Source organism: Rhodamnia argentea, chromosome 6, assembly GCF_020921035.1.
Source record: "Rhodamnia argentea isolate NSW1041297 chromosome 6, ASM2092103v1, whole genome shotgun sequence".
NCBI lineage: Eukaryota > Viridiplantae > Streptophyta > Magnoliopsida > Myrtales > Myrtaceae > Rhodamnia > Rhodamnia argentea.
The window spans coordinates 27,795,587-27,936,963 of NC_063155.1; the positions used below are offsets into that span (position 1 = coordinate 27,795,587).

At 40.7% G+C, this 141,377-nt stretch overlaps 11 protein-coding genes and 3 long non-coding RNA genes across 16 annotated transcripts; 10 read left to right on the forward strand and 4 right to left on the reverse strand.

The window, feature by feature from the left end:
• The first annotated feature begins 2,070 nt into the window (after positions 1–2,070).
• Positions 2,071–4,897, forward strand: LOC115756045 (probable H/ACA ribonucleoprotein complex subunit 1). The gene is made up of 4 exons (XM_048280755.1): positions 2,071–2,428; positions 3,498–3,529; positions 4,168–4,247; positions 4,588–4,897. Exons 1-4 carry the CDS (start codon positions 2,209–2,211, stop codon positions 4,895–4,897), a joined length of 642 nt encoding a protein of 213 aa, XP_048136712.1. The 5' UTR covers positions 2,071–2,208.
• A 6,065-nt stretch (positions 4,898–10,962) lies between these two features.
• On the forward strand, positions 10,963–14,280 carry LOC115726206 (probable S-adenosylmethionine-dependent methyltransferase At5g37990). Its single transcript, XM_030655986.2, has 3 exons — positions 10,963–11,069; positions 12,177–12,845; positions 13,446–14,280. The coding sequence occupies exons 1-3, from the start codon at positions 10,977–10,979 to the stop codon at positions 13,806–13,808; spliced, it is 1,125 nt and encodes a 374-aa protein (XP_030511846.2). The 5' UTR covers positions 10,963–10,976; the 3' UTR covers positions 13,809–14,280.
• A 3,916-nt stretch (positions 14,281–18,196) lies between these two features.
• Positions 18,197–38,149, forward strand: LOC115731354 (probable S-adenosylmethionine-dependent methyltransferase At5g37990). Its single transcript, XM_048281550.1, has 3 exons — positions 18,197–18,345; positions 36,188–36,856; positions 37,457–38,149. The coding sequence occupies exons 1-3, from the start codon at positions 18,253–18,255 to the stop codon at positions 37,817–37,819; spliced, it is 1,125 nt and encodes a 374-aa protein (XP_048137507.1). The 5' UTR covers positions 18,197–18,252; the 3' UTR covers positions 37,820–38,149.
• LOC125315678 lies at positions 19,855–37,446 on the reverse strand. The gene is made up of 3 exons (XR_007198966.1): positions 37,280–37,446; positions 35,243–35,245; positions 19,855–19,983 (listed from the first exon to the last, which is right to left on the reverse strand). It is a non-coding gene; the product is annotated as an uncharacterized LOC125315678 (long non-coding RNA).
• A 4,089-nt stretch (positions 38,150–42,238) lies between the features above and the next one.
• On the forward strand, positions 42,239–44,950 carry LOC115731995 (probable S-adenosylmethionine-dependent methyltransferase At5g37990). The gene is made up of 3 exons (XM_048281549.1): positions 42,239–42,415; positions 42,748–43,422; positions 44,291–44,950. The coding sequence occupies exons 1-3, from the start codon at positions 42,326–42,328 to the stop codon at positions 44,651–44,653; spliced, it is 1,128 nt and encodes a 375-aa protein (XP_048137506.1). The 5' UTR covers positions 42,239–42,325; the 3' UTR covers positions 44,654–44,950.
• Positions 44,951–46,048: 1,098 nt separating this feature from the next.
• On the forward strand, positions 46,049–53,782 carry LOC115726188 (sulfhydryl oxidase 2). Of its 3 annotated transcripts, none has more exons than XM_048281546.1 (12): positions 46,049–46,164; positions 46,214–46,513; positions 48,002–48,026; positions 48,107–48,199; positions 48,665–48,846; positions 49,414–49,483; positions 49,570–49,638; positions 49,764–49,834; positions 49,919–50,075; positions 51,549–51,589; positions 52,461–52,607; positions 52,687–53,337. In XM_048281546.1, the coding sequence occupies exons 2-12, from the start codon at positions 46,284–46,286 to the stop codon at positions 53,165–53,167; spliced, it is 1,566 nt and encodes a 521-aa protein (XP_048137503.1). In that variant the 5' UTR covers positions 46,049–46,164; positions 46,214–46,283; the 3' UTR covers positions 53,168–53,337. The 3 variants fall into 3 exon arrangements, with proteins under 3 accessions (XP_048137503.1, XP_048137504.1, XP_048137505.1); XM_048281547.1 differs by lacking the exon at positions 46,049–46,164 and adding an exon at positions 53,364–53,782 and having other exon boundaries at positions 46,171–46,513; positions 52,687–53,177; XM_048281548.1 differs by lacking the exon at positions 46,049–46,164 and adding an exon at positions 53,364–53,782 and having other exon boundaries at positions 46,171–46,513; positions 52,687–53,130.
• Positions 53,783–54,430: 648 nt separating this feature from the next.
• LOC115756034 (putative fasciclin-like arabinogalactan protein 20) lies at positions 54,431–55,867 on the forward strand. The gene has a single exon (XM_030695717.2). It carries the CDS (start codon positions 54,623–54,625, stop codon positions 55,718–55,720), a length of 1,098 nt encoding a protein of 365 aa, XP_030551577.1. The 5' UTR covers positions 54,431–54,622; the 3' UTR covers positions 55,721–55,867.
• Positions 55,868–56,091: 224 nt separating this feature from the next.
• LOC115726959 lies at positions 56,092–61,607 on the reverse strand. Its single transcript, XM_030657065.2, has 9 exons — positions 61,148–61,607; positions 60,553–60,743; positions 59,610–59,788; positions 58,660–58,944; positions 58,512–58,570; positions 58,366–58,402; positions 58,184–58,255; positions 57,368–57,689; positions 56,092–56,784 (listed from the first exon to the last, which is right to left on the reverse strand). Exons 1-9 carry the CDS (start codon positions 61,263–61,265, stop codon positions 56,317–56,319), a joined length of 1,731 nt encoding a protein of 576 aa, XP_030512925.1. The 5' UTR covers positions 61,266–61,607; the 3' UTR covers positions 56,092–56,316.
• A 12,245-nt stretch (positions 61,608–73,852) lies between these two features.
• LOC115727447 lies at positions 73,853–74,506 on the reverse strand. The gene has a single exon (XM_030657670.2). The coding sequence runs from the start codon at positions 74,416–74,418 to the stop codon at positions 73,966–73,968; it is 453 nt and encodes a 150-aa protein (XP_030513530.1). The 5' UTR covers positions 74,419–74,506; the 3' UTR covers positions 73,853–73,965.
• A 3,104-nt stretch (positions 74,507–77,610) lies between these two features.
• LOC115726181 (ABC transporter G family member 7) lies at positions 77,611–85,505 on the reverse strand. Its single transcript, XM_030655956.2, has 12 exons — positions 85,137–85,505; positions 84,407–84,597; positions 84,161–84,311; positions 83,848–83,980; positions 83,173–83,374; positions 82,175–82,451; positions 81,579–81,710; positions 80,576–80,796; positions 79,084–79,296; positions 78,911–78,995; positions 77,984–78,275; positions 77,611–77,913 (listed from the first exon to the last, which is right to left on the reverse strand). Exons 1-12 carry the CDS (start codon positions 85,425–85,427, stop codon positions 77,903–77,905), a joined length of 2,199 nt encoding a protein of 732 aa, XP_030511816.1. The 5' UTR covers positions 85,428–85,505; the 3' UTR covers positions 77,611–77,902.
• Positions 85,506–88,993: 3,488 nt separating this feature from the next.
• LOC115727059 (heavy metal-associated isoprenylated plant protein 21-like) lies at positions 88,994–91,393 on the forward strand. Its single transcript, XM_030657209.2, has 3 exons — positions 88,994–89,154; positions 89,302–89,377; positions 90,860–91,393. The coding sequence occupies exons 1-3, from the start codon at positions 89,083–89,085 to the stop codon at positions 91,150–91,152; spliced, it is 441 nt and encodes a 146-aa protein (XP_030513069.1). The 5' UTR covers positions 88,994–89,082; the 3' UTR covers positions 91,153–91,393.
• A 10,783-nt stretch (positions 91,394–102,176) lies between these two features.
• LOC115727497 (transcription repressor MYB4-like) lies at positions 102,177–104,122 on the forward strand. Its single transcript, XM_030657721.2, has 3 exons — positions 102,177–102,395; positions 102,514–102,643; positions 103,185–104,122. Exons 1-3 carry the CDS (start codon positions 102,266–102,268, stop codon positions 103,612–103,614), a joined length of 690 nt encoding a protein of 229 aa, XP_030513581.1. The 5' UTR covers positions 102,177–102,265; the 3' UTR covers positions 103,615–104,122.
• Positions 104,123–127,894: 23,772 nt separating this feature from the next.
• LOC115728606 lies at positions 127,895–129,496 on the forward strand. Its single transcript, XR_004013862.2, has 2 exons — positions 127,895–128,042; positions 128,073–129,496. It is a non-coding gene; the product is annotated as an uncharacterized LOC115728606 (long non-coding RNA).
• Positions 129,497–135,957: 6,461 nt separating this feature from the next.
• On the forward strand, positions 135,958–137,360 carry LOC125315638. The gene is made up of 2 exons (XR_007198903.1): positions 135,958–136,518; positions 136,920–137,360. It is a non-coding gene; the product is annotated as an uncharacterized LOC125315638 (long non-coding RNA).
• The last annotated feature ends 4,017 nt before the right edge of the window (positions 137,361–141,377 follow it).

The following is a 141,377-nucleotide window of genomic DNA, read 5'->3' on the forward strand; positions in this document are numbered from 1 at the left end:
TTTGGCTGGTTTGTCGTCTTTTTCTTTTCCTGGGTGCTCTAGTTAACATGTTTGATAACGAAACCTGAGACTTTTACGAGAACGCGCGATGGAAACACGGTGACACAAAGATCGTTTCAGAGCTGTCCGAATTTGACCGTAAAAGGAAGCTTCGGTTAAGATAAGACCAACGCGGGCCGCCGCCCGCGGACGCTACCCGGAGGAAGCCCCCACTCGCTTTGACCAGCCCGCGGTAGGATCACGTGATCCCGCCATTGAACCGCAAGATAGAATGTGACCATTTAGAGAATTTGTTAGATAACGAAGTATAAAGATTTCTAATCGTACATAGGCTATCACAACTCTACAGTTTTTCGTTACGAGATCATTCAACCGAACAAGGATGATTTTTTTTTTTTGTTTCTGTTTTTGTTTGAAGCATTCAGTCAACGGGCTTAATGGGTCAAATTTATTGTCACGACTTTTGTGATCGATAGGCTTGTTTAAGCATTCTGTTTGGTGGAACTTATAAGTCAGTTGTATTGCTACAGCTTGACTTGAGCCATTGACGTCTTTAAGTTTAGGCTTAGAGTTTTGACGTCTTTAAGTTTAGGCTTAGAGTTTGGACTCAGTGTCAATAGGTGGTAAGGGTAAAAATTGTGAAAAGCGGCCGAAAATATGTCGAAAAAGAGATTTCCGAGGCCAAAAACACCCTCTCGTCGGGCTCTGGACGAGCTTTTAGAATTTTACCTACGAGTTACGAAACTTTATCCAGATCAAAAGTTTTACTCCTTGAAGTCGAGGCGCGAGAAACTCATTTGTTCAAATGCGAATTGTAGACATGAAATTTGAATGCAGTAATATGTTAATAACGCTAGGAATATAATAACTAGTGGATAGGCCCGAACCGGACCGGTATAGTTCAATCCGAACCTTTCTTTGAATGGCCGAGCAACGTTTGGAAATTCCAGGCCGGACAAACGTCTCGAGGTCCGGCCCATGTTCCGCCCTAAAGTCACAATCACATATGCCAAAGTTACCTTGGTGAATATTCACTTATATCTCATTGGCAGGAAGCATTGCATCCTCGTCAATTTATTTGCATCTTTGTTTATTTGAGTGTCCTTCCAGCTATTACTAAAACTTGGACCAATATCAAATTATAATTATACATATCTACATGTAAGTTGATTTTAATTTTGAAATTTGATCGAGAACAAATAGATACGACTTCATCACGTAAAATCGATAAATTTGACCTACCATCTACGGTGTGCTTGTTTCGAGGTCACGAAAATATTTAGGTATAAATTGTTGTTGATAATGAAAATATTTTTCATTGAGTAATTATTTAAAGCGATACAGGCTACCGTTTTTAAAAATATATATATTCTCTACATCATTCATTTTCCGCGAAACTGATGGAAGTTAGTATGAATTGCTCATATCTCCAGCCCTCAATAGCATTCCGCGAGAGGAGCGAATTAAGTGGCTAGTTGGATAAATGATCTTTCGAAATTCTATTGCGGAAAAATTGAAGAATCAAATCAAGAAAGCGACATACAATATATAGAGGATAAAGATCGAGCCGACAAGTTTTCGATGCCAGATATATCACCCCAAATCTGGATAACAAGCACATTGGTTACAAGAAAAACCAGTTATCTTCGAATGAATGAGGCCATGTGTAATTACAGAGCGAGATACATCGAAGTGAACAACATATAAGACGTGTTATATTTTCACATGACTGTCATGTTCGATCAAGCTGCCGAATTATGAAGGAAATGAATCGAAAGATTCATCTTCTGCATCATCACAACTGTTCTTGGACGACGATTTTGAACGTCACCTCGCATTCTTCGAGCTCGTTTGACACCCTTAAATTCTCGCGGATAACCACACAGATGGTTGCGCAATTACTGTTGTTTAGCAGATTCTCATGACTCGATAATATGCATACGTAGTTAATTACTCCTGGTTTTATTTTCTTTGTTCCGGTAGATCCTCTTAAACCCTATCTCCCATGCGCGCATGCGTACAGCTTTTACGATGGTTGAATCTTCGAGGATGACCCAACAAACAAAGAAATCACAATCACGAAATTTACTAACCGGGGCTCTATAAATAGCGGCTCATGCGCTTGGCCTCTTCGCGCATTCGCAAAGTGTCTCTCTTCAGATTCCACAGAAGATCACAACCAAGCTTAATTGATACCCGCTCGAAGGCATGGACGGCGCTAAGAAGGGCGGCGGTGGAGGGGGCGAGAAGTGCAGTGGTGGCGTCGTAGGAGGAGCAACAGGTGCAGGTGGTGGTGGTGGGGCAGCGAAAGGAGGTGGCGGCAGCAGCGGTGGAACAATGGTTGCGCCAGGAAGCGGGGGTGCGGCCCATATTTCGAGGGCAGAGTTTGAGAAAAACCCGCAGGGTTACTTTGCTGAGCTCCATGAGAGCTCCAAGGATAAGAAATGATAAGCTTGTTGATGAGTTGACTGAAGTGAGGTTGTGGGATCGTTGGAGAAAGTTTGAAATCAAATAAAGACCTTTTATCTTTTAATCACATCTCTCTCTTTCTCATATGATTCATCAACCTTGCTTATGTGGTTAATCCCTTCTAACTTTAACCCAAAGAAAGTAAATTTAACCCTTCCAAAGTTGGCATTTCATATTTACACCTCAATGTTTGTTTTTTTAATCTTTTCCTAACACAAACTCATTTTTGCCACCAGTCTAATTAATCGATGGTCAGATTATCAAACAATAACTATTCATATCGATAGTGATGGTCAAATTTTTAAAACGATAAACTTATGACTGCTCAAATTAATAGTGATGGCCATAAAGCGTGTACCATATAACCTTGAGAGTCCTATCAAGTTATGGTGAAGGGTTATTCGCAGTCCTAAAGCGCCCAAGGATGAGCACAGACTTTTGGAATCGTTCTCTTTGAAACACATCCTAAACACTAATCCTAATGTTCAAATTTCCCGCGTCCTATTGGGCAAAGACGAAGTAATCGCCAAGGATAAGACCATGAAAATCTCCTAAACAAGCACCTTTTGGGTGGTTTGCTCTAGACGTAGTATATCAAGACGTGCTTGAAGACGATGAAACCGTCACAGTCCACCGACATTTTCTTTATCCCCGTAAGCCACCTGCATTTCCCGTCTCATGCACTAGTGAGTTAGACCCCTCGTCGTTCAAACTGACAAGAGCATGACACAACGATATGAAGAGCAAAAAGCTGACTGTCTTTTGGATATGTATTTGATTACTAAAATGCTGTTAAGTATATTTGTGCATGGCTAGGCTGAGCTTTACTTCTGAGTTGGTAAATCTCATTTACTAAATATTGCAAGATCTTATGCACGTTCCGTGTTCTTACTTTGACAACCTAATCATTCTTTTGGCAAGATTTTCACCAGATACGAAATAATTGATTCTCGATCTAGTGGAACTTTTATGAGGATTTTGTTTATCTCTCTAGAATTTCTATTTATGATCATGTACCTCCTTTTCAGGTGACTGTAAGACGGACGGCCGCCTATGCGTGGTAGGATAGGGTCAGTGGTATAGCTAAGATTGTGGTCAACTTGTGTTGTGATCGTGACCGGTTTCCATGGCCTGGAGCCCAGGTAGGTTGGTAGGATCGGGGCCTTTCTTGTGGGTGAGCCTTGAAAAGTTAAGTATTAGCAATACTTTTTTAGAAATCGAATGGATTCGGTCTTATACATATGCGAGGAAGGTATTCAAAAAAGAAAGAAGATGAGTTCTTTTTTCTTTTATCACTTAGGAGCCGTGCAAGATGAAAGCCTCTTGCACGGTACTTCCTATTCCAAAATGTATCCATTTCACAAGATATGTCACTTTAGCTTTTTCTCTTTATACTAGCAATAAAATCCTTGTCATATGTTGTAACTCCTTGAAGTTTCCTGCGCTTACTTAGATAATCCTACCTATCACTCTAATTAACCGTTGTGAATTAAGTAAGAAACAAGCTACCAGCTAAATACACGTTCAAAACATGCTATTTTACGGTGCATACATAGTGTGAAAGATCGAACGCATGCCGTGCTTTAAAACTATGTACATATCTCCTTGATCATTAAGTGAAACAATATGTTTAACTTCTATTTCGAATCAACCTATAAGGCATGCTATATTTCCGCAATAACGTCATGCTCTATGAAGCTGCTGGATTATGAACGAAATGAATCAAAAGACTCATCTTCTGCATCACCGCATCTGTTCTTGGACGACGCCATCATCAAGTAGGCACGCATGAAAAGGGAACGAATGGCAGGTAAGTTTGAACGACAGAGTTCGCTCTAAATGATCCTCTTAAAGTCTCGGATAACATCATAGATGATCGCTCAATTAATGTTTTTTAGCAGATTCTCATGACTCAGGAATATGCGTACGTAGTTAATTGCTCCTCGTTTTCCTTTTTTTGGTTCCAGTATATCCTCCTAATCCTACGTAGAGCTTTTATGACGGTTAAATCGTCGAGGATGACCCAATAAACAAAGCAACCACAATCCCGAAATTTTACAAACCGCGGCACTATAAATAGCGGCTCATACGCTTGGTCTCTTCACTCATTCTCTTCAGATTCCACAGAAGATCCCAACTAGCTAGTCATCACCCATCAGAAGGAAACATGGGCGGCAAGGGAGGCAGTGGCGGAGGCGGGAAGGGCGGCGGGGGAGGTGGCGGTGGAAAGGGAGGAAGTGGTAGCGGGGGAGGAGCAAGAGGTGGAGGATGTGGCGGCGGGGCTGCAAAAGGAGGCGGCAGTAGCGGAGCAGGCATGATGATTGCCCCGGGATCTGGTGGTTCGGCGCATATCTCCAGGGATTCGTTCGAGAGTAACCCACAGGGTTACTTTTCTGGGCTCCATGAGAGCTCCAAGGGGAACAAATGAGAGAGCTTTTGATGATCAGTTGACTGGAGTTTGTTCTAGGGGTGTCGAACCAAGTTTGACTATAATTAAATAAAGACCTTTCTCTCTTAATCACGACTCTCTCTCTCTCTCTCTCTCTCTCTTTGCGTTATAGTGTGCATCGAAGCTTGCTACGAGCAATTAAACGTTTTATTTTGGGCATGGTCTTACGTCCTACCAGAAGGAAAAAAAAAAAAAAAGAGTTTAATAGTTGAATATTCGTTGATCATGGGATGAGAAAGGTTGTTCGGTAATAGTCAAACCTGGTTGAGAAGAGCAAAAAGTCGATGTCCTTATGGATTAGTAAAATCGATTTGTTAAAATTGAATAAACAGTTGACAAACCGTTCGGTGCCAAATTGTTCAACAAGTATCCTTTGAACATTCGTTTTACAGGAATTTGTTCTTCTGTAGAGGCTAGGTCGGGCCAACAAGTTATCTCCGACCTCAATACTCAGTCCAACGTGAGGCCGTTCAAAGACGGCTTACAAAAAGTGTTTTTGTAAATCCATGCCTAAGTTGGCTTACCATACACTTCCTATGTTTTTTGAATTTTCTAAATAAGGAAGTAAAAACATCTTCTAAAGTGTCATGTATCGGCTGTCAAAACATTGTACCTTCCATTATCAAAACATGGACCTAAAAAGGATGAATCTCTTTTTACTTGAGGTCGAATGCCAGGATGATGTGGCAACCAGGACGCTCCGTCCATCATGGCGAATGATTGGAAATTTCGACAAAGCAATTTTCTAATGAAAAGGAACACTCCATTCGATGACCTAGGTTCGGCTCATAAAAAATGGGTTTTCCTTATGTATGGAACTTCAATTCACACCCCATATACCCCGTCACTACCACGATTTGGTTTCGAGTTGAAGGATCAAATTCAGTATGAAATCGCTAAGCTGATTTCAGCATAACAACTACATATTCTGTTGGGAGCACGAGGCAGAAGTCATACCTTTATCCGGGGAGATGGCCAAGAGGGAGCTCAAGTTCGAGCCTGTTAATATATTCAGTTGGACTTACCTTCACTCAAAACCAATAATTCATGGACCAATTGAGATATATTAACTACTTAACACTACATCAATTCTGGACCAACTATGATATATTAACTGTTCAACACCATATCAATTCTTCCATGTGAGACTTCTCTAACACAACTCACACGTACAGCTTACATATTTATTGCAAAAACTTCACCGCACTGTCGTTAGAGCGACGGGTATTTGTCTAATTTCCTAAGAAGTGTAATGTCACATCATAAGGATGCTAATTTTTCTGTGGAGAGATTGACTAAGACTATATAGTCTATGTGCTTTTTTGAATCCTTTGTTGCCTCCATGAGACTAAGCATTACCTTGCCATGCGCATGTGCGTATGTAGGGATGAACATCGATCTAGGGTCAACGTGGGAACTGAGTCCAGTTCGGTTTGGTCTGGTTCCATTTGTCCCCCATTTAACTTTTTGGAACTAGCTAATTTGATTCGATTTCAGGTTCACGATGCTGACTCGGACTGATCCGAACTAAGATCGAGCTGGGAAAACACACTGAACCGCGGCCAAAATTATATGATCTCCTTTCCTAGTTTCAGATTTTTATGGGAATTATTACTAGCCATCTACTTTGTGACACAGTGGAAGTGATAACAGAAAAAGCTTTCCAAAGAAATATACTGAAATTGATAGAATAATTCGTGTCGATTACATAAAATAAACGTCCTTTATATAGATAGGACTCCTTTGAGAACTAGGATAACATAAAGCGAGATAATACTAATCAAATCTAATCAAATCAAAACGGAATTCAAATTGAATATTGCGATTATCTATATCGCAAGGTTTCCTAAAATAGAAAAATTGCCCAAAAACCTATTTAAACGATTCCGAAACACGAAAATACGACATACATCACAGCATAGCTGTGTGGATTGATCGGAAGGCCGTTTCGCTTCAGCCGACCAAATTTGAACGCAATCCGAGCTCGCCCGACCCAATCGGTGAATTAGCGGCGGAATCGCCCTGATTTCTGCTGATCACGCTTCTCTAAGAAATCACATGCCGGATGTTCTACATCACTTTGTTTGCCGGACTATTTGAAGTTTATTTTACTTTTATTTTATGGTCTCCTTTGTACTTACAATTACACCAATTCTTGAAATTAGTTTGGGATGTTGCATATCTTTTAGAACGAGCTCTTGCACCAATTCTTTTATGAATGAAACGGATTAAAAGACTAGTGTCCCAATCAAACTCATCTTCTAAATTATAACTTGTCCTCCCCCCCAACTCCATCCACTAACTCCCCCACATCTTCATGGACGACGACATCGGTTCATCTTCCCTGACATTTCTCTCTCGTCGACCTTCCTCTTTCGTCCTGCATGAACCAGGTATTTTTTCAGAGACCTTAACTCCAGCGGATCCACGCACGAGGGAACCGTGTTGGCTAAGCAAGTAGGTAACGCATGAAACGGGAACAAACGGTCGGTAATTTTGAACGTCGTCTCGCATTCTTGCGGATAACCCCACAGATAATTGCTTAATTAATATTGGTTAGCAGATTCTCATTACTTGGTAATATGCGTGCGTAGTTAATTATTCCTGTAAATCCTCTTGTTCCTATCTTCCATGCACGCATGCGTCGAGCTTTTATGACGGTTGAATCGTCGAGGATGACCCAACAAACAAATAAATCACAATCACGAGATTTACTAACCGGGGCTCTATAAATAGCGGCTCATGCGCTTGGCCTCTTCACTCATTCGCACACAGTCTCTTCAGATTCCACAGAAGATCACAACCAGCTAGTCGATACCAAGTCGAAGGCATGGACGGCCAAGGAAGCGCTGGCGCTAAGGGCGGCGGCGGAGGGGGCGAGAAGTGCAGTGGTGGCGGCGTAGGAGGAGCAACAGGTGCAGGCAGTGGTGGTGGGGCCGCGAAAGGAGGTGGCGGCAGCGGTGGAACAATGGTTGCTCCATGAATCGGGGGTGCGGCCCATATTTCGAGGGCAGAGTTTGAGAAAAACCCGCAGGGTTACTTTGCTGAACTCCATGAGAGCTCCAAGGATAAGAAGTGAGATAAGCTTGTTGACGAGTTTGACTTTAAGTAAGATGTGGGAACGTTGGAGAAAGTTTGAAATTAAATAAAGACCTTTATCTGTTAATCAAGTCTTCTCTCTCTCTCTCTCTCTCTCTCTCTCTCTCTCTCTCTCTCTCTCTCTCGTATATGGTTTGTCAACCTTGCTAATTGAGACTATATGTTTCATTTCGTTTTCTGAATGAGATGCGATGTAGTTAGGTAGTGGGATCTTATTATCGGTTAGAACCTGAGTTTTGGGCATTGTCTTCAATGCTACGATATCAATCATAATGACGAGTGGTTTAACTCACTCGGTCATGAGAGGGGAAAATGCAGGTTGCTTACGGGATAAAGAAAATTGTAGGTGGACTGTGAACTTCTTCAACCACAAGTTCTTCCTTTTCGTGGATAACTATGAATAAATGACAGTTTCATCGTCTTGGAGCGTGTCTTGGAAAACTAGGTCCAGAGGAAACCGCCCAACAGGCGATTGTTTAGCAGGTTTTCATGATCTTGTTATTGGCGATTACTTTGTCTTTGCCCAACACGACCCTGGAAGTTTCGCTAATAGGATTAGTGGTTAGTATGTGTTTCGAAGAGTACGATTCCAAGAGTGACTTTGAAAGTCTCTGCTTATCCTTGAGCGCTTTAGGATTCCGAATAAGCCTTTACAACTTTAGTAATATCCATGCTTTCACTGTCGAACGGTGGGAGTACTTTGATGGCTGCAGCTCGGTCGCAGAAGACTTTTGTTATTTTCGTCTGAATAAAAAACAACTCGAGAAACCCATCATCGGCCAACCATATTTGATTTACTGGCAGTCAGATCTGGCGTTGCCACCAAAATCGCATGAGGTTGTTGGTGGTAGGGTATTTTTGTAATCTAAAAAATTTAGCGAGCCAAAAATTGAAAAAAAAAAAAGTATTAGCATTTCGAAAATGCTAAAGACCAAAACTGCTATAGACCAATGTTGGGCTAAGGGCTAACAAAGGACTTTGGAAATGTATGGCATTTCTCCAAATTTCTCCATGAGAAAAATATTTGTTAGGCCAAGGGCAGGCCCATAAGCATTTGTTTGAATAAAAAAAACTCAAACCCTTCGTCGGTAAACTAGACCTAAGTTACTGACAGTCAAATTTGGCGTCGCCACCCACATCGTATTAGGTTGTTGGTGGTGAGGGCACTTTTGAAATTTCGAAAATTTAGCAAAGGAAAAATTCGAAACATGAAAAAGGTCTTTATAGCATTTCGAAAATGCTAAAGACCAAAACTGCTATAGACCTATGTTGGGCTAAGGGATCTCAAAGGACTTTGGAAATGTATTGCATTTCTCCTAATTCCTCCATGAGAAAGATATTGTCAATAGTCAAACCTGGTTGTTTTTCTTGCCAATAGTCAAACTTGGTCGAGATTAGTGGGGATCATCCGTCGTTACATGGTGTCGTTCTTTAAAGATCAAACAATGTTATGAAGAACGAAAAGCTGACTTTCTTTTGGATATACATTTGTTCACTAAAGTGCGGTTTTAAGAGTTTTTGTGCATGACTTGCCTTAGCTTTATTTCTGAGTTGGTAACCTCATTTGCTAAATGTGATAAGATCTAACACACATTTCACGTTCTTACCCTGACTTTTGATGCACAAATCCGCCCCAATGTAAACTCAAAATATCGTGTCGACAAATTAATGATTCTTTTAGCGAAAATTTTGACTAAATATGAAGTCATCGAAGCTCGATCCAATGGTACTTTTATGAGGATTCTTCATATCTACGTAGAATTCCTACTTATGATCATGCAGCTCCTTTTCGGATGGCTCTAAGATGGACGACGGCAGCGGTGGTCGGATAGGTTAGGGTGAGTGGTACAACTTCGATTGCGGCCAATCTCCCTAACCTTGCTTGGGCCAAGATTTGATACAATATATTGCATGACTTGACCTGCGAGTGGAGAGAGAGAGAGAGAGAGAGAGAGAGAGAGAGAGAGAGAGAGAGAGAGAGAGAGAGAGATGAGCATCGCTGAAGTAGTGGCCATGAATGGAGGCAATGGACCTTACAGTTACACAAAGAACTCCTCCCATCATGTACTTCATATTACAAGATATACACATATTACAAAGTATATTACTTTAGCTTTTTTCTATGTAATAGCAATAAAATCCTTGTCATATGTTGTAATATATTCCTCAAAGTTTCCCTGTGCTTACTTAGATAATCTGATCTATCACTTTAATTAATCATTGTGAATTAAGTAAGAAACAAGCTACAACTTAATAGAGGAAATCTTTGACGTGAACAACTTTTTTTTGCTTTTTGCTTTTTGCTTTTTTCTTTTCCTTTATTTCTTCTTTTCTTTTGTTTTCTTTTTTCTATTACCCTGAGCCGGCAAACCTAGCCCAGTTTGGGTGAGGACGTCGCAGCCGGTCTCTGCATCTTTGCTAGTCATTGGAGAGGGCCGCGACGCACTCGCTTGGTCTAGACTAGATTCGTGACCCTCGTTTATTGGTTGGTGAGGGGGTCGCAGCCTCTCGCCTGTGATCGACGAGTATCGCTCGAGGACTTTGCAAGCCTAGGGTTAGGAAATAAAAGAAAATAATAATAAAAAATTCGTGAAAATATGAAAAAATTTGCAAAGTTATTAATATTAGAGCCGGTCGTGCCCTATAGAATAACTAAATTGTTGCAAGTGCTTTTGCGCATGGCTAGCCTGCTCTTTACTTGGTAGGTTAATTAGCATTACAGTACACAAATAATTGTTTTCTTGGTAACCTCTTCTCCGATAAACTTCATAAAATCTAATGCACGTGTTTCACGTTTTCACCAAGACTTTGGATGTTCAACTGCCAAATCCAACCCATTGTCGGCACCTTAATGATTCATTTGTCGCACGACTTCATGCTATGTATTGCGCGACCTAATCTCTGCACGAGAGAGAGAGAGAGAGAGAGAGAGAGAGAGAGAGAGAGAGAGAGAGAGAGAATGGAGGATGACAGGACGATTAGCATCTCTGAATCAGTGGCCATGAACGGAGGGAACGGACCTTATAGCTACGCTCAGAACTCTTCCTATCAGGTATCTTCTATCTAAGATGAATATAAAACATAATGTCCGTGGATTGTTCTGGTTGTGTCTCTTTATGTAATTTTATAGCGTCACGTCGTAGATCGAATGTCGTAAAAAGTTTCAGCACGCTTGACGTCTCTCTTCTTCTTTCTACTAGCAGTGAAAAGAACCCAAACTCATGTTTTAAATGTTGCGTACACTAAAGAACTGGAACGGAACGCTCCTGTATAACTGGTTTCAATGACATAGCACTTCTACATGCATCCCTACATATTACAGCTTTGATGATATATCTTTCAAGTATGTTCCCGTTTGTTTCAGGGAAAAAAAAAAGCAATAATTTGAAAAATATTTTCTCAAATGAGATCGCTTGTAAAAATGAATGAACAAAAATTGTTGTTAACAATGAAAACACTTTTTCTTGACTAATTATTTTGAGAAATGCAAGCAATCATTTTTCAAGAATATATTTTCCAATATTTTCCACAAGACAGACGAAGCTGTTTAACTCATACTTTTTAAGAAAATGTTTTTCAAATCATTTATTTTTTGCGGAACAACACACCAGATCATTTTCCACCGCTTAAACTATAAGTGGAATAGACAAGATGAATATTTTATTACAATAATGTGGTTTACTGAAATTTTCCTAAATATTTTTGTCATAATTTGGTTCACCAACCATGTAATTCCCTTGATCTCATCATCCCGTGTTAGTATTGTCCTATCTCACCTTTTCTTCAACGTCTTTTCCACGTTCGCCCTCTCTTCGTACATCCACTTCCAATCAATACTATACGAAATTACCGACCTTTAATTGGTGAATTTTTTCTCTCATTTCGCAAGTTTGCTGGTTCTTGAGTTGCTACCCGTGTTTGCGAATTCTAGGGTTTTTCTATATTCTTATCATCACCCGCTTCTGCTGCATCAAACACTCGCAAAGACAAAACTTGATTCATCAAGCAAGACAAACCTTAAAAAGTGTACTCAAGCAGTGACTACTTAATTACAGGGTGGACCTCCATTGATCAATCACTTCATCAGGTGGTTGGTATGGATGTGTTTCGGAAGAGTCTTGCATGGAAGGTAATCACCATATATTGGCCTATTTTGCAGAAAGGAATCGCGGTAGCGGCCATGGTTATGATCAAGGAAGCTTTACCCACAACCCTTGATCTCAATCACCTCTCTTCATCCTCTCCAAACCCCGTCATCAGAATAGCAGACTTTGGTTGCTCCACAGGACTCACATCCGTCCAAGCCATCGAAACCATAATACAATGCCTCTTAGACCTCATCAATCCCATCGAACAACCTCAATTTCGTGCCCTCGAGTTCCAAGCCATCTTCAACGACCTCCCCACCAATGACTTCAGCATGCTTTTCGCCAACCTCCCCGAGAAGTGGCGGTACTATGCCATGGCGGTCCCGGGGACGTTCCATGGCCGTCTCCTCCCGACCGCATCCCTACACTTAGCATTCTCGTCCTGCGCGCTCCACTGGCTATCCCAGGCTCCGCCGCAGACATTGGACAAGTCTTCCTGTGCTTGGAACGGAGACAGAATTTGCTACGCAAGCTCCCCTGCGGGGGTCGTAGGGGCTTACTCTGCTCAATTTGAGAGAGACATGGAGGCGTTTCTCAGCGCGAGAGCGGAGGAGATGGTCAGTGAAGGGTTGATATTTATGGTCATGTCTGGTGAGCCGGATTTGGTTCATGAATCGCAGACCACCATAGGGTCGGAATTGGAGCTGCTGGGTTCTTGCCTTGTGGACATGGCCAAAACGGTACGTGATTGCATGCATGGGCTAACATTTGATGCATGAGATTGCACGCAAGAATAAGATTAGAGAGATTGAATTATGCATTTCAGGACGATGAACAAAATTTGGCGATGCTAATAAACTTCGCTTTACTGATACTTATTTCATGAAGGTTACTTAGGTTAGCAGTAGAGTGTTTGACCTGGATGTCGTAATTATTCCAACAAAGTACATTCACAAGAGTTTATTTCAGAAAAGATCTCCTTAAATAAGTAATCTTGCGGTTTCGTACATCATTTTGTAGTGAAAAATTCTGAAAGTTGCAATAACAAGTCCAGAGATCTATGCAACAAATTATGCAGTAACTTCCGTGAAAGATAACATCTCCAAGGAGTGTGACGTATTGTTGGTTCTTTCCGCTATATACCCCAAGATTAAAAATCTAACTTTTATTTCGATGGTGTCAATATTTGTTGGATCTGTGCATTTGAAATCTGTTTATTAAATGATTATACTTGACGTTTGACAAATGCTGAGACATTGACATTGTGGCGAAAATAACTATTTGGCTCCAAGAATTAAGCAGGGTCATTATCACTTTGAAAATGAATTTTGTGGACGCAGGGAATATTAAGCAATGCCAAAGTAGAGAGCTTCAACTTGCCATTGTATTTCCCATCGGAGAAGGAGCTGAAACAAGTGATCGGTCGAAACAGATTCTTCGACATCGAGAGGATTCAGACCCTAAGCCACCCCAAAATGCACGCCGCTTTTTCCACCCCGGATTCGCGCTCTCTCTGCTTAAGAGCTGCATTCGAGGGGTTATTGCTCCATCATTTCGGCGATGAACTGATCATCGACGACTTGTTCCACCGGTACTCGCTCAAAGTGGCGAAATCTCCCTTTTTCCTGAAGCCAGAAAGTCATGAAACCATCACATTCTTCGTGGTCCTCAAGCGTAAAATGTACGAAGAGAATATGCAGTGACTCCAACTGGTACATACTGTACGTTGTTTCATGGTGGGGACAAAGCCTTAGCCAGATAATTTTTCTGGAAGAGAGAATTGACGGGGAGCAGAAATTTGAGTTCAAGTCAACGGGGCCGTTAACTGGATATCCCCAACTCAAACAAGTTTGTGCTTAATTCTTATGGTTATTTGTTAAAACTTGGTAGATTTGCATTTGGTTGCTCTGTTAAGATGTTGGATACATTTTAGGATATTCTGATTTTGTATGTTTCTCTTGATGGATCCTGATTGATTGTATTTAGTTTGTTACTTAATATAGTCTCATGTAAAGTCTATTCAATTTTCCTATTATTATTATTATTATTATTCTCAACTCGGTATCAAAGCCATTGTTTTCTAAGGAAGCGCCGCCTGTCGAGTCTATTTAGTAACGCCGGCGGCATTTTTCTGTTATTACTAATATAAGACACGTTATTTTTCAAATAATCTCATGTTTTATGCGGCCGTGAGATTATGAATGAAAGGAATTAAAAGACTATTGTCCCAATCGAAGTCATCTTCTACATCACCACATATCCTCACCCATAACTCCATCGACTGACTGCCCCACATCTTCTTGGACGACGACGTCGTTTCATCTTCGCTGACATTTCTCTCTCGTCGACCTTCCTCTATCTTCCTGCATGAACAAGACATTTAACTCCAGCAGATCCACGGACGAGCGAACCATGTTGGCTCAGCAAGTAGGCATGCATGAAAATTGAAAAGGGAACAAATAGGCGGTAATTTTGAACGTCACCTCGCATTCTTCGAGTTTGAATGAAACTCTTAAAGTCTCGCGAATAACCCAACAGATGGTTGCTTAATTAATGGTTTTTAGCAGATTCTCATGACACGGTAACATGCGTACGTAGTTAATTACTCCTGTTTCTATTTTCTCTGTTCCTGTAAATCCTCTTATTCCTATCTTCCATGCACGCATGCGGAGAGCTTTTATGACGGTTGAATCTTTGAGGATTATCCAGCAAACAAAGAAATCACAATCACCAAGTTACTGACCGCGGCTCTATAAATAGCGGCTCATGCGCTTGACCACTTCACTTATTCTCACGTAGTCTCTCTTCATATACCACAGAAGATCACAACAAGCTAGTCAATATCCGGTCAAAGGCATGGAAGGCCAAGGAGGCGGCGGCGTAGGGGGAGCAACAGGTGCAGGCGGTGGTGGTGGGGCCGCGAAAGGAGGTGGCGGTAACGGAGGAACAATGGTTGCGCCGGGAAGTGGGGGTGCGGCCCATATTTCCAGGGCCGAGTTCGAGAGAAACCCGCAGGGTTACTTCGCTGAACTCCATGAGAGCTCCAAGGATAAGAAATGAGAGAGCTTGTGGATGAGTTGACCCTGAAGTAAGATGTGAGAGTGTTGGAGAAAGTTCCAAATTAAATAAAGAAACACCTTGATCGTTTGATCATGTCTCATATCATATTTACACCTCGAATTTTTGTCTTTATAATCATTTCCTCACACAACCACTTTCATCACCATTCTTGTCAATCGTTGGTCAGATTTTCAAGCTATAACTACTCAGTGTTGGTCAAATTTTCAAACTATAATTGACCATGACTTACGGGATAAAGAAAAGGGCTTTTTTCCAAATCAAGTTAAAAAAAAAAAAAATTACCAAATCAAGTGTAAAAAAATTTTATTTACCAAATCAGGTGTCGCCCAATAGTCTTGATACCGAGCGGGCCAAAAAAGCAAAAAAAATTACCCCGCTCGGCGGTCTGATTGTCGAGCCGACGGCGCATATATATATTTTTATTCCCGCTCGGCAGTCTAATTGCCGAGAAGGAGGAGCGCATCAATTTTTTTATTATTCAATTTGTTCTTTGGAATGGACAAAATATTAATCACATTCCTATATAATACAATGTTCCGTGTTAACGAGTGAGCGAATGAACGAACAATCGAGGCCACGGAGCAAACGTTCGCTCGTTCGTTCACTCGCTCGGTTCGCGGGGTCGAGGTTCGCTCGTTCGTTCATTCACTCGCTCGCTTGTTCGCTCCGAGGTCTCGATCGTTCGTTCGTTCGCTTGCTCGTTCGTTCGCTCTGCTGTCTCGATCATTCGTCCGCTCACTTCGTAGGGTCGAGGCTCACTCGCTCACTCGTTCATTCGTTCGCTCGTTCATGTTTACATTCCGTGTCGGAGTAAACCAAGCCATGCTGGTCTCATTATAGGGTGAGGAAATGGACTATCAGAATAGAGCATATGCACCATGTTTATGAATTTAACGCACATGTTTACGTTACGTGTCGTGGTTTCCTTGCCATACCTAGTGCTCAATGGAGTGGACTCACTCGGGAATGCATCTTTCCGTAAATTGAAATTATTTGCAGGAATGAGTTTGGGCGAAGGAACCGATGCGACCATGTCGGACGATGAGGATGAGTTGCAAATGGATTTCTCGTGGGATCTTTCCTTCCAACTGAATCCGAAAGGTTTTTGATGGAGAAAGTTTGCCACGAATTGAAAATTGAGGATGAGCAAGTGAATGATCGGGGCCGCGGAGCGAACGAACGAGCGAGCAAAAGAGCGAGCGAGCCTCGACCTCGTGGAGTGAGCGAGCGAATGATCGAGACCGCGGAGTGAACGAACGAGCGACCCTCGACCCCGCGGATCGAGCGAGCATTTGCTCCGCGGCCTCGATCGTTCATTCGCTCGCTCGTTAACGCAGACCATTATATTATATAGGAATTTCATTAATATTTTGTCCATTCCAAAGAACAAATTGAATGATAAAAAAATGATTAAAAGAAAATAAAAAAAAGAAATTTAAAAATGATTAAAAAAGAAAACAATAAAAAATTTTAAAATAAAGAAAAGGTTGAGTGCTTGCTCGGTAGTCATATTGCCGAGCAAGCATAAATTTTTTTAAAAAAGTATGCAGTCCTCCCGCTCGGCAATCAGATTGCCGAGCGGGAATAAAAAAAAAAAATATGCGCTCCATCGGCTCGGCAATCGGACCGCCGAGCCGGCAATTTTTTTGCTTTTTTGGGCCGCTCGGCGGTGTGATTGCCGAGCGGCACCTGATTTGGTAAATAAAATTTTTTTACACTTGATTTGGTAATTATTTTTTTTTTTAAACTTGATTTGGAAAAAAGCCCTAAAGAAAACGTAGGTGGACTGTGAACTTCAACCTCGTTCTTCCTTCTCGTGGATAACCATGACTCAACAACAGTTTCATCAACTTCGAGCAACTAGGTCTAGAGCAAACCACCCAAAAGGTGAACGTTTAGCAGATTTTCACGATCTTATCCTTAACGATTACTTCATCTTTGCCCAATAAGACGCGGGAAATTTCTCTAATAGGATTAGCGGTTAGGATTTCGAAGAGAACGATTCCGAAAGAGACTTTGAAAATCTGCTTATCCTTGAACGTTTTAGGCATTCGGTTAAGCCTTCACCATAACGATTCCTAAAGCCTTCACCTAAACATATCACTTTAGGAATACGATTCGCAAGGTCCATCATTTCATCATTGGCCGAAAATTTCACTCAAATATATTGCTATCGTGTTTGTCTTGGAAAAGAAGTTCGAGTGTTTCGCGGAAACGAAAAACATGTAATAGTCTCTTTTCTGTGTTACCAAAAGTCAAACAGCAATCCTTGATGCTCTATGGGGGTTGTCGATGGAAACACGTAGTTTGTAAGGCAAATCCTCTGGCCACGTGAAGCCATTGTTTTCTCGTCCAGAAACTTTAAATTAGGTTCAGATATCATCCCACGAAGGTCGTGCTCTTCTTTGATTCTTTGCCTTTTTTGACAAGTAACGTCGTGCTCTTCTTACAATTGAAGACGAGGATGTTATTTGGCATTAGTCAAATCTGGTCGAGATCGCGTGGTGTCGTTCTTTAAATATCAAACAACAATATGAAGAGCAAAAAGCTGACTTTCTTTTGGATATTTATTTGATTACTAAAATGCTGCTAAGGACATTTGTGCATGGCTAGCCTGAGCTTTACTTCTGAGTTGATAACCTCATTAGCTAAATATGGGAAGATCCAATGCACGTTTTCCCGTTCTTACCTTTACTTTTGATGCCCCCCTAAGTAAACTCAAAATTTCGCTGGCAAATTTATGATTCTTTTAGCAAAGATTTTGACCAAATACGAATTCATCGATGATCGATCTAGGGGTACTTTTATGAGCACTCTCTTTATCGCTGTAGAATTCTTATATACGATCGTGTAGTTCCTTTCCTGGCTGTGTAGAATTCTTATAGACGATCATGTAGTTCCTTTCCAGGCGGCTGTAAGACACCCAGCTACTTGGTACGGTAGGGTAGGGTAGGGTGAGTGGTGTACAACTTAGATTGCGGCTAATCTTCCTAACTACGCTCGGGCCGAGATTTGATACTATATATTGCATGGCTTGACCTGCGAGTGGAGAGAGAGAGAGAGAGAATGGACGATGAGACGAAGATGAGCATCGCTGGAGCAATGGCCATGAATGGAGGGAACGGACATTACGATTACGCCCGTAACTCCTCCTATCAGGTACTTCCTATTATAAGATACATATATATACAATAGGATATATCACTTTAGTTTTTCTCTTTGTATCAACAATAAAATCCATGTCGTAAGTGGAATAGACAAATGAATTTTTTATTAGGAAAACGTGGTTTACTGAAATTTTCCTAAATATCTTTTTCATAATTTGGTTCACCAGCCATATGATTCCCTTGATCTCACCTTTCTTGAACATCTTTTTGTTTGCTCTCTCTTCATACGTCGACTTCTAATCATTATTATATCAAATTACCAACCTTTACTTGGTGAAATAAGTATTGCAAAAGTAATCATCATCTATTGTTCTATCCTACAGAAAGGAGTCTTTGTTGCCGCCATGGATATGATCAAGGAAGCTTTACCCGCAACGGTTGATCTCAACCACCTATCTTCATCCTCTCCAAATCCCATCATCAGAATTGCAGACTTTGGTTGCTCCACGGGACTCACATCCATTCAAGCCATCGAAACCATAATTCAGTGCCTCTTAGACCTCATCAAACCCGTCGAACAACCTCAATCTCGTACCCTCGAGTTCCAAGCCATCTTCAACGACCTCCCCACCAATGACTTCAACATGCTTTTCGCCGACCTCCCGCCCAAGAGGCGGCGGTACTACGTGGCGGCAGCCCCGGGGTCGTTCTATGGCCGTCTCCTCCCAAGTGAGTCCTTACACTTGGCATATTCGTCCTACGCGCTCCACTGGCTGTCTCGCGTTCCGCAAGAGATATTGGACAAGTCTTCCCGTGCTTGGAATGGAGAGAGAATTCACTACGCGAGCTCGCCCGCGGAGGTGGTAGGGGCGTACTCTGCTCGGTTCGGGAGAGACATGGAGGCGTTTCTTAGTGCGAGAGCGGAGGAGATGGTCGGTGAAGGATTGATATTTATGGTCTTGCCTGGTGAGCCGGATTTGGTTCATGATTCTCGGACCACAATAGGATCAGAATTGGAGCTGCTGGGTTCTTGCCTTGTGGACATGGCCAAAACGGTACATAATTTGCATGGATGGGCTAACAGTTGATGCATGAGATCGTACGCAAGAATAAGATTAGAGAGATTGAATTATGCATTTCAGGATGATTAACAAAATTTGGTGATGCTCATAAACTTCGCTTTACTAATACTTGTTTCATGAAGGTTAGCAATAGCGTGTTCAGCTTGTGTGTCCTAATTGGGTAATGCTTACTTGACGGTCACTGAGTCTGACCGTGTTATGCTTGCCATAATTTTTTTTTTCACAATTCCCTTTTTTGTGTTTCTTTTTTTATTGCTATTTGCCAGTCATAAAAGATTTTGTGGCTAGCAAAGCAGCGTCCACTGTCAAATGACGGTGGATGGTCACGCTAGCATCGTCTGTCCTAATTATTCCAACAAAGTAAGTTCACAAGAGTTAGAAAAGCATCTCCTTAAATAAGTAATCATGTTCAACAACAACAAAAAAGTAATCATGTGGTTTCGTACATCATTTTGTCGTGATTTTTTTTTTTTAAGTTGCAATACTAAGTCTATAGATCTATGCTACAAAGTATGCATTAACTTCCGTGAAAAATAACATCTCCAAGTGAAAATCATGTAGTGCGACATATTGTTGGTTGTTTCAGCTGTCTACCCCGGGACGAAAAACTAATTTCGACGGTGCTAATATGTGTCCAATATGTGCAGTAGAAATCTATTTATTAAAAGATTAAACTTGATTTTTTTTTTTTTTTGTGGTCGTATTCTTGATGTTTGACACATGGTGAGGCATTGACATTGCACGTGAAAATGGACAAAGATAATACAAATGGCGAAAATCTCTATTTGGCTCCAAGAATTAAGCACGGTGATTATTACTTTGAAATTGTATTTTGGGGACGCGGGGGGAGTAAGCAAAGCCAAAGTAGAGAGCTTCAACGTGCCAATATATTTCCCATCAAGAAAAGAGCTGCAACAAGTGATTGGTCGAAACAGATTCTTCGACATCCGGAAGATTCAGACCCTGAGCCACCCCAAAATGCACGTCGCTCTTTCCACCCCGGAATCGCTCTCTCTCTTCTATAGAGCCGTATCCGAGGGGTTATTGCTCCATCATTTCGGCGATGAACTGATCATCGACGACTTGTTCCACCGGTTCTCGCTCAAAGCGGCGAAATCTCCCTTTTTCCTGAAGCCAGAAAGCCACGAGACCATCACATTCTTTGTGGTCCTCAAGCGTAAAAAGTCTGAAGAGAATATGCAGTGATTTCACTGGTGCATACTCTACGTTGTTCCATGGTGGGCAAAATGTCTTCGCCAAATACCTTTTTCTGGTGGAGAGAAATGACTAGGAGCAGAAATTTGAGTTCAAGTCAATGGGGACGTTGATTGGATATCCCCAACCCAGACGAGTTTGTGCTTAATCTTCCATGTGGTGTGCTGCTTTTTCATATTGAAATGAATATTACTAATCACAGTAGTGTGCTGTAATGGCCTTTGTTAAACCTCTGTAGATTCACATTTGCTTGCTCTATCTTAACGAATGCACAATTATGTTAATGCTCATGTCTTCTCATTGCTGAAATGTTTAGTTTGTTTAACCCGCTTGTTGACGCCTAAATTTTGATTAATCTATTTTTTGCATAAAAATTATAAAAAATCATCTCACATATTTATTTTTAGCGTACATTGCATTGGCATATAATCGGGCAAGCAGAACACTTAATTTAGCACGCGTCTAGACTAGGCACGGGATGGAAAAATACACCGAGAAGATTTGAAACTTCAAGGACTGTATTGCAAATACTTAAAATTTCGGGGACTGTATTGCAAATACTTGGAACTTCGGGGACTGTATTGCAAATACCAAAAGAAGATGAAGAAGGGAAGATGATGAAGGGAAGATAATGAAAAGAAGATGAAGAAGGGAAGATGATGAAGGGAAGATAATGAAGGGAAGATGAAAATGGAAGGTGAAGAAATGAAGATGAAGAATGGAAGATGAAAATGGAAGGTGAAGAAATGAAGATGAAGAAGAGAAGATGAAAATGGAAGGTGAAGAAGTGAAGATGAAGAATGAAGGATGAAGAACTTTGCCTATAAAAGAGAGAGCTCTTGAGAAGAGTTTGAGAAGGGGGGAAGTGGAAGAGAATTGAGAAAGAGAGTAGAAGAGAATTGAGAGAGTTTTTTAGGAAGAGTGGAAGAGAATTGAGAGAGTTTTGAGAGAGTTTTTGAGAGGAATTTTTAGAGAGGAAAAAGAGAGTTCTTGAGAAAAATCAGAAGAGAAAATTCGAGAGTGAAGAAAAGTGTTTTAGTCGAGCATCATCTTCGACGAGTCCCGACACATATTTCGCCCCTCGCAACCCAACAACGCCATTGCTTGCCATTTTCGACGCAGCCGCGTTCTTCCCAGCTCCGAGATCTTGAAGGGAACTATAACGTGTATGTGAGTAAGATTTTGTGTAATAGAAGGTAATCCTTTCCATCTCGATCTACAAAAATGTAATCGTTTGGTGTGAACATTCGTTTGTTTATTTTAGACATGCCACGTGTTCCAAATTTTAGCATTATTACATGTTAATTTATTTCTGTAAATACTCGTGATTGGCTGCGTTTTCTTTCTTTCTAAATCACCCATGGTGTATATCGTACAAAGTTCAATGTTTTACATCGCCATAAAAAAGAAGAAAAAACCAAAAAAATTGCATCTTTGAATTTCAAGTAAAATCCATCAAAATTGCCAAATCAAATATTTTTCATGAAAATGGTACCGAAAGGGCGTTAGAGTAATCTAGCGTAACCAAATCCCCGAATTCAAAATCTCCGGTTCGCGGAAATAAGATAGTTTTCTCCCGCTATTTTATTTAGGTTTCTAATCAACCTACCGAAAATGATTAGTGGCGACTCCAAATTGAAAACACATTGCATGTTAATTATTTGAACCTTAAGTTGCGATTTGGTATGGACTTGGGAGAGTCCGAGTTAGGTTAGTTAATTAATTAACCTGATAATCCATTAGCCCGAAAATTAACTCGTTTATTTTTTTGAAGGTCGCGACATGACTTGGCGACTCATTTGGGATTCAAAGAGGACTTAGGCCAGATAATTTCATGAAAAAGAAATCACTTGATTTGGTAAACTTTGGTTGAATTCTCATTCTTAGGTGTTAAATGTTTTTGCAGATTGGGAGTTATAAGGGGAGGAGTGATCGGCTAACCCTTTGTTTTGCAGGCTTGGTGAATTGGAATTGTGATTTAACTTTTGAATCATTGAAGCGGTGTTTGCCTTTAATTGTTGTGCATGATTTATCGTATTTGCACTACATCGCACACAACCCGTGACCGGACCTGGGTCACACTAATAGTTTTAAGATGGTATTTAGATGGTTCTTTAACCTTGGCGGTAAGATTTCGCTAAAGGTTATCCCATCTGGATCCCGAAATTTTTTTCAAAAAAATGGCTCAAGGGTTGTTCTCATGCACGTGAGGCTACGATGCATGATAATTGCCCTTGTCGACCGAACCAAGCCGAAGTGATTGGACCCGACTAGTCATGACTATTGTACGCGAGGTTGCAACTAGTCATGATGACTCTGCGCGAGGCTGCGACATGTCGTTTCGTTCATCATTTCACTTTGCAAAAGCCTTTTGGATAGATAGAATAAGATTTAAACTCATAATTCATGCGCATGTCTTTGTGATTGGCATTTTCTTCGTATGAGAGGTAATTTCTTGTCTCTTGTACCCTGTTATCTCATTTTTATTTTGGGCCGGTCCATGGTTTAGGTTGATTGTTTAGGAGTCTCATTGTCTTATTTCTAATTTCGCACTGTGCTTCCGTAGCTTTTACAATTTCATCGGTTGTCCTCAATTCTGATTTGGCTTGTTCCTGTTGTGCGATTTTTACTAAATTCTACGATCGAGCTTTGAGTAAGTACCAAACACGAAAGTTGTAGACCTATGTTTCAACTAATATCTTGCAAAATTTCAGAATTAAATTCATAATTTAAGATGGCCCTTCGTTTTTTCAACAACATGCGGTTATAACAGTTTTCTGAACGTGATTTTTTGGAAAGACACATTAAACTGATTTGATCCGTGCATTTCTAGTCTGATTGGCCAACATAAAAGTTGTTCATCACCTTCTCAACTATAAGCTCGTAAAATTTGGACATGTTTTGATCAACGTGGGAATTAATACGAATTTTTTCGTAAAAACGGACAAACTGAAAATTACATGTTTCAATCATTTGGTCATAATCACTTTGTTCGTTTAAGTCTAGAGGGATGTCATGGGCCGGCTCGCTATTCTTGCTCCCTGTACTCATTTTGGGTTTGTTACTGCGTACATGTAATTTGTCACGGATCCTCCACATATTACTCGATCGATCGCGAAGAGGATGGCCGACATCAATGCTACCGTCGCTGCTGCCCTAGACGAGAAACTTGGCTCCTTGACCGAGCGCTTTGAAGGGATGATGTCCCGAAAGATGGAAGAAATGTCGGCTGCCTTCATCGCCAAACTTCAATCATCCGCCGCCAGCCCGCCGCTTCCTGCTCTAGTTCCTCCTACGGACAACTTTGGTAAAGCCCGGGAAGCTACTCCCTATCCGACAATGCCGCTAGAGGATGTGATCATCACGGGCGTAAACTCGAGCACGCCGCCCATAGTCCCAATCCCCCAAGCCGGCCCTACGGCCCCCGAATTGAATGGTGATACGACCAAGCTGTTAGCCCAAATGGAACAGAGGATCCGAGAGGTTGAGGGGACTCACAACATACCCCAGATTGACCCGTCTGTCTTTTCAAAGGTCATTGTGCCGGAGAAGTTCAAGATGCCCAACTTTGAGAAGTATGATGGGACTTCCAACCCGGTTCAGCACGTCCGGATGTACCAGGCAAGAATGAATAAGCATGCGACCGGACCATAGTTGATTGGAAGATCAATACCGGGAAAACCTACCGAGCAAAAGGTACCCGGCCACTTCCCAATCAAGAATACAGGCCATACCAACCTTCTGCTGGTGGTTCTAGCAATAGACCAGTTGATCATCCCTACAAGTTCCCGAGCAACGGCGGAAGCTCAAGCTCAAGGAGTCAGACCGCTCACGGCGAAAACAAAGTGGGAAATCTTTCGCCGGTGTTAGCAAGTAACACTGCCCAATTCGAGTATCAATTGCTCGAAAAATCGGAAGATTACTTTGATGATGAGCTCACCACCTTGATAAGCCGGTTCGGAGCTGGAGGACCTCCAGAGTTGTGATCCGAAGCAAGTGATTATGGATCCTCAAACAACAATCGTTGGTGTATGATCCAAGACAAAATCAGTCTATCATTGGAATGGCCAGCAAAAGAGGTGGAACCAATCTCGCATGAATACTCATTTAATTCCATGTATAGTTCCCCTGCGTGGGACATTTTTGACTTTCCGGCTGTCTAGAATTTGTCTAGAGTTAAAGGGCGAATTTTCTCCTATCTTATCAAATGCGTAAGTTCCTTGTTAAGCTAGGCCTGTAGCAAATCAATTTGTGGACGACGCCCCTGAACGCCCGTAAAGAGAGATTCCGAATAGTCTTACTTGGGAGAATACGAGTAAAAGACCAAACGGGCTCAAAGATGGGTAACTCTGTATCGTCCCAATTGGCTCTCGGTCATTTCAAACTCTGATTTAAGCTTATTTCATTCTCGACAGGGGATTGCCAACTGTTTTGAGAACAATATAGCAAAAAGCGAACCAACCGTGGACGCCAACATCACCACAGCCTAGTGGTTGGGGGAATGACAGTGGTCCGAGGCGTCCCAGGTTCGATCCCGGGATTTGGCATCAATGTACAAAGATTAATAAAAACCTTTTTGCTTCGTAGTTCAATGCTGATTGAAACTCAGCCCGGATGGTTACAAGACCGGAGAGATAACATCCCGGACATACAATCCGATCCGGATGAGTTGAACTTTTCAATTCAAAGTTCACAAGAAATTCGTACAAGGGGGTCACTGCCTTTCCGGATAGGGAAGTATCCATTCTCCCCGAAAAATTAATGAAATAAGAAATTCCTGGAGCCTTTGACAATCTCATGTCTCGAACCGGATAATGAAGTTTTGCAACTCATTTGCATGAGCAGGGGCAACTTCCAATCCACGCCCCTAAGAAGTTTCTTATGTGCTTGCGAATTTCGTCCACCAAGATAAAAAGTTACTGCATTTTATATGCTCGAAAACACTCATACATTGCATAGTTTGTGCATGACTGTTCCTCATGTTTAATTTACCAACTCTGAATAAGGAACATGAACTACATAAGATACATCGAATGTGTGGAATGGGGCAAGCGGGATGATGAAAGGCAATCCTTTCCCAAACACGTCCAATTTTTTCAGGCGAGATGAACGGTGGCAAAATTCCGCATTTCACAAGGTAAAAGGTTTTCTCGCAAAAGGTACGATAGCCGAAATGATAGAGGCATTCAGTTCTCTATCCCAAACACTATAGGTGATCCATTGATTACCCCTTTTGAGCGGTGGTTTCATTTCTTTACCCCTGTCAAGAACCACCCTACATCGGGGTCCAGAAGAGTTAATTCCAGAAGCAACACGAGGTAAATGGTTAGAAATTTTCTTGCTCGGACTAACATTAATCTCCGGGTGTTTCTTTGCATTTATACTCGAATTTTAATTCAAGTGCCTTAGGATGATGAAGAGCATTCACTTCTCTATCCTATACACTTCATTCTTTGCATAGCCCACTTGAGCCCGCAAATTCATTTCTTAAACCCCTGTTGGTGATCATTTGCTCATTCCAAAGACGAAAATAGCATTGTCCCAAGGATTAGAATTGGAGATGGTCGGGTCAACAGAGAATTCTCGAATGGACTCATTTCTTGTATGCTAGATTTTTTATGTTTACATAATTTTTCTTTGTAAATGTTTATATTTGTTGTAATTCCTGGTTCAAATCATGGGATTGTAAAAAAAAAAAGGAGAGGCAAACTCAGCTTAAAGGAGAATGGCCCGCTCTCGAAAAAAAAAAAGAAAAAAAAAGAAAAATAAAGAGATGTCGAAGAGCTCTCAAAGAAAAAGGAAAAGAAATCTCTTCTCGAAAAAAAGAAGAAAAAAAAGAAAAATGAGAGTCGGGAGTAAGAAAAGCAAAGGCTGATCTCATATGAAAATTTCAAGCATAAGAAAAGCAAAGTGCCTACCAAAAGTAAGGCCAATGCACATTCATTTGTAAAGTACTTCTGAATTTTGAATGTACATTTTTGCATGTTAAGTTGTAAATTTCATGTACATGTTTGCATTGTGTCTCTTGCAAATCCTCGACAGACACTTGTTGTGAAGAAGACTCCCCAAGAAGTCGGTTTGCAAAGTGCAATTTTCAGTAGAAAACTACCATCCCTCATTCAATGATGGTATTCTTTTCGAAGACATTTCCAGAAGACCAAGATCGGTGACTAGTCGGCGATGATCACCAACGTCAAGCCCCTTCTCATTTAATTTCTGAGCCAAAACGAGCCTTTTCGTTCCTCGGTCCCCAATCCTAGCCTACGTTATAACCCTCCAAAGTCTCTTCTGATTAGGACACTTGAGTTAACGTAGAGTTAAATGATTTTAAGCATCACTCGAAGAAGTTCGAGCAAGATTATTTCTCTCTCATTTTTGCGGGGCTCTTGACTTGTAAATCTGGAGCAGATGAGGAAGAAATTCATTTCAGCGACCTTGACTCAACTAGAGTCCCCTTTGTAAACCTTTGACCTAACCCTCATTACGGTCCTAATCAAGACCTCCAGATCGGCTCGGTCGTATCAATTGCGAGATTACTTGGATCCTTATCGAATGCGATGATGGAAAGATTGAGTGATTTCTCTCGAATCCCGCAGACGGGATAAATAGCTTTTCTCGAGAGTGAGAGAAAGCCCTTTCGGCCTGAAGTTCCCCCATTCAGCTCACATTCGAGGTATTCGTAATGTGAGAACCTCCCTGGACAAAATTGGTAATGCAAACTTGACAGAATGGTTATGCATGAACCATAGTATGAGTGATTGCATTATACTCATTGTTGAATATGTTTGTGTGTGTTACCTCTGACATTCTATGATAGGTAATACATTCCCGATGTTCGAGTTCCCTCCCAAGGTCTCGAAATTCATCCAAGGATTATTGAATGAGCAAGTTTTCTTTGGCAAATGCCTACCGTGTACGATACAAACAATCGCTTCGTTCCTTGATTAATCGTTTGGAGAACCCGGGTAAGTTTTCTGAACCCCTTTTCAAATTAACAACTCTTCTCATGATAGTTGTTATGATTCAATTCAGGCAATATGCCCCTTTTGTACTTATCGATTCCATTCGATGGTGCTCCTATCAAATATTGTTCAATTCGGGCAATATGCCTCTTCCGTCAAGTCGTATAGACATATGCACCGGCGATCTTGACATCTTATCAAATCATAACGACGTAGCTCTTATGGTTTCAATCTCGGGACGTGAAGACATATGCACGGCGATCTTGACATCTTATCAAATCATAACGACGTAACTCTTATGGTTTCAATCTCGGGACGTGAAGACATATGCACCGGCGATCTTGACATCTTATCAAATCATAACGACGTAGCTCTTATGGTTTCAATCTCGGGACGTGAAGACATATGCCTGGCGATCTTGACATCTCTTCAAATCATAACGACGTAGCTCTTATGATTTCGGTATCGAATCACGAAGACGTATGCACTTGGTGATCTTGACCTTTAGTCGGCTCATAATGACATAGCTCTTATGATTTTCGGCTCCTTTATCAAATCATGAAGACATAAGCACCCATATTTTTTATCCAAACCAAATCATAACGACGTAGCTCTTATGATTTTGGTTCCTCTTTATCGAATCGTGAAGACATATGCCTGGCGATTTCGACATTTAATCAACTCACAACGACGTAGCTCTTGTGAACTTGATCCCACTTCTTTCGACTCACAACGACGTAGCTCTTGTGATCTCAAACGACACACATATCTTGCGCTGTCTTGCATTAGGGAGAAGTCTCGATAACGAGATAGGCCAAATACCTTAAAATCCTTGCATCCGCAAAAAGAAGCTTGGAAATTAAGAGAACCATTAGCTTACGAGAAATTTGGTAAAACAGGTATTCTTGTATGCGATCCATGTGCAGAGTTTCTCTAACATGAAAAAGGGAAATTATGACACGTGTTATTTACGGTCTTGCATATCATGCATCACTTCATTACATAAAAAATGGGATTAAAACTCCCGCCAAAAAGTTCATCCATAATTTGCCTTGTCAAAATTTAGGATTCAATTTTGTCTTTGAGCGGAACCTCTACGAGCCTCCACTCAAAGAGGGGCAGCTGTTGACGCCTAAATTTTGATTAATCTATTTTTTGCATAAAAATTATAAAAAATCATCTCACATATTTATTTTTAGCGTACATTGCATTGGCATATAATCGGGCAAGCGGAACACTTAATTTAGCATGCGTCTAGACTAGGCACGGGATGGAAAAATACACCGAGAAGATTTGAAACTTCAAGGACTGTATTGCAAATACTTAAAATTTCAGGGGACCGTATTGCAAATACTTGGAACTTCGGGGACTGTATTGCAAATACCAAAAGAAGATGAAGAAGGGAAGATGATGAAGGGAAGATAATGAAAAGAAGATGAAGAAGGGAAGATGATGAAGGGAAGATAATGAAGGGAAGATGAAAATGGAAGGTGAAGAAATGAAGATGAAGAATGGAAGATGAAAATGGAAGGTGAAGAAATGAAGATGAAGAAGAGAAGATGAAAATGGAAGGTGAAGAAGTGAAGATGAAGAATGAAGGATGAAGAACTTTGCCTATAAAAGAGAGAGCTCTTGAGAAGAGTTTGAGAAGGGGGGAAGTGGAAGAGAATTGAGAAAGAGAGTAGAAGAGAATTGAGAGAGTTTTTTAGGAAGAGTGGAAGAGAATTGAGAGAGTTTTGAGAGAGTTTTTGAGAGGAATTTTTAGAGAGGAAAAAGAGAGTTCTTGAGAAAAATCAGAAGAGAAAATTCGAGAGTGAAGAAAAGTGTTTTAGTCGAGCATCATCTTCGACGAGTCCCGACACATATTTCGCCCCTCGCAACCCAACAACGCCATTGCTTGCCATTTTCGACGACAGCCGCGTTCTTCCAGCTCCGAGATCTTGAAGGGAACTATAACGTGTATGTGAGTAAGATTTTGTGTAATAGAAGGTAATCCTTTCCATCTCGATCTACAAAAATGTAATCGTTTGGTGTGAACATTCGTTTGTTTATTTTAGACATGCCACGTGTTCCAAATTTTAGCATTATTACATGTTAATTTATTTCTGTAAATACTCGTGATTGGCTGCGTTTTCTTTCTTTCTAAATCACCCATGGTGTATATCGTACAAAGTTCAATGTTTTACATCGCCATAAAAAAGAAGAAAAAACCAAAAAAATTGCATCTTTGAATTTCAAGTAAAATCCATCAAAATTGCCAAATCAAATATTTTTCATGAAAATGGTACCGAAAGGGCGTTAGAGTAATCTAGCGTAACCAAATCCCCGAATTCAAAATCTCCGGTTCGCGGAAATAAGATAGTTTTCTCCCGCTATTTTATTTAGGTTTCTAATCAACCTACCGAAAATGATTAGTGGCGACTCCAAATTGAAAACACATTGCATGTTAATTATTTGAACCTTAAGTTGCGATTTGGTATGGACTTGGGAGAGTCCGAGTTAGGTTAGTTAATTAATTAACCTGATAATCCATTAGCCCGAAAATTAACTCGTTTATTTTTTGAAGGTCGCGACACCGCTCTATCGAGATATCATGTCTTGCTACCGCGAGATCTGCAAATACTAGGCAACTCTAGTTCTGGAGGGTTAAATCTTTTGGTGCTTCAGAAGCAACCAAAACCATCAATCTCATATAAAAACGAAAAAAAGACAAGATTGAGACCATACAATATAGTCAAAATGGATAATACTGCACATGTTCTGCAAAATTAGTATACTAACTAGCATGTTAGACAGACTCTTATCAGACATTAACATGACCTACTCATTTAATGTGTTCACTCGTCTACTCCTTGTAACAGAGTCTTTGACAAGAATAAGAAGGAAACGAGCTTGAGGATGACAATCACTATTTTCGAGTTTTATAGCTCGAACCAATAAATGGAGATTGCCCATTAGTCAGTCTTGTCCATTTCATTTACCGAACTCTTTTATTCCAATCGATACTTCTTTATAAAAAAAAACCTTCGAAAAGATTGTAGATAATTGTGATAAAAAGATGCTCAATTTGCTCATAGACATATAACCTAGATTATCTCAAAAAGTTAAAAAAGAAATGAACTTAGGCCAATTCCGTGGGCTTTTGGCCCGCCTTGATTTGAAGCAGCACAGCACATAGGTCAAGCACATAAGCCACAAAGCTCCCACGCTTCCTCTAGGATCATAGATTCACAAGCTCTTACACTCTCTCTCGTTTTACTCTCGTCTTTTCAACACTCTCTCTGGTTTTGATCTTCTCATGGCGCTCCGACATCTGTGGGTTCCCCTCTCCGGCATTTCAGCAAACATTGCACGCTCAAAAACACATTCAACAGTAGAAAATGGGGAGATCAAGCGAAAGAGGCATTTTCGTAAACTCTGAACGCCATTCTCTGGAAAACAACTCGAACAGGGAAAAATGGGCAGATGCAGAAAATATAAGACTTGAAGAAGAGAGATAGACGATAAAGTGGCCAAACGCAGAAAGTTCTTGGAGGAGGCCAACCACAAAAGGGAGAAGAAAAAGACACGGAAACGAGGCTCGTCAGCGATTTTTGCTCAAGGGTGAGTTTCTTCTGTTGTGTTTTAGCATGCTTTATGCGCTCGTTAGCGACCAACCCTGCATTCTGAAGTTATGATCTTTTGTATGACCTTTGCAAGCATGGACCCTGCATGCTCTCTCTCTCTCTCTCTCTCTCGCACGCACGCCCAACAAGTTTGAGTGTTCATGCATGAGTTTATGTAGGTTTATTTGTGCGGCAGCGTGGGTATATGGATTGGTGGTTGGGTATGTATGACTAAATTTCTGATTGCTGTTGATTATTGATCTTGCAGGTGTCCTGCATGTAGAAATTACAAGGTACTAGCCTAGTGCTACATCTCAAATATTGAAATAGTTATATTTTTCTCTTAGTAACTTTTTAATATTCCATTTTGTAGCCTCAATATGAGAAGGTGGCTAAACTTTTCAATGGACCTGATGCGGTGCATCCTGGGATAGTTTTGATGACAAGAGTAGACTGCGCACTGAAGGTACTTAAAATTATTGTGTCAGCATTTCATTCAATTCAAATACTGTTGCCTAGATAGACTGCTTTACGGACAAAAAAGCGCTGGTACTTGTATCCGGACTTTTGGTATGAAAGATCAGTATTGACATGGTTGTGCAAAATGATATAGGAATCTCGAATTGGATAGGTAATCGTGTTGACGATTATCTGATGTTCAGTCTGCTATTATTAGACAATGAAACGTTGATCAAAAGGAAAAAGAATAGTTTGCAAATTAGCTACTGATAAAGATGGATGGGTTCGGTACTTGAAGGCCACCACTTTTTTGTACCGTCCATCTATCTGAAAATTGAAAATGTTGGCCCGTTGTCGTTTCACTTATCCATGTTGTTGTACTATAGATTAGCTTGCTGATATGGTCTTTTGCTGGATTCTCTTTAATACATGATTCAGCTATTTGACCTGTTTTGATTGTTTGGCAGAGCAGATAAACAACAAACTTTGTGATAAATATTCTGTGAGTCATTATCCTATGCTCTTCTGGGGGCGTCCTTCCAAGTTTGTTGCTGCCGGTTGGGAACCTAAACAAGAGAAAAGCAAGATTCGTGTAATTGATGATGGACGGACTGCAGAACGCCTGCTAAATTGGATCAATAAGCAAATAGGCAGGTAGGAAGTATCTCTAGTATTTTCTGGTTACTAAGTAATTATTCAGGGGAAGTCTATCTTATAAGTCTTGGGACATTCTAGTAATGCATCCAGCCACTTCAATTCCTTTCTTCAACCTGAGATAAGTTTCTCCTTTCGGTTTTGGAATGTATTAGCAAATTAGTCATCTGTAATTTTCAGGTTCCCAGATTGACAGCTAAAATATATGCAAAATTCCATGCTTGGAATGTAATATAAGCTTTTTAAGTTTGGTTAACTGATATTTGTTGTGCTTGGGTTTTTCAATAGATGCTGATTCACTTAGCACTTATCAGAATGTATCGCAATTGTCAGGGAGTGAATTGAGAATTCAATATGAGGACCTACTTATTAAATTTCAAACAGTGAGCTACATACGTTTGGGTTGAGACATGTCTGATCTTCGAAGTGATGTGGGCTTAACCTTTCTTTTCATTTTTGTGGACGACAATCTTATTTGTCTGAAGAATTTGCCACATATTAAGCACTGCGGGGTTAAACTTTGAGTTCTCATTTTTTTCTCTATTGTTCAATACTGAATGTACAGCTCATATTGTTTGGATGATGAGAAATTTGAAAACGAGCACCTCTCGTCAAATATTTCAGACCCTGAACAGGTGGGATCATTGTAGTCCAAAATAATTCTTTTTTTATCTAAATATACTCTTCAGTGCTATTATTAACTATGAAATGGTTAATTGAAGATTTCACGGGCTGTATATGATGTTGAGGAGGCCACATCCACTGCCTTCGACATCATTTTAGAACACAAGGTGCAATTTTTTTAACTTTGATATGGTTCTGTGAGATCTATTCTCTGTGTCTTCCCAAATTTTGCTCAATCACTTACATTGTCTTCAATTTCATTTCCGGTCCCTCCAAATATAATATGAAAAAGATCAAGTTGGAAACTCGAGCTTCACTTATACAATTTCTGCAACTTCTGGTTGCACATCACCCTTCGAAGCGGTTCGTTCACATTCTTTATTTTGCAACCATGATTCCCGTGAATGTTCTGCCTCACTAGTTTTTGACTTAGACTGTCTGTTTTAGGTGTCGTCAGGGTAGTGCAGAAGTTCTTGTCAACTTTGATGAGTTTTCTCCCTTGGATATGCCGACACTTGACAGACAGGAAGTTTCTAGTGGTGATGACCAGACAGCCTTTCATAATTTCCAGATATGCGGAAAAGAAGTTCCTCGTGGATATTGGGTGGGTACACTGTAGTTTCTTTCATCGCAAAAATTTAGCAACGAAAAGTCAAATTTTCGTCGCTAAATTCTGCGACGCTGTGTTAGCCACGAATTTTTTTCGTGGCAAAATTTGTCGCAAATATCAATTAGCAATGAATTTTGAGGAACTTTTCGTGGCTAAATTCATTGCAAAAAAGTCATTTTTTCGTATTAGCGAAATTTTTTCGTTTTTTCGTAGCTACACAGGCCTCGCTGGGTACTACGGATCGTCAGTGATGAGGTCAACTCCACCATCGGGTTACTCCTTCGCCGGCGCCGCCGCGGCCGTCGCGGTGACGGAGCACTTCACCCGGAGGGCCTTCAAGGATCTGGCCCTTGGGATCCCGGAGGCCGAAAGCTATGAACTTTGGAGCGGCCTCGAGGAAATGAATGGTCTCTCCAAGAGGGTATTCACGGCGGTGGCGTGGGAAGCTAGGGCGAAGGCCGTTGCTGGGTTCTAGAGAGATGGAGTAAAGCTGGTGATGGATTGAGAGAGAGAGAGAGAGAGAGAGAGAGAGGGGGGGGTGTGTGTTTATAGAGGAGGAAAAGAGTGGGAAAGTCTGCTGAAAGGGGCGATGAAGAGAGAGGGAGTGGCAAGTGAAATGATAGAAGGAGGGAGGGGGATCTTTATAGGCAAGTGCGGGAAGGGAAAATTTTAAAAGGAGCGCCATGTTGTAAATTAACGACGAAAATTAGTGTTCGTCACAAATTTAGCGACGAAATTCTGTTTTCGTCACTAAATTAGCAACAAAAACACATTTTTGTCGCTAAATTAGCAACGAATCACTTTTTCGTCGCAAAATTTGTGACGACTTTTTTTTTTGTCGCTAATTTAGCCACGAAATTCCATTTTCGTGGCAACATTTGTGACGAACATGGTTTTTGTCGCTAAACCAACATCTATAATTTAGCGACGATTTTTTTTTTTTTGTCACTAATTTAGCAACGAAAATATGTTTTCATCGCTAAACCAACATCCGTGATTTAGCGACGAATTTTTTTTGTCGCTAATTTAGCTATGAAAATCATATTCATCTCTAAATTAGCGACGAAATTACATTTTCATGGCAAAATTAGCGATGAAAATCTATTTTCGTCGCTAAACCAACATCTATAATTTAGCGACAAATTTTTTTTTTGTCTCTAATTTAGCCACGAAATTCCATTTTCGTGGCAAAATTTGCGACGAATATGGTTTTTGTCGCCAAACCAATATCTATAATTTAGTGACGAATTTTTTTTTGTCGCTAATTTAGTTACGAAATTCCATTTCCGTGGCAAAATTTGCGACGAACATGGTGTTCGTCGTTAATTTAGCGACGAAAACATGTTTTCATCGCTAAACCAACATCTGTGATTTAGCGACGAATTTTTTTCTGTCACTAATTTAGCTACGAAAATCATATTCGTCGCTCAATTAGCAACAAAATTCCATTTTCGTGGCAAAATTAGCGACGAAAATCTATTTTCGTCGCTAAACCAACATCTGTAATTTAGCAACGAATTTTTTTTTTTTGTCGCTAATTTAGCCACGAAATTCCATTTTCGTGGCAAAATTTGCGACGGACATGGTTTTTGTCACTAAACCAACATCTATAATTTAGCGACGAATTTGTTTTTGTAGCTAATTTAGCTACGAAATTCCATTTTCGTGGCAAAATTAGCGACGAAAATAGAGTTTCGTCGCTAAACCAACATTTGTAATCTAGCAGTGAAAAGAACACAGACTCATGTTTTAAATGTTGCGTACATTGAAGAACTGGAACGGAAAGCTCCTGTATAACTGGTTTCAATGACAGAGCACTTCTACATGCATCCCAACATATTACAGCTTTGATGATATATCTTTCAAGTATGTTCCCGTTTGTTTCAGGGGAAAAAAAAAAGCAATAATTTGAAAAATATTTTCTCAAATGAGATCGCTTGTAAAAATGAATGAACAAAAATTGTTGTTAACAATGAAAACACTTTTTCTTGCCTAATTATTTTGAGAAATGCAAGCAATCATTTTTCAAGAATATATTTTCCAATATTTTCCACAAAACAGATTAAGCCGTTTAACTCATATTTTTTAAGAAAATATTTTTCAAATCATTTATTTTTTGCGGAACAACACACCGGATCATTTTCCACTGCTTAAACTATAAGTGGCATAGACAAAATGAATATTTTATTACAATAATGTGGTTTACTGAAATTTTCCTAAATATTTTTGTCATAATTTGGTTCCCCAACCATGTAATTCCCTTGATCTCATCACCCCGTGTTAGTATTGTCCTATCTCACCTTTTCTTCAACGTCTTTTCCACGTTCGCCCTCTCTTCGTACATCCACTTCCAATCAATACTATACGAAATTACCGACCTTTAATTGGTGAATTTTTTCTCTCATTTCGCAAGTTTGCTGGTTCTTGAGTTGCTACCCGTGTTTGCGAATTCTAGGGTTTTTCTATATTCTTATCATCACCCGCTTCTGCTGCATCAAACACTCGCAAAGACAAAACTTGATTCATCAAGCAAGACAAACCTTAAAAAGTGTACTCAAGCAGTGACTACTTAATTACGGGGTGGACCTCCATTGATCAATCACTTCATCAGGTGGTTGGTATGGATGTGTTTTGGAAGAGTCTTGCATGGAAGGTAATCACCATATATTGGCCTATTTTGCAGAAAGGAATCGCGGTAGCGGCCATGGTTATGATCAAGGAAGCTTTACCCACAACCCTTGATCTCAATCAACTCTCTTCATCCTCTCCGAACCCCGTCATCGGAATAGCAGACTTTGGTTGCTCCACGGGACTCACATCCGTCCAAGCCATCAAAACCATAATACAATGCCTCTTAGACCTCATCAATCCCATCGAACAACCTCAATTTCGTGCCCTCGAGTTCCAAGCCATCTTCAACGACCTTCCCACCAATGACTTCTGCACGCTTTTCGCCAACCTCCCAGAGAAGTGGCGGTACTATGCCATGGCGGTCCCGGGAACGTTCCATGGCCGTCTCCTCCCGACCGCATCCCTACACTTAGCATTCTCATCCTGCGCGCTCCACTGGCTATCCCAAGCTCCGCCGGAGACATTGGACAAGTCTTCCCGTGCTTGGAACAGAGACAGAATTTGCTACGCAAGCTCCCCTGCGGGGGTCGTAGGGGCTTACTCTGCTCGGTTTGAGAGAGACATGGAGGCGTTTCTCAGCGCGAGAGCGGAGGAGATGGTCAGTGAAGGGTTGATATTTATGGTCATGTCTGGTGAGCCGGATTTGGTTCATGAATCGCAGACCACCATAGGGTTGGAATTGGAGCTGCTGGGTTCTTGCCTTGTGGACATGGCCAAAACGGTATGTGATTGCATGCATGGGCTAACATTTGATGCATGAGATCGTACGCAAGAATAAGATTAGAGAGATTGAATTATGCATTTCAGGACGATGAACAAAATTTGGCGATGCTAATAAACTTTGCTTTACTGATACTTATTTCATGAAGGTTACTTAGGTTAGCAGTAGAGTGTTTGACCTGGATGTCGTAATTATTCCAACAAAGTACATTCACAAGAGTTTATTTCAGAAAAGATCTCCTTAAATAAGTAATCATGCAGTTTCGTACATCATTTTGTAGTGAAAAATTCTGAAAGTTGCAATAACAAGTCCAGAGATCTATGCAACAAAGTATGCAGTAACTTCCGTGAAAGATAACATCTCCAAGGAGTGTGACGTATTGTTGGTTGTTTCCGCTATATACCCCAAGATTAAAAAACTAACTTTTATTTCGATGGTGTCAATATTTGTTGGATCTGTGCATTTGAAATCTGTTTATTAAATGATTATACTTGACGTTTGACAAATGCTGAGACATTGACATTGTGGGGAAAATAACTATTTGGCTCCAAGAATTAAGCAGGGTCATTATCACTTTGAAAATGAATTTTGTGGACGCAGGGAATAGTAAGCAATGCCAAAGTAGAGAGCTTCAACTTGCCATTGTATTTCCTATCGGAGAAGGAGCTGAAACAAGTGATCGGTCTAAACAGATTCTTCAATATTGAGAGGATTCAGACCCTGAGCCACCTCAAAATGGACGCCGCTTTTTCCACCCCAGATTCACGCTCTCTCTGCTTAAGAGCCGCATTCGAGGGGTTATTGCTCCATCATTTCGGCGATGAACTGATGATCAACGACTTGTTCCACCGGTACTCGCTCAAAGTGGCGAAATCTCCCTTTTTCCTGAAGCCAGAAAGTCATGAAACCATCACATTCTTCGTGGTCCTCAAGCGTAAAATGTACGAAGAGAATATGCGGTGACTCCAACTGGTACATACTGTACGTTGTTTCATGGTGGGGACAAAGCCTTAGCCAGATAATTTTTCTGGAAGAGAGAATTGACGGGGAGCAGAAATTTGAGTTCAAGTCAACAGGGCCGTTAACTGGATATCCCTAACTCAAACAAGTTTGTGCTTAATTCTTATGGTTATTTGTTAAAACTTGGTAGATTTGCATTTGCTTGCCCTGTTAAGATGTTGGATACATTTTAGGATATTCTGATTTCGTATGTTTCTCTTGATGGATCCTAATTGATTGTATTTAGTTTGTTACTTCATATAGTCTCATGTAAAGTCTATTCCATTTTCCTATTATTATTATTATTATTATTATTATTCTCAACTCGATATCAAAGCCATTGTTTTCTAAGGAAGCGCCGCCTGTTGAGTCTATTTAGTAACGCCGGCGGCATTTTTCTGTTATTACTAATATAAGACACGTTATTTTTCAAATAATCTCATGTTTTATGCGGCTGCGAGATTATGAATGAAAGGAATTAAAAGACTATTGTCCCAATCCAAGTCATCTTCTACGTCACCACATATCCTCACCCATAACTCCATCGACTGACTCCCCCACATCTTCTTGGACGACGACGTCGTTTCATCTTCGCTGACATTTCTCTCTGGTCGACCTTCCTCTATCTTCCTGCATGAACAAGACATTTAACTCCAGCAGATCCACGGACGAGCGAACCTTGTTGGCTCAGCAAGTAGGCATGCATGAAAATTGAAAAGGGAACAACTAGTCGGTAATTTTGAACGTCACCTCGCATTCTTCGAGTTTGAATGAAACTCTTAAAGTCTCGCGAATAACCCAACAGATGGTTGCTTAATTAATGGTTTTTAGCAGATTCTCATGACACGGTAACATGCGTACGTAGTTAATTACTCCTGTTTCTATTTTCTCTGTTCCTGTAAAACCTCTTATTCCTAGCTTCCATGCACGCATGCGGAGAGCTTTTATGACGGTTGAATCTTTGAGGATTATCCAGCAAACAAAGAAATCACAATCACCGAGTTACTGACCGCGGCTCTATAAATAGCGGCTCATGCGCTTGACCACTTCACTTATTCTCACGTAGTCTCTCTTCATATACCACAGAAGATCACAACAAGCTAGTCAATATCCTGTCAAAGGCATGGAACCAAGGAGGCGGCGGCGCTGGCGGTGGCGGCGGAGGGGGCGAAAAGGGCGTTGGCGGCGGCGTAGGGGGAGCAACAGGTGCAGGCGGCGGCGGTGGGGCCGCGAAAGGAGGTGGCGGTAATGGAGGAACAATGGCCGGGATGTGGGGGTGCGGCCCATATTTCCAGGGCCGAGTTCGAGAGAAACCCGCAGGGTTACTTCGCTGAACTCCATGAGAGCTCCAAGGATAAGAAATGAGAAAGCTTGTGGATGAGTTGACCCTGAAGTAAGATGTGAGAGTGTTGGAGAAAGTTCCAAATTAAATAAAGAAACACCTTGATCGTTTGATCATGTCTCATATCATATTTACACCTCGAATTTTTGTCTTTATAATCATTTCCTCACACAACCACTTTCATCATTCTTGTCAATCGTTGGTCAGATTTTCAAGCTATAACTACTCAGTGTTGGTCAAATTTTCAAACTATAATTGACCATGACTTACGGGATAAAGAAAAGGGCTTTTTTCCAAATCAAGTTAAAAAAAAAAATAATTACCAAATCAAGTGTAAAAAAATTTTATTTACCAAATCGGGTGTCGCTCAGCAGTCTTGATACCGAGCGGTCCCTCGCTCGGCATCCACACCGCCGAGCGGGCCAAAAAAGCAAAAAAAATTACCCCGCTTGGCAGGCCGATTGCTGAGCCGACGGCGCATATATATATTTTTTTATTCCCGCTCGGCAATCTAATTGCCGAGAAGGAGGAGCGCATCAATTTTTTTATTATTCAATTTGTTCTTTGGAATGGACAAAATATTAATCACATTCATATATAATACAATGTTCCGTGTTAACGCGTGAGCGAACGAACGAACGATCGAGGCCGCGGAGCAAACGTTCCCTCATTCGCTCGCTCGGTTCGCGGGGTTGAGGCTCGCTCGTTCGTTCATTCACTCGCTCGCTTGTTCGCTCCAAGGCCTTGATCGTTCGTTCGTTCGCTTGCTCGTTCGTTCGCTCTGCAGCCTCGATCATTCGTTCGCTCACTTCGTAGGGTCGAGGCTCACTCGCTCACTCGTTCATTCGTTCGCTCGTTCATGTTTACATTCCGTGTTGGAGTAAACCAAGCCATCCTGGTCTCATTATTGGGTGAGGAAAGGGACTATCAAAATAGAGCATATGCACCATGTTTATGAATTTAACGCACATGTTTACATCACGTGTCGTGGTTTCCTTGCCATACCTAGTGCTCAATGGAGTGGACTCACTCGGGAATGCATCTTTCCGTAAATTGAAATTATTTGTAGGAATGAGTTTGGGCGAAGGAACCGGCACGACCATGTCGGACGATGAGGATGAGTTGCAAATGGATTTCTCGTGGGATCGTTCCTTCCAACTGAATCTGAAAGGTTTTTGATGGAGAAAGTTTGCCACGAATTGAAAATTGAGGATGAGCAAGTGAATGATCGGGGTCACGGAGCGAACGAACGAGCGAGCAAAAGAGCGAGCGAGCCTCGACCTCGTGGAGCGAGCGAGCGAATGATCGAGACCGCGGAGTGAACGAACGAGCGACCCTCGACCTCGCGGATCGAGCGAGCGAACGAGCGAGCATTCCCTCCGCGGCCTCGATCGTTCATTCGCTCGCTCGTTAACGCAGACCATTATATTATATAGGAATTTCATTAATATTTTGTCCATTCCAAAGAACAAATTGAATGATAAAAAAATGATTAAAAGAAAATAAAAAAAGAAATTTAAAAATGATTAAAAAAGAAAACAATAAAAAATTTTAAAATAAAGAAAAGGTTGAGTGCTTGCTCGGCAGTATTTTTTTAAAAAAGTATGCACTCCTCCCGCTCGGCAATCGGATTGCCGAGCGAGAAATTAAAAAAAAAAAATATGCGCTCCATCGGCTCGGCAATCAGACCGCCGAGCGAGCAATTTTTTTGCTTTTTTGGGCCGCTCGGCAGTGTGATCGCCGAGCAGCACCTGATTTGGTAAATAAAATATTTTTACACTTGATTTGGTAATTATTATTATTTTTAAACATGATTTGGAAAAAAGCCCTAAAGAAAACGTAGGTGGACTGTGAACTTCAACCTCGTTCTTCCTTCTCGTGGATAACCATGACTCAACAACAGTTTCATCAACTTCGAGCAACTAGGTCTAGAGCAAACCACCCAAAAGGTGAACGTTTAGCAGATTTTCACGATCTTATCCTTAACGATTACTTCATCTTTGCCCAATAAGACGCGGGAAATTTCTCTAATAGGATTAGTGGTTAGGATTTCGAAGAGAACGATTCCAAAAGAGACTTTGAAAATCTGCTTATCCTTGAACGTTTTAGGCATTCGGTTAAGCCTTCACCATAACGATTCCTAAAGCCTTCACCTAAACATATCACTTTAGGAATACGATTCGCAAGGTCCATCATTTCATCATTGGCCGAAAATTTCACTCAAATATATTGCTATCGTGTTTGTCTTGGAAAAGAAGTTCGAGTGTTTCGCGGAAACGAAAAACATGTAATAGTCTCTTTTCGGTGTTACCAAAAGTCAAACAGCAATCCTTGATGCTCTATGGGGGTTGTCAATGGAAACACGTAGTTTGTAAGGCAAATCCTCTGGCCACGTGAAGCCATTGTTTTCTCGTCCAGAAACTTTAAATTAGGTTCAGATATCATCCCACGAAGGTCGTGCTCTTCTTTGATTCTTTGCCTTTTTTGACAAGTAACGTCGTGCTCTTCTTACAATTGAAGACGAGGATGTTACTTGGCATTAGTCAAATCTGGTCGAGATCGCGTGGTGTCGTTCTTTAAATATCAAACAACAATATGAAGAGCAAAAAGCTGACTTTCTTTTGGATATTTATTTGATTACTAAAATGCTGCTAAGTACATTTGTGCATGGCTAGCCTGAGCTTTACTTCTGAGTTGATAACCTCATTAGCTAAATATGGGAAGATCCAATGCACGTTTTCCCGTTCTTACCTTTACTTTTGATGCCCCCCTAAGTAAACTCAAAATTTCGCCGGCAAATTTATGATTCTTTTAGCAAAGATTTTGACCAAATACGAATTCATCAATGATCGATCTAGGGGTACTTTTATGAGCACTCTCTTTATCGCTATAGAATTCTTATATACGATCGTGTAGTTCCTTTCCGGGCGGTGTAGAATTCTTATATACGATCATGTAGTTCCTTTCCAGGCGGCGGTAAGACACCCAGCTACTTGGTACGGTAGGGTAGGGTAGGGTGAGTGGTGTACAACTTAGATTGCGACTAATCTTCCTAACTACGCTTGGGCTGAGATTTGATACTATATATTGCATGGCTTGACCTGCGAGTGGAGAGAGAGAGAGAGAGAATGGACGATGAGAGGAAGATGAGCATCACTGGAGCAATGGCCATGAATGGAGGGAACGGACATTACAGTTACGCCCTGAACTCCTCCTATCGTGTACTTCCTATTATAAGATACATATATATATAAATAGGATATGTCACTTTAGTTTTTCTCTTTGTATCAACAATAAAATCCATGTCATAAGTGGAATAGACAAATGAATTTTTTATTAAGATAACGTGGTTTACTGAAATTTTCCTAAATATCTTTTTCATAATTTGGTTCACCAGCCATATGATTCCCTTGATCTCACCTTTCTTGAACATCTTTTTGTTTTCTCTCTCTTCATACGTCGACTTCTAATCATTATTATATCAAATTACCAACCTTTACTTGGTGAAATAAGTATTGCAAAAGTAATCATCATATATTGTTCTATCCTACAGAAAGGAGTCATTGTTGCCGCCATGGATATGATCAAGGAAGCTTTACCCGCAACTGTTGATCTCAACCACCTATCTTCATCCTCTCCAAATCCCATCATCAGAATTGCAGACTTTGGTTGCTCCACGGGACTCACATCCATTCAAGCCATCGAAACCATAATTCGGTGCCTCTTAGACCTCATCAAACCCGTCGAACAACCTCAATCTCGTACCCTCGAGTTCCAAGCCATCCTCAACGACCTCCCCACCAATGACTTCAACACGCTTTTCGCCGACCTCCCGCCCGAGAGGCGGCGGTACTACGTGGCGGCAGCCCCTGGATCGTTCCATGGCCGTCTCCTCCCGAGCGCGTCCCTACACTTGGCATATTCGTCCTGCGCGCTCCATTGGCTGTCCCGCGTTCCGCAAGAGATATTGGACAAGTCTTCCCGCGCTTGGAATGGAGAGAGAATTCACTACGCGAGCTCGCCTGCGGAGGTGGTAGGGGCGTACTCTGCTCAATTCGGGAGAGACATGGAGGCATTTCTTAGTGCGAGAGCGGAGGAGATGGTCGGTGAAGGATTGATATTTATGGTCGTGCCTGGTGAGCCGGATTTGGTTCATGATTCTCGGACCACAATGGGATCGGAATTGGAGCTGCTAGGTTCTTGCCTTGTGGACATGGCCAAAGCGGTACATAATTTGCATGGATGGGCTATCGGTTGATGCATGAGATCGTACGCAAGAATAAGATTAGAGAGATTGAATTATGCATTTCAGGATGATTAACAAAATTTGGTGATGCTAATAAACTTCGCTTTACTAATACTTGTTTCATGAAGCTTAGCAATAGCGTGTTCAACTTGTGTGTCCTAATTGGGTAATGCTTACTTGACGGTCACACAGTCTGACTGTGTTATGCTTGCCATAATTTTTTTTTGACAATTCCCTTTTTTGTGTTTCTTTTTTTATTGCTATTTGCCAGTCATAAAAGATTTCGTGGCTAGCAAAGCACTGTCCACTATCAAATGACAGTGGATGGTCACGCTTCCATCGTCTGTCCTAATTATTCCAACAAAGTAAGTTCACAAGAGTTAGAAAAGCATCTCCTTAAATAAGTAATCATGTTCAACAACAACAAAAAAGTAATCATGTGGTTTCGTACATCATTTTGTCGTGATTTTTTTTTTTTTTAAGTTGCAATACTAAGTCTATAGATCTATGCTACAAAGTATGCATTAACTTCCGTGAAAAATAACATCTCCAAGTGAAAATCATGTAGTGCGACATATTGTTGGTTGTTTCAGCTGTCTACCCCAGGACGAAAAACTAATTTCGACGGTGCTAATATGTGTCCAATATGTGCAGTAGAAATCTATTTATTAAAAGATTAAACTTGATTTTTTTTTTTTTGGTCGTATTCTTGATGTTTGACACATGGTGAGGCATTGACATTGCACGTGAAAATGGACAAAGATAATACAAATGGCGAAAATCTCTATTTGGCTCCAAGAATTAAGCACGGTGATTATTACTTTGAAATTGTATTTTGGGGACGCAGGGGGCAGTAAGCAAAGCCAAAGTAGAGAGCTTCAACGTGCCAATATATTTCCCATCAAGAAAAGAGCTGCAACAAGTGATCGGTCGAAACAGATTCTTCGACATCCGGAAGATTCAGACCTCGAGCCACCCCAAAATGCACGTCGCTCTTTCCACCCCGGAATCGCTCTCTCTCCTCTATAGAGCCGTATCCGAGGGGTTATTGCTCCATCATTTCGGCGATGAACTGATCATCGACGACTTGTTCCACCGGTTCTCGCTCAAAGCGGCGAAATCTCCCTTTTTCCTGAAGCCGGAAAGCCACGAGACCATCACATTCTTTGTGGTCCTCAAGCGTAAAAAGTCTGAAGAGAATATGCAGTGATTCCACTGGTGCATACTCTACGTTGTTCCATGGTGGGCAAAATGTCTTCGCCAAATACCTTTTTCTGGTGGAGAGAAATGACTAGGAGCAGAAATTTGAGTTCAAGTCAACGGGGACGTTGACTGGATATCCCCAACCCAGACGAGTTTGTGCTTAATCTTCCATGTGGTGTGCTGCTTTTTCATATTGAAATGAATATTACTAATCACAGTAGTGTGCTGTAATGGCCTTTGTTAAACCTCTGTAGATTCACATTTGCTTGCTCTATCTTAAAGAATGCACAATTATGTTAATGCTCATGTCTTCTCATTGCTGAAATGTTTAGTTTGTTTAACCCGCTCTATCGAGATATCATGTCTTGCTACCGCGAGATCTGCAAATACTAGGCAACTCTAGTTCTGGAGGGTTAAATCTTTTGGTGCTTGAGAAGCAACCAAAACCATCAATCTCATATAAAAACGAAAAAAAGACAAGATTGAGACTATACAATGTAGTCAAAATGGATAACACTGCACATGTTCTGCAAAATTAGTATACTAACCAACATGTTAGACAGACTCTTATCAGACATTAGCATGACCTACTCATTTAATGTGTTCGCTCAACTACTCCTTGTAACAGAGTCTTTAACAAGAATAAGAAGGAAACGAGCTTGAGGATGACAATCACTATTTTCGAGTTTTATAGCTCGAACCAATAAATGGAGATCGCCCATTAGTCAGTCTTCTCCATTTCATTTACCGAACTCTTTTATTCCAATCGATACTTCTTTTAAAAAAAAAACCTCCGAAAAGATTGTAGATAATTGTGATAAAAAGATGCTCAATTTGCTCATAGACATATAACCTAGATTATCTCAAAAAGTTTAAAAAGAAATGAACTTAGGCCAATTCCGTGGGCTTTTGGCCCGCCTTGATTTGAAGAAGCACAGCACATAGGTCAAGCACATAAGCCACAAAGCTCCCACGCTTCCTCTTGGATCATAGATCCACAAGCTCTTACACTCTCTCTCGTTTTTTAATAATTAAACCATTTGTCGATGCAATCCTAAACCATCTTACCTTTTGTCGATGCAGACCTATTGACTAGAAATCGCCACCCGTTCTACGTGGCACCGTCGATCTTGACGTGAATAATTTTTAATAATTATTTTAGCCTTTAAAATTTTTTGAAAAATCACATAATCACGGCCATTGGTATGCATACATAAATTCCAAATGTCCTAGTTTATGTAATAAAAAAAGATGCTCATCTGGCTCGTAGACATAGAACCTAGATTATCTCGAAAAGCGAAATGAACTTAGGCCAAACCATGGGCTTTTGGCCCGCCTTGATTTGAAGCAGCACGTAGGTCAAGTCAAGCACATAAGCCACAATGCTCCCCCTCTTCCTTGTCCACGCCAATTACTTCCGACGCACACCAAAACCTGAACAAATCCGCAACTAATCGGCGATCGGACCCTTCGTAAAGATTGCAGATAATTGTAACGTAAAGACATCGATCCCAAAACCTTAATTCCAATTCAAGCTGTTTCCTCACCGAATCCCCCCACCTATGAGCTTTGCTCGCCATAGCTAGATCGGAGAAACCTCTCTCTCGCTCTCTCCCTCTCTTGCGGGATCCATTTCCATGTCTTGGATAGCTGCGATCCTGCTGTTCGTGAATCTGGTGCCACCGAGCTCCCACCGAGCGACCGCGTCTTCTTCCTCGCCCGCGGTCGGATCGCGCTCGATTCTGCGATCCGTCGGTGCCAATGGCCCCGCCGCGGATTACGCCGTCGAGCTGAACGCCACCAACTTCGATTCCGCCCTCGGAGGCTCTCCCGCTACTCACGCCGTGGTCGAGTTCTTCGCCCACTGGTCAGTGCTTCTTTGCCTCTCAATAGCATCGCTGTGTGCGTGCGTGTTCGATTATATGCTTCGCTTCGATTTGGTTAGAAACTCCGTTTGACGCGATTCATTTCCCGTTCGGGAACCCGTCTCTCCAGCGAAATGATTAGTGTTAGGTGATATAGAAGCGTTTCTGGTAGTTTTTCAGATCAGGTTAGCTGGCGCGCTTAAGTGAGCTCTACCGCTGTTGCATCTGACACGTGGTAGTAGTCTGAGCTAATGAAGTAGAATGTTCATTTGTTACTCCATTGCTCACGAGCAACTGAAGACTGTGCGATAGATATCTGCTTCCGTTTAGCTCTGTTGGAAATTTATATTTTCACTTGAATTAGGAACTTGGTAGCAGTAGGGACAAAATTGTCGTCGTTGGGTGAAAGCTGGTTGAGTCGCTTAGGATGGATTTTTATGAGTAGCCAGCATAGAGGTAGCTCTGAAGCAGGTTGAGTAAACAAAAGTTAAGTCAGGGTTGACCCCTTTTGTAGATGGTTCTATTGGTCATCAGGGAGACAATGTCATGGTCATATATTTGTCAGCCTTTATTTTAAGTCAGAGAAAGCAGCAAGCTGCCAAGAACCATTAGACGGTGAGGTTATGGTGGTACTCCTCACTAACAAATATCAATCTATGGTGGTCGGTAAGATAAAGGACTGAATGTTGCGTAGTGGTTACTGTATTTGTTCGTTGGGCTTGATTGCCCTTGCATCAATGGACATGATAATTTTAATTGGGTATTTAGGCAACACTTAACAGTTTGTTCTGAGCCTCCAAACATTTGTGAACCATTATCTTGAGATTGCTTTGTTGCACATCAGTGAGCTCTTCATGGTCAAGCTGCAGAAAATTTTAATTTAATACTGACTTGGAATGACCTTATTGCTAATATTGGTTCATGCAACCCTTTGGTTTGGGGATACAGATATCATGTTTGAAAATTATTGGAGCCAACAGGAGCACCAGTTGAAAGAGTAGAGATGAAAAAAATCATTCGACTTGCAGGTTTATCAGAGACAATGTGGATGAGTTGCTTAGAATATGAATTTTAAGGACTACATTGCATTTTGAGATGGAGGCTTTCACCCCAATGCTCTTGCTTTGCTATAAGTTGGCCTGTCATACTAGAAGAGCAGATAGCTGCAGCTGATCATAGTGCTAAATGCTAACACTCCTGATAGCTTGAATATGATTGGCCCAATCGAGTAAACACCAACTTGCAATTAGCGACCAACCCTGCATTCTGAAGTTATGATCTTTTGTATGACCTTTGCAAGCATGGACCCTGCATGCTCTCTCTCTCTCTCTCTCTCTCTCTCTCTCTCTCTCTCGCACGCACGCCCAACAAGTTTGAGTGTTCATGCATGAGTTTATGTAGGTTTATTTGTGCGGCAGCGTGGGTATGTGGATTGGTGGTTGGGTATGTATGACTAAATTTCTGATTGCTGTTGATTATTGATCTTGCAGGTGTCCTGCATGTAGAAATTACAAGGTACTAGCCTAGTGCTACATCTCAAATATTGAAATAGTTATATTTTTCTCTTAGTAACTTTTTAATATTCCATTTTGTAGCCTCAATATGAGAAGGTGGCTAAACTTTTCAATGGACCTGATGCGGTGCATCCTGGGATAGTTTTGATGACAAGAGTAGACTGCGCACTGAAGGTACTTAAAATTATTGTGTCAGCATTTCATTCAATTCAAATACTGTTGCCTAGATAGACTGCTTTACGGACAAAAAAGCGCTGGTACTTGTATCCGGACTTTTGGTATGAAAGATCAGTATTGACATGGTTGTGCAAAATGATATAGGAATCTCGAATTGGATAGGTAATCGTGTTGACGATTATCTGATGTTCAGTCTGCTATTATTAGACAATGAAACGTTGATCAAAAGGAAAAAGAATAGTTTGCAAATTAGCTACTGATAAAGATGGATGGGTTCGGTACTTGAAGGCCACCACTTTTTTGTACCGTCCATCTATCTGAAAATTGAAAATGCTGGCCCGTTGTTGTTTCACTTATCCATGTTGTTGTGCTATAGATTAGCTTGCTGATATGGTCTTTTGCTGGATTCTCTTTAATACATGATTCAGCTATTTGACCTGTTTTGATTGTTTGGCAGAGCAGATAAACAGCAAACTTTGTGATAAATATTCTGTGAGTCATTATCCTATGCTCTTCTGGGGGCCTCCTTCCAAGTTTGTTGCCGCCGGTTGGGAACCTAAACAAGAGAAAAGCAAGATTCGTGTAATTGATGATGGACGGACTGCAGAACGCCTGCTAAATTGGATCAATAAGCAAATAGGCAGGTAGGAAGTATCTCTAGTATTTTCTGGTTACTAAGTAATTATTCAGGGGAAGTCTATCTTATTAGTCTTGGGACATTCTAGTAATGCATCCAGCCACTTCAATTCCTTTCTTCAACCTGAGATAAGTTTCTCCTTTCGGTTTTGGAATGTATTAGCAAATTAGTCATCTGTAATTTTCAGGTTCCCAGATTGACAGCTAAAATATATGCAAAATTCCATGCTTGGAATGTAATATAAGCTTTTTAAGTTTGGTTAACTGATATTTGTTGTGCTTGGGTTTTTCAATAGATGCTGATTCACTTAGCACTTATCAGAATGTATCGCAATTGTCAGGGAGTGAATTGAGAATTCAATATGAGGACCTACTTATTAAATTTCAAACAGTGAGCTACATTACGTTTGGGTTGAGACATGTCTGATCTTCGAAGTGATGTGGGCTTTAACCTTTCTTTTCATTTTTGTGGACGACAATCTTATTTGTCTGAAGAATTTGCCACATATTAAGCACTGCGGGGTTAAACTTTGAGTTCTCATTTTTTTCTCTATTGTTCAATACTGAATGTACAGCTCATATTGTTTGGATGATGAGAAATTTGAAAATGAGCACCTCTCGTCAAATATTTCAGACCCTGAACAGGTGGGATCATTGTAGTCCAAAATAATTCTTTTTTATCTAAATATACTCTTCAGTGCTATTATTAACTATGAAATGGTTAATTGAAGATTTCACGGGCTGTATATGATGTTGAGGAGGCCACATCCACTGCCTTCGACATCATTTTAGAACACAAGGTGCAATTTTTGTAACTTTGATATGGTTCTGTGAGATCTATTCTCTGTGTCTTCCCAAATTTTGCTCAATCACTTACATTGTCTTCAATTTCATTTCCGGTCCCTCCAAATATAATATGAAAAAGATCAAGTTGGAAACTCGAGCTTCACTTATACAATTTCTGCAACTTCTGGTTGCACATCACCCTTCGAAGCGGTTAGTTCACATTCTTTATTTTGCAACTATGATTCCCGTGAATGTTCTGCCTCACTAGTTTTTGACTTAGACTGTCCGTTTTAGGTGTCGTCAGGGTAGTGCAGAAGTTCTTGTCAACTTTGATGAGTTTTCTCCCTTGGATATGCTGACACTTGACAGACAGGAAGTTTCTAGTGGTGATGACAAGACAGCCTTTCATAATTTCCAGATATGCGGAAAAGAAGTTCCTCGTGGATATTGGGTGGGTACACTGTTAATTCTATTTGTCGTACTTCTTTGAAAATTGCATTCTCTACTTTTGTTGAATTCTGGATATTTTAGTATATGAGATTTATGAACTTTTTGCATCTGATCAGTGTTGATGCATTTCAATAATAATAGCACGGCACATCGATTCATGTTTGTTGAAATGTCTTTTAATTCGTTGAGGTTAGACTACTACAGTTGGGGGAAAGTGAGAAATGACACAGTTATAGCAGATCTCATTGTGATGTTGAGGAGTGCAGGAAAGATTTCCAACAAGCTGTAGCATAGAGACATATAAACCAGTTTTATACATCATCTTAAGCCCATTCTTAGGCTCCATTTGCTTTGCGGAAAATGAATGATTTGGAAAATATTTTCATAAAAATGACTGCTTGTATCAGGTACAAAAGTAAATGAATAAAAAATATTTTGATAATTCATTAAAAAATTTACACATAAATTGTTGTCGATAAACCATTGACTGATGTTTTCACACAATACGAACGATCATTTTTCTGAAATTATTTCTCAAATCATTCATTTTCCGCTAAACAAACGGTGCCTTAGTGTCCATTTCTCATGGTTAAGTAGTAGCAGAAGTCTCGTTGCTTGAACATTCTTTATCTGCATTAGATGTTATCTAGTGCGATCCTTTTTAGGCAATCAAGTTCTTCTTACTCCAAACTTTTATGCTTTGCCAAAAGCTATTTGGTCATCTGATTTTCACATGTTGGTGTGAAACTGTCATACTCGGCCATAGCACAAGAACGAAATTATAATAGGTAGAGCTACTGGAGTTTCATAGGATGCTTGACCGTATTATAACTGGTCTTTGGACTCTGTGGTAGTGATGCCTTTAACTTGAGAATAATGTTGAACTTCAATGCTTTGGTGTGACTTGTCAAATCTTAATGAGATGAGAAAGAAAATGTGAAAAGTTACGAATAAAGTTTGAACCCCGAAAGAAAGGAGGTTGGCTCACGCAAATCACAAGGTTCAGCAAGCAATTGGTAACCTGATTTCTGGTCTAAGTTGCTATAATGATACCATCCACAGAAACTCACAGTTGCCACAGTTGCCTTCGTGCATTTGACACTTTGACAGTGCATCAAACAACAAACATGATGGGTTTGCGACATCCGCAAGTGCCAGTAAAAGAGAACATGAGATGATACATAAGTGGAAAGCACCTGTCAAGCAATGCTTGAATGCTTCTTTTTAGAGAGTCATCAATTTCGCAACAATAGCAGTTGGGTATTGTGCCTCAGCCCACTAGAGCTAGGTGCCAAAGTAAGCTGATGTTTTTATTTTCAACCTTTTCTCTCCATGCTCATACGTATTAAATGTTGGACTTAACAATAGAAGAAACTTTTTTCCTGGAATTATTTCACATTTCCATCTCCATGGAATTTGATAAATTATATATTTCAGCAGTTCAATTTTGGGATTAACTTTTTGTTTTTTGCAGATTTTCTGCCGTGGCAGCAAGAATGATACTAGAGGATTTAGGTATTATTGTTCTTCTTGTCTTCACTCTGCACCTAAGCATCATTTTTGGAAGGTTCAATATAATTTGGCAGAAGCTCATGTCATTTCTTGTTACATTACGTCTAAGGAGGATACTCCTGACAATTGAACTTATCAGAGATATTAATGCTGTTCTTACCGACACATGATAGTGCATTTTGAACAATTCCCCAGTAAACTACTTACTCTTGTGAGTGTGCAGTATATAGGTCATGCACACATCGCGCTGTATTCTTCTCTTATTGTTTCACAGAGTTTGTAGTCCATGTGCTTCTGTAGAATGCCTGCAATGAGTTCATTTTGTTGCTGTAATTGATGTGATGCGCTTTTTTGACTTATTTACTTGATCCAAAGTTGGCAAGAAGAATTGGATTTCTATTTGTCTTTGGTAAAAAAGCTTCTTAACTGGCCTTTCTGTAGGGAGTCAAGCAATTTCGGCCAGTTGCATTTCATTTGACTTGCCGGAAGATGTTTAGATTGTGTCGATTAGGGGGTTAGTTAGTGAGAGAAAAGGCAAGTAGTGGAGGTGATAGTTGGAATGACCTGTTTTTGCATAGTTAGCTGTATGAACCAGATTTTGGTTTTTCAAATGGGACAGTTATTGGGAAGACACTAATTCAGTTCTCTTTGGTTAGTGTGCCTCTGGACTCCTCTGTGCTTTGTTACAGTTCTGGTAGTTGCATTTATAATTGATGTCCCAGCCCTGGTTATTGCAAAACCATCCCCTTTTTTTCTTGAACTGTTGAAGTGTCCTTCGTTGTCTAAAATATGAGCATCTATAGAATTTCTCCTACCTAATTACTATTCAGTCTTCATCTACGTTTTTAATTCAGACAATTTGGTTCTTTCCCAGTTGTGGATTGTGGGTTCTGCTTCATTCTCTATCTGTAAGAATTGAAGATGGAGAGAGTCAGTTTGCATTTAGAGCCATTTGCGATTTTATCCACAACTTTTTCATCTGTGAGGAATGTCGCCAACATTTCTATGCAATGTGTTCAAGGTACAACTATCTAATAACCACGTGCTTAAGCTTTTATAAGTATTATTACCATTTACCATGTGCAAATATTTTCTTTCAGCGTTTCTATTCCATTCAAGACGACACGTGATTTTGCACTTTGGTTGTGGAGTACGCATAACAAAGTAAATGAGAGATTGATGAAAGATGAAGCTTCTCTAGGCACTGCTGATCCCAAGTTTCCAAAGATCATTTGGCCTCCAAAGCAGCTTTGCGCATCTTGTCATCGGTCTGACAGTGGAAGGAATGATGGTTCTAGTAAGATTGACTGGGACCAGGATGAGGTTTTTAAATTTCTGAAACAGTACTATGGGAAGACGCTCGTGTCTGTTTACCAGAAGAAAGATATTATTCAGAATGATGGAACTAATGGTGCTCTGGAAGATTCAGCGGCCTCGACGAATGCGATTGCTGTGCCTATCGGAGCTGCATTAGCAATTGCCCTGGCTAGCTGTGCCTTTGGAGCCCTTGCGTGCTACTGGCGTTCACGGCAGAAGAATCGGAAGTATTACCACCATTTACACTCTTATAAAAACATATAATTTTGATTAGGTATTGATCAGATTAAGGAAAATAAATAAAGAATCTTATAGCGGGTAAAAGGCCGAAAATGTTCTCCAGTGCTAGGATTGCCGGCCCTTTCTTTTAGATTTTTTTGGGGTGTGGGGGAGACGAGAGTTTGTTTGTTTGGAGTTTGATCTTCTTATTTGTTTTTTGTTTCCTTCAACAACATTTCAGGCCAAGAAGAAGCTGGAATTAACATAGTTTTTGAAGGACAGTCGTTACACACATTGAGGTGCCAAAAAAAAAAGGTGAAATCAACCTCTGCAATAGGAATTCCCTGAACACTCGTACCAGTTGGGCCCTTACAAAGTTACTGCCTTTTGAAGGTCTGATATGGATTGTACAGTTACCTTTTGGACAAAATTACATTAGTTTAGATGAGATTGGGCAATTCCGTGGCCTTGTTAATGTACTTGTCCTAAAAGTACGGTAGAGGGTGACCAGTAGGTGTCACTGTGGATTTCTCAGTTTCAATTTTGTCTTGTGTTTGCGCTTTACGGAGTTGTTGTACATTGATGATCGAGCGGGATTCTTTCTTGTCTAGGGGGAATTAGTTGCTTCTCTTGGCAAAGGAGCGAACATTACAATTTTTGCTCATGATTGATGATTTATCTCACTATGATTGGTTCTAGAGGCATATATTTGTATCGAATGATGGGTTATGGCACCTTCTCTTCTCCTTTTCGGCCGATCGAATTTGAATGGATTGCCGTATCTTAACGTTCGGTAAGGCCTGGATGAGCAAGATTGAGTAAACGAGGTGCTTCAGATGTGCAAGTTGGATCCTCATATGCCATTGACATGCCTCATGAAATGTCCTCCTTCATGGGATGGATTCTTGGGATTTTGGTACGATGAGTAGGAGTTTACTATGGTCGGTGCGTTACCGATTCCAATTGCTCTTCGTGGGGTATTTCTCTACATCAACTTCCATCTTGAAGTGTACCATGTTAGGGAAATATTCACAATTCTTTCAAATGATTCGGAGATCTCTTCATGCAGACTTATCTTCTTGAAGATTGATGACTAGATCAATTTGCTTGCAATTCCTATTCACGTCAACAGGACTATGCAAATTTTTAGCTGCTCTGTTAGGCCCTCGAGATAACTCTCGATTGGCTCTTGCGAAAGTTGCGAGCGCACGACCAATATCTCTATGTAGTGTTTACGTACCGGTGATTTATTAGATGTGCAATATAATTTGCCAAAAGATGGAAAATACAAAACCCGCTTCAGCCTATGAGGTCAGTTTCGTCATTTGCGTCATAACCGCCAGAAAAACTGAACTGTTTCTAACAAACAAAACGGTGCAAGTGCAATCTCCCGCCAAATCTTCGGGCTCGTTGATTAGAAGCTCCTCTGTTCATTCTGAGTGCTCTTCACTTTCACCAGAGCAACCAAACTGAAAACCACTCTCCCCAAGCTCTCCATCAATGGCGTCCTTACTCGTCTTCCTCACCACCACCGCCGTCATCCTCATCCTCGTCTCTCCACTCTCTCTCTCCTCCGCCCCTCACTCCGACTCCCTCCATCGAGCCGCCCAGAACCTCTACGGTGCCCGCTTCACCTCGATGGCTCTGACCCTCGAGCTCATCTCTCAGACGTCAGTCGTCCCGCACTCTCAGTCACTGACCATCTTCGCTCCCCGAGACTCTGCCTTCTCCCGCTCTGGCCAGCCCTCGCTCTCTCTCCTCCAGTTCCACTTCACCCCACTCTCCCTTTCCCGTCACTTCCTCGCTTCACTTCCCTATGGCACTGCCGTCCCTACCGCGCTGGGCAACCGCTCCCTTGTCGTCACTTCCCTGCCGGGTGACCCATCCATTTCACTCAACAGCGTCAAGATCGATGGCCCGCCTCTGTTCGCCGACAAGTCCCTGATGGTTTTCGGAGTTGAGAGGTTCTTTGACCCTGGTTTTGAGCTCCCTTCGCCCGTTCAGGGCCCCACGCCTGATCTGAACTGCGTCTCCTCACTGAAGAGGGGGAATCGCGCAGGCTTTCCAGGCGATAGTTCGTTCCACGAGGCTTCAAGAAAGATGAGATCTTCAGGGTACTCTGTGATGGGTTCGATTCTCGGAGCGCAGCTTCTGGGGTTTGAGTATCGGACTGCTTCGTTGACTCTGTTCGCGCCAGTTGACAAGGCGATGACGCATAGAAAGGGCAATTTCAGCGAGTACGCTTCGATCTTCCTTCAACACGTGGTTCGTTGTAAGCTTCTGTGGAGTGATCTGGCTGAGTTCAGTAACGGGCCTGCACTGCCGACGTACAAGAAAGGGTATGCTGTTCGTGTCACGAAATCTGGCGACACCTTCATGGTTAACAAGGTTGCTATTGTGCACCCGGAACTGTACGTGAACGAGTGGTTCGTCGTCCATGGGGTTCGCGAGATGATCGGAGCGAAGAGCAGGGCAGACAATGTGAAGCACAGGGGGTCCCAAAAGAGTGGCCATTTCAAGGAGAAGATAAGGGTGAGGAGGCAGTTTCAGGTCTGGATCGCGATCTTGGCACTCGTCTCTACTCAATTCTGTTGTTGAGTTCTGGTCATCTGTTTCATTTCTAGTTGGCTGGAGTTTCGTAACAGGGCGCAGTGTTACAGAGATACTGATCTTCAGTGGGATTTTAACTCAGTACCCATGATGCCTCTGTTTTCTTTGATCCCCAGAGAAAATTCTTCACTGATGAACACACCTTATGATTGCTCTTGCTTTCCGAATCATATTAGATTCTCTATAGACGGCCTGTGTCATTCTCTCTATCAGCCACACGCTAATCAGAAGATCGCCACAGCCTAAACACTTGGTAATATCAGAATAGCCCAAGAACAACCCTTTGACAGTAGAGTCGCTCCCCAGCCAAAAATATAAACTGTGCTGGACCATATTTAAGAGCAACTATAATCACCAGATGCCGCGAATTTCACATTCACAAGCCACGTTTTCTTTTGGGAGGAAAAACATAAGAATGAAATTACTATATGCTAGTAACAGGATACAGTAGAAAAGCCTTTACCCCACAAAACTCAAAGTGAAGCTTTGCCCCACTTGGTTTTCTTCCTGCCGTAGAACGACGCTTGAGCTATAAAAAGCGGCAAAAAGGAATCTACCGACTTCTGTAATGACTACTATTTGATCTAGAATACACTACTAGTGTTGTGTGACTCGGTATCATGACGAACATTGTCGTTTTTGTTGTAGTTGTTGCCGCCGTTGATATTGGTCTCGTTAGTATTACTCTTGAAGTTCCTGCAGACTTTGATTGGTAAGGATAGCTTCGCAAACACCTCCTCCCTTTGGGGGCGGTTTGCATAGAGTATCCAGAGGACTAGGCATAGCATGACTCCTATAGAGATCAAGCCCAGTCCAGCATTGACCAACCTCAGATGACTTTCCAGAGGAGGACAATGAATTGCGGTGATCTCCTGAAACGTGTCCCTCACGAAATCGCAGTTCTGGAGGCTAAGCAAAGGAGGGGCATAGTGCTCGAGCGCATAACTTTCATTCACCGCCCCCACCAACTGCGTGTAAATTGCAGGGGTGATTCTACCGGGTGTAGTGCATATGCCCGATGCAGATACTTGGCACGTGTAATTCTCCCAAACCTGAAAACATTTCAAACGTAATGGAGAAGTTAAAAAATCCATTGACACTTACAATGCAACCAGTTGAAGTACAAGGAAAGGGACTAGGCGTTGCTTGGCAGACTGTTTCTCTTAAACTACCGCAGGTTATTCAGAGCAACGAGGCAAGCAAACCCCAATCTTTATTCAAATATTGAAGGATGTTTTTAGTGATATTCACTCACTGGTTCAAAACTTTAACAAAAACAGGGAAAGACTTTGGGATTTAGTTAAGATAAAGAATACAAAAGGATCCCCGGATCTCGCGCATTTGCATGTTTCACTTAGCTTCAAAGTAATTGTTCCCACGAGTATATATGTTAGAAACAAAAACGACAATTTAACCACCGATAATGAGTCAAAGAATTATCAACACTCCCCAAACCAGGTCTTTTTTTTTCACAAAGGCATCAGATGTGGACCTCATGAATGATAAAAATTATCTCTTTGACGGCTTTAGCTAAAGCGCTAAGGACCTAATGTGTCCCCACAAATCGGCATGTTTGCGACAGCTTGTTCTCTCACTAGAAAGAGGATGACCAAATAATTTTAACGAGTATCATACCAGAGAAGCATTAGCGATGGACACTTCTTGCGATCCACATTGGCGATCTTTCAGGGCAGAGTCAAATGGATAGCAGAGAGGCGGCATCATAGGTCCAGACTGATTATAGTAATATAGATTGCCCTGGGCTGGGTATGTATTGGCATAGGTATATATAAATCGATTCACGACATTGACAATATCCGTGATGACTTGTTTACTCTGTACTAGTGTCTGATTTGTGGTTCTCTGGTCAACACAAGGAAGGATGTCGCTAAGAGCAGATTCAGCATGGGGATTCTCCACCCATTCTTCCATTGCCATGCACGTGTCAGAAATTGCACTGAGATAAAGAGGAAAAGCGACAGTCATGTTTCTATCATACCCAGTATTCTTATTCACATGACATGAATACATCCTCAAAACATCAAAGATCTTAAGAAGGTGTAAATTCAGGCAAAAGGATTGACTTTTAGTGTAGTCATGAAAGGCACAGCCAGTGAATATAGTGGCAATGCAAGTAAAGGCTAAAAAGTTTTAGGATGCGTCAGAAAGAATGCATAACAGGACAAATAGAAGTAATTAATGAACAAAAGGGAACAGTTGAAGGTTCAAATTTAGTATATCAAACATCAAACCTCAAACATATAAATGATATAAGAATTACTAAATCAATGAAGTCAGCATGCAGATATATATCTCTAGAAATTAATGAAAGAACAAAGTCCAACTCCTGCATGCACCTATATAGAATTCTACAAGCAGGTCTATCAATTTACTGAATCAGAGGCTAGGGAGAATCGACGAAAATGCTTGCAGTGGAGTTCAGCATCTTACTTGTTGAAAATTACAAAAATTCCACAGAGGATGAAAGTAACAGCAACAAGTAGCCACCCACTTATGACAAATCTGCAAAGATACAAGATAGCACGTTAGACTAGAGTAATAAAACAATAATGGGCAAAAATACGAATTGTTGTTGGATTGCAAAAAGATCATTGTCAATGCAAAAGCCTTACAAGTATATTGCATGCCGATGGCCAAGTACAGACAACACTGGGAGATGAAAATACAATGAATCAGTACAAAGCAAGAAGACAAGGAGAAATAAAATCGTACTGGTCAGATAGAGATTGCAAATAATAGCAGTGTGGCAGGCACATACAAAGTCCAATGAGAGATAACAGAAGCATCACCGCAGCCACAGTGATCAATGTCGAGCGCCTGCAAGAATGGATTGAAAAAACCTATTGTTGCTTCAAATACCAATAAAAGCTCAGTATATTAAAATTGTTGCAAAGGACAATACATACACTGCATTAAATACTCTTCTTATTTTTCCAGAGTTTTTGCTTGTCTTCTCTGCCAGAGTATCTGCCGCAGCGTTTAAATCTTGATTTAACCTATCTATATCACTCATGACATTGGATGGAAGGAAAACTTGGGCCACACTGATATTCTTTGCAAGAGACAAATACTCGGTAACATTTCTGAGTGTCTGCACTGTGTAGTCTGACTGGTTGACAACATATTTCAGAGTACTAAAAACTTCACCATGAAATTCATCTTGTCCAACAGATAGAAGTATACATCCAATCCTGTACATACGAAGATAAAAAGTGCATTAAGAAAAGCTTGAAAATGAACAGAAGTTCCAAAGGTTTTATAGTGTTTCTTATTCAACATTCATGACTATTCTATTGGTAATGAAATCTTGTAGATCAATTTTCAGACGTTAGCAGAGGCCATTCTGTCAATCACATTACTACAGAAAGCCAAGTAAACCATAATATGAAAGATAAAATAAGAGTTCAAAGAGAATGTGAAGAAAAGAAAAGTCACTTAGGAGCTTCCACCGGCAAAATCTCCACATGAACAATCAATGGGACGGACGGAAATCTCTATCCCTCTACCTCTTATCCACACACAAAGCATGAGTGATTTGCTAAAGAAGACAAAACTTACAAAGAGGGAGACAGATAGAAATGTCTCGGCAATAAGTATAATAATGTGCTCATATGATCATATCCATCATGATATTACTCCAATGTTAATACGTCCAACCGAGTTATACATGCATAAATGACGGCCCATCATCCAATTAAGTGAATTTCACTCGAATAAACCACCAAAAGTCAGAAAAAAAAAGCTGATGAAAGAATTAAAAAGCAAGCATAAACAGAAGAAAAATAACAGGAAATAGGAAGGGAAAATACATTGACATTAACAATATATCCATATGAGCTTGAAGTTGGGTTCTTACGCCGCAGCAGATGTGAAGAGCAGGAGCATAATGAGGCATATTCTTTGTGAATTGGGAGATCCTCTGTCTTTTATTGTCATTTGCCATCCGCAGCAATGATGCACCAGCAGAGCCAACCCAAAGAAAACAAACCATAGTATAGCAAGCACGAAACCAAAAGCACCCGTGAATCCAACAGACTGCAAAGGAAGATGGTCCCAGAAATCAGGTAAATAGCAGAGATATAACTTGTTCTTAATGCGATAGAATCTTTTAACATGACTAACCCAACATGTCCTTGCAGATTGGAAAGGATATGACACAAATCCAATCAATATGCATCAAAACGCTGTAGATAACATCTGAAGTACAAATACACATGCCAACTTGGTTTGATCATGACAAGGTAGATGTCATGAGTATGCGAAACACAAACTGTTGGCTATCATTTTGTTATTGTTTTTCCTTGTCAGATTATATTCCAGACTGATGGAATTTGCAAGGAACAATTGCGATTCAAACAGAAGAAATGGCTATTTAGGGAGACAAAATAAGTAATTCTCAAAATGAAATGAAGGGCTGCACAATCATGTGTGGCTTGATTCCCTATCCCTGCTACTGAAGAAACAGAGGACGGACACCCAGTTTAATCTCAAAGCAGTCACTGGGATTTGTAGAGTTTCTTACAGGTAAATAGTCAAATGCAAAACTTTAACCTAACTATTGGATCCACTTTATACTACAACGACACTTCATTGCTGAAAATCATCAACTCAATCTGCCATATTCAAGTATGCCAGAACATATACAAGGAACCAAGAAAAACGACAGTATAATTTGGCTAGGTCCACTTGCACAAGAGAAAAACAAAGAGGAATAACTACTAGGAGACTCATGCTTCTAAATAATTTTAGTGAGATTACGTTAAGAAATGCTATGAACAAGAACTAAAAACCGGACTTACAGCCCAGTAATGCCGATTAGAAATGTCCCAACCGTCTCGATAATGCTTAAACCCACTAAGAATATCAGGCCTATTTGTTCTATTTCCCGCTAACACCAGTGTGCTATGCGGCCCACTAAGTTCCGGCCCCGGCGCTTCTGCAATGGCATCCTCCGAGACGCCATTTCTCCATGGCCCCAAATTCTCTTGACCTGCGGGTACAAACCATTAGACGAGAAAGCACCAACTGCAGTGCTTCAAATACTTGGGACAACTTTATGCTGCTAACAAACAAACACGAGTAACATAGTGCAAAGAATCACAGGCCCGCAGATGCGCCACATCATATACCGAACCAGCAGAACACTTCAAACAAAGTAATACCCAGCTTTCTGGCAATCCCAAAAACGAATCTTCTGCACCTAAATGCTCAGTAGAATATAACCTCCGTTGTAAAGTTCTATGCAAAGAAAAGATTCGTCATCTCGTCTTAGCAACGAAACAAAAGGAAAACAACCCACAAGCCCATCCCAAGAGCTACCACTTCACATAAAAAGAAAGAAACGCAAAGCTTCGATTTCAGAACGATCATCCAAATCCTAATAAAGTGACTGACCCAAGATGAACTTGAGTGGATCCTTGGCGAGTCCATGCGGGGTTGAGCCAGTGTCAACTGCTATCGAGCTCGAAGAAGCCCACGAGAGAACCAAGAAAGCAATCAGGAACCTCCTCATGCCTCGTGGCTGCTTCTCCTCCTTTCCGGCGAGCCCAATATCACTGAAGCCACCGGAGAAGAAGCAAAGACATTTCCAAGATTCGGCCCCCGCGCCAAATCCCGGGATAAAAAGTGAAACTTGTGAATCGGGCGAGAGAGAGAGCGGTTAACCGAGCCAGCTGGTCCTCAATCTGGCATCCAGAGCATCCCAAGAATCAGATGTGCGAAATTGAATGCAGAAAGTTCACCCATTCCCAGCATATAAAGAGCAGACAAGGAGAGAGACGGGAATGGGGAGTCACATGGGGAGGAATAGTAAGCGAGGAAAAAAGGGCGGGTGTGAATGACACCAGCAAGAACACACACACACACTCTCTCTCTCTGCATTAACGAAGTAGCGAAGAAAAGCAGCTTGGGCCTTTTTTTCTCGTAATCAATTTCTGCTGTTGCTTACCCCACTTGACATCTTGTCCACTTCTGCTTTTTCCCTCTCTCTCTCCAGCTTTTTTGGCTCACTTTCTTTTTGCCGCTTTCCATAGGACTAAATCTGATGTGATAATCACCCACTAAGATTATAGCAAAACGGGAGCATCTTTCACCTGATTTGCTTCGCCTAATCAGCATTTCACTTTATTAATTTGGGAGACAAACATCTGGTGCAGTCAGCTTGCACCGAATCCATACCATGCTGCGCAATCCTTGCATCGCGCACACCAGGCCATCGAAAACTTCTCCTAGAGATCAGACCGTCCAGTTACATACAGGCGCTACAAAATCTCATCTTGGTTCAAACTGAACGAGTTCTGCACTTCCCCAGCAAGTGGAAGGGGACAGCGCATCAGAAGTCGGACGTTTGACGATGGAGGGAAGCTGGACGGCGCTGATTGCAGCCATCTACGTGCTTCCGTGCGATTCAGGCGGATTGGTGAACGGGGGAAGAGGAGCAGGGAAAGGCGCGCGCCGTACACCGCACCCGATCTTCACCGCAATTCCGTGCCGGACATAATGTTTTTCGGCGTCGGTGGATCATCACCGTGAATCACGCAAAGTGACGTCTTCGACAGGGCCGTGATCAATTAAACGAAAAAGGGTCGTCCACGGAAACACAAAAAATACAGCACAGCACAGAAAGGCTTCATCTTTATTTGGTCCTCCCTTCCCTTTCTTCATATTTTAACATTCTTAACGAGTAAGCTTTCCTTTTGACACCAAAAAAAAAAAAAAGAAGCGATCCTACGAACCGACTGTATGTATGATGACTCTTCGGTTCTTAGAGACGACCCAAATGATCTTCGAACTTTGGCTCAACGTGTACTATAGTCTTTGAACTTTTGAATTTTTCAATATGATTCTTGAATTTTTTTCATGTTGAATTTAATCTTTGAATTATATAAAAATATTTAATATTTATTCCTGAACTTAAATTAATTGAATTACATAATTGGACACGCTCATATAGTTTAGGAACCAAATTAAACATATATCAAAAGTTCATTGACTATATTGAATAAATTAAAAGTTCATGAATCACATTGCATATGAGGTCAAAATTCAAGGACTAATTGTGTCATCTTTCGTCATATGAGAAGTAGCGACTTCTCTCGCTTGTTTATTTAACAAGTGTCAGTAATTGGTAACCCAACCGTTGGCCGTAACTCGTCCATTTGGGAAAAATTCTGAAGACAGGGGTGACCGCATAACAGAATGATATCAGGTGCATTAAGACCAATATAGGATGAAGATTTGTAAAAACGATAGAGCAAATTATGGTAGTGCTTAGATAGGACCTACTTGCAAGCACACCATATTTTTTCATATATAATAAAACAATACTCTGGAAAAAGTAATGGCCGTCATGGAAAAACATAATTTAACGTAGTATTTTGTGTCTATATCGCAATGGAAAGCATTGATTAAGTTTGTTTTTGTGGGGGGGGTGTGGTGTGGGTGGTGGTGGTGGTGTGGGGGCGCTCTGGGGTATTGCATAATCAAGTGTATAAAACAATATCGCTAAGGTTAGAAAAAGTCTATTTTCGATACTTGAATTTATGCATTTTGTTTAATCAGGTTCGTTTTATCGTAACCGACGCATTAAATGTGCAAAATTGGTCGGATGGACTAAGTCGGTACCAATATGAAAATGTTTAGGATAAATTGAATTAGTTAAATTAAAAGACTTAAGACTGAATTAGTTTCAATGTAATAAGTTCAAGATATTTTTGGTACTTTTCCTTAACTAGAACGACAATCATAACGACAAACAATCTAATCTCTAAATGTGCAAGAGGAAACGATCATGATCACTATTCACTATATTAAGGGAAGGATAAAGATGGGGTCTCTATCACGGTCAACGCTCCAAGTAAACGGCCAAACCCTAACGTACGCTGTTGTTGCTCTTGGCCTTACCTATAGTTTGGCTTAAACTTGGCCCTTTATGCACGTGGATTAGTTGAACGAAAGGGACCTTCGTCAACTTTCATTATCCATCTAACCTCGCGCCCCAGTCGGCCATGCAACAACACACGAAGCATCCAACCGAGAAAACGCCACGCGAACACACACGTGCCTTCGAGATCCCCTGAAGGCTCGAGTCCAAAGCGTCGACCAGAATTTGCCGTCCAAAGCGAAACTTGGCAAAGCTTTTGCAATGGCGTACCGACGAGGAAGCACGTGCCTCCTCAAAACGCATGGGACTTGATCTGGTGTTGTTAGGGTTTGGTCATCTGTTTCTGCTCTTGTTTTGCTCTTGTTCGGACATGACATGACCCGCAGAGGGAATCATATCTTAAATAGGGTTTCGGTCGGCCGGTCACACTATAAAAATGTGGGGGCGCCTCTCTCGATCCCGTCGCTGTGAGGGTAGTTGAAATTTATGTCGGACATGTAGCTTATGAACGAAAGGTACCAGACATTAATACATAGAGGCAAACAATTGTCATTTAGCAATTCGCATGACCAAACATCGTTTTCTATTGGAAAACTTGTGAATAGATGGACAAAGAAACGAGTTACGTTTAACGAAACCAAAATGGTACCTAAGGTAACCACAATCTCCGGACCTGCTTCTCGCGTGCACGGCACAACAACAAATTGCACTTACAATCGTGTTTGTGTGCCTCTACATAGTCGTGCTACGTTGGAGATGGATGCGGGTCTTTCTTTGGTAGAGCGGTCGAGATATGGATTTCAAAGATGAAGTATGTGCATATAATAGAGAAAATTGTCCAAAAAAAGTTCATAAACTTATTGCATTTTCGTAAATTCAGTCCTAAACTTTATAATTTTGTCAATTGAATCTCAGTTCTTTTTATATTTTATCAATTGAGTCCATCCGGACAAATTTGACTAGCAATCCCCAACATGATTGTCGGCCATCCTAAGTGACACAGCAAGCACCGACATGGATAAAATTCAAGAAGATTATTTGATTTGATTTTTTTTATTTTTGTCCTTTTTAGTTTTCCCTTTTCTCTCGCAAGCCAGAGAGGAGGGCCGCCCTCCTAGACCTCAAGTAAGGGACGCTCGCGCCCGGGCTGGCGAGGACAGCCCGCGTTGGCTTGGCGAAGGCGGCTCTTTGCTAGATCGGGTGAAAAATAATAAAAATGATAAAATATACCCAAAATATTATTTAATTTTGTACACGTCGACGCCGACCATGCTACCTAGGACAACCAGCATCCCGGGGATTCGGGTCAAAATTGGCCGGATGGATTTAATTAGCAAAACATAAAAAGGTTTATTACTCAATTGGCAAAATTAAAAGATTTAAAACTGAATTGATAAAAATGCAATGGGTTCAAAATATTTTGGACAATTTTTCGGTATCTAATATAATGGGAGGAGATTTGTTATATGAATGATCAGAGATCCTCCAAGGCCCTTTATATCCCGTAAGTCTCGCTGAAGTCTTGTATCACCAGGGCTCGAATCTGATCTGGGCCATATGGCCCCATGAAAAGCTCGAAACTCTTGATTGTCCAAGTTTTGGTTCTACGGATTTTACTCGTTCTTGCCTTTCGAAATCGAGTCTGATTTACACTGCTGCTTAGGTTCTTCAATTTTACTAAATGTGAGTCGCGTTTTATATTTTAAGCTCATTATTAACGAAGGGACTGCACTCGACAAGGGTGTGGTGCCTCTAGTGACGATGACACAGCATGGCCAAACGTCGTCGGGATGTCCGATTTAGGAATTTGAACTGTAATTTTGGCACACCCCGAGCATACAATCTATTCGCGGCATGAGATTAGCGAATTTGAAAGTGTCAACATTGAATGCAGCTTATATATCAGCGAATTTGATTGTCGCAGACTAAATTGTTTGTGTATTCGGATTTGCTTGACGCTATGTAATTCTTGTTCGAGTCATCCACCTTTCTTACTCGTTGGCAACATCATTCTTGCGCACGTTTAGTTCTCTGATCCACTGGAATCGTTAGGATAGTGCACATAGTGGTTGTGGATCGTTTCTTTGGGATAAGTATACTATAAGTGCTATAACTTGTGTACGGCATTCATTTGAGTGCCACATCTTTCAAAACGTTTACTTAAGTGCCATAATTTTCAAAAATCATTCACTTGAGTGCCACGTTGAAGTAAAATAGTTTACTTTAGTGCTATAGCAACTTTTCTGGCATGCCACGTTATCTTTCCGGCAAGCCATGTCGGTTTTTCGGCATGCCACGTCGGTTTCCCTATCGTCACGTCGGCTTTTTCGGCGTCCACGTCAACATAGCATTCAAGTGAACGATTTTTGAAAGTTATGGCACTTAAGTGAATGTTTTGAAAATTGTGGCACTCGGGTGAACGCCGTACAAAAGTTATGGCACTTCTAGTGTACTTTTCCCTTGTTTCTTTCGTGAGGAAATGGTAGGAAAGCACTGACACCCCTTCAAAGCCTCCATGTCATGCTCAACATTCTTCAACAACCGTTCAACGTGTGGCTAGAGTTTCAGACCCGCCAACGATACGCGAGTCCAATATTAAGCATGCACGAGGTCAATTTTAAGCATTTTCAATAAATTAAGGATCAAAATGTAAATTTATCAAAAATATATATACTTAAGTCATATACCCAGCCATCCTTAAATGAATGGCCTAATACCCAAGAAAAACCCCCAAACTTTAGCATTTGTGACAATTATAAAAAAAAAAAAATTGTCTCATAAAAAATCCCCAACTTTTATTTTTTTTCTCAATTCTACCGGTCTAATACAAAAAAAAAAAAACTTTTGACTTTAGCATTAGCACAAGTCATATCTAAAAATTTCTCTTTGTCTCATGAAAAACCCCCCCAATTTTTATTTTTATCACAATTCTACCACCGTCGACTTTTCGTCCATAATCACCCTTAGTTAATCCTACGTGGCTCGAATTTTCTCGTCAAACTTACCAATGAATTTTCGAAATTTAGAAACAATAGGTTTTGGGGACTATGAGATTTTAGATCATTCGTCCAAATATCTTCATGTCTATCCGTTTTTTGGGATGTTAAGTGCCGAAGAGAATACGAAGTGCGCCGTCCCGAGTGACTCTGTATCTCCCAACAATATGTAAGAAAGCAAACAACAAAAGAAAAGTTCGGGAGTTTTTTCATGTCAGCTTTGCTGAGTTGTAATTCATTAATAACGTAAAAATGCCATGTGAGATTAACTAATTATGATTATGGACGGAATGCTAACAGTGATAGAATTGGGACAAAAGTAAAAGTTGAAGGTTTTTTATGAGACAAAAAAAGTTTTAGACATAATTGGGACATATGCTAAAGTTGAGAATTTTTTTGATACTAGGACAATAGAATTGGAGCAAAAGTAAAAGTTTTCAGTAGAATTGAGATAAAAGAAAAAGTTGGAGGTTTTTCAAGAGATAAACAAAGTTTTAGATATAATTGTCACAAATGCCAAAGTTGAATTTTTTTTGGATATTGTGCCTGATATTAATATACCCAACTAGAAAAAAAAATAGTTATGAAACTTTAATAGAAGAAAAAGAAGAAACTCACAATATTTTTGTACATACATGATAAATCTACTATAAATATATAAACATATATATTTAATATTCAACATTTTGAAACTTTTATTTTTTATTACGTTATCATGTCGTGTCGTATTGTGTCGTGTTGTATTATGTCGTATCATGTTGCGTTGCGTATTGATGTCGGTAGTTCTTCGAGAAAATGGAATTATATGGACTCATTATCAGCCAAATGACAAATTGACAAGTCGTGCAATAAAAGAAAATCAAGAGGTTGCAGAGCTTGATTCTTGCGCTGGTGGGGAACCGAAATGACAAGGCATGGTCGCGGTAGAGACGATGATTTGACAGACTTCCGGTACAAATAGATGTTTGTGATCGTTAACGCTCAGACTCATCATCCCCCAAACATCAAACGTTCGCAGCAGGCTTCTCTGCAGAAAAGTTCAGAAACATATTCCTCCGCTTCCATGTCCATAGGACCATATGGCTTCTTCCTCAAACAAGCATTATCGTATCAGCACGTTTGGATTGACCCTTGGGAGGGAATAACTGTGCACGCACATAACATTTTTTCCCATTTCTTTTCCTGTCTGAGTGACTTCCAGTTCCGAGATTCGGTCAAGGAAGGAGATGAAGGGGAACCAGATCGTTGGAGAAGAACTAGCGAACATGGAAGTAACGAGGGTTCGGAATTGGTCGTCCATTGGAATTGTCAATCAACCTCCTTTTGTCACTGACCGCGTGCAGATGGTGGCCAATTGGAATCCTCTAAGATATTTTTATTCTTTTGGTCGAAGAATCCTCCCTAAGATTTCAAGCAGTAATTTTACATCATAAGATTACTTTCTCCAACAACCGTCATTTTCTCAAATAAAGACCTCGAGCGAATCTTGCTTCAAATAAGAGCATGAAGTAACATAAATAAGCACCTAAAGTGGTCGTGGAATCTCTAAAATGGCCTAACCTAAAGGACATTTTCGTCGTTTCCTCATTTTGATTTTTGTATATTTTCTTTATTTTCCTTTTTCTATTTTTTTTAAATTACAAAAAAAAAAAAATACACACACACACACACACACGTAGGCGAGGGTCGCCGCCCACTGCTGGTGGGGTTCGGCGAGGGCCGATAGGGTCATCGGCGCCTTGATGAGGGCCAAGGACCCCACAAACTAGAGTCGAGGGCCAACGGGCCCTCGCCCGGATTTGGTTGGGCGGGGGTCGTCGGCCCTCTCCCTATTTTGGTGAGGGCCTGTTGGGTCTCGCCGAGGTGCTGGCGACCTTGCCGGCCTTCGCCACCCTAACTCTCTCGGCGGTGGAGGGGCAGCCATAGGCCTTCCAACCTCTGCGTGCATGTGTGTGTGTGTGTTTTTTTTTAATTTTTAAGAAAACATACAAATACAAATAAAAAAATCAAATAAAGGAAAATGACAAAAATATCCTTGAAAACCAGATATTTTTTTTAGATTCCATGGCCACTTTAGGCTCTTATTTGAAACAAGGTTTGCTTGGAGCCTTTCTTTGAGAAAATGATAGCACTTCCGGTCCTTATTTGAAAATTTTCCTCATTGGATTCATGCAATCACTCCTATTGATTCTCTATTTTTCTGTTCTTTTCCGTGTTTCGGCAATACCTAAGGCTGGCAATACCATCCATGGCTGCCTCGAGCCGCGAAGCCTCACGAGAGAGAGAGAGAGAGAGAGAGAGAGAGAGAGAGAAGGACGCGATTGCAAGGGGACCGGTGACTGGGCAAAGATGCGAGAGCGAGGGCTAGCAACGATGCTGGGGCTCATAGGCTTTGCTCTATTGATCTTGGCCTGTTTCTACTGGAAACTCTCTGGCAATTTGACCAACACCCAAAGAGGCGAAAAAAATAGAGGCAAAGTAAAGATGAGTGATGAAAAATGGCTCGACATGGTTGTGAAGGTATATGAAGAGATGATAGTGATTATAGTAACCGACGACGAGACATTTTCCTCACCATGCTTGTGTAGCAAAGGCCTTTCTTTTAGTGATTCTCAAGGCAATAGTAATGGCAATGGTCAGAGCTTCGATGCGAAGGATGAGAAGGAAGACAATTTCGACAAGACCCAGGAGCTTAACAACATTAACAAGGATGATGACGAAGTTGGCAGACATGTTGTTCATGGTCATAATTAAGATGTGAAGGTGCAAGTGCTCCAACCTTCGGCCGACGGGGACAACAAGCTCTGGCCAAAAGCCTCTCCAGCCAAGGAACTCTCTGGCTACTCATCCCATTCACAATCAGCCAAAACCTAAACCAAAGCCAAATCTCAAGAGGATTGGAATTGAGATCTCGTCGCTCTTCTTCAAGTCAGACAAGGAGAGGGACGCATTCTTGGCAAGGAAGATGAGGGAGGCCGATGAGAGAGGTGAGTTCGAGAAGCTGTTTGAGATTGATGTCGATTAGTATACCGATGGAAGCACTCAAGCTTGCGCTCACGATAAACGCATTTGGAACTGATGATGTGAATGATGATTTTGAGCTTGATTTTGTGGAGATTTGTTGATTGAGAAATTTTAGGGTTCTTGTGTCAGTTTACTATTCAGATTCGTTAGGCACCACCAAGGATTGAACCCTGATTAGAATTGAGAAGGACTTGAGAGAAGTAAACAAGAAGGAGAAGGAAAATGGGACTCATGAGAATAGAGAGAATAAAACAAATGAGACCCACAGACCAAACAAAAAAGGAAAGTACTTTCGTAGAATGACAACCAAAGGATGCAAAAAAGGTGGACTCATAAAGGCTATTATTGTCAAAACATGAGTGTTTTAGCCATAATGGGAGTGGAAAAAGCACAACCCTAAAGAAATACCTCCAATGTTTGAAAATGAAAGCACTATTTGACATTGTCGCAAAAACAAATTTTCAACGAAGCCAAGGCAATTTGGTTTGGAAACTAAACTTGTGAACTAAAAAAGACTTTTTGCTAAAAGGGAAAAAAAGACTTTGTTTTTGTTGTTTTCATTGCTTTCATTCAAATGATATGAAGAGAGCTAGAGAAACCCAAAAGCAGAGATCTTTCCTATTGTTCCGGTGAAATACAAACACATTTCAATTATTTTTTTGTTTCTGAAGAGATATTCCATCTTCACTTGCCAAATATTTTTCCAAGGTGAGAGAAAACGAACTAATTTGCATTTTTTTTAATCCAAATTCGTGATTCTTATTATTACTATATATATGATCATGTCAGCCATCATGCCTCCAATCATCTGACATATAGTGGAGATTTCGCAAGTACCCTTCATCTTCCCCGTTTTCTTTTGTCAGTTTAAAAAATTAAGGGATAAGTATACTGAAAATCCTACAACTTGTTACAAAAATATAATCGAGTCTCAAAACTTGCAAAAAATATAACGAAATCCTAAAACTTGTCAAGTTAATGTAATCAAGTTATTTTGTTAACTCCGTCTAACTTATCTAACAGAAAATGAGAACCCGACCTATTTTAATCATTTTTCTCTCTTATATGGCAAATATTCTTCATTCAACTTGTCCACGTCTACAAAACAACGTCGGATAATGAGCTCATCCAAAACGACATCTCTCCCTCTTCACAACCGAACGTCGTCTCCTTCTTGGCTGAAAACATGGCAGAGCCATAAGCCCCAAAATCATCGTCGTCACTCGAATATCGCCTCCTTCATCCCAATTGAAGGCCTTCGAACCCCGAGCTTCAAGCTCAACGTCGTCTATCTGTCTCTCTTTGAACAAAATTCACAACCGTCACCCTTTGAATCCTGAGCCCCAAATCAAGTTCGATGATTTGGGGATCCTTTGCGATTCGGGTCCCATCTTCTTTGTTGATAACGATTTGGGTCCCATTTTCTTAGTAAAAATTGATAGAGAAGCATATTTGCAGATAATATGATTGCTCAATTACACCACATCAATAACATTGCCTACATACAATATACTTTTATGCTAATACATGGAGAGTTAATGCTCTGAAACCCAATAGAATCCAAGTTCGCCATCGATACGACTTGGATCATAAGACGGTCTGAATGATTGAGTAAAATATCAACCTGCTTAGCCTCTTAGATTGAAATGGCTTGCGCCAAGTAGAAGCAGCAGTCATGGGTGGGACACACGGCAGATTCGTTCTTATGGAAATAAAGATGGGATCGATAGAAAGGATCGCTGCATGATTGAAATTGGGAAAAATTTGAGGCATCCAGCTGTATGATTGGATGTAGAAGAGACAGGACCGAACATGAACGTACTCTTGTGTGTCGGAAAAATTCAAACAACATATGATTAGAATCTCAGATTTGCATTTGCAATTGCAAGTGCCTCGTCTGCCTTTCCCTCTTTTACTTGTATTATTATTATTTAAAGCCTCGCTCATCCACCTTCTTCCTCGGACCTTACCCTTTTACAAGTTTATCAGTTGATATGTTACTCTAATTCCTACATGTTTGTTCTTTCTTCAACTCTCTGTGGGGAACTGTTAAAACCCTAAGCTTGATGTCCTATCATGAAGATTTTGTGGAGTAACAAAGTAGGGTTTAATTTGGTTGTTTTTTACCATTTTATTGACTCGTGTTCTTTCTCTGTATATCTTTTTTACAGGTTAACAGAAAGAAGAGGGATCGAGAAGAGTGAAGTCTGTACAATTCGCAAGTCTGCGACAGTTTATGATATGTAAGAGGAAGATGGTGGAAGAATAAGGAGGAGCTCTCTCCAGTCCAGTCCAGGGCAGCTTACGAGCTGAAATGCCCAGCTGCTGAATCGTTGGTTCAAGAGCTTATCGGAACTGGCGGGGGCACCCGATGTGTTCCTGATCCAACGGAGCAAGAGCTGAGTTCCGTCGTTGCTGTCGCGTATTGGACTGAAGGGAGCTCCCTCAAATGTTAATTTCACTTTCTCCGCCTATCTACACTTTTAAGATATATATGAAATTTTCGAATAACTTCTGTTTTACAGATTGTCGAGTTTTTTGATACGGTCTCTTCTAATATAGTCAGGTTATCTTACATTATAAACGCAACTGCAAGCGTGCTCGTCTTATGCGTATGTCGTAGGATGAGATGCTTAAGGAATGTTTGTTTGTCTTCGCGTTTGGTTTGGCAAGAAAGTCCAAGTCCCTTGTCCACGCTGACATAGGAACCGGCCATGTAATTGTATTGGAACTTGTGCCTTTCGGTGGAATTCGGTCTGGATCCGACGGATTTTCAAGATGTGATTGGTTTGGCCTAGTATGATGAGTTTAAATGTCACTCTCGTTCACGAAAATGACATTATAATGTTGCATTACATGCACTACACCGCATAGAAGGGAAGGGGAAGGCAGATAAGAATCCGAAGTGCTTAGGGCTACATTATGTTAACATTAAGACGTTAAATATCTGTCTAACATGCTAAACAAATGGCTTAAAAAATGTGTCAAATCTTATCGATGGTACTTAGACGTTCTGTTCCATGTCATATTCGAGTTACTTATGTCCCGTTGGTGCCATATTTACTTTGTTTATTTTTTGACCATATTTACTTTGTTCACGAGTCATATCCAATCTTTTAATTTATATCAAACGCAATGTAAAGGAGTCATGGCATGATCCTATTGTCTGCTTTCTTTTGATCTAGATTGGAAATATTGTTTTGTTAAGTGAAGAGTTCCTTTCATTTATGTATAAAGACCAAATGTCTCCGAATATTGAGCCCGTGTATCTGGCATATGTAAGTTGATTAATTGACTAATTGAATGAATGTTCCCTTGGCTACAACTTTGCAAATTCAGTTGAATGAATGTTCCCTTTTATATTTATTAAGGGAGAGCCCACCTTGCAACTTGCAACTGCGTGCCCTCTCTGCTAGGCACATACTATTATTAGTATTATTTTATACAGTTTTGTTATTATTATTACGATAATCATCGTCATCATATCCCTATTATTATGGTAAACTCCTTATGAGAATGTTGATTATGATGGTTTATCCCCATCATGTAGTTGAATCATAATTACTATCATCATCATCATCATCCTTTCTTCTTCCTTTGCCGTGGATGTACATAGGCAATGGCCAAGCCGAATCACATAGTATTCTCTGTCATTCCATTATTTTTACCACCAAAAATCACGAAAAAACTCCAAACTGTACATCTATAAACTTTAACTCAAATTAATATTTTTATCACTAAAACTTCCAAACTGGTACAACCGTGACGAATTTACCCTTCATAATTGGTACCTCTATGACAAATGGAGAATAGAAATCCCTAAATTGATACATCCCCTAACTGTCATGTGTCATTCAACTCGATAAGTTGACAGTATAATTTAACGGAAACCAACATAGGGTAAATTTGTTATAGGTGTATTAATTTGGAGTTTTTGATGGTTAAAAAATTGGAACAAAATTAGCTTGGAATAAATTGGTCACAAGTGTATCTATTTTGGGTTTTTCTTTGTATTAACCCAACTTTTTATCACCAATAAAACTTTTAAGCACGAGGCTTTGTGAATGTCAACTGTTAAGCATATCTACCGATGTAAAAGCCTGCATAAGATCGTGGTTAGCCAATGAATTGGCTTTTGACTTTGGCACGAGATTAGGATTTACTGAAAAAGCACAAGTAGTACAACAACATTCGGTCGGAAACATCTTAATTACAACATTGCCCATAAGTTGTTATTCATGCACGGCGAAGATACTTACGAACAAAGAAAGAAAAATAAAAAAAACGGAACAAAATACTGACTAGAGTTACTAGGCGCAGATATGAAATGTTGCCAAGATCTCTCCGGCCATCTCAGCCAGGCGGAACAAAACGAATGTCGAAGCCGTCGGTACGCTCAACGCCACCAGAGTTGCCACTCCGAGAGCGACGCCGGGTCTAGCGTTCATCATCCAAGACTGCAGAAACCCCATGGCTTCACATATGATTGAGTCGTAGCTCGCGTAGCATCGCTTCTCCCAGGCCATCCACTCAGGGGGCGGCTCTTGGCTCCGCTCGGCCTCCCTCATCTCGTGGATCCGTTTCCGGAGCACGATCATGTCTCGGTCCACGAGACGGCCGCCGGAGTACTGGTCCTGTCGATTCTCCCCTCCTCTTCTCGACGCGAGAACTCTCTTGGCAGTTGCCTTCTTGGTTCGATCTGTGGAACGAGAGAACGCCCGGTTGCAAGGAAACGAGGAGGGCGAGAAGGAAGCTGATTGCATGGCTTAGGGTTTAAGGAAAACCGAGAGGTCAAGAATGCAAAGATGGTTTGGTGGGTTACGATTTCTATGCAGATTTGGGAATGTTAGTGGCGGGTTTGTGCATGTATTTATATATAGAGTTTGGATGAGCAGGAGCGTGACGTGAAATTTAAGGGGAAAGAAAGGAATATAATAACGAGGAGTGGGCGTGGGGGCGGGCGGCCAAGAAACGTGTTACGAGGAAGTGCCTTTGAAGCGCGTTTCTTTCCTTTCGGGGTTATCTCGAAACTATCCGAGAAAAGACCAGGTTGTCGGGGTTGGAAATTGACACATGCCTTCCCTCTTACATGCAGCCTAGCCGCGATCCACTTTATTGTGTGGATTCATTTCAGAACCTTCCAACCGTGTAAATTAAATCCTAACCCTTTAGAAGATTCGTCAATGTAGTTATTTGAGCTAATTTCGACTGAAAATTACTTACATGGGCAATTCTAATAATTTCTTAAAATTAATATTCTTATTTTGATTTGTTACTTTTCTTTGTCTTCTTTCTTCCTCCGCTGCTCAACGAGGCCTCAAGGATGGTCGGCGACCGGCCACAGGTGAGGGCCGGCGAGGCTAGAGCTCTTCGGGATCTACAAATTTGACCTCGCCGGATCCGGCAAGGTGGAGCTTCACTTGAGGCTGGCAAGGCATGAGCTTCTTGAGATCGGGCGACATGGAGCCTCGACGGACTCGCTCGGGCTTGACCTCGTTGGAATCTGGTAGGCTTGACCCTCGCTAGCCTCGGGCGAGGTTGCCAAGGTTGGCATCTCTCGTGGTGGGCCGCTAGCCGTCGTAGAGGCTCGGCGATCGGCGGAGGAAGAAGGAAAGAGGAAAAGAAAGAAAATCAACAATAAAAATAAAAGATATTCAAAATATCGATTTTAAAAAAAATTGTCTATGTTAGTTTCAAAATATCGATTTAAAAAATAAAATTGTTCACATCAGTTTTTGTCGTGCCACGTAAGACGATCAACATTAACATCAGAAATTTATGTCAAAATGATTAAATTGACAAATTTTCGAAAAGGTTAAGACTCAATTAATATAATTCAAGTGCAATTGATTGAGAACTTTTTTCGGGTAATTTTCTCATTTCACATGAGACTCATAAAATCGACAGATGGAGATGAAACAAACTCATGCTTTGGACGTATACAAGAAAATATTTTCGTGATTTTGAGCATTTTTCTTCGAGCCGACCTCTTTAACCTTTTCGGCGTTCAGCTGGGAAAACTCATCCAACGAATTGACCATTTGAGCCCAACCAAGATGATTCCACAGTGTCCGTGTCCCCGGACAGTTTTCAAGGAAAGGGATGCGCCGTAGATTTTCACGTTAGCAATTTTCGGGCAAGATTAGTCATACAGACTCAATTGATAAAAGTTGAAAAGGCTTATGACAAAAGTGTAATAAGTTTATGATTTTATGGATAATTTTTCCCTTTTCCGTTTCCAAGTCGAAGTCCCGCGCTCCCGGGGTAAGATTAAGAGAGAAGTAATGGCTGCGGCTGTCCTATATGCCGGATCTTTCCTCCCATCTCGCTAGGACGTAGTAGCAGTCGAGACCCATTTGTCCTCGTGCATTCGTCGGCAATTTTTTCAGGTTTCTGGAAGTTGACGAGTCGGCCCCAGAGGACACTCTATGAAATCGGGCATGCATTCTCTCATGGCCTTCGTCTCCGTTTGTCTAACTCGGGTTAAACTTCGACCCAAAAAAAAAAAAAAAAAACTCTGGTTAAACAAAATAGTGTCATCCGCCTAAAGTAAATGAATAATTGGAGGTGTAATTCCCGAAAAAAAACCCTCTAATTTTTGGTTTAATCTCAAATCTATCATGAATTTTGTTTTTTTTTTTTTTTGTCTTAAAAGGAACCTCCAACAGTCCCAAATCCGCCCCTAACTGGAGGGCCATCTGTAGGTGCTTTTGGTCCGTTAAATTGTTTTTTAGCTGTACACGACTGATGTGATGCAATCTGAGTAATTCCATCGCAAAGTGAAATTATCTTCTCGAACGCGGCCCTTGCATTTTGAGACAGCTCGTGTGTCGCCGTTACATTGTATCCACTGCGTGAACAAGGTACTTTTATGTTCAATGATAAATTTCATCCTATGAATTTTCGGGAGAGCTACCAAAAAAGTATTAAATCGATTCTAATCGTGTCAATTTAATTCTAAATCTTTTTTTTACCGATTCGGTCTTAAACCTTTTACATTTGTGACAACCCTTCACTCAATTTGGACGAGCAAGGCCATTGCCCAAACCATGCAAGGGACGCGACACCGCCGCCCACGGCCAGCGACCCTCACCAACCCAAAGCGTTTGGAAAAGAACTAAAGAGAAGAAAAAAACACATAAAAAAAAAACACATTAAAATATTATTTAAAAAAATCTATGTTAGCACCGACCTGTCAAAATTGTCCGAATGGACTGAATTAACATAAATATAAAAAATTTAAAACTCAATTAGCGAAAAAAAAATTAAGATTGAATTTACACAGTTATAACAAATTTAAGACCTTTGTGGTAATTTTCGTCTAATTTTCTCCCAGTGTAAAGTACTAGGAATCTCAACTGTACCATACAGTGCAGTGCAGAGCAGAAGGCCGAAAAGGACACGACGGGACAAACTGTAGGTGATGAGAGTACTTTATTCTTATCCATCCACCGTCCAAGGTGCCAGACAATATCAGTTGTTTTTTTTTTTTTGGTTTGAACAATATCAGTTGTTTACGTTGTACAATTTCATACTTGCCGACGGCGAAACAAAGAAAAGGAAAACCCAAAAATGATTCTTCTTCTTCTCTCTCTATCTCTCTCTCTCCCCCCACGCTTTCGATATGTGGAATAGTAATCTCCCGCGTCCACCGTACCCACAAGAAGATAAGTAAAACCATGCACGTCAAGCTTGGAATAAAGCGAGCCAGAAACAGTTCCAGATAACAAAAGATACTCCACTCAGAAAAATGACCATGCGTGTCTCCGTGCGCATGCGCAATGAGAGGGGTAAAGAGACAGAGAGAGGGAGGGAGAGTAGATAGAACAAAGAAAAAGTTAAGACAGGACGGTCTGAAAGTTTCCCCATCCAACATATGCCAAAGATCTCCACATTCAATGTGTGATGAGCATCAACAGGCGACTCGTACCGTTCCACACATTTGAAACGTCGAGAATGTGAGGACAAAATATCCAATCCTTCCGATTTTGCGGCTCAGTGCGCGGTGGTCATCAGTCATCGAGTTATTCTAAGGAGTGGTCTGCAAAGCACCACAAGTTCCTAGCTAAATGCCCCAAGTTTGAAATACTGTATATTTGCATCACTTGTAGACCATCTAGTGTGTCTTTGGCAATAATTACATATGAAGATACGGTAACATGAGATTGCAAACTTCATTCCCCCCAAAAGAAAAGACAGATATCAGTGAAGAGGAATGAGGCCCTCCATATTGCAATCTCATCTCCCCTAATTAGCACCTGTACGAGATGAGTTAATAAATAATTGGATGTGGTATGAGACATCATTAATGCCCAATTAGCTACAAACCTTCTAGGATAAAGGGTCGGATTTGGTCAAGAGCCGGTGATTCAAACTGCTGATTCAGTTCCACTTCATTGGAAGGAGGCGGCTCCAATTGCAGATTTTCCTTGGTATTTTCCAGGCCGAAGACTTCAGGCTGCGGGGAAGATTGAAGAGGGCGGTGCTCGAGCTGCTGGTACTTGGGTTTGTTCTTCTTAAGGAGTACATAAGTGGTGTAATACCAAAACAGCAGTATTCGGCTTTGAGCTATGACCGTATCCCGAATGCGAATCCCTCCAAACGACAGCCTTTCAAGTGCCTGCAAAATATGGAAACCCTGGGTCACACAACTGAAGCATAGTGGTATATGGTACTCTCCTCAACGCTTGGCTATGTAAGCACGTATCAAAATACTCCGAGTACTGACACATTAAACAGATAATAAGGTTGTCTGCAAAGCATTTGTCAGCAACTTCAAGATGTGAAACCCCTCGTCTACTCAGTATAAAGTGAAGGCTGCACGCTGTGTGAGAAAGGAAGCAGAGAGAATACTCAAAAAGGAACTTATTTTATTTTTTGTAGCCTCTTAGGTTCAGCACATCTCCTTGACATATTTATACACTTTAACAAATAATTGCAGAGAAAATATTAAAATCTACTCTTGGTTCAACATACGCCTATTCAATACATAGTCAAACTAGCAATTTCCATAAAAAGATTTCAAATTCCCAGTGCATCAGAAGATTGAACAAGTTCAATATCCAACATAAAGTACCTTGCCAAATGTCCTAGGACGAACGCAGATTCTCATGACGCATTAAATTTCAAAAGATGGCCACGTTCTTGACTAAAAGTCGTGAATCATAGACGAGCCTCAACAAATGATGTTAATGACTGTGTGTAACACACAACAGGTCATGAAAAGTTTTAAAAGAACTTCAGCTTCTCTGTTACCTGTTCTCCAGTCTGTATGTCAAAGGAATGCTCATGCTCAAACTTAAGGCCACTAAATTCATTGATACAAAGCCCCTGAAATGCCCTGAAAGCACAGAGCCAAACTTAGGGTGAATCAAAGCAACAAGATTATTTGTTAAAGAACCATAAATTGGTAAACATAATGTTTCTACCATCTGATAAGCGAAACACGAGGAATCCAGCGGAAAATTATTGGTGAGTTATCTGCATTTATGTAATAGCCACCAAATACAATGAATACTGTCATTAGGGATGGCCCTAGTGCCATTGCTGCTTCAGTGGTTGGAACCATCGCCCCAACTGTCAGACCCATTGCAGATGCAGCAAATGATTCCACTGTCACAACTCCACAAAACTTTCCAAATCTGAAAAGTCAGAATCTTCCAATATGAGAGGTGAAGCAATGAAAAGGTTTAACATGTATGCAGTCTTCTAGGTATATGATTTTTAGAGATCTTATATTGCAAGTAACATTTCAGCAGAAAACAATATGGCCATAGTCGGCGATCAAAGATGAGACCCCCACCCTCCCCTGGAAAAGATAACATAAAAGAACCCCAAAGAAATAAAAAGAAAGGAGAAAAGCATACTGATAAAGAAACGTAAATACATGACCAAGCACGTGCTCTCTTTTTAACTTTTGCGACACTCAACTTCCCTGTGCTTCAGTTAGGATAAGAAGAGTAAGATGTACTGTTTCAAGTTTTAGCGATCGGGAAAGCACAAAGAGACATTGTCCAGTATTAATTTGAAGAGCTACATGCTTATCACATTAAGTCGATAATTAAGTATGTCCGTAACGCTTCTTAGCACAAGACTTTTAAGCATCACAAATCAAAGTATAAGATTTCTTTGACTTTTACCAAAAAGAGCCAGAAAAGAACGTCTCTGCCCTAATGTTAATGTATCCTTTTTGTAACCAGGCAACAAGTGCTATGAGCCATGGCAACCCCTCACCCACATGCCATTTGTTTTCTTGCTAAAGCATTTTTGGGCAATTTTCTTAAAAGTAAACAACCCCTTAACGTGTCCGAGGAAATTTATTCACCATATTCAATACCTACCTCAACCCCTATCCAATTTGGACAAAGAAGTGCAAGTGTTATCCTTTCACCAGTATCCTCTTTCACATGCCAACTAGGCGGCTTGTCCCTCCATATAAGTCCATAAAAGACGTTAAAACATAGTTTCGTGAACAAGTGGAGAGATGAGTGAATGATGTAATCGATCTGTAGCCATATCAGACTACTACAGTGCCAACCCCTCAATAGCACGGTCGGAGTAAGGAAACATGAGATAAATACATGACTTCGGAAAAGTTGCATCTAGGATTTGTTAGCAGTTGAAAAGAGAAGCCTTAGAAAAACCTAGTTTGATAGTTTCTCTGTGGTCTTTATACATCTGCATAATGCCCCCCATATGAAGGCACTCTGTCAAGTATGGTTGAGAGTTTTTTGATCTTATGTTCTTGTTCAGATAATCAAATAAAAGTTCATCCCAAGAGAATAAGTGACACCCCTTCCCTAGACAGCAGAGGTAGAAAGGGGAGAAAAAAAGGAGGGGAGGGATTGAAACGAAATATGCTTAGCACTCCACCCAAATAAGAATGAAAAATTTTGATGACGATGATGTTGCTGAAGATACCTGCACAAATTTGGATGAAGACGTGCCATGGGATACAGAAGGGCACCAAACATAAGGGGAAATACAGCTCCAATTGGAATTTCGGCTAACAGTTTGGAGAGTAAATAGGGTCCCAGTGCATATGACCCCTTTGCCCGCTCTCTATCTACAATGGCACGTTCCTTTGGAAACACCCCTACCGTCTTTGTAAGTGCAGCCATTGCAGTATTAATTGCAGCAACCTGTCCCAGAACAAGAAGACTGAGATTTAAAGGCTCTTAAAATATTCCAGATGTTGAAGAGTTAATTTTATATGTTCATTTGTAAGCAACTTCAGGACAATGAGATAAAGAGATGAATTTGCAATATTTTGCTGCATTTTCGATGTTAGTCCTTCAAGCAATCTGACATCACAATGTCCTTCCTAAGTCACACAGGTATAGCCTCGTTACCCATAATTATAATAAAATTCCGACAGTCATGACAAAACACTTTAGCTAACAAATCTGGAGGATATGACCTGTGGAGGTTATTCAATGTCTGGACAGTTGGTCATAATAAGTCTAGCAAATGCACCACTTACAACTTTCGTCAGCCATTCAAACTGTCCAGAGACAAAGGCTACACGCCACATTCTCCATTCCACTATGGACATGATGGTACCACGCTGTATGCAGCATGTGCATTGTAAAACAAAAGGAACTACAATTATAAATGATTCTATGCACCACAATGTTCCGAGAAATTTATGATAAATTTAGAAAGACAACAAGCAATCCTATCCAACAGTGGGAATTTCCGACCAAAAAAAGTAAAAAACTGTGGGAATTAAAAATTAGCACCAAAATATGTTTCCAAGTAGATTAATATCAATTGCAGCCAGTATAAGTAGCCCACCTCTCAATATCAATCAACAACAGGTCAGGTCAAATTCAGATCATTTGGAGTCCTTTACCCTAACTAGGAAAAAACCCATTCGAAGGCAACACTTTATCATAGAACATTCAGAAAACAACAGCTTGACCTGAAGCAATCCCATTCTATCTTGTATCGATGTCTGGGATCTTCCCATTCTCCAAAAAACTGAGCCAAATATTATGGCTGATCCAATTGACATACTTGCCCGAACTTTATTTGTTGGTCCATCGCGGGAAGCCTGGTCAAGAAATCGTTAACTTTTCAATTTTTGCAAAAATGTCAAACTATAATGAGGCAGAAAACATAATTTAATCGAGTACTTTGCATACTTGCTTTAGCATCTAGGATGCCAACATAATCCTCTAATGTATCCAACAATTTCTAGCTTATGGCTCCTTGCTAAGAGTTGATCTGATTCCAAATTATGAGATTGCCATGTGTATGTGTAGAGGAGAGAAAGAAATTGATATGTTCACTAAAAGCTTTCCTTGCTTGGGAACAGTGATAACCAGTGTAAAATAAATAAAAAATTGGGCTATCTTTCCAGCTCTTACAATTCGAAGTACAAGCTCCTATTTCGTTGATAATCTTGCTTGCCAGGCACAATTTGAATCCTTTCATCTTAATAAAATCAGAGGGAAGAAAATCATAAAAAGAAAAGCGAAGAAGAAAAGAGGGATGGTTAATCATTGAGTTAAAGACCTGCAACCAAGCACGTTTAAGGAGCAACCAGAATTGTCTCCACCAGCCCCCTTTACTTTTAACAGCAGCTCTCTTATCAAGTGTCTTCCCATCCCTAGAAATCTCCCTTCTGGTAAGGGGAGTTGCATACAGAATTTCTGATGATTGCTGAGAGAATGATTCAACAAGACCATCTATCCTTTTATAAGATGAGTCGACACTTTCTGCAGAGCTGTAGTCAATGGATATGAGATCAGCCAAAAATTCCGCAGGATTCACATGATCTGGGCAGTTATACCTGTTAAATGAACGACCAATCAGTCAATGCCTCTAGAAGTACCAAATCCCACTCAGAAGCAAGCTCACTTGATAAAAGGTTGCTAAGCAAATAGAAGAAGAAAGTAGTAGAATGGTTTAAGGGACAATGCCCAGAAGATATCAAAATAAAATGAATGACAAAATGGCTTTAGATATGGAATTTAGACATCTTAAGTTCCATCATGTGGCATGAGAGAAGTGCCAACAGGCAGATTGTCTTGTTCCTAAAAGGGGACATGAGAATTTTATTCTGCTGAGCAGAGAAAAGCCCTTACTTTTTTTATACACCACTTATACCCTATATAAAGACTGCAGGTTAAGGAAGCACTGTTCTACTAGATAGCCCGAGATTATGAAGAACGCAAAGTCATACACCCAACAATGTTATTAGACTTATCAGTTACTGCCTACACTAAGGAAAGTAGCAGGCTGAAGAGATGCAAATTTAGCGGCGGCCAAATACAAATCTTGTTACTTGGACCTGAATAAAAAAGCAAACCAAGCGCATAACCCCAGGCTCACAACTCTCAGTTAGGTTCTGTTAGAGCTGCAGCAGTGCAGATCAAACACATTTTTTGCATCTTTTACTCCACAGATTGTGATGCTATAAAAGCAGGTGCTCGTCAAGTCCTATGAGTGAAGATAACCGTAACCCAAAGAAATGTACCAGAACTTGAGCAAGACAAGGTTTAGCATCAAACCCAAATTTGGAAAAGTATGCCAGAGGTTCATCACGTGCAGGACCCGAATAGACAAGCGCACCCTCTGCTAGCAACAGTATGTCATCAAATTTATAATAGACTGAACCTCTGGGCTGGTGTATCGAACATATTACTGTATGCCCATCCTCCGCAAGCTGTCGAAGGGTCTCCATTACTTTCTCTGCCTGAAAGGCATCAAGTCCTGAAAGAAGCACAAGGGAGATAAAGGAAAGTTCTACCAACATAATAGAAGTCAAAGACTAATTAATGTTTAACAACCGTTGATGGTTTATTAGTCAGAATCACAAAGATTTCACAAAAATAGCATGTCAAGTGCATATGCGCTGTAACCAGACAATGCTTGAAGTAGAAAAAGCTGAAGCATAAAACAATATGACTACGGACCCAGCATGTTCAAGCCATTTGTTTTACTTTGGAAAATGTGAGGCAAAGCTACAACACCTAAAACAATCTTGCTATTTGAATCATGTGTGGAGATATGCATGCACTATTTCGAAAGTACTACTTCATCATAAGATAATGATAATATAAATAAAATAACCTCTTACAACTCATTCACATGTCTTAACTTTGTATGCACTAGCTTGGTACTGGACTCATCATGGAAGCATTCATTCACACAACACAGGCAACAATTTATGAAAGCATTCATACCGGTAGTGGGCTCGTCCGCAAATATTATGGATGGGCTTGCAATTAGTTCACATGCAAGGGATAATCTTTTCTTTTCACCGCCACTTATCCCACGAACTTTCGCATCACCAACCCTGGTTTCAGCACAACTGACCTACATGCAGAGAGAAGGGTGAAACAGAGCAACAATCTGTTATACATTCTCAGACATGAAAAGCGAACAGATTTATCATCAGTGAACCGTATAGACAAAAAATTTCACTTATGCTAACAAGTTTGAATCACACATACACAAGTTTCATGCACAATGAAAACATCTCAGAGTAGTCCGTACCAAGCCTAGCTTAAACAAGAGGTTGTTCACATAGTTTTCCCTCTCATCCAAAGAATAAACCTCTGGAAGTTGAAGCTCAGCAGCGAGAGACAGCGTCTCCCTCACAGTCAATTGCGAGAAGAAAAGATCATCCTGGCGTATATAAGCAAACCTGCAATGACCGCACCAAGTGGAGACTATGATGACATTCAATAAGAGAAACTACTGTAAGTTCCCATGAATACATACGTGAGACCGACTAAATACCTGTAAGATTTATTTGCTCTAGGCTGTCCATTGAACTCCAAAAGACCTGACAAGTGCAATCGGGGCAAGGCAACTAGCTGGCCAGCTAGAACATTGAGCAAGGTGGTCTTTCCCGAACCTGATGGTCCCATGATGGCAAGCAACCTTCCAGGTTTTGCCTCTCCACTCAAATTGTTGAGCAAAAATCTCACCTGTGACGCCATGCACTGCATTAAGTCAATCTACCAAAAAAAATCATTTGAGAGTATTCCGGCAAGCAACACTTTCAACAAAGCAACACTGAAGAAATAAAGAGCTCTTCAGCCTATTCTTGGAAGGGATCGCCCTCTGTGACTCCAGCTAAATTTCTAAGGTCTCCAGTTCTCGCATAGCGCACAGACAAGCAACCAATTTCGACGAATCATGAAAATTCTAACTAAAAGTTTTGATCAAATGCGGCCACGTATGTGAAAAGATTGAAGAACAGTCCCACGGTCACTCAAGAAGAGAGCTGACAACATTCAAAACATAAACAAGATTATCAATATAATTAAACGCAGATAGCATCACAGCACAAGTTGCATTCGGCAGACATTACTATACAGCCTGAAAGAGTTCGTCCGAGCCGAGTGAACCAGTGACTCAAACTCAAATCTGCAGTTACCTAAACTTCTTTCGTCATTTTCTTAACTCTCACACTTGCCCAACACATGCGAGAGCTCTATAAAACTACCGGAAACATGCGACTCACCGATTTCGAGGACTTGTCGGAGAGGGAGCACGTGATGTTGCGCCACCGTATGGTCACCGGGCGGACTTTGCCGGTTGCCGGAGCTTCTCCGCTCGGCGGTTCGCCTCCGTCAAGGTCGTCGTCGCCATCAAAGCGTCCGGGCTCGTCGTCCTCCGGCGGGAGGGCGGGGCCGGGGCCGGAGAAGAGACGGATGAGGAGCGCCACCGCGGCGGCCGCCAGCACCTGGCCGACGCCCGTCCCGCCAAAATTCACAATCTGGCCGACCTTCCTGGCGCCAAGTCCCACCACCATCTTTCACTGTTCTCGCTTTGCTCCTCAGCAGCACTGAGCTTCCCAGCCTTCGGCTATTATAATTTATCATCCGCTTGTTTTGTTAGAGCCCTTTCTCGGTCTTTTGTTAACGGTGGTGTTTCAACTGGGCCCACCTTGCGAAGAACTTCGCAAGATGCCTGCGGTCCGACGCCGTTTTTGGACTGGATTTGGGGGAGGTTGGGAGTTAACCATGGTGAGACGCGTGTCCTCTTTCCAGTTCTCGAGGATAAGATTGTGCTTTTATAGTAAAAACTCAGCCTTATTCTATGAAAGTAGGACAAACTACAAAGCGTTATTATACTTCGTAAGAAATCAATACAACAATGAAAATAGAAAATGAATTTTTTTTTTTTTCCAATTTCTGATGTTTGGGGGGCGGAAAATTCAAGGTCAAAGAAAATGTTTTCCGGTCAAAGGACGAAATCATTTTCCAATTTCTTCCTATCAAGCTCGTGCCCTCTCCCCCTCACGTCGTCTCATCCATTTCCCTCTTCACGCGGCCTTCTACTTTCTGAGCCGCTCCTTTTTCCTCACCTTCTTCACGCAACCAACGGAGCCGCTGCTGCCTATCGCCGCCATGTCTCCCTCATCGCCTCCTTCATCTACCTCCTCGCGCGAGTCACGGAGAGATCGAGACCTCACGAGTTGCAGCGAACTCATTGGATCTGAAGCTTGTGGCCTCGGGAGTCGGCGTCGAGCGAAGCCTTATCTCGCCAGATCTGGCGAGGCCGGCGATGCAAGATTCGGCCTCGCCCAAGGCTGGTGAGCTCAGGCCGAGCCTCGCCGGATATGGCGATTCGAAGCCTTGCTCGAGGTCAGTGAGGCTTGGCCTGAGCTCGCCGGCCTCAGGCGAGTTGAGGCGAGGTTCAGCTTGATTGTGGCCGGTCGCCGGCCGTCGCCGTGACCGGCTACTGGTTGATGAAGAAATTACAGCAGAAGGAAGAAGCCGACGATCTTAAAGAAGAAAAAAAAGGGAATTTTTTTTAAAAATAGTTACTAAAAAGAAAAATAATTAAAAATACTAATTATTTGATAATTTTTTCTAGAAAAATTATTGCCGTGCCAAACGGTAGAAATCGTTTTTCAGAGCATTTTCAGACTTTAGCCAAAACACAGAAAATTTTGTCATTTTATTGGAAAATAACTTTCTAAAAAATATTTTCCAAAAATACTATATTTTTCACGAAACAAACGGAGCCTTATATTACAAAAATTGGCAATTCCTTAATTTTAGCGTCTCCAAAAATCTATTCGTGACATACAAATTTTGCTTCCTCGATTGACATATCAATGTCCCTACATAAAGTATAGTAATTTAATGTTTATTGGTCATGCTAATTTTAATTAGGCCATTGCAAGATCGATATTGATTTGATATGAGGGGAAATATGAAAAATCGAATAAAGCTTTAAGCACAAATTTTACTATTAAAAGGCCATCATTATACTATGGAGTTTTGCCATCTCAACTAGTCGACACATTCAAACCGTCAAATCAAACCCAATACTAAAAGCCTAATAAAGCTTCATGACGAGGTCAAACTTGACTTGTGCCTCGATGGATAAGCCACTTAGGCTACATTTTTCGGTTCATTTTTTTATTTATTTCATTTTCCATTTTTTGTAGTGCAGAAGTTCAGGTTCCTTCGATCTCCATACTTAGATAAATCCATCTACGTCTCTCTTAATGGGAATGTTAACTCCTCGTCGGTCATCACGAAACGAATTTAGTTAAACACTTCGGCCGCGGTCATCACCACGTTTTGGAATCCATAACCTACCATTTTTGTCTTAAAACCTATTTTGGAACCTACCCCGCTTGTTCGGTTCGTTCTAGATTCTATTCGAACACCTAATTATATATATTTCACGATTTCATTTTTTTCAGCAAAATTATATGAATAACAATGAAACTATTCAAAGAAAAAAAATGAATAATAAAACTCTCTATACACTAAAAGTAACAATCTCTAATATGATCAATATAAATTACAATTCACTAAAAATAACAATGCAAAATATAGTAATAGTGAGCAACATGATGCAATTAGAATAAAAATCGGTTCCAAAACCGGTCCGGTTCCTTGGTGGTTGGAATTGGGGGCCGGACGAGTTTTGACTGGTTCCCTGAAATTAGAACATGTTCCCGAACCGGTTTGACAAGGAACCTGTTCCTAGACCTGTTTTTTTGGGTGGTCTAGTCTGATTTTCGGGTAAATTCGGTTCGGTTGCATGCTCCTTTCATCAACCGTTCATGCGACAGATATAGACCCATACGGGGAAAATCTAAGGTCGACATTATTCCATAATGACATTTAATTTACGTATTCCTATTTCTCGAAATACATTATTGATATGGTCTGTCCTCAAGATTGTGTGAACCAACGACATTTGTTCTGAGTTGGTGGTAGGATGGGAAGCTAAACACCGTTTTAGGGCATATTCATTGCATCGCACAATAATGGTAGTCTTATATGGGCCAATGCCATTGATTACATACTGCTCTCTCTTCAACTCTTTCGTCCATGAAGGCTCACTATCTTCATAGTTCGTGGCTTCAAAGAAAGGCCACCACAAAAATTTGGGTGGTACATAAAGCAATATAAGGGAATTTCCAAGAATATTTAAGAGGAAGAATAGACCCCGATGGTGATGCGATTGCAGCTGTTGATAATCTTTCACATTTAATTATCGTGTTTGCTTAGAGCGGCCCTCGTGAATTAATAACAGTATAATGGTGGAACGCCGGTCATAAGTGGATATCACAATGATTGCCATATATTTTTTTGCCATTCATAACATTTATGGTTGAGATTGAACCGTTACATTGTTACACCGTTAGCTTATCAAATCCCTATAAGAAATTTGGAACTTTGAGGAGTACCATCATCTTCTAACTTTGCTCCAATTTACTCTATGCCTGCCAAATCAAACGCCCCAACCAAGGTGGCGCCGCATCTGTTGAGATTGCAAGAAGATGGCATCTTATAATTTTGGGAAGAAACTTTTAGAATGTTCATATGTGCTCGATAATGCTATGTGGGTTCTTGTCGGTGAGTGCCGTGACATATTTGTTAACCATACTTAATAAGGAAATGTTTTCATTTTCGAGATGCCACTTACACATGACAGGAGAAAGATAATGCATTGGACTTGACAGACTTCCTTCATAGAGGTGTTCAACAAGTGCTAAATCATATTATTTAAAGGAGTTTGTCGACGGATACACTCTTTAAATAAGTGGGGAAATATTACGATTTTCAATGCATTAGCTGTTTTGAAATGCACGAACTAGTGTTTTGAGAATTAAAACTTTCCCTGATTAAGTATCATTATCTAGTGAATTATATGTCGGAGCTATCGTTGAACAGACCCCGTGAAAATCGGTAGTACACGAACTTATTGCCGTCAACTACAACATGCAGAAACCGAACTTGTGATTTACATATCTTTGGCTACTAGCATGATTTCAAGGCATTAAATATACATATGCCTATAAAAAGACACAAGGTTTCATGTCCTCGCAGGCTTCTTAACTTCATTCTCTCTCTCTCTCTCTCTCTCTCTCTGTGCCTTCATTTGTGCCTGGAGTTTGCACCGGTTGACTGCATTAACTAGAAGAGAAGAAGAAGAAGATGGGTGCCCTTGATTTTCTATCAGATTTCTGCACCATTTCTACCCTAAGAAAGAAGCGCAAGCCGATGCAGGTACTGATGTTCTTTCTCTGTCCACCCCTACAACCAAAGAAGAAAACCACAGAGAGATTTCAGCTTGTAGTTGTAGGAGTTCTCGGACACAGTGGTGTTTTTTTTTAGCTTCAACAGTCGTCTTTCATTTTGTTCTTCCCTCTTCAGACAGTTGAAATCAAGGTGAAAATGGACTGCGATGGCTGCGAGAGGAGAGTCAAAAGCGTCGTTTCGTCCATGAAAGGTACCAAATACGTATCTCGACTAAGCACTACAGATCTCACACAAGAGGACGAATTTAATCTTGTGACTGCAAGATGAGGTATCATCGATGATATATGAAGTGTTTTCCTGATCCAGAATTCATCTGAGTTGAGTTGAGCTGGGTAGACTTTCTTGCTGTGAAAAGCGCAGGAGAGTAATGACGAATTCATGACACAGTAGTTCAGGAAGTAGAGAACTTCAGAGCCTCCACAAGGTAAAGCAAAAGGCTGAAGGAGACGTTAACATCACTCTTGACCCATTCCCTCTATTCAGCCACCTCCTCCAGGAAACCCTAGCATCATAATTACTGTGCTGTAACTAGAGCCGTAATTTCTTGACCTGGTGAGTCCTTCCATGTTTGGAAATCCTTTTGTCTGTCCCAGTAGGCCGAATCGGCATTAGGAGGAGTGCTCGATGTGCCAAAACATTTTCATGGAATCTTGTTTACTAATTGAGTTGATTGAGCATTTAAGTAGGTCTACGACTTTATATACAAGTCTCCTTTTTTAATCATCAAAATGTGATCTTATGCATCCTAATGGTACTGACAATCCGGCCACATAGATACGCCTTCATGTCTCTTTGTATTGTGAACTTGAACTAAAAAGTAGCATCATACAGTCACAGCTTGTCCCCTAGTTATTTCAATATATCCTTTTCACTTTCTTCGATTCCATCACTTCTTGAAGTTGGAAATGCCATACAAGTAAACCCTAGCGAAGTATCTTCATACATGTAGGCATCATAAAGAAACCATGATAGTATGATAACCTCGTCGGAGACATCTGAACCAAATTAAGGAAAAAGCCCACATAATTAGCAGTACAGGTGAATATTGGATGGACGTGGATCGAGCTGGGCTCTTGGGCCGGGTTTAATTTGTACCGTAGCCTTGTCCATAGCAAAAATTTATGTACAAAATTATTGGGATGGACCGGGCTTTATAACTTAACAGCCTTACCCAAGCTCATCCAAAAAATACCCTCAAGCCCATTTGACCCGGACGGGCCAGTGGGCCACCAGGTCCATGATTAGATCTAGGAGTATCTTTCGACTTGCATTTATTTCTTCTTTAATACCACTATATCTAAGTCACTTATGACTTGACAAGAAAGAAAGCGGAAAGAAAGGTATGAAACATACTCCAAATGGAATGATTTTGTAGACTTCTTTCACGAATGTGCCAATCAGCCACAACAGTAAGCTAGTTCATCATTCATGTTTGCATACGATTCTGATTTGTCATTTATATTTGACCAGTCATAGATCAATTAAAACATACCAGGACCTTATCCTTTTAAATCTGTCTAGTATGTGTTAGATATGGATTGCGAAATCAGTTCCTAACTTCGACTTAAAAAAAAAATCAGTTCCTAACAGCTTGAGTTTTGCGAAACGATTTTGCTAACGTAACCTCACTCACGGACAAATTGCTCAACTTACGGCTGTGGTCCATTTGCAGGAGTGAAATCGGTGGAGGTGAACAGGAAGCAAAGCCGGGTGACGGTCCGGGGGTATGTGGAGCCGAACAAGGTCTTGAAGAGGGTGAAGAGCACGGGGAAGAAGGCAGAGCTGTGGCCCTACATCCCTTACAACTTGGTGGCTTACCCGTACGTGGCTCAAGCTTACGACAAGAAGGCACCCGCCGGGTACGTCAAGAACGCGGCGCAAGCCCTCCCTAGCCCGAACGCCACCGACGAACAATTTGCCACTCTCTTCAGCGACGAGAACCCCAACGCTTGTTCCATCATGTGATGTCAATACATCCACACCACCAAGAGTTCTGTGGCGAGGAGTTCTTGTCAGATACAGAAGAATTTGTGAGATTCGCGCACATAACAGTACAGTTCAATATAATTTGTCTTGCAAAGTCAAGGTTCATTTGACATGTATCTTGTTTTGGAAAATTTCTTATACACTGCCATTACGATACCTAAACATCAATTACGTATCGATAGTAGAAGTTTCCGAAACGTTTCAAGCTATTGAGAAAAAAAGAGGCAACTTTCAATCCGAAGATCAATCTGGTCCCCATCTGGAAGCATCCCGAAATCGTCAACAGATGAATTCTCACACCTTTATTGGAAAAAGATGATGAAATACTCGACTGAATATGCATACAAATCCAGAGAAACATCATTTGTATCGTTCAAGAAAACCTAATCCACGCTCACGTGGGCATTTCCTTTTTTGGATTCAGAAGGGAACCCAAAACGGATCACAGGCTAAATCCTTCCACTTGAGATCTAACGACGCAAAACCCGCACAGTTGGAAAAATTGATGGCAGGGATTTGATGAGCTCAAAATCAAAATAGACTTTGAAGTGATCATTAATCAAAGTAAACATTCATCATGGAGATTCATCTTTATTTTGCATACCGAGTGCCAGGCGGGGAGATACCTTTGGCAAATGTAGGAGATATGACTAGTTCGTACCTTTCATGATGAGAATCAACTTGCCCTCGTGCTATTGCTAGCTAATAGAGAAGCCGATCTCACCAAATGTTCCATGTCTTTGTATGATATCCCCCCGTTTTATGTTTTTATGTGCCTACATTGACTACCTAAGGACCACATTCAGTCTGACTTTTGCATGGACCATTGTAGCGATATGAGCCTAATGTTGGGGAAAACCAAGTCTGAAATTGGATGAACAGTGAGCAGTTAACAAAAGAGATTGATTCCACAAGTCTAACGTAAATCTCACGAAATCATACGAATGTGATTCACCATATCTATGAAGCCCAACTTAGGGGACATTGAATTGTGCTGGTTTGAACTATTTTCCATTCATGAATGCCTTTCATTTGAAGGGAAAGAAAAACTATTCCTCCTACTCAAAGAAAGAGGAGTGAATGTTTGACATAGAGGAGAGATCAGACGACGGACGACACGTTCATACTTGAGAGGTAAATGAGTGTGTTTGGGCTATGTTCATCTTTGGCCCTTCCGATCCGACCCCATTTAATGATCACCTCTAGTACGAAATGATGCGATTTACCATTTCAAGTACTTCAATCAAAAACAGTAAAGAAAAGAAAAAGGTTTTAAGTACCGAGGAACGGGAATAAAACAGAAGAAATCATCAAAGGAAAAGGAAAGAACAGCGACTTGACAGGCCGAGAGCGCTGCCCATGCATCGCCTCTTGGGCTTCACTCGCTTGGAGACTTGAGTTTTTTTTGTTACTTTGAGATTTGGGCCCAACGCACTTTTTTTGTTATCATTGCATCTATACATTTAATGCTTGCGTTGTCTCCAATTTCCTCGAAGGGTGGACGACAACACTGTACTCTCCCCTCAGGTCAAAAGATCATAGCGTAGTCCGGCACGAATAAAATGGTAAACTACTTCCCGTCGCAGTTTGTGTCGTGAAACATCATCTTTAGCGAATCAACCCCCAAGTTCACAACAGTTTTGTCTTGTTGTAAAGTTGGCATTGTGACGGCATGGCCGTCAATGCTTTTGTCCAAACTTTCTGTGCCATCATCATTGCATTTCGGTATGAATTTTCAACAGATATCTTGACTTGACTGGCAATTTCTTTCACGCGTCCGGTTTACTTTGTCAACTTGGTCTGGACAGCAGACACTGAGCAACACACCTGAAATTTGACCTAATGAACTCCGAACACAATATGACCTTTCTCACGCCTCCCATTTCCTTTATTATGATAAGAACAGAAACGTGATGCGTAAAGTAATTGCCTATAGCGACTCAATGTTGGAACTCTCGTGGGATAAAACCCCGATCTCGCTAGATCTAGTGATGCAATGGACATTGGCTGCAACAGAGATGGGTGCAGCGGCCGAATTGGCAAGCAGCTAATCAAAGGATAAATCAAAGAGAGATGATGTGGTTATGATTGTGCCTTAACTTTTATATGGTTGTATACATTTTCGAGATAAATCTACATGAATTTGACTTAGAAGTTACCATGCCTAACTATAGTTTCCTCCACAGGAACTTTTTCTTTTCATTTTCCTCAAAAATTGCATGTTGCCTTCATTGATGAAAAGAAAAAAAATGGATCAAGATGAACCTAAAGACATCCATACCGATCATAAGTTCGTTGATCACCCAAAAGAGGAAGCCACCGCCCTCTCCCATCCTATTCTCCGTCCTTGTAAATTAAGATGCAAAGTTTGGGACATGAAAGAGAAACTCCAACGTCCTTGCTCACTCGACGTTGTGGTCCATCCATCCCATTCTGATAAAGTCCATGCAATTATAAATCAGAACTCGTGTGGCCATGGATCGAGAAACCCCTCTAGGGAGATAGGCATCTTGAAGTCAATCAGCTGTATAATTAGCTTCTTGATTTCCGCAACTTAGATATTGGAGATGATAATAATGCATTGTTTGACCCGCGGTTCAGCCCCAATAAGAAAAGAAGCGCATGACGACGGGCTTCATCCATCGTTCTTCCCCACTCAGGAGAAGCACGTGCTCATCAACAAGTCCAAAGGGGTCTTCGCTGGCTCGTTCGTTCGTTCGCTCGTCACTCGTGCGAGCGCCACGACTACTTCGTATGACATGTTCTCTGCAACAGACATTTCATTCGTCTTATCCATCTTCATCCGATGAAAAGATTAAAGTTGTGTGGCTCCACACGACGGAGCAATGGTAGGGTTTTGGTGGATAAGGTCTATTACTATTATTGCATTGGCGGGGTTGAGATGTTACGAATGCATCTAAAACCCTAGGGCATGTGTCATCACTCTGCAAAAATCTTACGACGGTCTGTGTACGTGTTTTGGCTGTTTGCTTTCCGGGTCCGAGATGCATTAATTTCACTCGAGCTTGGCATGTAGATAAAATATCCATTGTAGCTAAATTTCTGAGATTGTGATAGACCAAGGCCCTGTTAGAATATTTAAATAATAAATCACGCCTTCATCCAACAGCTTAAATTTTCAGAATAGTTGGCGGTGGTCTCGCAAATTCTTACATGGTATTAGAGTAGGAAATTCTAAGTTCAAATCTTTCGAGCTCCTATTCTGTCTTCCTAATTGCATATTTCCCCATTCTGTCTCCCTGATTGCATATTTCCCCACGTCGGCCTTCAAATGACACAGCTAAAGGAGTTGCATGAAGTGATGCTTAATTCATAGTTTTGCTAGTGGAAAATATATATGAATTTTGTTTCTTGCTCCCCATACCATATGTATATCAAATTCAAGAAATAATTCTATGTAGGGTAATCCACATTCTGGTGAAGGACAAATTCACTTTTGATGCATTTTTCAAGCAGTACTTTTGGATAAGAGAGAAGGAATGAGTCATTGTAGGGCCATGTTGGAGTAGAAGTGAGTGCTATTGAATTGCCGAGCTGCACGAAAAGAGTGGAAAGTATCTCCTGACCTGTCGATGAGAATCCACTCATCCTTCGGTGATATCTGTCTGAATCCCTTCTTTGATTCATGGTTGCTATAGATTTGCCTCTCTGGCTATGCCCAAGACAAAAAATAAAAATAAAAATCGTAATAGCCAGTTGCGAAATAGACACATTAAAATATGTGCAAGAAAGACATGAATCTGTTATAATTGCTAATAATATGATCCCACATTAATGTAATTCCGAGATTTAGTTTCACTAACGTTATATTAGGCATATTAAATTGCGTGATAACCGTCCCGCCCAATAACCGTCTTGATGGGAGACGGTTATCTATAGGGACGAACGTCAGATTTAAACGGGTCGTCTAAGCCAAATCCCCTCAGGCCGTCGGTTTCACAACGTCGGTTTTCTCATCATTTGTTTTTATAAGAACTTACCTCGGAACATACGTTTCCAACGAGAACAATGAGCACACACCATCGCTTCGAAGGGGCAATTGGTTAGTAGCACAATTTTTCGCCGATCATCCAATATTACGCATCCGTATTCGTCGTCTTCATAACGGTTGGAGGTACATAATCGTTTCTTCGCATTTCCGCATTTCGTTCTCGATATCCATGAATTTCGTTCGTGAATTGAGGAATCGGGACTGTCTTTATATGTGAATATATGTGAATTTAAGTCTAACAGAATAGCATTAAAATCACTAGGGATTCCACCCAAAAACAAGTTCAGGACCTAGATTTAAAGGAGAAATCCGAATCAAAAGGAAATTAATGGTGAAAGCAAAAAGTTATTCGATAAGGACGAAAAGCTATCCAAACCCAAAAGAAAAGAAGCAGAGAAAGACACAAGTCCCACAATTACAAGATTCGATCAAGGTTCAACCTTAAAAGATTCGCCCGTACTTTTCATTCACGGCTCTCACAGCTCGAATCAAATGGCCATCAAAGGCCACGCTATCCTTAATTAGACTCTTTGAAAACTTCGGCTCACGACGGGCGATGATTTGTTCCACCGGAAAGTCGGCCAATCATTAGACTCGGGTGCGCATGGGCACCGTCGTCCGCTCAACCCTTTACTATATTCTCTTGATTGGCCAGAACAAGGTGTATTATTTCGTACTTATTAAAGACCGGAGAAGCTAGGGCTTCGGTGGCAGTTGAACACTTCCTATGTATCTATCTAGTTGTCGTTGTTATTGTCAGCCTGTCATGTCCCCTCCCTGGCCATCGTTATCCAACTCGCGCATCGTATAGTATTCGATTGGACAATAATGTGGTCGTGATTCTCGTAATGATAAGATAGTTGGGGCAGCCCTTTCCGCCTCCAATTTTGTTTGCCTTCTCGGAGAATTCATTGTCTTCTACATCACATGTGCAGGTGGCAAGCTAAATTGAGTTACGACCACACACAATTGGCCCACACGCCCTCTCGATATGTTTATTATAGGGGAAATTACCAACAAAAAAAAAAATTCTAAATCTATTACAATTGTGTCAATTCAGTCCTAAATATTTTTTTTAGCCAATTAAGTCCTAAACCTTTTATAATTATGTCAACACAGTCTATTTGACCGGTCGACGCTAAGATGGCAATTTTTAAATAATTTTGAATTTTCTAGTTATTTTTTATTTTTTAATAACTTTTTTCCTATCTTTTTTTAATTTTTTTTTTTAGGGTTTGGGCCAGTAGCCTTGCTAGCCATCGGCCAAGGGTTGGTGAGGTTGTCGAACCCTTGGGCAAGGGCTCCCGACCCTCGCCTAGCCATGGTGAGGTTGGGTGTCGCGAGCCCTCGACTTGGCGGCAGCTGCGGTGAGGCCTTGTGACTCTCGCCTAGCCGCAACGAGCCTAGGAGCCGGCGAGGGTTACGAGCCCTCATCCGATCGCGAACGAGGGCTAGCGACTCTCACCGCGGCCGCCATGATCGTCGCCCGAGTGAGGGCGCGAGCCTTCACCCGGATCTAGGCGATGGTTGGGAGCCCTCACCCGGTGGCCGGCGAGGGCCACGACCGTCGCCCGAGGGACCAATGGCCAGCAGGGCTATAGGCCCAAACTCTAGAAAAAAAAAAGTGAAAAAAGTTAGAAAAAAAGTTGTTAAAAAATAATTCGAAAATTTTTAAAATATTATTAAAAAATTATCACCTCAGCACTGGTCGGTCGAATGGACTGAATTGACATAATTACAAAAGTTTAGGACTTAATCGAAAAAAATGTATATGACTGAATTGGCACAATAACAATAAGTTTATGACTTTTTCGGTAATTTCCCCGTTTATTATCTTTGTACATACTTCTTTTAATATGGCTCCCAGCAAATCGCAGAATCGATTTGTGTATGCAAAGATATGGCATTTGAAAGATCAAGCAAGATTATTTTATTATTATTCGGATTGTTAAGTTGATGAGAAGAAGTTTTTGATGAAGTATACACAATTTACAAAGGAAATGTATTAGAACATGCGATAGACAATGTATAATCTTTAACTTACACATTTTCCTGTTGATCTAATATTTGTAGAATACGTAATTAATGACATTTTGGGAAGAAAAAAGATTGGGATCCTCTAAAAGTGGGAGACTCTCTTTACTTATTATAGATATCGATAGTTGATTGGTGTCCTCTAAAATTAGGGAGGAAATTTACCCGTTAGCGCTACCACTGGACAAAATTGTCCCTATGTCTTATGAGGTGGAAATTATTCAATCGGTTCTAAACCTATTGCATGGATGTCAATTTAATATTAAACTTTTCAATTTTAATTATGATTTAATCCTTTCGGCCAATTTCTATCTGAAATCACCGATGCGACAGTATGCCACATAGGAGGGCTAATAATGACGGGATTGTCGGGTCAGCGATTTTCGGTAAAAATGGGTCGGAAGAACTACTTTAGAATTTCACGTAAATGTCCAAGATTAAATTGATAAAATTAACAAGTTTAGGACTGAATTGACATTTATACGATAATTTAGGATTTATTGGGCAATTTGGTTCCTAATATATACCTAATGAACTGATCTACCTAATTTTTGCCAAAGAAGAGGACACTTGAGATTTATCTATAGTCATGTGGATTTTCTGGCAACTAACGTGTGACTAGTAGTTAAACTAAGATGGTTAATTGATGTATCGATTTTCCTAAGGGAACTTTATCACATTAAGTCTTGGCATCTCAGTCATTTTGGATTTTAGTCAGGAGAATCTGTAGTTGCAGAACTTTTTTTTGAGTCACTTGCAAGTGAATCGTATTGCTGAAGATCTATGATTTGCGGGACATGGACAAATAGTGACAAAGTTTCGGAAGAGTCCTTTCTATCTGTCGTAAAAGATTCTTACAAGACCAATCCCTCCACGCAGGCTTAAACAATATGGCCTCTGATAAAATAAAAAAATAATAATACGACCGAGTCATAGCCCAGCTGAGTCATATTGACCTCGGTAAGATTCCTTAATTAACACAAATATGTCGGGCAACTTCTTTAGCAGCTGAGTCATATTGACCGAGTCATACTGCCTTCTGACCGTAAAGGGGGGAAGATGGACGCGGTCATTCCAGTTGCTTCTTTGTTTTCTTGCTACTTTTGGGGGCAAATTGTCCAAAATAATCCTAAACCTATTATACCACATCCAATTCAATTGTGCTAATTCAATTCCAAACCTATTGTATGGTGACCAATTCGGTCCTGAACTTTTCATGCCAATTTAGTCTCAAACATTTTGATAATTTGCTAATTTAGTCCTAAAATTTTTAATGAATTATCAATTTAGCTATTTCAGCTAATTTTGTCCGTAAATCTATGACGTGGCTGTTTAATCATAATTATTTTTTTTAAACATGAAATTCTAATTTTTTTTTCTTGTCCTTTCATTTTCCTTTTTTTTTTCCTCTTTCTTTTCACGCACGGCGGGCTGGACCCACACTCCCCACAGGCCCCAAGCGAGGGCTCAGAATGCCTTTATTAGTCATAGAGAGGGCTCGCAGCCCTTACTCGCCCTCACTATGGCTAGCGAGGGTAGCCAATTCTTGCCCGGTGGTCGGCAGAGATTGTTGGTCCTTTATAAAAAGAAGAAATTAAAGAAATTAAAATAAAAAAATCAATAAAAATATTCAAATTTTTTTTCAAAAGGTTTGCAAAAGTTGTCTATGTTAGTGATTCTAGCCAAAAGATCTACATTGGCAATTCGTTAAAGGTGTAGGACTAAATAATCTAATCAAAAGATTTAAGACCGAATTGATAAATTATCAAAATATTTATGACTAATTTGGTACAATTGAATTATTTATGACTGAATTGACCGTCACACAATAGGTTTAGGACTTTTTGAGTTATTTTCTCCTATCTTTTGTTATTGATAAACAACTGTTATATTATTCCTCATTCAAAAATATGATTCGTTTAATGTTCGTACTAGTAAATTTCACTAAGTATCGATGAATTTCAAAACATTGTAAGCTAAAGAGAACAGACGGTAGGTCATAGACCGGAGTAGACAAACCCCGCTACATCGCGATCGTGAAAAGTCTTTCACTCACTAAGAAGTGAAACCTTGTGACTAGATCGTCCTAAATACGGGTGCGACAGGAAGAAGTGGCATTTGGAAGTGTTGATGACTTCACATTTCATATAAGCATAAGTCCAATAAAGATAACTAGATTATTTGGATTGCGCCTACTATAATCAACTAGGGAGAAAATATAAGTTGCAAGAAATACAAGAAGGGGCACGGGCCCCACCAATTCCATCAATGACTTTTTTTTATTTACTTTGTCGGTAATTTGCCAATATTATTATGATTATGAGGTTATTAGTTTTTTTATAGTTTACAAATATAAAATTTTATTTACCTTTCGTAATTGCTCCTTAATTTTTCCAACTCTTATGTAAACTTACTAACTTTAGTTAAGTTATATGTCAATCTTTCTTCGATTAAGTTATCAATTAGTTATGGATTACCAAATCTTAATTCTCATCTCATAATATGCATTTCGGTTTGAATACTGTCTAATTTGGAAGGGAAATGCTTTCTCGACAGTCTAACAATCTTGTCAATTATTTTCGACCGTAGATTTACACACTATCACGTCATGTTTTGCATAAAGCACTCATTAATTGAAAAATCGGATGGTCAGAAATAATGACAATCTTGTCGGATTAGCGGCTTCTAATTTGGAATAAGCTTTCTAATACAATTGATGGCCATAACTCCACTTTTAACAAGAATTATAGGCCGTTAACGTCTAGGTATGCAAATACTGATCGACAACTCACTTGATAAATTTTACGCGATTAAACAAGTTGAAGAAAATTTGGAGCGAAAAACACAAAAATAGGTTCATATGAAAGGTTTCAGCAACCGTATACAACAAATCAGTTTCTCTCTATAACACCTTGTTCAGAAATAGGTAGGGAAAGTTCTTTCGAGAAGCCCTAGAGTTCATTTTAGTATTAGGCAAATCATTAAAGAAACTGCAGAGGAATATTGTGGCAGCTTTTATTTGTCCCGTACCAATGTCTACCCTTAAAAACTTTCTTTCAATCTCATTGACTGATCAAAAGGAGATTTTGTTGTCATACCAAGGTTTACGTAGTGTGACGAGGACCTGAACAAAACGTAAGTGGATAGGCATCATGGTCCACTACAATTGGATTAAAAGAATATGGGAGAATTATCAAAAAAATCCTAAATTTATTTGCACAATTGTCAGTTTAGTAGCAAACTTTTTTCATTTATGCCAATTCAATTCATTTAGCCGACCGACGTTGACTTGGATAGTTCTTATGTTTTAATTTTTTTTGAATTTTTTATTTACTTTTTTTTTTATTTCCTTCTACCTCCAGTCAGCCACCAAGCCTAGTGGCCGGCTAGAGGCAGAGGCCGAATTCGAAAAAGATATTCAAACATTATTAAAACTAGCAACGTCGGCGCCGATTAGCCAAATGGACTGGATTAGCACAAATGCAAAAAATTTACTACTGAAATGGAAAAAAAAAAAATTTATGATTGAATTGACACAATTACAATATGTTTATAATTTTTTGGGTAATTCTCCTGAAGAATTTCCATAAGTGCCATTGACTGTACAATCAATAGTCATTTTCGAATCTATTCCACGTGTCATGCTTTTTAGGGGCGTTGGAGACAAGTAACATCATAAATTTCTCTACTTTTGAGACTATAATTGGGAACTACTGTTGCATTTGCCAATGGGAGCTTTCTATAGCGGTTGCCCTAGCACCACCGATTGCAAGGCATATGAAATCTATAATGGATCCCTCAAAGTCAAACGAACTCATTCACGAGAATAAACACTCTATCACTTTCCCGTATACCCTTTCATTTAGTAGTTTTTTTTTTCTTTGGCATAAAGTGGACCTTCAATGCAGTCGGATTTCCTCTTTCTATTTTCCGGTAATTGAGTAAGTATTAATGCTTTGCTCGGGTAAGTTTTTAATATCCGGATTTGAGAATAATACAGCAACAGAGAAATCTCTCTCCTATAAAATAATTAAATACTAAACCGCGTCGTCATCTATCGGTTTAAACTTTTAGAACAGTATGTAGCGATCTCGACAAATCTCACATGGTATCAAAGTAGGACCGGATCAAGCATGAGAGAGAGTCATAGACTAGCGGCGGTCTCACCAAATCTCTCTCTCTCTCTCTCTGGGTTTCAAGAAGCCTGTGGTGGGAAAGCTTTTGGTATCTCAGATAACAAGTCGCGAAATATCGAGATCACAAATATTACTTGCAAGAAAAACGAGGGCCATCGAGATCACAAAAATTACTCGCAAGAAAAACAAGGGCCATCGATTACGCGACCCTATATCAATCCGAGGACTTTGAAGAAGCATGAATTATTTTATTAGTATTACTATTTTTGAGTGGTCATTTTGGAGAAAATTCATTGACAGAAGAGCCAAATCAAACGTCGTCAAGCGGAGGCCAAAGCACCGCCGGTGTTATAAGACTGTTGGTTAGGCGTTGAGGTTAGGAATATCGGGAGAAAACTATCAGTCAACGTAAGTTAACAAGTGAGACAGCACCAACTTTTGACATGGTTTTCCTTGTTTTTCTTTTGTTGTTGTTTTTTTTTTTTTTTGGGGGGGGGGGGTGTTTCTTGGCTCTCCTTTGGTCGGCTATTCGAGATGACTAGTGGTTTGACCTGACGGGGTCCTTTTCTTTTCGGTGGATGGCGATCAACTTCACTTCCATCAACGTTCAGCAATCGCCATACATGTTGGTGAAGGAAAGAAAACGACTTATACTTAACGGCAACGAACACACGGAAACAACTATCAAAACCCTAATCTCTCTCTATCTCTCTCAGCCAATGCACCAACGCATGGGCAAAACAACCGGTCCAAGTCAACCTACTTCGCCTCCGTGTGTCCGGAAGAAAACCCTGATATATACCTCCATACCTCGTCTTTAGCCCATCGTCTTCCCTTTTTCTCCTCTTGAAACTTCTCTGCTCTTCTCTTCTCTTCTCTTCACCTCTCTCTCTGTCTCTTGAACGGAAGGATGAGAAAACCTTGTTGTGACAAGCAAGACACGAACAAAGGGGCGTGGTCGAAGCAAGAAGACCAGAAGCTCATCGACTACATTCGCAAGCACGGCGAAGGATGCTGGCGGACTCTTCCTAAGGCCGCTGGTACGTCATTTTCTTCGGCCTCGCCAGTACTTGTGATGTTCGAAAGATTTGGAGTTTTGGGGACTGTACGGCGAAGCAAAGACTAAAATGTGTGTTCGTTTTCTTGCGCATTGATTAGGTCTACTTCGTTGCGGGAAGAGTTGTAGGCTGAGATGGATAAACTATTTGCGGCCTGACCTCAAAAGAGGCAACTTTGCTGAGGATGAAGAGGATCTTATCATCAAGCTTCATGCTCTTCTAGGCAACCGGTATGGCGATATACTAGACCCTATGGATAGCCTCATACACGTTCGCGCTCTCGAATTTAATCCTAATTAGCTCGGCGTATCACTCGGTCCCATTCTATCAGATGTGTTTCCTCTCCAAGTTGCATGTCAGAAACCAGAAAACTTTCCAAAGCAGAGTAGGTGCGCTTTTAAACAAGAAAACGATCTCATGCGCTAGAATCCATCACGTCTTACTTTCATATTGTCCACTTGTCGTCACCATGACCTTCATCTAGAAAGTTGAATGCGCATTTCTTTTTTCTAGATAACTCAATATATTGGCGGTATAGATATGGAAGGCCTACCAGGGCACTAGAGAATTTGGCTTTGTATCAGCACAACAGGAAGGACTAGGAAATTTACGTAGTGATCAAGCGAACACGAACATGGCTGTTGAAAAAATTATATAGCTATGATGTTTAAATCAGAATCATGTAAAATCCATATAGGGTCTAGTTTTTTCTCGGATGTAGTTATATTTGGATAAAAGTTTTTGACCTAAGTCATATCTTTTCATACATAGATGGTCGCTAATTGCTGGGAGATTGCCCGGACGAACCGACAATGAAGTGAAGAACTATTGGAACTCGCATTTGAGGAGGAAACTCATAAACATGGGCATTGATCCTAACAATCACCGGCTAAACCAGACTCCACCTCGCCTTGAGACCTCGAACAATGTCTCCGTTAGCACGACTTCTTCTGGATTGAAGATTCATCTAAGTCCGCGGCAAAAATCCCGCAGCGGCGACAAAGAGCAGGTGTCAGATGCTGGGAGTTGCCTGGACGATGAACCTAGCAGGTTGCCCGACTTGAACCTCGACTTAACAATCAGCATGCCGTCTCCTCTGCCCGCAAAGATTGAGAAGGAGAGAAACACTAGTTCTTACAAGCATGGCATGCCCAGGGACTCGGAAATTGCTCCATCATCCACTCTGGTTCTCTTCAGATAACCAACCGTGCAGACCAATTAATCATTAGGCAGATTAGATTGAGCAGGCCCCTGATGAATATTTGAAAATTAGGGCAACCTAGCTGAGGTGATTCAATGACTATATGTGGTATGCTGTTTCGCGACATACATTGATTTCTGAAGTCTAAATCAATCGGCAAGGATTGATATGATACATTAGCTTAATACGATAAACTATCTCACAGAAGTAATGGGGTCGAGCCGGACAAGGGTTGAATCATATCGACCCACTTCTGTAGAGAATTTTAAGCATAATCTCTGGAGCGGAATGGGCATAGATGATGTACTGCCAAGCTAGGACCATTGGATTAACAAGGGATTACTGGGAGCTTGCGGTTGTAAATCTAATCAGTTAGATAGGGAGGTGGATTCGATTGTGTTAAACACAAATGTACTCGAGATCTACCATAGACATATATATGTTAACGATTGAAATGTATCAGGTGCTAATCACTGAATTTATATGGTCCTTAAAGTTTTTGCCTTTGAAATGCACGCGTTTACTACATGACAATTGCTATTGATAAAAAAGAATTCTGAACATCGATCTTGTTATGATAAGATTTAAGATATTAAGCTTTGTAGTTTTTTTTTTCTATGTGCCTCTGAATATCCCTTGTTGATAATATTGGCCAACGATGGATAAGGCAAGTCGGCAGGATTATATGGAAATAACCCAAGATTCCATTCAGAAAATTAATCCTGTCAACTGACTGTTTGGAGTATATCACTTATAGAAGGTTTAATTTTGAGGTCTAACTTAAAATATTTTGAGGTAACCCTAATGGTTAATTGCTTGACCGACAGAGTCAATACCAACCACCACCAACCATTCGAACCAAAGTTTTAATCCACTGAAAACGTGATTCAAGCCCCTCTTTGTTCCTCGATTGATAGCGGCGTTTCCATTGGTTTGGAAAAGTGCGGTCGCGTTTCATTTTACCAGCTTCAGCTGTCCACACTATAGGTATGTGTGAGAGAAATTCTCGACATTTTCGTACTGAGTCACAAGTTCTCATCTTGATCCATCACTAGCTACCATTCTTTTTGTTGAATTTGTAGAATTTCCTGTTCTGGCGTGGTCGTTCAAAGCAGAAATTGGGTGCGGCGAAATCAATTACTCTTATTGGTCGAAATTTCAAGCCATGATACTTGAATTTGAACTTTGAAATCAGTCACGATTTTTTTTTTGTTCCAACCGTTGAAGTTTGATACACTCGATGCGTTAGAGGTTTGACTCAAGAGAATAGATTCCAAGTAGAGTTTGTAAAACTTGGAGCTTGAAAATTAAAGTTTGAAGAAAGGATAATAAAAAGAGATGGCAACAAAAGAGGAGAAACAAAAAAACAAAAGACAACCCCCTCCGTTTGCCAGTGAAGTATTGACAAAATACAAAAAACTGGGTCAAAAATTACAAAACGACATATTGCCTCCATCAGACAGAAGCTATTTGGCTCAAGCGTTCGCATGTTGAACTTCTAAAAATAAATTTATAGCTTCGCAAGGATCAAAGATATGTCCTTTTACTAGGTAGGGACAAGTATGCTTGGATCATAAACACTAAGCTTGGGCACGGAACCCCAACGCTAGTTCCGGGCCAATGGCAGCGGGACTGGAACTAGAGGTCAGGGTCAGGTCTACTAGGGTCAACTGAGGGCAAGCCGAGTCCATCTAGGCATTGTCCAAGACCCTAGTCACTAGGTGGCCAAATGGACCCGTGGGCCCGGAACCGACCCGTTGACCGGGCCCACGGTTCCAACCCGGAACCGGAACCGGCCCTCAAGGGCCGGTTCCGGTTTGTAAATTGTTGGAACCGGCGGTTCCGGGCCGGTTCCAACCCGGTTTTATAAAAAAAAAAAAAAAAGGAAGTAAATTGGGTGAAAAGAGCAATTGGGCTTTGGAACCGGCGGTTCCGAACCGGAACCGGAACCGGCCCGGAACCGGCGGTTCCAAACCCGGAACCGGAACCGGCTCTTCAAGGGCCGGTTCCGGTTCCACCTTTTTTTGGAACCGGAACCGCCGGTTCCTGAACCGTAACCGCCGGTTCTCGAACCGGAACCGGCCATCCCTAGTGCTCGTGCTTGTGCTCGGGACTTCGGCCCCCAAGCCCAAATCCATCAAGAACGGGCCTAGGACCCCGTAACCCCGGTTCGGGTCCATGTAAGTTGTGCCCGAGACCTCAACTGTCGCGTTCGGGTCCATCAAGGCTTGGCCCAAGACATCGATTCCGCTACCAATGCCCGAGAAGCCGGGCCGGGTAACATCAAGGCCGAGCTAGGGTCTATTAAGGCTAGCCCCGGACTCTGCATCCTTGCTCAAGTCCCCGGTTCCCGAGCCTAGGTCCATCGAGGGGAATTCCCATACTTGGGTCCCTAGCGCCTAGGCACGGGGACATCGAGGCCATACCCTAGACCCTAGTGCCCAAACCCAGTGGCCTTGGAACTCGGTGCTTGGTCTTAGGTCATCAAGATTGAACCCCGGACACCGGCTCTGCGTCAAGGACTCGGCGTTATAACCTGCGTCCATCGAGATTGTGCCCGATATCCTAGCGAATGTGCGCGGGTTCCCAACAACCGCACTCGGGTCCATCGAGGTCATGCCCGCAATCCACCCCAGTGCTCGAGATCGAGTCTTTGATGCCCGGGAGTGGGTCTCCGATGCTACGAGCCCGATGTATAGAGGCTAGGCTTTGGAGCACTGTGCCCATGCCTGAACCTAGTTGTTGAGAACTTGGGTAGAGGCACTAGGGACTCGAACCAAGACTTGATGGACCCGGATATGGGCGTCGGTGGCCCAAGGTACTAGCACTGGGGTCTCGGCCGTCGAGAACCTTATCCCGAGTGCCGGTGTCTTGGGTCTCGACCTCGGAGGACTTTGGAACAAGCGTTGCCATCATGGGCACGAGCGTTGAGGACTAGGGCTAGCCTTGATGGACCCAAACGCGAGCAACGAGGACCGGAGCACCGATACTAAGGTCTTGGATTCGACCTCAATGAACTTGGGCCGAGTGCTCGGGATCCGATCCCGACTTCGTTAGACCCAAGGACAAGCACCGGGGATGGGGGCCCAACCTCGGTAGACCCAAGCCCGGACATGCGAACCGGGTTCTCGGGCTCGGCATTGGTAGACCCAAGACCAGTGCAAATGCTTGGTAGTTGTGGATCCGGGCTTGAGACCCCGATGCCCATGCCGGGTTCCTTGGCTACCCATGAGCAAGTGACTAGCGCTCGATTATTGAGATTTTTCTCACCAAACGATGAAAAATATTTTCTAGTTTATTTGCAAATCTCAGCTAAACATCGAAAAATATGGTCATTTTCCTGGATAAAGACTCCCGGAAAACATTTTCTAGAAATGTCACATTATTGCAAAAGAGATGGAGCCTAAATTTTATTAAATTTTCATCTCGATGGTGTCCACATCTTAGAACTTACCAGGCGTTTCCTCCAACGGTTCAATTAGGAACGGAGAAAATTATAGCTCTATCGAAAGCTACTTGTTGGGGACCAAATTGTTAAGTCAACTTCAAAGATAGAATTAAACGGGTAGAGAAGTGCCAAGAGATGAAAGATTAGGGAGGAAATGCAGATATAGCTACAGTAAATGGAGCATTTGATCGTATAAGACGCACTGCTACAGGAATGTTGACCTCACCGCATTAGGTTCTTAAAATATCTATGCTGAATAACACGGTCTTAAAACGGGATTGAAAACGGCACAAGCAATTCTTACTTTTTCTTTTTCTTTTTCTTTTGATTTCTTTAGTCTTTTTTCCTTTGACAAACATACATCTCTTTTCATTTTCATTATTTTTCTTGGTGAATCTGCATATATATTGAGCGCCGACATTGAAAGGAACCATAGCTAAGGAAAATTCAGTCTGTCCTAATAAAACTACGCTGATGTTTCGCTTTACACTACCAAATGATTGACCGTGTGGCTTGGAAAAAACCTCGTACAACAACCTAAGACATCTTCCCAAAAGTACTGGCCGGAATCGGAAGAGGAGAAGCTAGATACTCCTGTGTATGCTTACGCATCCGCCGTAGGAAGTCTTGTGCATCTCATGATTTGCACGAGACCGGACATTACTTTTGCTAATGGATATCAAGCAACCAGGGAAGAGCACACTGGATGGCTATTCAATGGCTTTTTAGATACTCGAAGCGAACTAAAAGTACCTGACTTATCTGCTGAGGCAAGGACGTGCATTTGATTAGTTATTCGGATTCGGATTATCATGAATGGTTAGATACTAGAAAATCAACCTCTAGTTATATTGCGCGATCAAAATTCGGTTATTGCAATCACAAACGGTAATCAATGGCACTCTCGTATGAAGCATATCGAAGGTCGTAATCACTGCATAAGAGACATGATAAAGAAGAACGAGATGGATGCAAACAGAGTTGCTTCAAAAGAAACATTAGGGGATTGCTTGGTAGTGCCTCGCCGCTACCAGATCCGGCAGAATACCTTTACTGAAGGATTGCCCTTTGGAATGTTTGAAACACCAGTGCATAATATGGGATCTTGTGCGGCCAAACAAAATTTGGTTTACTATAAATCAATACAGTAAATCACGATAATAATCTTAATTTTGCAGCTACTAGTTTCAGCAGCATTACAAGAGCTCATATAGTCCTTGATTTGACCGCAAATAAGGAGATACTGCGTCATTGCGGGCGTATGTCTTAATTATGGTGCAGGTTCGAGTTATTCGGAGAAGGGCTAACATCTTCATGTTGAATGCATCCAGAGCATTGATGGATCAGGGATTTCTAACGCATCAAATGTGAAAAAGACCCGGGCCCGGAGAAAGCACATGCTTTGAAGAACTGGAGAGCGAACTTTTAAAAGCCACAGTTCTTTCAACAACTCCAACGCCCTTTCACATGAAGGGACGAAACTTTAACGTGAACCGCATTTAAGGGCTCCCCAGAAAAGGCATCCGATGCAACTGCAGTCTCATCTGCATGTCGGTGGGAGCTTGCATGCTTTTAGGACTCGAAACCGAACTTCCACTGTGCAACTTGGCCTTAAGTGTCTCGATATCGTAAGGGCTGTGTAGCTGAGTAGTTAAACTTGTGATCGAAAACGTAGATGGCACTTCTCAATCTCTAGATCTCATGAGAGATCTCAAGAGAGAGAGAGAGAGAGAGAGAGAGAGAGAGAGAGGATTCATGGATGGAAGCATAGGGTTTTCTTACTTATAACTCTCACCTGCAAGTCTTCCTACGAGAGAACAGTTGCCGTCTGGTGCACGTCGGACTTTTGTACGACCAGCAGTGCAGCCTAACGGAGGACTTTTTCCTTAATAAGCGGTAGTCATGAGGAGTCTTGAACCTCCTGCCCATTGTAGTTTCAGAATAATTAGGGTTGCATCTCGGGATGAAAATCAAGAATCGGTGTACGAGTATTTCCATGTTATGCCCCTCATTTCATTACTAAACAAGTATAATTTGCAATATCTGCAGTCATCGTGATATTACTTTCACTAACAAGAATATATGTAGTCTTTATCTCACCAACGAGGCTAAGAAAAGTCTCATTATAATCATTATATGTAATATGAGCTATTGTTCCAATTGAGGAAACCGATGGGTTATATCTTAAACCGAATCAGAACAATTACACAGAAAATAGAAAAAATAAGACACAAGTTTACCCGGATTCACCCCAAAAATAAGGCTACGTCCTGCAAAAAGATTCCACTATGATATTTAGGTTTACAATCCTAACCACTCGTTACAATGACCCTTCATACGAATACAATATATAAGATTTAAATGGACCCAAAGCCCAAGCATATCCAAATCTCTTTGATCTCACAACAAATGGGCTGTGCGCAGGGACACCCGTCATTCCATTCGCATGGGCCACATGTTGTCGGTTCATATTTCGGTATTCCTAAGGCGACGTGGGTGTGCCCGGTATGAAAAATAAGAGTCCCCGAAGTATTCGTCAACTCCAATAGAAATGCGTATTAATATTCCATTAAGTATAGGATGTGATATCTTATCGATGGATATTTAAAATATGTCAACCAATAATGACATGCCTGCTTGGATGAAATATTTCCCGTCAACCGAGGAAAATGAAATTAATTCCTCGTATTTGTTGCTTCATCAAGCAAGATTCTAACTTCAATTGATTACAATCATGCAAGTTAGATATAAAAAAAACGAGTCCTATTAACACTAACAACCCACTAGTGCATCGGCACAGGCGATCCAGTAGTTAAGTATGTGTAATGTGTTTTTTTTTTTATAAGTTAGTTCTCGATAACTTTTTGGATGTGTTGCATGGCTAACTTATGCGGGAAAGGGAAATGGTTATCTAACAATCTTTGGATAATTGTTATGCTAACAGTCTATTTTGGGTCATTCTTTTAAAAATTTATGGCTCGCAATATACTATTATTCTCACCGTTATCTAAAGACTGTTATGTCAGCAAAGTCTTCCGAAAAATATCAAAAAGTGAATGCTAGGGACAACAAGAATGTGTGATGTCTTATTTGGGCTGCCGATAGCGAAAAACCCATTTGACTAAGGATGCTCGATTTGGGCCCTTTTGATAGGCCGATGGGTGCTAGCCATTTATGGGCCCTTGATCCATCATGATTCAAACCAAGGATGAAGGGGATTCGGTCAGAAATCCACGAAAATAGCTGGTTCAAAGGGGAAAACGAGATAAACAAACCTTGGCGTCGGAGCAGCAATCCATGCCTTGGTCCTCCATTCGAGTCGGATAAAGAGTCACGACCCTTGAAGACGAAACAAGCGCGCAATTTCTTGTTTCTATATCATCTGTTCAACTTGCATACTTTCGTGATACTTCGCCGCTTCACATCTGCTTCCCCGTTAGGATTAGGCATGTAAATCACAACGAAAAAAGAGAGAGAGTAAAATCGAGAAAGAAAAATCAAGACGCAAAGTCTTATCTTGATTTGCCGTTAAACTAGGGGCTACATTCAGCAGATGATTCCACTATAATTAACGCATTCACATCTCTATTACAATTCTCAATTATAAGAAAAAAAGAATTATGAATAAAGGCAGTTATTCACAGGCCATCTCAAATTCCCGCACGTTTACTAGGAGGGGGACCCCGTGCACCACACCCAAACACTTCCGTACCACTCAAATGATCACAAATGATTCTAGAAACAACGTTCATATGGACAGAAAATGTCAAACATAGCTGTATTGAAAGGGTGTATGGTATCGTTCACCATCCAAGGCGGCCACGAAAAAACCCGGTGCCGGATTCTCTAATCTGTCTTTTCTTTTTCTGGGGTGGAGCCGAAACCGCATTCCATCGTCTAAACCCGGATTAAGCAGGTCTAATTCCCCCTATTTACGGTTCAATCAAGCAATTAAAAAGGCCGTGAAGTCAATAATGCATCAAATAAAGAATGCACGAAATTGCGTTAAACGAGGACTGCGTGAAATTGTTTGACCAAGCACGTCTCCCCGTACGAATCTTTGAGCTGCAAATCTGAACTTTTCGCATGTGATTTCATGTCATTTAGCAAAATGATTCTAGTAAAAACCTTATTTTAGAACGGTTCATGGTTCCTGCAGATTTCTTAGTCCTTGTTCTCCGCCAGCTTGGAAATACCACTTGACCTTCCAATTTGATTGGCGGAATATTCTCTCTTTGACATGATCCGAATCTTCTAGTTTCCAAAACTGGCTAAAGTCTTTCAAAAGGGGAAAATTGTCAAAAAAAGTCATAAACCTTTCATATTTTTACCAATTCAACACTAAACCATTTAAGTTTGCTGATTCATTCCTAAACATTTTCACTTTATGCCTATTCAATCCTATTCGCCGGAAATCGCCGACGTGGATGCCGGCTGCCCTACGTGGTACCGTCGACGCCGACGTGGATAATTTTTAAATATTTTATTTTAAAAAATCTAATTTTTTTTGTTATTTTTTGTTTTTTTGGTTTGTTGGCTCCATGGCCGGCGACCTCCGCCGGATTAGGGCAGGCGGGGGTTGCCAGCCCACGGGCAAGGAGCAGTGGGGGTCGTCGGCCCCTAGGCGAGAGCCTCGCGGGGTCGGCGACCCCGCGGGTCCCCCGGGTAAGGGCAGCAAATCCCTCGCCCGGGGGCCAGAGAGAGCTCGCCTGTCCTTGGCCGGGGGTTGGCAACCGCCGCCACCCCTAATTCGGCAGAGGTCGGCGGCCTTAAGGCAAGCAAATTAAAGTGAAAAGGACTGAATCGGCACAAAGTAAAAATGTTTAGGATTGAATCGGCAAATTTAAAAAATTTAGGACTAAATTGACAAAAGTGTGAAAGGTTTAAGACTTTTTTGACAATTTTCTCCTTTCAAAAGTCGACATCTCATAAAAAGAAAGAAAGTTATAACCAACGATCTTCCCCCGATGCATATGAGTTTTGAATGAAATTCGGGGACTAATCCGGCATCCTCGTCATTATTGTAAACCCGTGCTTGATGTCGATCCCCATGATCAACATGGATAGATATATCTTAGAATGTGGAAATTGGCGGGATTAGTCAGCCCGTAAACCGTTCCATGTCTCACCATATTATACAACAAAAATTAAAGTTTGACATTTGAATTGACTATTCAGTTTACGACAAATATTTCTTGTCTAATGAAAAAAATATAGGATGACATTTTGATGGCGAAGAGGATATGTACTATGTAGTACTTGCGTGTATTTCACACACATTCCCTCAAAAAGTTTTCAAAGTTGGGTTCCTGATTGACCAATGACCCTCAACGCCTTCTATGAGATAAGACTATAAAAGATACCCTGATTGTCTCCCCCAAATTAGAGCTAATTCACTTCGTTCAATAAACAAACTCTTGGCCATTATTCTTATTGTCGCCATACATCAATGGGGAACGCCCTAGGAGGAGCTACAACAGCCAAAATCATGACAGTAACCGGCGAAACGATGAAACTGAGCACACCGGTGCGGGCCGGAGATGTCGTCAAGAACTACCCAGGTCACATGTTGCTAGAGTCTGAGTCGGTGAAGAGACTCGGGATCAAATCGAGACCGCTACAACCGCACCAAGAATTGGAGCACGAGCATCTGTATTTCCTAGTGGAATTGCCCAAAGAGGCTGCGAACGACCACAACGCCTTTGAACGTTTCCAGCTTGGGAACAAGCCGAACGCAAGCGACCGGCTCGATGCCTTAATGCTAGCTCGACGACCGGTGTCCGATCTCTCTACTATGAGTAGGGCCACCATTTTGTTGGAAGACGGAAACAGTCTTGGTGGAATGAGGTTGAAGATGAGGCTTCCGAAAGCTGAAGTGGTGAAGCTGATCAAAGAAAGCAAAGACGAGGCTGAGGTCGCAAACAAGATAATGGAGCTTTATGTTGGATTAGTGAACATTAACGACACTAATGAAGGATTAGCTGGAGGAAGAGCAATTGCCATGGAAGGGTCGAACGACGTTATGAAGCCTCACGAGGTAATTTTGGATATCCTGAGACAATTATCTTCCTTTCATGCCATCACCCATCTGTGTCCAAAGGTTCGTTACAACATATTTTCCCTCAAAAAGCCTTTCCGCTTCTAAAGTTGCCAAGTCGATAATCTCCCAAACATTAATTTATCTCATCAAGGGAGTTTCGCAATATATGACCGGACCTTGTTCAAGTGCTTGCACTTCGTACTGGAAAACAAAGAAAGGAAAGGATTTGTTTGTTCGCACGTATCTTATATCTTTAGTAACAACATTGGTGCTTATGATTCTCTATAATTGCAGAAACGGGTAAGGTTCCTACCAGTCGTTGAAGATAAGCAAGTTCCCCTGGATTCTTAAGAACCATAGAGCAGGAATGGTGAACTGCAGACGACCTGAAAGTTTGCTTCCTGCTATGTAAATTTTGGTGTCCATTCACGACTTAGGTCTGAGAAAATTAGTGTGCTAATCTTGCGCAGGTCAAATCTTGTTCTAATATATGGAATGAGAAATCACGGATCTGGCTATTCTACTTTGCCCATATGCAAATTGGTCGTGATATTTACTGGAACTTTATGTTGAGTTTAACTTCTCTCAAGAACACAAAAGTATGACAACTCGAGAGACCTAATTCAACCCCATTATTGACGTAGAGGAAGTGTTAATTGGAAAAACTTTCCAAAGGATAAACTAAATTTCATAGAATGATAACGTAACGATTACATAAGGAGAACGTCCATTATATAGATAGGATTTCTTTAGGAATTAGAATTACTCAAAGATAACATTAAACGAATCAAACCTAATCTAATCAAATAAAAATCAAATTAAATCAATAGAATTCAAATCAAATATCGCGATTGGATATATCCCAAAGTTGCCTAAAAGAGAAAACTACTCGAAAACCTATTTAAATGACTCCGAAACGCTGTGGTTATTGATCGGAAGGCCGTTTCGCTTTAACCGACCGAATTTGAATGCAATCCGAGCTCGCTTGCCCCAAATTAGTGAAATTTACCCGATTTCCGGTGATCATGTTTTTTCAAGAAATCACACGCTAATTGTTCTACATCAATTATTGAGATAAAAAAAATCTAATTGGATCTCAAAGGATGGACTTGAGAGGCCTAGGATGCGTTTGGCAACGATTCCGATCCATCCGATTTGCTCCCTAGACGAGTTTTAGAGATTCGGAACGCGTTTGGTAACCGTAGAAAATTTCTGTTCTCTGAACAAAAACGCGTTTGATAATTACACAAAATTTATGTTCTTGGAAACAATTTCCCTTCCCAATTTTTTTCATTTAAATCAAATAATTACATATTGTCACTATAAATTCAACGTATATAGGCCGGTGTGACACGAGAGGGATAGTCTGCATGCCTGGTTTGACGGTATGGGCGTGGAATTGGAGGCCTTTGGGGAGTGGTCTTGAGCGAGTTATGGTGAGGAGGAGGTTGCAGACGTTTCTGTAGTTGAGCTCGAAGGTTTGATGATGGTTGAAGAGATCATGTGAGGTCTTGGTGAATTGGTATAGAGGATAGTGAAGGACTCGAATGCGGGTGTTGCAGGGTCGGTTCTTGGAGATGATTTCCGAGGAGTGGTTGAAGCATTTAGGTTTGAGCGACAGATTGGCGACGTTCAGAGCATTAAGTCAACCAGTCCATTCGCAATTATGATCCTGCTACTAATGCTTTTCTACCCAGAGCGGCGAGGGTGACATTTGCTGGAGGCCGATTAAGGTGTCCCTCGCCCAGATCGGCGAGGGCGACCCTCGCTCGGGGCCGACGAGGGCCGCCTCGAGCAAGATCTTTGGGAAAGAGACAATGAGACGACGAGGGAACAAACCAACTAGACGATGAGGGAGCTCAACAACGAAATGAAATACCGAAGTCATGCGATGAGGGCGGCGGAAGTGGAGTTGGCTAGTTGAGAGACAAGAGTGGCCGACGAGCGAGGAGAGCTGGCTGGTTGAGCATCCTTCATAAGGCTTCGTTCTCTTTTTTTTGGGTCCAGAGAACAAAGTGAATGTCTTTCCCAAGCCTTTTCACTTTGTTGGTCTTATTTCTCAAAAGTGGTTTTGAAACAAAGAATCGACCTTTTATTTATTCATGTTTCTGCTCCAAATCTACTCTCGGGAACAGAATAAGAGAATTTGAGAATTAGAATTGTTTACGTTTCTAATCTTTTTCTATTGTGGGAAATATAATTAGAGAATCAGAATCGTTACCAAACAGATCCTAATGTACTTGCATCGTTAGATTCATGAATCAATTTACAAGTTCCAAGAGATACGGAGTAGTCTACCTGAGTTTATGTTGACTCTTGTTTACTTCATCAATGAATCGGGTGTATAGTTCGCAACGTAATTCATGAGCTAATCTGAAAATTACAAACCATGCCTAAAAGTAATTTGCTTAATTTATGGCAAATGAAAATGTAATTCGTGACTTTGTGAGCTTACATCTTGCTTAAAACACAGAATTCACTTCAAAAGGATTCCTTTAATAGAAAATTGTCCAAAAATATGGCAGTCAATATAATTCTAAACTTTTCAATTGTGTCAATTTAGTACTAAACTTTTTGACAACTTGTCAATATGTAGTCCTATCAATTTAATCCTAAACAATTTGCCAATTTGTCCCAAAAGTTCTAACTCGATTGTATGACGGCTAATTCAATCCTTAACCTTTCAATTGTGCCAATGTAGTTCTAAACCTTTTGTCAATTTGCCAATGTAGTCCTAAACTTTTCAATTGTATCAATTTAGTTTTAAACATTTTGACGATTTGCTAGTTTAGTCCTAAACATTAACAAATTAACAAAAGTTTGTGTGATTTCAGCTACAAAATCATCTCTGAAGTCATTGTTAATAGATTAAAACCCTTCATTGATGAGTGGGCGAACTCAAGCTAATATCTTAATTGCTTGTGAGGTCTTTCATCACTTAAAGTGCAAGAACCAAAGCAAACAGCGAGAATGTGCGCTGAAAATTGACATGAACAAAGCCTATGAAACAGGATAGAATGGGACTTTGGTGAATCTTTACTTTGTAAAAGGGGATTTCTTGATAGGTGGACTAGGTGGATAATGACTTGTATAACGACTGTTTCCTGTGCAGTTATGGTTAACGGTAAAGAAGCTGGCCGGGTCAAATCCTCTAGCGGAACAAGGGCAAGGTGAATCCTTATCCCCTTCCATTTTCGTTCTTGCTGCTGATGTCTTGTCACAAAGGCTCGATGCAGAAGCCAAAGCACGCAGAATCCAGGGCATCAAGTTAGAAAGGAGTTGTCCCACCCTCACCCACTTATTCTTTGCAGATGATGTCACTGTTGTTCCTAGAGGCAGATAGAGAAAATTGCACTACAGTCAAGCAGCTCAAAAAAAATTATTGCGGAGCCTATGGACAGCTGGTAAAACTTCAAAAGCCTGGCTTGTGTTTCAGTGGCAATACTAAGAATAACGTGAAGTCAGATATTGCTGCATCATTTATGGTTTCAATGATGGAAAGTCCTGGAACATTTCTTGGTCTACCAACTCTCTGGGGAAGATAAAACACTGAGGGTGTTAGCTTTTGTCAAAGAGAGAACCATCTTGAAGTTACGGGGTTGGAAAATCAGCTTTCTATTTCAGGCTGGTAGGGAGGTTTTATTAGAGGCCGTTGCGTCTGCTATACCAATTTATTCAATAAGCTGCCTCAAATATCCCAAAAAAATGGTTTCATGAGGTCAACGGACTCCTGGCTAAACTCTGTTGTGGTCAAAGAGAATATGGAAAGTAGAGTGCACTTGACGAGTGGGCACACATAAACAAAGGCCAAAGCTGAGGGAGTTACGGATTTTTAGAGATTTACATTTGTTTGACACCTCCTTACTTGCAAAACAGGCATGGAGAATCCTCAACAATCTTCAAGCATTATGGGTAAGGGTACTTGAAGGCCTATGTTTTCCTAATTGTGGTTTTATGGATGCTGGTCAAGTGGCTAGAAGATCTTGGGGATGGAGGAGTCTCATAGTAGGAAAGGATTGTTCAAAAAGGAGTTATATGGCACGTGGGTATGGAGAGCAAATCAAAGTCTGGTCGGATCCTGGGTGCCCCGGAGCTGAAAATTATGAACTTTCACCCCCAAGTGACAGAAGGAATTGATGAGGGTTATGAGAGTGGCCTCTCTTATCAACAAGGAGCCACATGGCTAGAACCCCACGAAATTAAAGAAGAGCAAGTTAAGTTAGTAGAAAGGGGTGAGGTCAGTGTTAAAACAGATCATCATTTTCTCAAAGCTGCTGAGCAGAGAGCTGTTTGCAAAAGGGCCTTCCTACTTCCCATCAGGTGGACAGTGGCTTTTGGAAGATGATTTGGAGTTTAGATTGTGTTTCCCAGAACCAAAAATTTTCTCTGGACAGATTGCTCTCATACTATTGTTACTGCAGCTAATTCGCAGAAGAGTTAAATCCGAAAAAGCAAGCTATGTATCTGTAATGAAAGGAATGGTCAGGAACATAGAAAAGAAAGGAATGAAGAGAGATTGGCCAGAGCTGCATACAACTGTTGTTGGCAGCTATGGAAGGACAGATGTACAACAAACTTTAGCAACTCAATGCCTGACCCATTGGCTTTAATTGGAAGGATGAGGAAGACTAAGCTACAATTCAAGCTGCAAATTTGGTACCAGCATTCCCATATTCTTAGCCCAATTTGTTCTCTACAGATATCAGAGTTTTCACCCCTTCATTGGGCTTATTAATGAGATAATCCTTTTTTTTCTGGCCTAAAGAAAAATCTCGGATCACGGCTGTCGGCGGACTTATTTGGAACCCGACCGCGAAACCACTGACAGAATCGGAATCAATCATCATTAGGTTAAGTACAATTGTCACGTTTAAATCAAGCCCCCAAGTGGGACTACTTTTCTACTTTAGCTGCAGTCGTCCCTTTTGGGCTTATTGTTCAGTTTAGATAGTCGTTGGCTGCTATTTGGCTGACTCCATATAAGTATCAAACAATTCAATCACATTTCTGACTTGTCTAGCCCAATTTTAAGTGAACTTCTACATAACTAGTTATCAAATTTATCAAGTAAGTTGTGAAAGATATTACTCAGAAATTCTTCTATCATTTGTCTCTTTGTTGCTTCTTTTCTAAGACATGTCGCATATATAAACCAAATTTGAAATTTTAGCCTGGAAACGAGTCTCTTGACGATTCTTAGAATATTACCAAATAGGGTTGCCATGGTTAGCTTCACATCTTTGTTTTTTTTTTTTTCTCTCTTTTTACTTTCGAAGTCATTGAACGTGATGCGGCGTCGGTCATTTCGATTCATCTTGTGCGATCTAAAATTCCTCGGGCACACAACAACGTAAGGACTATCGGCAAAAGTGGCGAGTCAAAACATTTGAGGGCATCCATTCGTCGTAACTTCTCACACTAATGTTTTCCAAATTGGCTGCTCTTGTTTCACCATTCAACGTAAAGCGGCCACTTCAAACATTCAAAAGGGAATTTAATCAACACTTGAAAGCACCCTTTGTCGCTTGGCGTTGAACTTCCTATGCCTCCACATATATAATATGAATGAAATGACGTGTTTTCCTTAGTCCAAAACGTACGGCATTAATACCACTTAACCCCACGTTATTCCTCGGTTGCGTCCCCCTCTGTATCTCCCTCTCAAACGAACAAAAAGCGGGTCAGGAACCAAGAAAGAACAGAGCAACAATGGCATCTCGCGAGAGACCTCCATCGACTTGGAGCTGGAAGCCTCTCTTGCTTCTCGCGGTTCTGACTTTCGCATTGGCGACGGAGGGACGGTGTGCGAGAATCGTGAAGGCTAGGGATGGAGGCTCTGGGAAATACTTGTGGGAAAGCAAGCTTCCGAGAGGGCCGGTGCCTCCTTCTGGGCCTTCCAAGTGCCACAACAAGCTCAGCCCATTTCGCGAAAGCTCGTTGTCCTTCGCAGCTGACTATGTTAACTGTCCCTAACTTTCTATGTACAAACCTCTCCTTCTTCATACTTACTCTTGATTCTGTTCTTCTTCTTCTTCTTCTTCCTTTTTCATGGTCGACGTTCTTTGTTCTTTTGTATCTTCCGAACGGTGGAAGAGAAGCCCGTTCGTTCTTGTGTTTCTTTTTTTTTTTTTTTGCCTCGAGGTTTAAAGTTTTGGACATCTGCAAACGGATCCGTACACTGAGGTTTTGTAGTTAGACGGAGTTCAGAATCAAAGTGCTTTAGATGCCGCAACAAGAAGCATCTTGCATCCCTTTTTCTTGGCCAATTTTTGCATGCTATTCCTGGCATCCGTATTTACTTGCTATTCCTAATTGAATAAAGCACAGAGCTGTTTCTGTTTATTTTCCGTTAATTTCTCGTGACTGTGCGAAGATCATGCCTTTGATTGAATGTATTTGACTGAGCCAATCACATATCACGAAGCAGTACGGTCTACTAACATTCCCATAAAAGAAGGTACATGCGTGCTTTCATAGGGTTTTTTTACGTGATTGGTTCTGTCTACCATGATGGGATTGAGTTAGAGGCACCATATCATAGCTTGATCAATTGATTTAGTGTGTAATGTTCCTGTTACGATTGACGCTTGAAACTCAAAATACTCGTCCACAAGCAATTGATTATTTACCACAAGATCCACATTAGGAATCTATTGAATTCAATACAGTCGTGTAGAGCTTTGTTAATTAGACAGAACGTCTTGTTCTGTCCTTACCCTCCAAGAATCGAGTCCCGCCTCCCCGTTATGGTAAGGAAGCGGCAATCGTTATATTGAAATATTCTACATCGCTTGACATTAGGGTTTATATATTTATTACATACATGTGATCTCTATCTTCACTTATCGGTTTGAGTTTTTAGACAGCCTTAGATTAAATTTCTTCTATGGTTCCACAAGAGAAACAGGACTTTGAGCTAGAGGTTTTTTGACTTCCGTTTGGGCCATGGCGGCCAGTGGACTTTCTATTTCCACGTGTAATATCAACATGTCCGGGGGCCTTCCTCAAAATCAGAATTGCAGAAAAACAAAGGGCCTATGCCGTTGGTAACCCCACCTAGAAAATGTGCAAATTTTCCTTATATATATTGCCCTGTCTGCTAAAGCGGTTAAAAACGACAAAGCGGTACAAAGTGGACCACGAAAGGTCTAAATCACATGATTCTGACGTTTGAAAACTTGAGAAAAAAAGTGAAGAGACGATCATTGTGGACGGTCCAACCTAGAACAACATTGGACGGCCCAGTTTCCTCCGAGCCGCTTCACGACCAATTTGATCTTCTTTATCCAGACTCATTGCTCGAGTAAAAGCACTTGAATTCTTTAACTTATGCAGTATATTTTTAGTCGTAGTCGATTTTCATTGCATATATATTCGATCACGATCATATGATACTGATACGAATAAATATAGTTTTATGTCTATTTTGTATTAAGTTGCATGAAGCACTTGCAAAGATTCAATTATTATCTAAGTCGCTTTTGCAAAGCATGTAATGTCAATAGTCTTTTTTTTGTTTTGTTTTTACTTTTGATCGATCAATGGTCATATTTTCAAATGCAATGTTTCGCCGTTTAATTTATAGTAGAAGCGGACTCATGATAACAACGTTTTCGTATTGTACTATATTACAGTAATATCATAATCTTTTTTGTGCTTCAAGGAAAGTGGCGATATGTGTACTTCCTACCTCTAATCACATTCAAAATCATCCTCACACTAGTGTTCGCATGTCAATTTGCATTCTCAAATTTGAAAACGTACCATTACCATGCTCACTAGTCCATCCCATTTCAAGTCACATCTACCTTTTGGCATTATTTACGGATTTTCCATTCTCATTTGGAATTTGCATTTCTCTCCTTTTCAAAAACCCAATCCAACCACCCACTGCCCAACCCCTCTCCTTTCGGGCGCCGTCGACACCCGCCACACTATTGCCATTCGCTGCTTGAGCCCTTAGCAGAGCCACAGACTCATCGCCCAAAGCTAATGGTCCCTCCACCCTGTCATGTCCAACGTCGACCTTAGCGGCCCCTCTATAGCCACTGAGAACCCACTCCATTGTGGCGTTAAGGTTGAACCCTAGTTCCGGATCCATCTTCATCCCATCATGGAGCTCGACCGAGACTTAGTTAAGCCCCACCGAGCACCGAGCTCGAACTAAGTCTTGTTGAGCTTCCTCGCACCATCGTGCTTGATTGCTGGTCGAGCTTAGCCGTTGTAGTAGAGAGAATATGCGTGTATGTGTGTGCGTGTGCGTGTGCGTGTGAGACGATGACGATGATGTGTTTAGGGTTTAGATGTGATTGACGGTTAGATTAGTCTTTCTAGCTTGGGTGTCTGTCAGAATGTGCAAATTGAAGATTTCCAAGATCAATATTGCAAACCGATATGAAGATTAAAACTGGATTTGGCTTTCGAAATTTTAGTTTTTATCATACATAATCTTCCAACATCATGCACGTCCCTAAGACAACATGTCTCAACGCTAGCAATTGACCAATAAAATGAGGGAAAACAGTCCAAAAAGTCTTAAATATATTGTATAATAGCCAATTTAGACATAAACCTTTCAATTATACCAATTTAGTCCTACTTCTATTATACGGCAGCCAATTCAGTCATACATATTTTAATTGTGCCAATTTAGTTCCAAACATTTTGGTAGTTTGTCAATTTAGTCCTAAACTTTTTGATAATTTATTAATTTAGTCGTTACGATCAAATTTGACTATTAAGCGCCGACATGGCGAACTAATCAACACCGACTATCCTACGTGCAAAATTTTTTGAATGTTTTCTACTCTTTTCCTCTTCCCTTTTTTTTTTCTTTTTTCTCTCTTTGGGCCTCATCGATGGCTACCGGAGGTCGCCGGCCTCAGGCAACGACAACCCTCTCTACGTGGGAATGGGCCACCCTTGTCAAATCGGGCAAGATAGAGGACTGTCCACACCTGCCCAAGGGAGAGCGTTCCTTGCCAACCCAGGCTCAGGCGTCCCTGTCCCGAGGCCTAGGAGGGGCCCCTCGGTTGAGGCTAGTGGCCTCACTAGCCATCAGTGAGGCCCTACGATGGCTGGTGGAGGGAAAAAGGCAAAAAAACAAAAAAAAAAGAACATGAAAGGAAAAAAAACAGGAGGAAAAAAAAGAAAAAAGTTTCGAAAGTTTAAAAAATTATCCACGTTATCGGTTTCCAGTCAAAATTGATTGAAATAACTAAATTAACAAATCGTTAAAAGGTTTAAGACTAATTTGGTCAATCGCCAAAAAGTTTAGGACATAATTGACCGCTCACAAGAGGCTTATAACTTTTTAGATAGTTTCCCAAATAAAATGATGGTTTCGGCGTATGATGGATACAATCTAAATAAATATTTCTATCTTCTTTTGTGTGCCCTCGGCTAGTCTTCCTCCGAATTAATGTGAAACAAGTACAGTGTAATTTAGCTTTTGGGGATGTGAAAGTGGGTAGTTACAAGCTCTGTGCGAGTTGATACTGGTGGTTGGTGGGGATGAGAGTTCGTGGGAGGAGTTTGGTTTCCTTTGGGCGGTGTCCTTCCAAAGGTTAACGTAATTCCAACCACACGATGACAATCCCCCTTCACAAACGCTTCCTACCATCCCACATTGCAGCGACAAAAACACTTCTCTACTGGTCAGCAATCTACACCTGTACTTTTCGACTCCTGGGAAAATCTAAGGTTCTTAACTAGTGCGGTACGAGGGCCACGATAGAGACAAATGACACGAACGCGACTCAGCCCAACAACAAAAACCGTGCGAACTGATCGAGCCGAGGTGATCCTACCAAGCGCGACCACGATACTTTGGACGAGATCGCTGCGTCGCAAGGCACGTGGCGATTTAATAACCGCCGATAACTAATGATGGATTGTCATTTGGTACACTACCCGTGTAGAAAATTACTCCACAAGCATAGTTGTGGCCTTACTACGTGTGAGTCTTTTGATTCATATAGCTACGTTCATGACATTTCATTATTGCAAGAAAGTTTCCAATCTATATCCATTACTACGAACTTAAAGAGAATACTAAACCATTACGTATGGCATGCCAAATCTAAGGTACACAAATTTAATGTGTGACTATACTAATCATTAGCGTAAGAGGGTTGGACTATATAAACTATATTCTTTTCACTAACTGTATTGAAGCTTCGAATTATGATACTCGTTTCTCAATCATCTCTAAATGAAGGGTGTGATTTGGGGTGAACTAGATAAAGGTTAGCGATATGGTATTTAACCGGTCAGATGAGAGAGATTAGTGACTCGTCTGGGCCAAATAGGGCTCAAGGAATGACTTTTGACAAGCTTTTAGGATGACAGTAGGGAGAAGAACAAGCCGAATCACATATGGAAAGGCCGTAAGTGATATGGACTAGGATTATGGGTGTCGTAGTCGGCACTATTGAATGGGTAGTAGAGTGCATTACCGAAGAGGGATAAGTTTTCGTTTCTGAATTGGCCTTGTGACATGTAGATCCACTTGTCATTCATATTATTTGTTCCAATCTAGCGAAGAATCAGGTCATTAACAAACATGATATAGGAAAAGTGCTAGAGTGAATAGACCTTCGGTAAGTAGAGCAACAAAGTGGGTTATGAGACCGTTTGAGAAATTTCGAGAACGAAAAAAGTTTGATACATTATGGTTGCATGTGCACGTATATTTCATGGCACGGCAGATTTTTAGTCAAGGATGGACTGTTTCCTATGTTGCGATCCGCTTACTCAATTGCAAGGTTGATCCTAGACCAATGTTTAATGGTTCCTTCAGAAGCAAAAATGGCTGATAAATCTTAGGTAGCAGAGCAAGCAATGGCAAGGTCTTGACTTTTTAATTTCTAAGACTAGCCTTGTCTTCTGTACATGCAGTTGACATGTAAGTTTTATAGTAGAGCGAGGATGATGCAATTAACAACCATAAAACATCACGGACTCAATTGACCGACGGCCAAAATAGTAAGGATTGATTATGCAATCATCCCAATTTCATAAAGGAAATATAGTTTTTTCTTTACATCATTGGTGAGGTGAATACGTTTGTCCCTTACATTGTTAAGTAATTACACATGACTGTACATGTTATGATCTAGTGCTTATGTAAGGACGAAAGTTGCTCTACCCGTGGGTTGTAATTGGTATATCCCAAGAATCATCATCCTCAATTGTTTTGAATATATGCACTTCTCAACCAACTAACTAGGACCAATCCACTAAAAGCCGCAATCAAATGAAAAAGAAAATGGAGAAGAATAAAAGCACAGTCCAAATCCAAGTTTCTCGTCACGCTTTGTTGGCTCGGATTTGAAAATGAGCCTTGGGAAAATGTAAAGAAATGTAAACTGCTTTTGATAAATAAATAAAAATTCACTGTAAAGGAACTTTAAGTCAAGTAGTATTTGGCAAAAAAAGAATTTGCAAAAAGCTTTGGTTGTAATTTTTCTTTTTAAAAAAAAAAATCAAACCCTTCGACGAAAGGCTCAAGTAGCCAGCAAGCCGGATCTGACATCGGTCGCCCGAGGTTGCCCTACCTCGAGCAACCCCTAGTGAGGGTTGCCTGGGGTTATGTGACCTCAGGCTGCCATCATCCGGGACACGCGACCCCAAGTGATGAGGCTTGAGGTCGGGCGACCCCAGGTGTTGCCCGATCTCAAGCAACGATCGCGTAGGTCATGCAACCTCGCCGATCCTAGGCGTCACGCGACCTCTTCGACCCTCACGGACTGCCCTCGCTCAAGAAAATGAATAGGAGATCTAGGGTTTCACTTTTTAGTAGGGGTAAAATTAAATTTTTGGTAAGAGTTTTGAGGAAAAAATAGACAATTGACAATTTTCATTAATTGGGGCTTTCAGCATTTTGAAAATGTTGAAAGCTCAATGGTGGTAGAGATCGGCGTTAAGCTTCGAGCCTTCCCAAGGTCGGCTTTCACCTCGAAGCCCATTGGGAATGATTGCCAAACACTCCATATTTTTTTCAAGGAGTTTTGGGGTTCTAATGGGCTTTTAAAATGCTCAACCAAACTTAAACTAGACATTTACACATCAATTTAGGCTCTGTTTGTTTTCTCGCAAAAAAAAAAAAAAAAGATACTCGAAGATCATGGACTTTAGATCCGCGCGCAGATCCAAGGGAGCTTGCAAATTGCAAGAACGCACGTCAAGCTAGAGGTGGCCAAATGGACCCGTGGGCCCGGAATCGACCCGTTGACCAGGCCCACGGTTCCAACTCGGAACCGGAACCGGCCCTCAAGGGCCGATTCCAACCCGATTTAAAAAAAAAAAAAAAAAGAAGTAAGTTGGGTGAAAAGAGCAATTGGGCTTTGGAACCGGCGGTTCCAAACCCGGAACCGGAACCGGCTCTTCAAGGGCCGGTTCCGATTCCACCTTTTTTTGGAACCGGAACCGGCGGTTCCTGTTCAGGAACCGGCGGTTCCGTCGAACCGGCCATCAAGCCATTGTTTCATATAGATTCACGAAGAGTTTTCACGTTATGAAAGAAGGATGCCTCGGAAATGCCAACGACCTATGAAGGGTCGACATCTGCAAATCCAGTACGCGGTGGTCACTTCATGTAGGGTTTACTGATTTGTACCTACGAAAATGATTGAGGTTGGAGGAAGCGTCGCTTTGGAAGTCTCAAGAAAAACTGGAGCTGAACGGAATAAACTGTAAATTTTGCTCTATGTGCTTTTTCCTTTCGCACATGAATAAATTTCATAAAGTGCAGTACAAATATGATGACCTGAATTTTGATGGTGCAGATGATAATAAAAGAATTTTTTGACGTCTCTTTGTATCCCTAGAGTTGATTTTTTTTTCTTTTTTATTCCTTTCTAGGGTTGTGGGGGAGGATGGTAGATAGAAGTGGCACCATGTGGATGAGAGGTTGGCCTCCAATATCTATAGACTCACCCTATCAACACTTCAGAGAATCCCACGAGCACAACTAACCTCTCTTCACTTCTCTCTCTCTCTCTCTCTCTCTCTCTCTCTCGTGTATGGTGCATCTCCTCAAGTAGAAGTAGAACCCAGATGTAAGAACAGGCAACACAGTCCCTTCTTGTGCTCAATCCAGGAAGCAAAGTTAGAAGATGGTCGCAAATTGGTCTTTGTTACTCGAGTTTGTGTTCGAGCCTGCCGCCTCCAAGGAGAGTTGATTGACATTTGAACTGTATATGTATATACATGGAATGAGAGCCTTGTCTTGTAGAGTAGATCAACCGTACAATTTCCAATCAGGCAGGAGCTACACAGTAACTCAGAAAGGGTTCATGACCTTACAAAAGAGTAAAATCGCGTTGTAGTTAGTAACATTTTTTGCCACATGAAACGAGGGGTGTACATAGGAAACTCTCTTTTGGAGTTGGCATGTCCTATGTAGTGTGCAAGCGCTTCACTCTTCAGGATCTCAGAAAGTGAGGACCGGTGAACTCCGGCTCTCGCGCAGGTCGCTTGCCCGTCGCTCTTGCTGGCAATGGAAGTGGAGAGATTGGTCCAGGGTAGCTAGCGATAATGATCAAAGATGGCGATGTATGATGATGAAGGTTTGACGATTGGATCAATCGTCGTCATTCAGCTTAATTGGCTCGACAGACTCGCTCATCGTATCACTAACGGTTCTATTGAGGCGGATGAGCTTAAACACCTGCCTCTAGTTTGAGGCCCAAGCTAACTTTTCTGTTGCAAAAATCTTCATTGAAGTATGTATATTTTTCTAGCTTTACAATATAAGTTTTTGAGGAAAAAAAAAGGTTCTTTAGGCTTGAGGCTCTGTTTCGGTAGAGCCCGTCAGTTAAGTCTGATTCATTTTAAGCATGCATTGAATTGGTCGTGCAACGTGTGTGGAGATGGAAGAGGTTGTGCGCAATCACCAGTTGCGGTGTTGTGCTGCTGGTCTTTGTCGTGAAGCTAGTCTTCAATTGTGACATTCCTGAATTAATTCACTTGAGATATTGTCTAATTTGACCTGTTCTATACAGAGTCTTACGGTTTTGTCCTTTGGCACACATGCAGATACTTTTCAAAGAGATCATCTATCCCGGTAGTGCTCTAATCCGAGCATTCTTAACTTTAGAATTCCGAAGCAAAGTTTGCCGTTATTTCAAAATACGCTTTTGTAAGCTAATTTCAGCTATCACATATATATTCCAGGCACGCTCTCCCCCTATTTTGTGTGCAATTCGGTTCATTCCTTCCCCATTCGCCGTTCTAAAAGCCAGCCAGGAGCAACTCTATGGCCGAGCCATCTTGGCCCTCCGATTACTCCCTGCCCTAACTCCCCACCCTCGTCGGACCGGGTCGTTACATCAATGATGGTGATGGTGCTGAGTAAATGCAAGACAATGGCCTCGACGAGTTGTCAGAAGTGGTGGCTAATGTTTTCGAAATGACTACGGCAAACAAAGCAACGAGTTCCGGAAAAGATTCACAAACCTTGCTCAAAAAGAATTCTTGCAATTATGAAAGGTTACAAATTTAGACAGCTTCCTAATTTATCAAGAAAATATCTGCGACCAAATTCTCTCTCTCTTTTTGACCAAAAAAAAAAAAAAAATTCTCTCTCTCTCTGTCTCTCTCTGTCTCTCTCTCTCTCTCATAGGAGGGTTGTTACGGGGGGCCAATTGCACATGAACATTTCCTTTTCTTGCTTCACCCGTGAGTCAAAAGCCTCGCACGTGCCAAAGGGAAGTAGATACAAACAGTAGCTTCTCGCACGCTTCCACCCTCTTCGATGACCTTTCTTCTCTATAAATTCAGGTTGCACCTCCCCGACGTCACAAGTACACCTTCCTTCACGAGTTGATCATCTTCGTTGTCATCAACTGTACTACATATATTTGGCTCCCTCACCATCTTCCATCTCGTCTTCGTGAGTCTCGCGTTGAACAAGATTGATGGATGGCTGAGTGGTTTGTGGCAAACTTGGGTCAAGAAGAGAATAAGGAAGGTTCAATTAGAGTGGGGGATGAGATCAACTATGCCTTCGAAGCAGATGGGTGAATGGTTTCCATGCTATGCTTGTCCAGTAAGCAGTCCTTTTGCAGGTTAATCTCTCTTTCGTTGTCTGTTCGACCTTGAACGCACCATGTTTAGGACTTGCATAAAAACCCTAGTTTTGGAACCGATTTTTCTTCCATCATGAGAAGTTCGTACTAATTGATTAGATGTAAGTAATCCCGACAACGTTTGTTGATTCTAGCCTAAACTCAAAGCTAGTGATATAAACTGGTTGGTGCATACGAGTCAGCGGTAGAAGATGAACGTCGTCTTCCTCAGGGATATAGCCAGATCTCCACGTCACTGCAAGATATATTCTCGCACTATATCGCAACTCTTCATGCTATATCATTTTTTCCCTGGATGGTTCTAGGATGTTTATCACTAGGAAGGGGCAATCTATAGTGAAGAAACTTCCTCTGGTCAGGCCTCAAATAGGTTAAATGCAAGGACGTATATTACCCAAAAAAAGAAAAATACAAATTGAAGGAAGTTTCCTCTAACTATGGAGGAAACATGGCCCGCTCCCGGCTCCAGAATATAGGTTTTTCCCAGTGATGTTGGTCTCGATCAGTTAGTTGGTCTCTTCTTTCTTTCCAGCCAAGATCGGTTGGTCTTTGTCGAGGTAGAAATGTTTTACAGTGAAAGAAATGCCACAGAATTGCACGGCTCACCTCATTCAAGATTCTTGAACGAGAAGGGAAACCCGAGCACAAAAGAGATGATGAATGAACTGTGGTAGAATAACCAGAACCTAGTTCAGCCTTTGGATTGATTAGGATCGACCCTTATAGGTCCTTTGAGTGCTTCATGGGTTACAGGGGAAAACAAAATTGAAAGCAACCATGTTGTCTCATAACACCCAATTTTCAGGAAGGAAGAGGCTCTTTAGTACTCTTTGAGGCATCCAGGAGGAGGAGATACCGAATCCTAGAGTGTAATCACGACATTTCAGGTGATGGGACAAGATCAAGATAGACAAAAGAAGTCATAATGTCAATGGAGCACATAAAGAAAAAGATTTAAGCAATGACCCTTGGAATCTTCCGAGTAGTAAAATTAAAAGCATGAGTGGAATTATATGCTGGAATGAGGGTATACAAAAAGCCGGTCCGCTGGCTTTCTTTGGTTTTTTTTCGAGATTCAACGGATATTCCAATTTAGGAAAATGACGAACAAGTAAGACGTTGTTGGAAACTCAGTTGGTGGCTGCCTTTTGATTATTCGTTTTATATGATAAATATAAGGAGTGCTGTTCATAAAGGTCCTTTACCTTTGTGCTAGTTCCTATTAAGTTGTTAGTCTCGTTTAAGTCTATAAAAGAAAGAGAAAATGGAAAAGGGTCTTTACCAACATACAGACGAGGAAAAACAACTTAGGCCTATAAGTGTCTTAAAGGTCGAACTGTCGACGAATGTGGGATGCTGATGAAGGACTGGTTATTTGACAAGAATTTGCATGGAAATCGACACTCTCCCTGATCCTTTCCGGTCCTCAAGAGCCCCAAAGTTACAGATGAGTCAGGTCCTCCCTCCCTCCCTCCCTCTCACTCCCCCTTCCCCTCCCCTCCCTCCCCTCCCCTCCCCCCCCCTCTCTCTCTCTCTCTCTCTCTCTCTCTCTCTCTCTCTCTCTCTCTCTCTCTCTCTCTCTCTCTCTCAATTTATTGAAGGAGATTATCTGTTCGAATGATGATTTGTTGTTGCTAAGCAATGGGCTAGAGTTGGATTAGGTAAACTTTTTTATGTTTCTTTGATGATGTGAGATTTCATTTTAAATGGATCGACTCAATGTTCGTGAATTATCTTGTTAGATGTATATGTCATAGGTATGATGCAAGCCGTAAATCAGTTACAGATTTTATTATCACGATATTTCCTTGTAATGACATTTATTATGACAATTCATGTATGGTACATGTTACAACCAAGTATAATAGTTCATCCTCCTCCCTCTCCATCTTTGTCACTTTACTAAAAGTTGAATGCTTCTCTGATGATAATAGAAACCTACTGACATGATAATCTGAATGCACATTGAGATGCTATCGATCATTTTCATAACGTTGTAAGTAATGTGACAATATATTGATTATTTAAATCGACGACATTGCGTGTTATACAAATTTGATCATAATATTTACAAATTACCGTTTCATATTATGTTGAAAATATACTTTCTCATAATTTATCACTTAGCATAATTAGTAATAACTTGGTTATTTGAGATAATAAGTAAACAACAATTTTCTTACTAATGAATTGATTTGCTAATCATATAATCATATGAAATTTGATAACTCCATTTATCATGATGAAACTGTCTTAGTACTATTAAAAATGTCCCTTTTCTATAAAATTAATAGTCATTATGAACTGTGTAATAAAAAAAATTAGTCAGATATCATTTAGTTATGTATTACTCATACTATAACCGTTAAGAAATTTATTAATGTATTACTCATTCTATAGCAAGTACAAACATTATCAAACTAAGAGAATGTATTGAAGGGTAATGACATTCTAGACACTTCAATCCTTTTCCTTCTCTATTACAGTATTAAACCAGACATTCCATTGGCAGTATTTCATTGCCTAAATCGACAATGTAATAGGGCTGTTAAAGCTCTCTTCTATTACAGCCGCAGTAGCTATTATACTACAGCCTAACCATTAACATGTACTGCGTACCGTATACAGGATCAGCTGGTTAATCAAATGGACAGTCCATGCGCAGTTAAATAAGCAATAGAGAAACAAAATAAAATAAAAGACTTGAATTTGTGTGTTCCAACGTTCATTCCCTGAGGGAGTAATAGCGACAAATCCACTGGTAATCGAAGGAGAAGTACTGGGTAGTGCGCGAGCCACATCAAAATTAATTGCTTTGTCCTTATGTCGGGTCTGGATCAACTTAGCTCAAAATCAAGAGACAAATCCGACAAGAGCTGCGCATAAGTACAGAAAAATTTCGTGGTCCGCAGTTTTTGAACTTAATTTATTTTTACCTGTATTTTGGAAGGGACAGTTTCTTATTTTTTGTTTGCAAGAAGGTACGGATTACCAAAAGCAAATTGTATTATAAGTTCATGGACGAACGAAATATTAAGTTCAAAGTTGGAAAAGAAGTTCAACTTTTTGTTTTGTTTGCAAGCAAAGCTCGGCACAATGACTCTTATTGTATGTCAAATATGATTTACTGGGTCACACGCCCTCCTAAATTTTGTTGTAGTGTTGTAAAGAGTAATGTTATAAACGAATCTTTTTGTACTTAACATTGATTTTGGTAAGCAAAAGAGAGTCAGATTAGCCGAAAAGCTTACCGGAGATTATTTCTAAAGCTCTTTTGCCCAATGATTGTTCTTGAATGGAGATCTGTCAATATCTAATAAATTGTTCTTGAGCATAACTCTACGTAAAAGATATGTATGACGAGGTTTTTTTAAGGTGCGTTTGTGTCACGAAAAATCAATGACTTAAAAACTATTTTTCTGAAAATGACCGCTAATAACTCATGAAATAGCTAGTCGACCAAATATGTTTTCATTATCGACGACAACTCATGTCTAAACATCTTCGTGGATGATGAAAATATTTTCATTTTTTCATTTTTGTAAGTGATGCGGACGATCATTTTCAGGAAAATATTTTCTAAATCATTTATTTTTTGCAGAACAAACAGAACATTAATAAAATTAAGATCAAAAGCTTCTTTACTTCAAGGAGTTATTAATACGAACAACATTGTCATTCAGTTATCAAATCCCACGATTCCAATAGTTGTCTATGATTTGATTTATAAACGTAATTTGTATTTGGATAAATTTTTCAAAATTATCTCGATTGAAGGGTTTACTTAAAGAGACTTTGATTTTTTTTTTTTTCAATAACTTGTGTAGCTTTAACAATTAGTTTTTTTAATGAAAATGAATTGCTTGCAATCTTTCAATTACATAACTATAAACATGTAAAGTTATATATAGCTTTCTTTATCATTTTAGAAAATTTAAAACATTTTAAAATTATTTCATCTAATTGGGCAATTTATATCCTTTACATCTTTCGTCAAATTCGAGTTCTATTATTGTTCTCTGGGCAAAAGTGATTTTACAGGGATGGTGAGAGAATGTTGTCTGTCTTTTCTATCCTTGTATATATGAGGAAAAATCAAATACGTTTCTTAACATGACTGCAAGAACATGAGGAAATCATAAAACACGCTTTCATTGAAATAAACGTGGATTAACTTAATAAACACTTTCATTCAAATAAACAATTTTCGACCGCAAAAGCTAATCAAACAGATCGATATCGACTTCAAGACCATAACGTTTTATCCAACTACATGTATACGCTTATATATATATATATATATATCAAACACCTATCATTGGTAGATTTGATATATGAGAAAATAAACACGGAAAACTATGCGGGGTCAAATTAACAGCACAAGAAGTCGTGTGGCAAAATCTCCTCATCACTAAGTTTGGTTCATGTCATAATTATTATTTGGAGTTGTAATGGAATGTAGAGCCGTAGCCTAATGCCGCTTGTTTAAGTGCACGGATACACGCAACCCGCTCCATCCGCATGCATCAGGTAAGACTCCACCCAAACGGTGGCAAGCTTCTCCTCCAAGGTTAATATGAGTGAAGGATGCTGTGATTTAAATGCATGAATTCGTTTGATCTAAAGCAAGCGATTGACCACGTAGTCAACCCCTTGAGAGTTTCCGACATGAAAAAAAAAACTTGAGAGTTAATATCTAGTACTTTGTTACATTTGACTTTGCAATAGTAAAGGAATAGGGATGCAGTACTTCGTTACATTTGACTTTGTAATAGTAAAGGAATAGGGATGAATATCCGAAATGCTCCTACTCTCCAGTATTTTATAATTTAATTACTTTTGTATAATTTACCACTTATTTTATTAGCTAGTTAACAATTTTTCATTAGTTAAATTATGAGTGATATGTAATAATGTAACATGTGCTTTCATCGTTATTGATAAAATTATGAAATCTAGGTTAGATGAATTATTATATCATGAAAATTATAAGAGTGCTGCTTTATTGTTTAATCTAAATCAAATATTTGTAAACAAATATCATTGATATCATTCCATTGTAAAGAACAAAAAACAAAAGATTTGCCACTTGAATTAATGTATACAAAAATTGATTTTTTTTCTAAACCAAAAAGGAATATCTCAATTGATTGCTATGGATACATAAAAAAGACCAGATTAAAAGTGCATTAGGGAGAATGTGAAATTTTGTGAACTACTGCCAATTATTCTAAAAGCTTAAGCTCAAATGGGGTCCGAAAGAGCTCTGATACCATATGAAATTTTGTGGGATCGGTGCTAACTGTTCTAAAAGTTTAAGTTATTAGAAGAATGCGTGATTTAATATTTAATTACTCTAACATAGAGTTTTCCCCCTAAGGTATAACGCACCCATGCGACCCATCACATTCCAATCAAAGGCTTGGCCACTACCAAGAGGTTGAAAATTATAGTGTAAGTATCCCATAATTATAATTTTAGAGTTACTACATATACGATAAGATTATTTTTGGCTAAAAGTATGAACATATGTATCTATTGAAATGTCATTATTAGCATCCCGATATTTGACAGTACTTTTTGGACTTTGCTTGCATAACAATTTTTTGTGACTGTGAGAATAACATCATATTGTGGGCACAAATTCTTGAATGAGTAGTTGTAAATTTCCTTGTTTTTTCACCTGATTTTCAGCAAGCCACTCCTTTTCAAAGGTACTTATTCAGAAAAGTCTAAGGTTGTTAAATATTCTTTGGCATTATTCTACTTTTATTTTGTGGAGAAGATACGAAATATTTGACTTTTGGCCGCTATAGTAAGTAGATGAGTTTTCATTAGTCCAGAAGTAAAGATTTCGTCACAAACCAAATGATGTTCGAGTCAAAGCTCAACATAAAGTATCCTCAAAACTTGGTGCAACGACTCCGTTTCTGCTTCTCGTGGTCTATTACGTAAGTACCCAATTTATCTACACAAAATTTTAACACCTTGAAAACCAAACCAAGTCGCATAAATACGGTTTGCACAAAAGGAAATATTTGACTTTTGGTTTGTTTTTCTATCTTTTTTCTTTTTTTTTTTTGTCTTTAACCTTTTAAGATTTGATGAACTTAAATCCACTGAAAGTAACATAGAAAGAGCATTAATTTCATTCACAACCCAATAAACTAATGATTTTATCTTTTTATCTATAACCTTTTACAAGTTCTTTGAATTAGGTAGTAAGAAACAAAATGTTGGGTCTCTTTCTGGACATCGAGTAAGAGTTCCTCCAAAGCGGTACACGCATGCAAATCAATCTGCCACAGTCTACAGTTGTAAGCGATCTAGTAAACAGAAGTGCGACAAAAATAAGAAAATAATTAATTACATATGTCTAAGATTTAGCACGATTATCGGCTTCCTGATCAAGATCTGACTATCTAGGGTTAGTTCATAGCATTATATTCAACGAACATGTTGCTTTCCAGTTCACGTAAAATGTATAGTAGAATTGTACATCAGCCCCCGAAAAAAAGGGAAGAAAAGAAGGGAGACGACAAAACTAAAAAACTCGTGTTTGGGTTTGAGGGTTAAAGAAAGATAAAGAAATGGTGAGCGCAACACCTCCATGCACCGCAAGTCCTCCCCTCACATATCTTCACCACCGAAAACATTTCACCTGCGAGTCAAACCTCTCTCCGCTCGTGCCGAAGCAAGAAATTATTGAGTAACTCACACGCTTGATCTCTCTCTATTTCTCTATATAAAAGAAATAATCGGAGATCTTATCAGGAGAAAAGATCGGCTTCGCTAGTTGTTGCCTCATCTCTCTCTCTCTCTCTCTCTCTCTCTCTCTCTCTCTCTCTCTCTCCTGGATAGAGCGACGCCTCCTCGGTAAACGTGATTATCTGTTCTTCTTCCATGCTTATCTTCTCTGTGTCCTCTCCTCCTTTTCGGGCCACCTTCCTTATGTTTATCGTGTGTTTTTGAGGTTTAAAGCTTGCATGTGCTGGTTCAAGTGTTAACTCCGATTAGCTTGTGTTTGTTACTTGCTCTCAGATGTTGTTGGCGGGGACGAACGTGCAACCGGATTGTGCTTGTTGCGTTCAGTATACATTCGAACTCGGCCGGTGAGTGAATTCCATGCGATGCTTGTCAAGTGAGTGGCCTTTTTGCGGCTTTGTCCTTCGCTTCATTGTCTGTTCGACCTGATCGTATGTGTTCGGGACTGTTGGCAAAGACCTAGTTTTGATCTTTCCGACCTGAAAATAAGTTGAATCATCCTAAGACCAAGGTTGAAATTTTTGGACCCAAGAAATCATTTGTAGAAGTTGTTTTCTTGCTTGTTTTTTCTCAAGACAAATCGGCCAAATATCTTTGATTGACTGTTAAAGTCTTACATATGATCTCACAATCGCATGGAGTTCTCTAAATCCGGTGTTAGTTTCTTGATTTTCGATGCTATAGCAACTATTCGCAAAAACCTAGTTTTGACCTTTCAGAGCTAATAAAAATTTGAATCTTCCTATGGCCGCTTTAATATATCAAGCACAATCGTATCGGTTGTCGAACGGTTTAAATCGTTTACCCGAGAAATCATTTTTAGGAGTCATCGCCATAATATTTGTCATTTTTTTGTTTCTCAAGATAAATCAACCAAGTATCTTCGATTGACCTATCATTGTTACATATGATCTCACCCTCAGCATGGAGTTCTCTAAATCCCATGTTAGTTCCTTGACTCTCTCTCTCTCTCTCTCTCTCTCTCTCTCTCTCTCTCTCACATAAACTTTGACGCCCATTCCTAAAGTTGGACGCCTTGGTGACCGAGTAATAGTATATGGAGAAGAAGAGCATATTTTACCCCATATTGAATTCCACACACACACACACGTAGAGAGAGAGAGAGAGAGAGAGAGAGAGAGAGAGAGAGAGAGTCAAGGGGCAAGTCAAATTGGGGAGTTCCACAGTTGGAGGATCAGTTTGGAATCAACACTAAGACATTTCTTGTTTGTCGTATCTTATGTGGGAAAGTTTGGCTGGTTGATCAGTACGTATGTTACTGTTAGAGCTAGTGTGCTTCTATATCTTATCAAACTATTTTGAGGGCACAGATTTGTCTAGTGATTTTATAGCAGTTGAGCGTGTTTGGGTTTGAACGACAAGTAAGAAGTGGAGAGATAAGGTCGTCCTTAACTGGGGTGTACTTTTCAATGTCCACATATATATATGTGCTAATCCTAAGTTAAAAGCAGGCTGTGAGAGGGGGATTGAATTGATGAGAGAGCTATATCTCTTGGGGTAGGTCTTGCACTTGGTCGCTTCGTTCTTTAGCAATAGTGGTTTTGTTGGAGTTGGTGAATACTTCGGGGACCTTATTTCTCACATCGAGCACGCCCATGTGAGCCTAGAAAAACTTAAGTATGATCGGACTATATGTGATCCATGCGCACGGAATGTGGGGATTTGGAAGCAGCGCCCCCGACACGAGTGTTCCGCTGCCCGGTCAATGGCCGAGGGTTCATATAGGTTTAGGTTTTGGGCCCGTTTATGGCATATATATTTGCTCGTTTTTTAATTGATCATTGTAACGAGTTGTGCGGCTGTAAACCAAAATCATAGTGAAATCTCTTTGTAAGACGTAGTCCTATTCTGGAGTGAACCTAAATAAATCGTGCATCGTCTATTTTTCTTCTATTATTTGTGTGATCATTTTGTATCGGTTTGCGATACAGCCCTTCAGGTTTGATTATTATGTCTCAGAGTCTACCTTAATAGGCTTACGACGGGCAGAAATTAGAATGAAAAAGATAGAGTGAACTGGTGCGGCTAGATGATGTTTATTTATATATATGAACGAGATGGGAGAAGATCATGATTCGTGGATCTACATAACTCTTGTAGAAGTAAGATATTCAAAGCGTTAAAGAACTGATAGATGGGAAGTAGAAGGACATTAGATTAGCCAGAAAATGAGAACAATGAGTTAAGTAAACATCTGGTACATGTGACTATGAAAATCGAGAGGACATAAGTGCATCCAATCAATTTTTCAGGATCAAGAGTACTAGTTCAAATATGCATTTGATTAGAATCGCCAAGTTGCTACGTGGAGGAAGACTATACTTATACTAGCCCTCTATAGATTATTTATACGAATGATGCTGAAAACTTTGATATGGCCGAAAACATATCACATAAAGGAGATTTAGTCTCTTCGTAATAGTTTAAACCACGTACGTTGAAATTATGGAAATTAGCAAGGCATGGTGGCTGGATTTCGCATGTGAATCATCAGGGTTTTACTGCGTTGGCGTCAGGAAATTCTATTCCATGAAATCTACAAGTTGCTGGAGACTGGAGAGTCTCGGGCTCATGTTCCCGAGAGGCCCCAACAATTATTGTCTGATGCTAGCTCTAAGGACCACCAGAACTTTTTGTGACAGCGCCATTTTTCTTCCAGCTGGAGTCAAAAGGTTTTTTTCTTCATGTTCTTTTACCATGGAGTCAAATCTTATCTTCGAGCACCTCGGGTTAGACATGGCCAAATGGAACCGGGGGCCCGGAACCGGCCTAGGACTGGCCCGTTGACCGGGCCTACGGTTCCAACCCGGAACCGGAACCGGCCCTCAAGGGCCGGTTCCAACCAGGTTTTTTTTTTTTTTTAAAAAGTGGAGGATCCTAGGGGGAAAGAGTTGTTGAGCCCGGGAACCGGCGGTTCTAACTTTTCTAGAAATCGGAACCGGCGGTTCGGACAAACCGACCACGTCTACCTCGGGTTACAAGTAATTCTTAAACTAAGCCGAACTTGCATCATGATAACCCTCTTTTGCACATACACGGTAGGAGACGGGGAGCGAAATGCTTCTGAAAAGGAATAAGATAATGATAACCTCTCTTTTCTGCGTGTGGTATGTATGCATCCGGTATTATGATCCAAAGTACGTCTGCCATTACTTGGTAAGATGAACTGTGAATGTCCACAACCTCTAGGATTTTGAATTGACGAGTCGATGTTATCGCGTCTTTCTTATAAGAAAATTGATTGAAACAGTCTCGATCAAGACATATTAAGATAGAGGTTGAACAGACGACGAAACTAAGGTAGGAGCAAGAGGCTTCTCGGTTGATGAGTGTTTGCATGGAATTCGACGCCCTTAAACCCTAGTTAGTTCCTTGTTTGATATTGGAGCACTATATGAACCTCGATAGTGAGCAAACCCCAAGAGGTAAGTTATCAAGAAACAGGTACTCTCTCTCTCTCTCTCTCTCTCTCTCTCTCTCTCTCTCTCTCTCTCTCTCTCTCTCTCTCTCTCTCTCTCTCTCTCTCTCTCTCTCAATTACAAAATGATATGTTTGTGTTAGACTACAATGGCATTACATAGATATCGGCATTAGGTGTGATTTTTCAATCTGTGATGCCGCATCGTGAATCCGTTACTACATTAATAGAAGTAAATCATATAGATCTTAAAGTCGCTCGTATATGTAGTTTGGGTTTGTACTTGTAACTTTGTTTTGTACGATATCCACGCTCATTGTTTCTAACTTTACTAATGAAACGAGTTAGTTATTTAACTATATACAGAGGGTACAATTATAAGAAAGGAAAAATTGTAAACGAGCATCCAACATATGTTAATGGGTGGTTTGCATAGTGTTTTCCTTTGCTTGCGATGCGTGACACCCAAACTTTTACTCATCTCAAGCCATGTCCTAGCTAGAACCATCTGCTCTCATGTTCGACAAACCCTGAGTTGTCCACAGTACCACGTATGTAGTAAACCCTACATTAGAGATTTGCATGTCATCGATACAAGTTTGGGGTACACGTGGGAAATGGACCAAAGTGTTACTGCCTGGATTTTGATTTGGACTTTAAATGTTCCTAGATTGCGTGGGGGCAGGAGACAAAAGCTCGACGAGAAGATGGAACACACAAGGAATAGTTCCCTCGTCTATTATTGGATGGAATTCTGATGATGTGGCAACTTACACAACACAAGCACTGAACTAATATTTTCCATTGTCGACTTTTGAAGCTACAACAGGTTCCGACTAAAGGAAAATGGCATTATTGTACGAGATACAATGTATCGAACAATATTAATTAGTAAAACTTCTCCCGTGATGAAAAGCATTTTGAACTGGAATTTCAACTCCCAATGTCTGAGGCAAAGTCAGCATGTAGTTTTTTTCCCCCCTCCTTTTCCTTTGGTCGTAAAGGAGGGTAGAATTTCACCTTTAGGAGGAAGGTAAACACTAAAAGCTTTAAGATACAAAAGAAGCTTCAAGCCTAATTCATTGGTAAGGAGAGTCTGCCGATGTACAATTTACTTGAACTTTTAGGATGGCTCAATTCGAGGCTTTCATTTAATAGATTGTCATGTTATGGGATTTTACTATCATAATTTATTTAGTCAGCAAATTTAAGCACAATTGAAAAAGGGAAAAAAAAAAAAGAAACAAAAGTAAACACACAATTCGTTCTTGTCCGGCCACTCTCTCTCTCTCTCTCTCTCTCTCTCTCTCTCTCTCTCTCTCTATTAATGCAAGTCGCGACTCTCAACCGACCTCAAATCATGGTGGCAACTCCATTAGAGGTCGACCAAAACAAAGACAATGAGCTAGGGAGACGACCACAAATGAGTTGGTTTGTGGTAGCAAGCGGCGTGTGAGGCGGCGGCGGCGACAACAAGCCAAAGGCTGATGAGGTTAGGGGTCAGGATGGCTGATGCGATTGCGACGGCGGTGGCGGTGATCCTACGATTAACTCACTTCTTATCTTATCTAATTTACGAGGTAACTGGATTAATTTATGGGATAGAGATATCTTGTGATCTAATAATAGTGATGGTGTATCATCAACCAGATTTGGCCTGTGGAAAACAAACTGAATAAAAAGATAAAACTCTTTCTATGAGTATGGCAGACAAAACCATAATAAAATAAATATATGCAATCAATTTTTTTTAGAATTATTTACGTCACACTATTTCTTACTAAGTTATTGCTAGGTCTAATAGATTAAGTTATCAATTGATTTCTCGATTTTTAGAGCTCTTTTCAATTTCAAATTGATTTGGTAATTACCTCTTGTATATGTTTTTTTTTTAGCTGAAATAATTACTTGTATATGTTCCAAGGCACAAGAAAACTAATACACGTAATGTTTGAATGAGGAGATTGTGCATAGTGTAAATGAGAAAGCAATGAAGTCTAGGATCCGTTTATTTCATCAAAAATGAGTAAATTGAAAAATATTTTCCTAAAAATGATTACATGTATCGCTTGAAATATTGGTTAATGAAATATATTGTCATTATCGATAACAATTTGTGTCTAAATACTTGCGTAGACGTTGAAAATATTTTTCGTTCAGTTATTTTTCTAAGGTTATAAGCAATCATTTTTCGAGAAGTACGTTTCAAATTACTAATTTTTCGCCAAATGAAGCCTAAATGACGAATGAGCAGCGTTAACACAACAAGATTTGGAAGTGAGATCTTTGGTTCTAGATATGGTCATCCGTACCATCGAATGTCACCGGATCTCAAAGGCAATGGCCGGGACACTAGTGACGAAGAGAAGAGAGAGAGGGTCACAAGGGCTCCCCCGCTCCGGCACCCTTTAAAACAAGTCATGCTAGTTTAAGGTTACACGAGATTTATTTGCTAGTGCAATAGTTATATCTGGACGATATACGTCAAAGGTATACGCGAAGCGAAACAAACATGTCTCCCGGCATCAAAAGCAAAGAACAAAAGCTGAAGAGGTTGCAAATTGCACTCTTGATATTACTAGGAGGCATTACCACAGTTCCCTTGTCTTTTATGTCCATCTCTGTAGAGTTCTAAATTTCACATTTTATTGGGAAAATTACCTAATCAATTCTAAATTTTTTATACGAATGTCAATTCAGTCCTAAACTTTTTAATTTTTCCCCACATCAAGATTTTCAGCAAAAATTTCCTACAAAGATTGCATTAGAATTTTATGCAAAGCTTTAGAACTAAATTTACATGACTGAAAAGTTTAATACTGAATTGACATCCATACAATAAGTTTTCAACTAATTGAGTAATGTTCCCTATTTTATCTTTTGAAAAGCATTGCTAATGATTTATATTAGGAGATTCTAAATATCTTCCTTGATTTTCAATATCTCTTGGGATTATGCGTATATCACTCTTCAATCATG

What these genes read in the sequence shown, in the direction of transcription:
- LOC115731995 (XM_048281549.1), top strand. Translation starts at nt 42,326, where the DNA reads ATGGACGATGAGAGGAAGATGAGCATCACTGGAGCAATGGCCATGAAT. An exon ending in ACGCCCTGAACTCCTCCTAT is followed by an intron (nt 42,416 to 42,747) that starts CGTGTACTTCCT and finishes TGTTCTATCCTA; the next exon opens with CAGAAAGGAGTCATTGTTGC. An exon ending in TTGTGGACATGGCCAAAGCG is followed by an intron (nt 43,423 to 44,290) that starts GTACATAATTTG and finishes TTGGGGACGCAG; the next exon opens with GGGGCAGTAAGCAAAGCCAA.
- LOC115727447 (XM_030657670.2), bottom strand. Translation starts at nt 74,418, where the DNA reads ATGCAATCAGCTTCCTTCTCGCCCTCCTCGTTTCCTTGCAACCGGGCG.
- LOC115726959 (XM_030657065.2), bottom strand. Translation starts at nt 61,265, where the DNA reads ATGAGGAGGTTCCTGATTGCTTTCTTGGTTCTCTCGTGGGCTTCTTCG. An exon ending in GTTATCTCTCATTGGACTTT is followed by an intron (nt 58,403 to 58,511) that starts GTATGTGCCTGC and finishes TTCATCTCCCAG; the next exon opens with TGTTGTCTGTACTTGGCCAT. An exon ending in CATCGGCATGCAATATACTT is followed by an intron (nt 58,256 to 58,365) that starts GTAAGGCTTTTG and finishes GTATCTTTGCAG; the next exon opens with ATTTGTCATAAGTGGGTGGC.
- LOC115726206 (XM_030655986.2), top strand. Translation starts at nt 10,977, where the DNA reads ATGGAGGATGACAGGACGATTAGCATCTCTGAATCAGTGGCCATGAAC. An exon ending in CTCAGAACTCTTCCTATCAG is followed by an intron (nt 11,070 to 12,176) that starts GTATCTTCTATC and finishes CCTATTTTGCAG; the next exon opens with AAAGGAATCGCGGTAGCGGC. An exon ending in TTGTGGACATGGCCAAAACG is followed by an intron (nt 12,846 to 13,445) that starts GTACGTGATTGC and finishes TTGTGGACGCAG; the next exon opens with GGAATATTAAGCAATGCCAA.
- LOC115727497 (XM_030657721.2), top strand. Translation starts at nt 102,266, where the DNA reads ATGAGAAAACCTTGTTGTGACAAGCAAGACACGAACAAAGGGGCGTGG. An exon ending in GACTCTTCCTAAGGCCGCTG is followed by an intron (nt 102,396 to 102,513) that starts GTACGTCATTTT and finishes CGCATTGATTAG; the next exon opens with GTCTACTTCGTTGCGGGAAG. An exon ending in CATGCTCTTCTAGGCAACCG is followed by an intron (nt 102,644 to 103,184) that starts GTATGGCGATAT and finishes TTTCATACATAG; the next exon opens with ATGGTCGCTAATTGCTGGGA.
- LOC115727059 (XM_030657209.2), top strand. Translation starts at nt 89,083, where the DNA reads ATGGGTGCCCTTGATTTTCTATCAGATTTCTGCACCATTTCTACCCTA. An exon ending in AGAAGCGCAAGCCGATGCAG is followed by an intron (nt 89,155 to 89,301) that starts GTACTGATGTTC and finishes TTCCCTCTTCAG; the next exon opens with ACAGTTGAAATCAAGGTGAA. An exon ending in CGTCGTTTCGTCCATGAAAG is followed by an intron (nt 89,378 to 90,859) that starts GTACCAAATACG and finishes GTCCATTTGCAG; the next exon opens with GAGTGAAATCGGTGGAGGTG.
- LOC115726188 (XM_048281546.1), top strand. Translation starts at nt 46,284, where the DNA reads ATGTCTTGGATAGCTGCGATCCTGCTGTTCGTGAATCTGGTGCCACCG. An exon ending in ATATTTCAGACCCTGAACAG is followed by an intron (nt 49,484 to 49,569) that starts GTGGGATCATTG and finishes GGTTAATTGAAG; the next exon opens with ATTTCACGGGCTGTATATGA. An exon ending in AAGTTCCTCGTGGATATTGG is followed by an intron (nt 50,076 to 51,548) that starts GTGGGTACACTG and finishes TGTTTTTTGCAG; the next exon opens with ATTTTCTGCCGTGGCAGCAA.
- LOC115731354 (XM_048281550.1), top strand. Translation starts at nt 18,253, where the DNA reads ATGGACGATGAGACGAAGATGAGCATCGCTGGAGCAATGGCCATGAAT. An exon ending in CCCGTAACTCCTCCTATCAG is followed by an intron (nt 18,346 to 36,187) that starts GTACTTCCTATT and finishes CCTATTTTGCAG; the next exon opens with AAAGGAATCGCGGTAGCGGC. An exon ending in TTGTGGACATGGCCAAAACG is followed by an intron (nt 36,857 to 37,456) that starts GTATGTGATTGC and finishes TTGTGGACGCAG; the next exon opens with GGAATAGTAAGCAATGCCAA.
- LOC115756034 (XM_030695717.2), top strand. Translation starts at nt 54,623, where the DNA reads ATGGCGTCCTTACTCGTCTTCCTCACCACCACCGCCGTCATCCTCATC.
- LOC115756045 (XM_048280755.1), top strand. Translation starts at nt 2,209, where the DNA reads ATGGACGGCGCTAAGAAGGGCGGCGGTGGAGGGGGCGAGAAGTGCAGT. An exon ending in CGGACGGCCGCCTATGCGTG is followed by an intron (nt 3,530 to 4,167) that starts GTAGGATAGGGT and finishes TGCTCTATGAAG; the next exon opens with CTGCTGGATTATGAACGAAA. An exon ending in TTGGACGACGCCATCATCAA is followed by an intron (nt 4,248 to 4,587) that starts GTAGGCACGCAT and finishes CATTCTCTTCAG; the next exon opens with ATTCCACAGAAGATCCCAAC.
- LOC115726181 (XM_030655956.2), bottom strand. Translation starts at nt 85,427, where the DNA reads ATGGTGGTGGGACTTGGCGCCAGGAAGGTCGGCCAGATTGTGAATTTT. An exon ending in GCATACTTTTCCAAATTTGG is followed by an intron (nt 82,452 to 83,172) that starts GTTTGATGCTAA and finishes TTCATTTAACAG; the next exon opens with GTATAACTGCCCAGATCATG. An exon ending in CGTGTTTCGCTTATCAGATG is followed by an intron (nt 78,996 to 79,083) that starts GTAGAAACATTA and finishes CTGTGCTTTCAG; the next exon opens with GGCATTTCAGGGGCTTTGTA.